This window comes from Corvus hawaiiensis, chromosome 3 (genome assembly GCF_020740725.1).
Source record: "Corvus hawaiiensis isolate bCorHaw1 chromosome 3, bCorHaw1.pri.cur, whole genome shotgun sequence".
In the NCBI taxonomy this organism is placed as follows: domain Eukaryota; kingdom Metazoa; phylum Chordata; class Aves; order Passeriformes; family Corvidae; genus Corvus; species Corvus hawaiiensis.
Window position 1 is genome coordinate 75052325 of NC_063215.1, and position 123637 is coordinate 75175961.

At 40.0% G+C, this 123637-nt stretch overlaps 1 protein-coding gene across 2 annotated transcripts; it reads left to right on the plus strand.

The window, feature by feature from the left end:
* Nucleotides 1-8576: 8576 nt before the first annotated feature.
* On the plus strand, nt 8577-103979 carry GALNT2 (polypeptide N-acetylgalactosaminyltransferase 2). 2 transcript variants are annotated; one of them, XM_048297901.1, is made up of 16 exons: nt 8577-8771; nt 59082-59172; nt 65258-65411; nt 70414-70512; nt 71076-71143; nt 72046-72111; nt 75146-75267; nt 81806-81893; nt 85661-85748; nt 86290-86393; nt 90309-90435; nt 93877-93969; nt 94172-94255; nt 95999-96125; nt 99778-99897; nt 101113-103979. In XM_048297901.1, the coding sequence occupies exons 1-16, from the start codon at nt 8649-8651 to the stop codon at nt 101266-101268; spliced, it is 1710 nt and encodes a 569-aa protein (XP_048153858.1). In that variant the 5' UTR covers nt 8577-8648; the 3' UTR covers nt 101269-103979. The 2 variants fall into 2 exon arrangements, with proteins under 2 accessions (XP_048153858.1, XP_048153859.1); XM_048297902.1 differs by lacking the exon at nt 8577-8771 and adding an exon at nt 21804-21845.
* Nucleotides 103980-123637: the final 19658 nt, after the last annotated feature.

The following is a 123637-nucleotide window of genomic DNA, read 5'->3' on the forward strand; positions in this document are numbered from 1 at the left end:
CTGAAAGGGCAGATGGCTCAGGCAAATAATGGTTTAGGTGAGGCAGTGCCAGGCCTGGCAGAGGCTGTATGGGTTAAAGACAGGATCCTGCTGGTGGGCTGCTAGGATTTCTGCTGGGGCTCTCCCAAGGTCAGTACAGTGTATGCACATTTGTCTTGCCACTGTCACACTGTACCTCTGCAGGTACATCCGTGTCCCTAGGCAAGTAGTTAGTAAGCTCCTCTGTAACAAGGACACACAGAAAATAGCTGGTAAAGGTTTTCTATTGAGCAGTGCAGTCAAGGATATTTGTTCCTGTAAGATTGTCCTGGGACATCCATCTAGAGGGGGTGACTCAGGCAGTACAAAAGGAAAAATAAGTATACAGCAGAAGTGCTGCTTGAAAAGATATGATACCAGAAACAGTGTTTTTCTTGTTCAGCATCACAGGGTTTTCTATTCCCAGAATCACAGCAGGAAGCATTTCCTAAAATGTGTGAGGTTTCTCTCCTTAACAAGTGATGTGTGAGAGGCAACAGTGCAAAAGCTTCAGGTCCCTGTTGCTGGGCTTCCTGACACAAGCAGTATATCCCCATACATCACCAAGTAGAGGGCATGTCTTCTCTTTTTCAATTCTTGCCTCTTTTTCCTCTCCTTCTCCATCTCCCTTTCCCTCTCTCTCTCTCTTTCCCTCTCCCTCTTCCTCTTTCTATGCCTTCTTTACCCTTCTCTGCCCTGCCATCCCTCCACCCCTGCGCACAAGCCTTTGGGACAGTGGCCCCATGAACATTTTCATGCACTGTGTCTTCAGTGGTGATTCATTTTAGGAGTGTTTGGCGAGACATATATGCTGAAGTGCAGTACTCTGGAAGTGCTTTTCTTTTCTCCACTGTATATTACCACTTTTCAGTAAGAGAAGGAGCTCTATGGGAAACCGGATTCTTTTTCTCAACTTACATCAGTTTAACCTGCTGTAATGACTTGGTCTTCTACAGAGTCACTCCCAATTCACACCAGTGAGTGTGAGATTACAGCCGAACAAAGTATTGCTGTCTTGAACTTACAGTGAATTCCTGAGGCAAAAAATGTTATTTCTATAGGGAAAGTCTCATTTACACCCCTATGTGCTGGAAAAATCTAATTTACAAGTAAAAGTAAAATCATTATTTGACCACCTCTCCCCAAGGTGAATGTCTCTTAGTTCAGATATAGTTTTGAAAGCTAGAGAAAACAGTGAGCAATATCCTGGTAGAATGTGAAAAGGAAAGGGACATTAACCTCAGTTCACAAGGTCACAGACCTTCAGCTTACAGGACAAGGACAGAAAGTTCTTTTATTTGATGTTTGACTCCTTGGAAGAAAACAGCTTCTCCTCTACTTGAAACTCTTGAAAGAACAAAGGGGATGGAAAATACATGGTCTCTGCAGGGAAATCCCTGCTTCTCTTTCAAATTATTTTGTGTGATAGGCCAAGTTCATTGTGGTTCAGTTGTATTATGTAGGGGGTGGATCTGGCTACTTCTGTTGGAAGAAAAAGAGTGTAAAACCAATTTGTACAGTTTGTTGGTTTTTGGTCCTGTTTTCAGAAACAGTGTCTTTCATGATTTTAACAGATGATGATAAAGGTTTGAAGCCAAACTGATCGTGAAGGTTACAAATGGGGTCAATTTCCATCTCTTGTGGTAAGTGAGCCTATTCACTGTCTGTTCCAAAGTAGTGAAAGATTAAACTTGGGAGAAATCAATATATGACTTCTAGAGAGTATGTGAACTGAAAGAAACATCTCTTTTCCCTCTTATATGAAATTTGCTCTTGAGTGTGATAGAGATGACCTGTGTAATTTGTTATAATGATGGTGGGATCCAAACACAAAATTTTGCAAATTGGCAAATATGCAACAGGAACAGGACAAACTAATGTATTTATTGATGATATGTGCCCTGTGAAAATGCTACTTTCAATTGCACAGTGCAAAATATTCTTGAGCAATATCCAGGAGTACCATATATAGCATTGATAAAAATACATCACTGGGGTTTCTTACTTTAGCCACTGTAGTAATGCAAAAAACAGACGTGGTGCTAAGGTAGGTGTGGGGGGAGTGGTGTCCTTCACCTGGTGTAGAGGAGTCTTTGGGGATGTACAGCACTGCTGACTGTCAGATTGCACTGTGTCCAGTGCGAATAGGTTGCTATGGGCAGCATACAACTTCTGAGGCATGAGCTCCACTACACACACCTGAGTGGGAGGCAAGAGTATGAAGATGGAAAATTATATTTTAAAAAATTAATCAAAGACATGTGAGCTGTATTCAGCCTGTTCACAATGGTATTTCTGATGTGACTTACCATTGTCAGTGATTAGAATGTTTCTCCAGAGAGCTGGAGACCTGCTTGCTGTGTCTCAGACTGAAAGCACATTCTTTAACTCCTGCTATAGGGGAAGTGGAGAAGAAGTAAGGATATGCTTTCCACTATCCAGCTGAAACTAAAATAATGTATAGCAAGGAAAGGTTTTCTCCTCTGCCCTTCTGAATAACACACAATCACTGAAGAGAAACATTTATAATACCTAGACTGAGCACTCACTAAGCATCAGGTTCTCCCTGCCATCTGGGTCTGACATCCTGGGTAACTGGTGATCTGTACCACTTATCAATCTTTTCAATTCAGACACTGCAGATGGTGCAGCAACTTTGGAAGAAAAAAGCCTATGTTCCTGCCTTGTACTCTCAACTCCCCTCTTACCATGCCTCCTTCAGTCTTCTTTATGTTTTTTTCTTTCTTTTTCCCTTTTTTCTGTGACATTCCCTGTGGTGAGCTGATGATGGTGGAACTAGCTAAGAAAACTTTATGTAAAGACTTAAGAAAAACTTGCTTCTGGTAGAACACTTTGTCTCAGGAAAACCTTTTTCTTGATCTCCACAAACCTGATTGTAGGGTGATTTAGCTGCATTTTCTATGCTTTGCTGTAGCAAACTTGTGTCATAGATAGATAGTCTCAAATTTCTAGGCTGTAGCCTTACTGATCTGGATTATAAATTTGAATGGACAAAGTACCAGTTGAGATTACAGCACCATTGTCTGATGGGTTCACATTTGCCTTTGTTGCTCAAAAATAGACTTTTGTATTATGCATTAGCACACAGTATTTACCCCTAGCCTCAAATGACTTACAGCACTACAGCTGCACACCACTGCTACATAGTGTTGCTTGAGAGGAAAGGATGGAATTTCCTGCCTTGTCTCAGACCATAGATCATCAGTCTTTACCACTTCTGGCAGCCATGACCTTTGGAATTCAGATAATTGCAATGAAGGGGTGTCAAATTACTTCAATCAAAGGTGAGGTTGTTGTTTCAGCAAGTCTCTCTCCACGGCTGATTCTCTCTTTCATCTATCATCACTCTCCTATGAGAGAGACTTCTGAGCCATATCACATTTTGATATCTGATCAGCAGCCTACAGAATGCTGCAAGAGGTTTGTTTTGTGCTGCTGAAGTTCAGTTCAACATGCAAAATTACTCAGGAAGAATAGCTGGCAATGGGACCGCAGTTTGTATGGCTTCTGCCATCTTTAGCAGGAGGCTTAGCAAAGGCTGAGTTGTTCTTTCTTTGTCTTCACCACCCTTAGGAAAAGAATCTGTTTCCTCTCTTTGTAGAACTAAAAGACTCCAAGGAATGTTGAACCTTAAACTTTCTTTAATAGAGAGGAAAGGCTTCCAGATTTGGATAATTTGCCTTGGAAGCATGAGGGCTTAAGCTGATACTTCAAACTTGTGTGAGAAAGTGCAGTGTTTACAGTATCTGTATTACATGATGTAATGTGTTGATCAATCTCTAATGTGGAACAGCATAAGAGCACTGTAATCAGAGGAAGTAGCCATCATTTTATGCTTTAAAAGAGAAGATACTACCTTCTCAAATTCAAAGTCTAGGATGAGAGAGCTTTAGCCGTGCAATGCCTGAACATATTTGGACCTTGTGTGACAAACCCTGTGGTCAGGCATGGTGACACATTGTTTTCAAGGTAAAATGTGCATGTACAATATTTGCTGCTTGGGGTTCTAACAGTTCAAAAAACATTCTTGGAGGGTAACAAGATTTTCTGGAAGTGAGCCGCTTTTGAATGCTATTGCCAGCACGTCTGCCTACTCTGGGTAGCATCAGAAACTCTGCTGAAAAATTAAACAAACATAGTTCTTGGCATCTAAACAGATGGGAAAGGACATGCTGACTCCCAAGTCTTTAGCTGAGGAGGTAGTCTGTTTCTCATTGTTACCACTGTGCAGTGAGGAATTGCAAAACACCCACATAGATTTTCAGACCTGCTAGCTGCACTTAACCTTTAATCCTGCAAGTACTCAGCCATAAGCATATAATTTTAAACGTCTGAGTAGTCCAACTGACTCCAGTGGGAATACATGCTGAATGAAGTTAAACGTTTGCATAAATGTTTTCAGGATCAGGATCTTTCACTACAAACACAATTCTAGCACTGCAAACACAAATTGGGCTTGGGCTGAGTCAAGTTTTCAAAACATTAGTAGACCTATATCCTCTGTAGATGTATTTTAAATTTCATGTTAGCATGTGATTTCTGTGTTATAAAACACCCTACATTAGGCTAATAAGTAACCTTTCTCATGAGAGAGGAGAAATTACTTACTTTGTGACATAACTGCATAGGTTTGAAAGAAGGTAATATGAACTGGATCAGCTACGTTTTAGCTTCCATGTATCAAAAAGGTCGAGAGATCTTGATCAGTTATATTTTTGCCTTTTAAAGTTTCAAAGACCTATTTTCTGCGTTTTAGACCTGGTCTGCAAATCCCTCTTTCTGTCTTTGCAAGGACAAGATTGCTTGCATGAGTAAGAGATTGACTCGTTTATTCCTGAAGGGGAGGACTGCTTTCCATTCACACTGCCAAAGGATTTGTTCAGCTTTGACTAGATCAGGTAACTGCAGAAGAGGATGAGCGACTTCTGTGTTGTCTAAATTACTCTGGTCATGGTTATGACTGGTTTTGCACCCTCTCTCATATGAGTTCAGTGAAGTTCCCTCTGGTTTACACCCTAGCTCACTAGATCAGAAATTTTTCCCTCAAATCTAGGTGTCTGCATTGCAGATCAAAGGCAAAGTTTTGGTGATTCCTTCTGCAAATTTCACTCCTATTTGTACTCTCACATGCTTGATCTCTCTTGTTTAAAGGGCTGTGCTTGATACAGAAGCATTTATATTCTGTGAATCATTCTAGCGGTGCTGCTTTTAAAATATGCTAATATTTTCTTTTGAAACGCACTGGAAAAAATAATTTTAAAATATCTTACATTTTTCTTGAATTCCTTCCTTTAATTGAAGTGCATTTTTTTCCCCCAGTTTTTCTTTCCTGACTAAACATGTTAGGGCTTTTGAGGTAAAGAGATATTTGTATGCAAATGCATTGTAATAGAACAGGCAGCTTTTCCTAGAGTTAAATCAACGTAACATTTTCCATTCTAAACCTCTGTGTTTTCTGTGGTCTCTGAAATATAAATGATTCAGAATGAAATCTGCTGGATTGGGACTTAGTCCAAGTGTGAATATTTTGCAAAGACTTGAACAAAACTGGTTCAGCCAGTTCAGAATATCAGGAGAGTGGGGGGAAAAAAGCATTTCTTGATCTAAATAGACTCTTACAACCTTTTTTGAGCATTTCTGTAACTTTATCAGCAGAAGGCTTAAAAATGAACTCTGACATGGAAATAGCCTTCCTTGAAGTAGGCATGTATTTGCTTGTTTGAGAAGAAATTAGTTTTGATTTGAATGAGTTATAAACCTTTGAGAACTGTGGTTGAGCATGTGCAGTGGATTATTTCGATAAGCTTGTGAAGTGTGCAGCTACAAAAGAATTTTCTGTACATGCATGGCTGGCTAATTTTGCTGGAAAGGGAAAAATCTATCTAAGCACATTGCTAAAATCAGTGAAAATACCTGGGGCTGCAGGGAGACCTTTGAAGACCATCCCAAGATCTTTAAGGCTCTGAAAAGGACAAGGTAAGTTCCTTTAGGCTTTGCAGGTGTTTAAAGACTAAGTGGTCTGCATATTTTGTAAAGTTAAATGGGATTATGGCTTCACTTAGCACATGAAAGTGTATGATGTTTTCTGTGGGGACATATGTCATGCAAAGCACCCTTTCCCTCAGCAGATCTGCCCAGTGAAGAAATCCTCCAGCAGCAGGGAAGCTGCTTCTCCATCTTATTGTAGAGCTCAAGAGGCAGGACTTTATCAGGATGTTCACAAGCTTGGGTAGTTGAGCGCTCTGATTTATATAGAAAACCTTGCTAATGGAAATTTAGCTTTGGAGTGAGCTATGGTACGTGTGTATGTGTGTGCGTGTGTCTTTTTAGATGCAAGCACAGTCAGTGATTTTGCAGGAACTGCTCTCACTTGCAACAAACACACCCTGGATAAATCAAAAATCCTCATCTAGAACATCTGTGTGTCTCCTGGATGCCCATACTCTCCAGTGTATGTCACTTCAAATAGATGCTAGCTATTTGATTCTAAAACTTGTATTTTGCCTGAATTGAGTGTCTGTCTCCAACTCCCTCCAAAACCAAATTCATAATGCTCACTTTACTGAAAGATTCATTTGCTCTGAAAAAGATAGATCTCTTTGTTTTACACTCCCTGAATGGATATTTATTTGGGATTCCTTCTTTTGTCTTTTTAGCCATGCTATCTCTCCACCAGTGCTCTGGCAGGTGGGAAGGTGTGCAGTTCTTCCCTGAAATCTTTGCATGCCAGACAACTTCTGCCCAGGCAGTGCCAACGCTGACACAATTCACCTTCTTGACAAGACTGTCAGTGGAATGACTGTGCTGGTGAGCAGGTGAGTTTTTGATGCCATTTCCTTTCGCTGATGGATCTTTTCCTGCTTATGCAACAGAATTTATGCCAGACCCCTGGGCCACATCCCGGCCCAGCTTGGTAAGCAGTCTGCTGCAGAGGCTCTGTAGCCACTGGTGTGGCTGGACTGGCAGAGGCCTGACATTGGTATGGAGACAAGGAGAAATGTGGGGTACAGTCAGAACACGTGGGAGTAAAACAGTCTATTGATAAAATACAGTGAGATGACAGAAAGAAAAACATTTCAAACCCAGGAATGTTCTCCTTTGAGTGATATTATGCCTCTGAAATAGAGGTGCTTTCTAACTGTTAGAGAATGTGTCTCTTGTTAGTTTTGTGTTCTCATTTCTTGATGTCTCACAGTGGGATGAGATAGTAGCAAATGCTGAACAACAGGAAACTCATTGGTGTGGAAAAACAGCAGCATGAGCTGTGCACATGCGAGTCAGTGAACTAGCAGCACTGTACTGTCTGTCCTGGGGTGTTCAAGGGTGGAACTGGGTAAGTAGAAAGATGATTTTACCAGGCAATGACCACATATCACCAGACCAGCCTCTAAGAGCAGAGGCTTATGTGGGTCAACCTTCCGGGAAGATCCAGGCAGAATCCTACAGAGATCCCTCTAGGCCTGCATTAGTGGTGCCCATGCTTCCAGACTGGGCACTGCTGTAGTGGTGACTTCAGTAGTGCAAGCGGAGCAGGTGTGTGACTTCAGTGGGATGGTGGGGTGTTAGGTCTTTGATGCGTCCCATAGGGCCATGGAAAAACGTCTTAAATAATGTCATCCAGAAGGCAGTGGACATGCCCTGACATGACTTTGCCTTCTGACCTTTGAGGTACAATGAAGATCTGATTCACTACCTGGCTCCAGTGGCTTCAGGGACACCACCTTCATAAAGCACGTTTTCCATTCTGCAAAGAGACAGAGACACGACTTGTCTCGTGGCCAGTCTGGAGTTTCTGGGGGCCTGGGAGCCTCTATGTAATCATCCAGTATGGGTGGGGGCGCGACACAACTCCAAAGAAGTGAGACCCACACACCAGCGCTGTACTACGGTCCTTGGAGGTTGCACTGAACGAGGGCGCAGCCACTACCAAACGCTGTGAGCCCGAGTACCCCTCATCTCCGAGGTGCCGCTGCGGCACTGCTCATGGCCCAGCTGCACAGGGAGCCCGCGCACCGCTGCAGGAGCGCGGGCACGGATACTTCGGGCTGAGGCAGGAGGGGGTGCGAGGTGCGGACCGGGGCCAGCCCTCGGTCCGTGGTACCGGCAGTCTCTGTGTGATCGGCCAATATGAGCGGGGAGGGAGCGGGACAACTCCGAGGAGGAGAGACCCGCACAGCCGCGCAGTCCCGCGGTGCCCCGCCGTCTCAGGGCGGGGAGCGGCCACCCCCCTGCTGCCCCACGGGCCGGCTCAGGCAGCGCCCGCCGAGACCCGCGGCCGGCGGGGGGGGCCCGGGGGTGCCCGGCCGCAGGAGGGGCGGGCGGCTCGGTCCGGGCCGTGCCGGTGCCCGCCCTGCGGCCGCCGCGGGGGGCGCGCAGCCCCCGGCCCGCGGGCCCGGCGGAGGCGGCGGCCCGGCGTGCTGCAACCATGGCGACGGCGGCGGAGCCGGCCCGCCCCCCGCGGGGCCGGGCGGCGCGGGATTGGTCGGGGGGCGGGCGCTCGCCCTCTGCCCCCTGACCCTGCGCGGCGGCGGCGGCAGCAGGAGCGGAGGCGGCGGCTGCGGCTGCTGGCGGCCGTTTCCTGGTGGCCTGGCGGCGGCGCGGGAGGGAGGATGCGGCGCAGGTCTCGGCTGCTGCTCTGCTTCGCGTTCCTCTGGGTGCTGGGCATCGCCTACTACATGTACTCGGGCGGCAGCGCCGCGCTGGCCGGCGGCGGCGGAGGCGGCAGGAGGAAGGTGAGAGCTCAGCCCGGGGAAGGTGCGCCCGCTCCGTGCTCCGGCGGCGGGGCGGCGCGGGCCGGGCTGGGGGCAGCGCTGCGCGGTCCTCCGGGTGGGAGAAGGGACGGCGGCCGGGGGGGATTCTCTTCACCACCGCTCGCTTTCGGGCGGCGTGAAACTGCCCCCGGTTGCTCCTTCCCCCTTCCCGCCCGCCCCTGTCCAGCCCGCTTCCCGGAGGCAGATGGCTTCTTTGTGGACTTCAGACCGATTTCAGCCCCGTCGCGTCACTCCTTATCCAACTGCGGCCGGCCACGTCCCGGGCCGGGGGAAGTTGGTGCGGGAAGGGAGGGTGGGGAGGGCCGGGGCAGCGCTCCGGGGCGGGGGGGCCCCGCCTGGCTCCGCTCCGCTGCCGACACAGAGCGTCTGCCCCTTCCTGCCTTCCCCGCCGGCACCGGAGTCCTTCAGGCTTGTGTTCCCACCTAGAGAACACGCGAGGATCCGAGCTGCTAACGCATTTTGTCTTTGGATGCATAGCACTTTCCTTTCTCCTTAGCGCTGTGCCTGAAGGATACCGTTTTCCGACCGGTTTTGCAATATTCCAGGAAATAGCCGGATTTGTCATGTTTTGTGTCTGTCGCGTGGAAGGTCTGTCTCTTCCTTCTTATAACAGCTCTTGTTACAAGTGTTACTAATGTTTAAGGAGTTCCCTGTGGGCAATACAGGAGTAATTTTTCATTATTCTGGCCATCGAGTTACTAAGTAGATTTTTCAAGGTGTTGTAGTAATTAATCGATCAGGAACACAGCTGGAAGTTAAGCACATCACAGTTCACGTTTGTGTCAATCAGAACAGGGTTTCGTGGCATGATGTGGGAAGTGGCAACTTTACCCACTATCTATGCTTAGAAAAACGAAGTGGTTTTTTTCTTTTGTGGTCTTCCAACTCCCCTCCCCCCCCTCCCCCCTGTAAAGATTAGCAAAATCAAGAGCTTTTAGAAACTGTTGTTTAAGCTTTCTGTTTTGAAATAGGAAAGGTGTAAAGCATCATAATGACATAGTTTTTTACAAAGAACCCCAGAAAAGGCAAGAGGGCAATTGAATGTAGTGCTCTACAGTTGAACGGTGTTGTTTGCTGTTAATTGCTGCTTCCTGTTAAATGAAAAGTAGTGTTTTGTGGGTCTAGCTGATGTATAGAAAGAGGAATATTTTTGTGTTTCTGTGATGCAGTTTGGTTCATCAATGTATGTATTCTCAGTAAAAAAATGCTGATGACTAGAGTCTGTGTCGGGTCGTGGAAGCAAATACTTGGATGGCTACTTGTATGAGCAAGGGTCTAGAGAATGCGTCACTGCTTGCTGATAATTGGCCCTCTATCCTGTTTTTTATTCTCTCTGTAGCTTAGGAATGAGTTCAACAGGAACTTTTGATGTAATATGTTAAAGTAAGTGTAAGTATGTATTGCCAAATACCAGCTCTTGGTCGTTCAAAGTAGATACAGTAGCAGAAATAGATCAAGCATGTGATAAAAAGTAAGGCAGTAGCCTAAAGCCTTTCTCGAAGAACCACTAGAATGTATTCAGAAATTAAAGGCAATTGTACACTGCTGCTGTGTAATGGAATAAAGAAAAGCTATCAAGGCAAATGTATCTGCAGATAAGGAAATATATTTTTAACTCTTATGGTGTGTTACATTTGGAGTTTCCACACAGATTTGCAATTCTGTTCAATTAATTTTTACTGCTGAGGAAACTGCAGTGTGGGGGTAGTGATTTGCCCAAGGTCACCTAGAAGACTTGGTGAGAATAAAATAGGAAAGAAACCAGTATTTCTGAGTAAGAGTCTGGTATTTAATCTGCTAGAACCTGTTGCTTGTTTATTATTGATATTAGTAGCAGTTTTTATTATGGTTTTAAGAAATCAATGATCCTGTTACTTGCTTCAGTAGCATAGTTTGGTATCATTCTGCACAAAATTTAGTAAGCCTTACTTGTCTGGGTAATTGGGAAAGTTTAGTAAAGATAATTTAAAGAAAATGAGACATTTCATAGACCTCAGTTGAAGCTTAGTGCTGTGTTTAAAAATACGAAAGTTTAAAGTAAAGCTGTGGTAAGGAAGAAAGTAGGTACTGTGGCCACAAGAAACAAGTGGGGAAATTAACTATTATATGTGGATTGGTGATTTAAGATTCTATTTTCTGTCACTGAAGCGTAAAATTTAATCCCAGGCTTCAGCATAGGTTAGCAAATATAAGTAGAGGAAGATGTGTGTAATGTAATAGCTTTTGAATCTGAATAAAAGGCTTATTAACTTAGTGTCAGACACCAGTGTAAAGCAAAAAACCACAAATTGTCCTAAACTTATGAACAGAAACCCTGCTGTAGTAAATTTCTTGATGTGTATGACTTCATGTAGTCCTTACTACTTGCCCACTATTTCAATATAATGGAAACAGAGTTGCTTATAGAAGAACATAACTTTTAATAAATTGTAGTCTCTGCCACGTTCAGTCTATAAAATTACAAAAGCCAGGAGGGGATAGTTCTTCATTTGTGTGAGTAATTTGCATGTTAATTACAGATCTGGTTGTACAAACAGAATGTGTTTTTCCATAAGGATTATCTTTTTTTTTTTCCCCATACACAGACCTAATGTGTTACTCAGACGTACTGGACTTGTTTGATATGACACCCAGTCTTGTGGTGTGTTGAACAGCACCAATTCCCTTTCTCTTCAGTAGAATTGAAGGTGTTTGCCCTTTGTCAGGATTGCACCTGAGTAAGAGAAAAGAATGTTTGGTTTTTTTAATTTTTTATTTGCTTTTCTTATTAGAATACTGTCAGAGTTAATCTAAGCTCCTGCTTATTTTGGTTCTTCATTTACAACATTTCTAATAAGACCTGTGAAGCTGTTTGGATGTTGCAGGGTGTGGTACAGCCTTGATAAAGTTTTTGGCCCCTCTCAACGGTGGTGCAGTCCACAGCTCTGTGTGCAGTATATTGGACTGGTAGGGTCTGAGCAGGCATGAAAGAGTGTAAAGCACACAAAGCACAAGATGTCTCAGTGGTAAATGTATAAATAACAGCAACCAACCAAAAAAACCAGAAAGGTGCAATGCTTCTCGTTCTGGACCTAGGCATAAAAACTGTAGTAGAAAGAAGCGATGTATTCCAGATTTAGAATTCAGTGTGTGAAAACTTTTTTTTTTTTTCTTTCTTCTTGAAAAGAAGAAAAGGGTAGAATCAAAACCTTTCATTCCAGGTGTGTTTGAAGGGGACAGAAATGTTTTAGGGGTTTTTTTCCCCTTCTCCCCTCCAGTGAATCTCCAATCAAAATTATTGTAAACATGGGAGAGCCATGTTCATTTGAATCCTTTTCCAGCTGGGTCACTGGGTTGTAGATTGGAAAGAGTGAGTCTGATTCACGTGTCTAAAGGTTAGAGAAATGGTTGCCATACAGAGGCTGTGACAGAGAAGAGAGCAAGCTGCAAGCCCAACAGTTGTGAGACTGAAAAAAAATGTGGTCTACTTTTGTGTTCAGTAAATGTGTTTTATATTAAAAAGCCTTTGGAGTGGAGACTGGAAGTTCCCTTCTTTTCATGGATAAATTTCCTAACCCAGAGCAAAAGCAGTTCATGCTGTCTGTCTCAGACTTGCATAAAAATGGAGCAGCTCTTACAAGATGGTAAGAAAGCCAAAGTCATCCTGATGTGATCCCCTCCTAAGACTGGTGTGAATTTGTATATTTGTCACATAGGTTTTAAGTTCTTGAACCACTAAGCTCTTGCACAATAGAGTGACTGGATTGAAATCAAAAAGAAATAAAAAAACCCCAACAAAACTAAATGACACACCAAAACCAGCCAAAAACTCCAGCTGATTTCTAAAGAACTTGCCATTCTAGGCATTAAGAAAGTAGCCCCATGTAATTGAGCCCTTCAGGCTGGACAGAGGAAGGTCTGAATCTTATTGAAAGTGCCAAATGCTTTGCTGCATCCAAGAATGAAGTCCTCAGAGGCATCTCCAAAAGGAGACCTGCAGGCAGAATGGGGATTTACTGTTGAAAGCTAAGGCATCCAGAGAGGCCGGCGAGGTTAAGCCACAGCTAAAACAAGGTCTGTAGCCTTCTGGATTTAGGTGCCAGAGTGCTGACAAGCTTTTGCATTTGTTGCCATGTAAAGAATCTCAGTTGTTTTTAAGTGGAACCTCTGTCATCTTCCACCCTTTCTAGAAGAAAAGGCTAAAAGCAGTATTTTGGTAATAAGTGATGGATCACTTTCACAAGTACTTCCTAAAATTAGAAGCATTTTTTTTTCATCAGCTAAAAAAAAACCCCCTGAAACCCCAAGCCTCCTTGAACTAGAAGGTTGTTACTCTCTTGACTCACCAGATTTACTGGATGTAATGGAATGAATTGGAGAAACCTAATTTTTGGCTAGTTGAGCCACAAGGAGGCAGGCTTTTCCTGTGGAACTGGTTATTATCCTGTACATAGTGCTGGTTTTCCCTTCAATATTCTGGTTTTGTTTGGTTTTCTTTTTTTCTTTATTTTGGAGCAGGCTTTTGATAGGTGACTGTACTGCAGCTAGCTGAGATGAAATAAAGCTGAAGGTAAAAGGTAAATACTTCATCTTGAGTATGTGACTGATTAAAAATGTCTCAATCACTGGGTAAAGCAGGGGAAAAAGAAGCAAGCCTTGTAAGCTCTTGTTCTGTATGGATAAAACTTTAAAATAATTTATTTCAGCATACAGAAAGTTTTGGTTTTTTTTTTTTTTTGGAACCCCTCTACTACTTCAGTTACTGCTAAAGGAGGCTTTTACTGACATTATACATAATGACACACATAACACTCTTGCTCTCTTTCTGCATAAACTACAAATCTAGTGTACCTAAGTGTTTTTTTTTCTTTAAGGTTTCAGTAAGGAGGAAAGGATATGTGTCTTAACTTTAGATTCATTAATCTCTTTATGTGCAACTTGAATGTTTCTCTTGAGGTATGTGAAACAAGGGGGTTAAAAGTAACCACTCCAACTCTGCTGGTTTCTTTCATCACAGGAAAGTATTGCCTGCTTTAATTTCTAAATACTGTTTACTTTGCTGCATCATTTTTCATGTAACTTCAGTCCCTTATGTGTTGTGACACTGAATGTAATTTCTGATACCTTGACCTTGAGACAAGTGAAGATACCGGTGGTTAAAAAAGTCAAATTGTCATGTGTCCTTTTCTGTATCCTTCACTTCCTGGAAGGTGCTAGGAGATAGAAAATTATGTTTCTCTCTATAACAGGTAACAGTTTCTGCTAATAGATCTTTCTTTTATATGATTATATAATAAATGGGAAAGAAATTAAATGCCTAGGCACTTCAATAATAAATCTGTCCTCTCACTAGAATGTAAATGTCATGCATGTATATTTTCTTAATCTAACGTATGTCAATTGACAAAATTACAGTCTTGGCAACTCAGTCACTTATTTTTATGGATTACTTCATAAAACTTAACTTTGGGTTTGATGAAAAGGTGGTCTATTGCAAATTTGGTGCAGTCTCTTTAGGTCTGTGGCTGTATTGGGCTATTCTCTTTTCCTCTCCTTTTTTAAATGCTTCAGCAAGGGAGTTTTTTTTGCTTGTTGATATGTAGGGACATTGAGAAATTAGTTCTTTGCTAGAAGACCTGTGTTGTCCCCTGCAACCTGCTAGGTTAGAAACTGATGACTGATGCCAGTGCTATATCTCTTGGATTACTGTTAGCTGTTTGTTTCATTAATGCAGAAGTAGAGCTGGGCCATAGATAGAAGGGGTTGAAGAAACAAGAATGACTACTTTGGTAGTTTAATACAAAATGGGGTAGTTACCCACCTTTCCCCATTATTTTTCTGTTTCATGTGGATATTGTAGCAGTGTGCTGTTCTTCTGTTATTCCATTGCTGCTATGGTCGGCTGCTTTCTGGGATCTCTGTGTACAAAGTTTGTAAATTGTAGTGACGTCCTTTTGACAGATACAGTTTAAAAATAAGGTAGTCCACTAACTAATTGTGCATGTGCCTTACCTGTTTTTGTCCCATCAGTCTTATGATTTGAGGTGTATTGCAAATAAATGCCAGTCATTTTTTCCTGTGTCTTCTAGACACTTCCAAAAATGGAACAAAAAAAGTGATGTAATAGCACTTTTTTTTCTAATTTAGAAAAGGCTCAGTATGACTTCAAACGAAGAAAAAAAATATTACAAGATTCATCTCAATGGTGCTACCTCACTTGTCCTTTAGACCAACCTAGAATAAAAATATAAGCCATTTAAACATATCTTAGAGAACTTATTTCTTAGTCTTCAATATTTTATGATCATTCCACATTTTTCCCTTGGAAGTCCTATTATTTTTTCCTCTTTTGTCTTGCCCGTCCTTTTCAGTTTTTCAGTGTGATGTGTTATCTAAGTGCTTGTATATAACTGATACTGTTTGGTTAAAAGGGTGATATGTCAGATGAGAGACATGGTATTGTCTACTAGCTGCTTGCAATGATACTCTACTACAGAATAGAAGAGATGATGCTGGGTGTCCCAACAAAGTGACCCTTGTTGCGTGCTTAGAAGCTGTTTAAAAACAATTCCACCAGGCATCCTAGAAAATGTGTTTGCTTGGCTTTTGGTAGCTACATGTAATTTATAAATAATTTAATACACAGTACTTTTGTTTAAGTTAAATCTATTTGAAAACATTAGGACACAGTTTGTCCTGTGAAGCTCAGGTGATAAATGTAAACTGCTCAAATTAAGTCAGTGCAAATGACTTGTTTTAAGTTGATTTGGTCCACTTACTTTTCTTAAATAACCTACTTTTGACAGTAGTTCAGCTGTAGTGGCACAAAGCAAGATATAGCCAGGTGGTGTACAGACAGTTTTTTAACTCCCTGCCCAACAGTGAAATCGTTATTAGGACTTAGGAGAGGATGTGTACTGCTAATATGTTGGCAATGCCATGTGTTGGCAAATCATTTGAATTCTAAAAATGAATCTGCAGGAAGCAGTGAGGCATTTGCAATTTTCTCAGGAATGTGGGGCTGAATGTCATTGCCCGAATATATCAGGATATTGTGGAAGTGGAATATCAGTGTGGGTGTTACAGAAGGAAACTCTAAGCAGGTTGTTAAAATTACATATTGCCATCATGTAACTCAAAGTGGTGGTATCTTAAGCTACATAAGTTTTAAAACCTGGGTGCAGTCTTCCATGCTGTTTGTTTTGAAATAAGTAGGGTGCCCTCTTCTCTTCTACTTTTCCCTTTCATTTAAGCTTTCAAAGGAATAAGGGATGGATTGAGGAGGGAAGATGGGGAAAAAAAGTTAAGTGTCCACATCAGAATGTTAGGTTTGTGTGTTTGGGATTTTGAAGATAGGGCATAAGAGAATCTAGCTAACACTAGAATTGAACCATTTCATATTCCCTTTAGGTCCATAAAGTTCTTTCACAGAAATCTTCGTATGGTGGACCTTTCCTGATAAGTGGAAGTGAAGATATTTAAATGTGTGGTGTTTTTTCCTTTACCTCCATTGTTTGGAGAATGAATTTTTTTTTTGTGGAATCTGTATCTCACTGACATATCCCGAGTACATGTTTAACTGTCATTCTCTTAAGTGTTCATTTGCCATGTAGTCTTACCATGAATTAAGCAGGCCTGTACTATTTGTGTCACGTGACAGTCAATAATGATTAAGAAAGTGAAAAAAATCAGCATCTATTTTCTTTCTATAAACTGAATCCCCTGTTGGAATGTAGCATATTTTAAACTTATATTTAGCTTTAAGATAGGCTTTTAAAAATTGTTTATTGGTTTGTGTGTTTTTCTTGGTGCTATCACCTTGAATGTTAAAAGCTGTTTTTCTTCTGCAAGAACAAGGTAACTTGTTAATATGACTGGCTTCTAGTGTAGCCTGTGCAAATTACAAATTCTGATCAAGGCTTTTTTTATTCCTAGTTGACTTTTCATCTGTCTGAATTGTTTTATTTTTCCCACTATCCCTTTTTTATACACTGGTTTTGTTAATTGCTCAGGGTACCTGTATTGTCATTTAAACAAGTTAAAATGTGCTAGTTCAAATAGCTCCATCAACTGACAGGAGAACATTTGTGTAAAGGGACTATGTAGACAGATGTTAGTTTTGAGCTTTGCTTGTGAAATTCAAATGGGAAAAGAACAGGATAGTAAAAGAACAGCAAGTTTGAATTTTAGAGCATTCCATATATCCCTGAAATTGCTATGTAGTGCACATCAAAAGCAATAATTTGGATTTCTCTTCTTTTTAACTATGGTCTCTTACGGAAAAAAAAAAGAGCCTTTTGAAAAGGTTGCAAGTTCAGTTGTTAATAACTTTCCTGAAGTTGTAAAATTGTCATAAAACCTGGGTGCTTTATTAAGGGAAGCAGAGAATAACTAGAGATTCTGCTGAGTTCAAGCATTATCAAAGTGCAATAGACTGCCTGTACTGAGTAACAGATCTGCTTGAACAAAAGAACTTTGGCCAAGGAAAGACTATGCAAAGAATTGGCACCCAGCTAATGCTATTGTGTATGAATTCTCAAAGAGCTATGACTTGATGAGGAGAAAATGTTTTCTCCTTGTATTAAGTTCCAAATGTTTAGCCACCCTGGAGATATGAGCACAGCTGAAATTTGTTACTAAAATAAATTTTCTCTATCTGGCCTGTTGGTTTACAGATGGTCAATAAATACGTGTGTGTATATATATATGGATATATGCTTCAGTGACATGAAGGTTTTTAAGTTGCTTGGCTTTTCTTTTTCTTGCTTCTCTTAAGTGAAATGGAAAAGTCTGTTCACTCAAGCACACTTTGACTCTCTTGAGACCTTGGTAAGGAAAAGGAAAGTTTTCTCCTCGTAAAGTGCTTCATTTGGTAGCAAACTGCTGCGGACTAATGGTGGAGCAGCCTGGATACTTAGATGTTACATTGTTCCGATGTATTGGAAACATCCCTACCGGATATTGGGAAATCCCTGCAGCAAAACCGCTGCTGTGGTAGGTGTGCCTACCAAGAGTGTGGGGGCAAAGGAATTGCAGTATCTCTCTGCTGAAGTGTGTCGCAAAATTAGGTCTGCCTATGTTGTCCAGACAGTGTAATAAGTTCTTGTTATGGGCGGTGGCATGGCTCCTGCTGCAGTGGAATGCCAAAGTCCTTCCGGTTAGCCTGCCAGACCATCCATCAACTGCAGCCTTGGCATTATCTGTGTGGAGCAAATAGGGCTGTTCTTTAGTGCTCTGACTCGTGCTCTCACAACGTGTGTTGCTTTGCCAACACCCACTGAATTGAAGATGTGCTATGTCGTTTAGCCTCAACAAACATCAGTCTGACTGTTCCACCATGTGGAATAGTTATAACCCATATATCCTATGTTAGTGAGTACTTTTTAAAGTTTTAATTAAGAAAATGCTCTTTTTTGTCCCACTAACACAGCATATACCTTTCTTTTGGTGTACTCTGAAAGTGCTGTACGTGAACAGTAATGTAGCAAGTGCTGTAAGGACCTGATGAGAAAATTGGAGTTTGATTCCTAAAAAAGCAGAGTCATTCTTAAGACCTCTGAAACTGATAGATGTCATTCAAGGCAATGTCCCCACCCCATATGCTAACCTGTGTGCCTTTCATTAATAAGTACATCTTAAGAATTTACAGGTCTTAACAGTTAAATTAAAAGGCATTTGGAGTCTGAAAGAAATATTTAAGTAAAGTAGTGAGCAGTGGGCTAGCAACCATCAACACTTCTTTGCATCCCGAGTTTTCATACATAATGTTCAAAAGATGGAAAGGCTTGACTTCTTTGTACAGCAAAAAGTGTGTCTGAAGGCACTTGTTTTGAGGAAACTTTTCTTCTCTATAGAGACATAAGCACGTAAGTGTCATTTAGCCTGGTAGATTCTTAGTAGATAGATTGAACTGAGTGACAGATTTTTGATACCACCCCTGGGTTGTCACAAGACTTAGAAATATGTTAGGGAAAAATGTACACTGATCAGGGAATTAAAAAAAAAAAAAAGTTGAAGGACTTCAATGACTATCAGGTTTGTGAAAGGCTTGGTAAGAATGCAGTATGTCTTGTTCAAGTACAATTTCTCAGTTATTCCTAATACTTTCTGAATATTCTCTAGTAAAATTAAGCAAGAGATTGATTTTGATGGTCATATTAGCCTAGACCTAAAATATCTGTCTTTATACAAAGCAAAAGCCATTTGCTTAAAAATCCATTTCAGTTACCTACTGAGATAACTAATGCTTCTTGCATCCTGGGAACAATAGCAAGAAAATCAAGGCGTTAAGATCAGCCTGCAATCATTTAATGTTCTCTCTCATGTGCTTGCAATTCTAAGAGCCAGAAACTTAGGCAAAACCTGGTTTTATACGCTTGGATTGTCTTGGTGTGTGACTTTCCAAAATTTTTTTTTGTTTTCATTATTATTCTGTAATGGTTGCAAATGTTTCAGATTTGGTCATGGTTTTTTCTTCTTTTAGTTAAGCATGTAGAAAGTATTTTTGACACTTTCAGAGTACATTTGCTAGGTTGTCTCTGTATAAGTAGTCCTTTTTTTGATAAACTTGGATGTTGTTAACATTTTTCAACCATATTGGAAACTCTGGTGAAAAGATACCACCACTTGTTCGCTGTTTAGAGTCCTGGTTCTATTATGCCAAAGATTGAATTGTCATAACAGGTTATTTCTACACCATGAACTTAGAAAAGGGCTTGCTTCCACCAGGCTTTAGATACCTGAGTGTGAATGTTAGCTGTGGTCATATGGTAGAAATTCTCATGTAGTTATCTCTTGGTGTGGCCTTTTGCTCAAAACCAAACTTTTTTTGTACTCAGCAAACTATATTAGATAATTGGCTTTTATGGATTAAGTCTCAGTAATTGAATGGACTTCAAGAAATTTTAATATCCCACGTTATACATCATATGGAAAGGATAACTCAAGCTTTTCAGACTTCAGCATTGAAGTACAATGGGGCCTGGTGCTTCTTGCTAAGCTTGCTAGAGTATGGATCTGGAGCTGGTACCGTCAGGCTATGCAGGGAACCACATCTAGTGTCTAATCCTAGTGTGGTTGATGTCGACCACTTCTGAAACCCTCAGTTCACAAATGTTCAGTTTGATTTAGAACTGTGATATTCTAATGTTTATTTCCAAGAGCAGCTACAGCTCAGAGGCAGGCAACAGTTTGGAAATGTCATGGTATTTGTTCAAATTAATTGTGATTGTGGCTGTCATTGCATGATGTTGTTATCCGAGTTTCTGAGCTAAGTTTCCAATGTAGAAGTATGGAAGAAAATGGATGTAAAAATTTTCTTCTACTTGATGAATATTGTGTATCCTGTTATGACTTTTTTTTTCTAAACTTAGAGAAATGTCCTTGGTGTTCCTAAAGGTGTGTTGAAAAGAAAAAAAAAAAGGTATGTTAGGGAAGTTGTTCAATGAGTCTTGGGGCTTAGGAGTACTTTGGATGTTAATTCCTTTGAATAGTTTGCAATGCCTGAACTGTTTGCTCTTTCAGTTTTGCTTTGAAGATTTTTTTTTTTTTTTTTAAGGGAACTTATTCTTGAATGATTTGGCGAAGTCTTTTGGAAACTTTAAAAACTATCTTAAGAAGCGTTGGTTTTAGTACATCCGGTTTGTGATGAAGAGCAGTTTGTAATGTGTAATAAGCAGGGTGTTGGATGCTGGTGGGTTGTAGGTACTTGATTGTTTTCTAAGCCATTATCGTCTTTTAAAAAAGATGTGGCTGGTAGAGCTTAAGGAGAGCACCACTGTACTTAAGATGGCAATTTCTAATAAAATACTCTGGAGAAACACTGTCATTATCTGTGTTTGAGACTCTAAGCCTTGTTCATGTATGCAAAACAAATGTCTGTAGTTGGCTTTGATTACTAATATTTTTTTTTTGTTTGAGTCTTACATACCATCTTATTTTGAGTTTATTGCTAGCTATATATTTATATAGTTTATCCCCTTAGCTATATGACTGTGTCACTTTCCTCTTGTAGTGTCATGATGCTTTATCAGAACCTCATGGCACATGGTGTATTTTTTTTAAACATAAGACAGGTTTTTAGGTAGAGATTCTATTTTATTATACAAGTGAAGATAGATGTAGAACTTATTTAGGCAAAATGTGTGTGTGACTTTTGTCCTTGCTGTGGTGTTTTTTTTTTTTTTTTTTACTTAAAACTAAGACAGTGGGCTTTTTGTTGGTACTGATAATTTGTTTGCTACTGTTTGTTGTACAATACTGAGCACATTTCTCATACAAGATTCTTGCTTAGATGTATGAACTTTGCAGTAACATAGCTTGATATCTGCAGTTTCAAGTGAGCTGAAGATATTGGTCTGCATTTGTCTTCTGTAGGCTAAAGTAATGCATGCCCTATCTTGGAGGAAGGTGTTAGAGAGGGAGCATTAAATGATCAGTCTGGAAAACCTGATTTCATGTAAGTGTCTTATCAGAATAATTAAAAAGCTTTTTGTGATCAGCTAGGTCTTGTGGATATCAGCTTACTAGCACTGAATTCTTCTGTTAGCTGGAGGAAGAAGAGTCTCCAGTGGGAGAGTTTTTTTGGAAGTATGTCAGTTGCTGTTCTGTCAACTGCACGATGTTTTCATTTAGACTGTTCTCATGCTCTGACTGGCAGTAGGCTGTAGCAGCTGGGATGGCAGCATGTTTGCTTTCTTTTGACATGATTTAGACTTCTTTTTCAGGCTTATCAGTTTAAGACAATAATTGTGTAGTAATTTTTCCCCCCGGTATTTAAATGGCTTTTTGCCATTACACAAATAGTGAAGAAAATGGCAGTGGAATCATAGGAAGTGCTAGTACTGGCTTCTCTTCTGGTTTTGGAAGTAAGAGTTGTTGCTGCATGCCTGAATGCTATTATTTGCCCCAGTTCAATGATCAAGCACTTAATTCTTTTCTTCCACAGAATCACAGAATATCCTGAGTTGGAAGGGAGAAAAAGCTTTTCCCAGGTCTGCCAATGAACAGCAGTGTTTTCCAGTTACTGCAATGATATTAGAATGGATAGAACTACTGGTGAGATGGGAATTATTCCAATTGTGCTCTTTGAATAGAAGCATAGCATGGTATGGGCTACATTCCTCCTGTTTTTTGAGTGCCAGCATGCATAAATGTGTGGTCTTCATTTGTCCATGTTAACCTGAAGATTAATCCCCTAAATACTTCGGGCTAGTATAGCCTATCTCACATGCAGCACTGTGTACTTTTTCAACTGTTAACTTAATTCTGCCTGTTTTTCTGGAAGTGCAGTTCCAGCTCTTATGCCCATTCAAATAATAGAGATGACTTTAACATACCCTGCCCTGTTATTCCTTTGAGGACTGAATATGTACAGCAGAAGTTGTATTAGTTCTATTTGTCCAGTTTCTGTGCTGTGCTCCTGGGTTTGTATTTGAATCTCTAGCAGCTTTGCTCTTTATCTCATAGTTGAAAATTAGGTACTGTGTAAATAAAGTGCTTGTTCTTTTTCTGTGCAAGAATGGAAAGCTACTGATACTGACATGGCATATTCCTGCCATGCAATAAAGAATATAGTATAAGAAGTATTCTTGGGAAGTGTGCTGTCTAACCAAGACCTTAAAAAGATAAAGTTAGATGGACCCTTGATTATTTTCCACTAACTAGAACTCTTATGATCTTAGGTTTAAGAATTAAATGATTGCGTATTGGTAGAATATGAAAAGAAAGCTCAATATTTCAGTAAGTAACTTACAGTAGGAACTGGCTGCTCCTATTTTTGATGCATAAACCCGGTGTTTCTGTGAAGGAAGAAGGGCTGTAGGAATCTAGTAATTTTAATAGTATCTGGCACACACTGACATTTTACTTGTGTTCTGCAACAGAAAAGGGAGAGATAATTATACAGGCTGCTACTTTGTTTTAAAGGCTTAGTAGCTGTTGTACATAATTCTCATCAATTGCCAACAAAGCATCCTGTGTAAGAGAAGGAAGAAATGGGTTGAAGATAAGCTGCAGGTCATAAAAAAAAGAAAGGTATTTTAAAGAAGTGTAGCCTTTTGCTTCCCTTTTCTCTATCTCAGAAAATCATCACAAGCCCTAAGAGAACAAATGTGTTTTTGCTAATCTTACTGTTAGTATAAAACCATGCTTGTATTATCTGCACTCTGCACGAAAGTCAAATCCAGTTGAACTGAAGAAAATCTGGGGAGAATACCATGCTGCAGAGTTTTTGGTTTTTTCCTTGGTTCATTTGTACTAATGGCAACAATATATAATTTTAATTATTCTATTAAGTCCAAAACAATAAATAGTCTCTGTGCTAAGAATAGCAAAGTAGTTTCAGACTGAGCTGTTCAATATACCTATTTACCAAGTTTGCTTGCAGACAAAAGCAATTATTTTCTATTAAGACCAAACATGAGTGGAAAGCTGTTGCCTTCATGTTTATTTGGTTGTGTGGGCTCTCTTATCCCTCTGCTTGGCCATTTGGTCACTTCTTGACAATGCGGCTGATTTATTTCTTTTTCAGTCATGTTTGGATTTTAATGATGACAATTGGATTTTCTCAGACTGTCAGCTGCCTTCAGATTTGCATTAGCAGGGAAGGAGGCTTCTAGAAATGGAAACCACGTCTGTCATGGTACTATGGTGTCTTTTTTGTCAGCTCTGAAGTATGGCATGTATAGAGAGAAATTAAATATGTTGTGTATGGGTGTTCAAATCTAAGCAAAGATCCAGTAGTCATGGTATATGATCCTAGGACACCAGGTGATTTTGATTGTACCCACTTTTGATGGATACATTTCCAGAAAACTTTCAAGTTGCAGTAATATGTAAAAATCTGGGTTTTGTGTAGCCACAAATCATGTTACAGAAACTGTTGGAAATACCCATCTGGGTCAGAGAACTCACAAGTGAAGTTACAGCTTTAAACTTGCAAAACTAATGTATTGAAAATCTCTTAAGAAGAGGGTCAATTTATTCTGTAACAATTACTGTGACTCCAGCTATTGAAATACTGAGTTTAGGTTAGCTTTAAAGCTAGAGTACGTGTCCCTTTTTTTGCATTGATGGCTGTTGGAGAGCTCACAGTAACTTTTGGCTGGCAGTGAATCAGATTCAGGAGCGTGGATTGCCTGTAGCCCCCTGTGTCTTTGTGTGGTACAAAACAGTTGGCACTGAACTTGTTTTTCAGTCTGTCTTTCTTCTTGGGCTGTCACTCCTGCTCGTAAGTGGCACTGGCTCTAGGAGTGTCAATGTCTATCTTAATGTTGCACTTAATCTTATTTCCAAAGAGATCAGAAGGTGTTTTGAGAGATGATCTGCAATTACAAAAGGCAAATTAAATTGACAATGTAGTTTTTTTGCTGGGTTTGGGTACCTACAAATTTTAACTTGTTTGCTATTTTTGCAATGTGGTTTTTCAAACTCTACTTCAGTGGTATGCTTGCACTGTTCATTGAAGGAAGCTGTTTATTTCACAACAATGTTCATCTGCCGAAGCTCTATTTTGCAGCTGCCTTTTTAGAGATGCACTAATTCTGAATGTGTTGCATGTTCAGTATCCCTCTCTGTCCACCTTTGTTTCCTAAAAAAACCCCTGTCTTGTCATGTTACTGTAAAAAAAAAAAAAAGGAATGGTGATTTCTACTATTGCAACAAGAAATAACAGGCCCCATTTTTCCAAAATATTTTTACCATTTGATCTAAGCATGCTATTTTACTTTATAAACTGTCTGCTTGAGATAAAGTGGAAAGTTATGTCTTATGAATAAAGGCTAATTTAATCTGCTTGTGATATTTTTGCCATTGCACTGTTTACAATTTAAGACTTCCTAGATATGCTGGAGCTTGTTTCTTTTTGCAAATAGCAAAATATCTCATTGCTTTTTTTAAATCACCATTTACTCTGGGCTGCAGTTTGAAGCAACAGTGCTGTTGGAGCCTTCAATTCTCTACATAAGACTGCAGACCAACACCTTGTTTTCTGCATCTTGGGTTATTAGACAGTTGTGGTTGAACATGTGTTCCAAACCAGAGAAATGTCACAGGGATGAGAACTTGTAATAATTTCCTCTGTAAAGGACTGAGGAAGGAGAATAAAATCCATGTGTACAGGTCTTTTTTATTTAATTTTTGTCTGTTGGAGGAAATGCACTGTTACTGAACTCTATATCATGGCATAATACCATGACCATATGGTCATGATTAATGCATAAGTGGACTTAATTAAAAATGTGGCTCCTTTCTTTTTTTTTTCCTCATTTTGCTCTCCTCAGTGTGTAGTGTTAACTAATAGGAATGAAATCTTAATATACACAGTTATTTTCCCTGACATTTAAAGAAAGTGATAACCTCTGGGAGACCAAGTAATTCCTGGTAGTTCTTGATGGAGTGTGTTCTGTATAACCAAGTCTTTCTTCTGCAGAGCCTGAACGGCATCTTCCACATACAGTTGTCATTATAAACAAATCTCGGTGTGTATCCAAATGCTTCAAATTCAAGTAGGGTTTAGTAGGCTTTCTTTGAATTGTTACACAGAAGTTGTACAGAAACTACCAAATTTAAAAGTTAAAATTAGTGTGCATTTTCAACATGATACTGAAAAACATTCAGTTCCGTGTTCAGGTGATTAGTTTGTTCCTGTACCAAGCTTCATCATCGGCTCAGCTCCAGGAAGTGAGCTTTGATTAGGTTTATAAAGATTGCTGAGTAGGTTTTCCTCCTGTGCTGATTGGCTTTCTTTGCATCTGGTAACTGTGTTGTCCCTTTGACTTCTGTTTTCTCCCTTTTACCTGGTATTAGATTAGTGCTACTAAGTAGCTGTGTAGTTCCTGTTGTAGTTCCCTTTCTTTCCTGTTGATGTTTTTCACCCCTAGTGCAGACTAGTACCCTCTGAGGAGGGAATTATAAAAACTTTGTAATAAAACAAGAATAATTTTTTACCCCCTCTTGTTTAGAGTGAATCCTCAAATGGGTGTGAGAGCGGGAAGTTTGGAAACAAAGGAACATGACGTGATTATTTTTCTGCTGGTGGAAAAGTGTGACAAAATGCTATGCTGATGGTAACCAGAACCCAAGGAATATAATGGTCTTAAAAACCCCCAATTATTCTGTGTGAGAATGTGTGTTGGATGGTAGAAGGGGGAATGGCAGCGCTTCAGTTTGCTGCATCAGGCAATTTGATGTTTCAAACTGATCGTGGGTATGAATTTTTATCAGAGATTTTGAATGAAGGTTAACTTGAAGATGACTTCACAAGGACATTTTGAGTACAGATCTGGATCTGTTTTCATTGTGGGTTTTCTTTTTCTGAAGAAATCTGCTGCAGTAGCAGTCTTGGAGTCTGTGTGTTTGTGTGGCATGGCATATCTCCAAAGGCTTGGGGATTTGTTTTTGAAGAGTGGTGATGTAGCTATTTCTTTATTTTAGTTGCATACAAAATCAACCATCTTTGTTCTGCGCATTCTAGTACATTCATTCCATGAAGTAGATATAACCCTCAGTATTTTTCTTTGAAACTTCTCTTGCCTTGGTGATACTGTCAGTTGCTTGGCTTGAAGGACTGACTTTCAAAGCCATGAGTTTGTATTTACTGAGAGGGATATAAAAATTAACATTTCTGCTTTTCACATCTGAGATTTGCCCATATTGATGGGTATTGACGACAAGAGATATGAGCTGCAGAGAAATAGGCTTTATTGGTGCAGATGATCGACATGGATGTATGGGTAGAAATTAAAACAATACAGAAACCGCTTCAAATTCAGCCTTTGAAGCTGCATGTCAACAGCTAGATTCAGAAGTTGAAACGTTGTTATAAGTAGTTCAGAGTGATTTCTGGAATTTAAAATCTGATTTTAACATATTTGATTGTAAGCTACACATCATTGTATTTTGGTGAAGGCAATGGAAGTATGTTTCTGATGTAAGAAAAAAGCAATCCATTCAGTGGCTTTTTTTTTTTTAACAGCAACACACAGGAATTCTTGCCTGCCATTGCTCCCTCTGACCATGTGACTGCTCTTAAGTGTTTTTTGTTACTCTAACCATGTGATTACTCTTAAGGGTTTTTTTGTCAATTTAGTGTAGTTTTCCAGTGGAAAGGTTAAATTTTTCAAGCAGTCTTTCTTTCCCATTGCCATAATAGTAGTATTGCCATACTTTTGAATAGCTTGTTTTTTGATCAGAAAGCAAGTCTTATGAGGTACTTCATGGGCTCTTATCTCCTAAATGGGCGAATAAGTGGGTCTCAATTTGTGCAGAAAGCAAGTAAACTGACATAATTATTTTGTTAAGAGACAGATTTCAAATATGCCCAATTCACTGTAATTGACTAGTTCAGTAATTGGCCACTTCTGTAGATTGTGCATCTGGTAGCTTCAGACCTTTGGTGGAATGGTCTTGCCTTGAACAACTTGCCTTGAAGTTTTGGGAAATGGGATACTTAATTGTCAAGCTGGCACCAACTCCAAAAGCAGTCATTCTGGAAATTGTTTCAAGATCCAAAGCTTTCTAATTCTGCACAAACTTTCATGGAAGTTGTTTATAAAGGAGAGAAAGCAGGTTTTCCTTTTCCTGTTTCAGAATTTAATTTCTCAGGAAGAATGTGTTGAGGGGAATGGAATTCTTGTGTCGAATACAGTATTGGTGCTCTTGTGTTTAATAAATGAATGGTTTCGGTATTTTTAACTACTGTTACTTTTTTAAAAGAATGTGCTTAGAAGAGCTGATTTGATTGAATTGATTTCTTTTTAACAGATTTTTAGCTATAAATCTTTGTGTCCTTTCTTGTGGAGAAGGGGGAGTATAAGGAGAAGAGTCTGAAGAGGGCTGTTACTCAATTAAAAAGGAAGTCTGGTGTTGGACTCTTAGGTACTAATTTTCCCAGTATGTCTTGCTCAGAGAGCTGTGCATGACAGTGTTTATACAAGCAGCTATGAAGATCTTTTCTTTAAGGGGTGAGAGAGGCTGCATAGTTGTATATACCCTTACTACCACAATAGTATTAAGGGTCTTTTTAAAATCCAAGTAGTAAATTTTAAAATTCAAAGGCTGAATCTGTCAACTAGTAGTGAAGGTATTGTGGTACTTCTAAAAGTACAATGACTGCCTTGCTTCTGTCTCCTCCCTGCTTTTGGGGCAGGCAATGTGATAGGTGGCTTCTCATGGTTTAGTCTGTCTAGTCAGATTCCAAAGAACAAGCCTATGGATGACCTGACAAACTTTGTGATTTTGTGTTTCATTAGAAGCTCCTTTGCTTTGAGTCTAAAAGGCAAGTAGTGAAAAAGAAAGCCTCAGCCAGGCATGCAAATACCCTTTCTTCTTTGGTTTGTCTATATTCTACAGTAAAAAGTATAGCCTATAAAAAGCATTCAGTTATTTCTTAGCTCCTACTCTTTGTGAAGATACTTTTTCTTGTAATGTGACAGTTCTTGATTCTTATATCTATGCTGGAGTATCGATAGTCTGTGAACTCATAGCTATACATGTCCTAGTGAGTGCCATTGATAAAGGCTGTTATAGATGGAAGTAAGTCAAAGTAATTGCTGTAATTGCTGTTTGCAAGTTGGGCTGTGCTGTCTGTGTTGTTTTTTTGGTTTTGTTTTTTTTTTTTTTTTGTCTAAAGGACTGTGGGGGTGAATTCATCAGCCATACTGGCTGGATGGCCAGGCCCAGAGAGTGGTGGTGAATGGTGCTGCAATTCAGTTGGTGGCCAGTTGCTAGTGGTGTCCCTCATGGATCAGTGCTGGGGCCAGCTTCATTTAATCTTTTTATTGATGACATGGATGAGGGTTTTGAGTCCTCCATTAGTAAATTTGCAGATGACACTAAGCTGGGAGTGTATGTTGATCTGTTGGAAGGTAGGAGGGCTCTGCAAAGAGACTTGAAATGGTTGGATAGATGGGCAGAGTCCAATAAGATTAAGTTTAACAAGTCCAAGTGCCGAGTCCTGCATTTTGGCCACAATAACCCCCTGCAACGCTACAAGTTGGGGATAGTGTGGCTGGACAGTGCCCAGGCAGAAAGGGAGCTGGGGGTGCTGGTCGACAGCCGACTCAACATGAGCCAGCAGTGTGCCATGGTGGCCAAGAAGGCCAATGGCATCCTGGCCTGTATCAGAAATAGTGTGGCCAGCAGGAGCAGGGAGGTCATTCTTCCCCTGTACTTGGCACTGGTGAGGCTGCGCCTCAAGTACTGTGTCCAGTTCTGGGCCTCTCAGTTCAGGAAGGATGTTGAGATGCTTGAGCATGTCCAAAGGAGAGCAACAAGGCTGGTGCAGGGCTTGGAACACAAGCCCTATGAGAAACGCTTGAAGGAGCAGGGGTTGTTTAGCCTGGAGAAAAGGAGACTCAGAGGTGACCTTATCACTCTCTACAACCACCTGAAAGGTGGTTGTAGTCAGGTGGGGGTTGGTCTCTTTTTCCAGGCAGCAACTGACAGAACAAGAGGACACAGTCTCAAGCTGTGCCAAGGGAAATTTAGGTTGGATGTTAGGAAGAGGTTTTTTACTGAAAGAGTGATAAAGTTTTGGAATCCTCTGCCCAGGGAGGTGGTGGAGTCAATATCCCCGGATGTGTTTAAAAAAGACTGGATGTGGCACTCTGTGCCATGGTATAGTTGAAGTGGTGTTAAGGCATGGGTTGGACTTGGTGGTCTTGAAGGTCTCCTCCAACCTGGTGATTCTATGATTCTGTGGTTCACAACTACAGTAGAGTGCAAGCCCATGGAATTGCTGCAGCAGAAATAGCTAGCACTTTGGAAACACAGCAGTGTGTCTGTGTTGCAATGGAGATTAGACTTGTTCTTCCTGCTTATATGAATGACTGTGTATCGTCAGCCTTGGCTCTCTGAGGTGAGGAGGATATGCTTTCCTGTTCTCCATCCCATTAGGGTGGATTACAATATGGTTTTGTGCATGTGGTTTACACTGTCAGGAATATTTGACTCTCTAGCCGTGATTAAAGACTGCATTTGTATGATAGTATTGTAGAAAAAATACTTTACACCACAGGCTAGAAAGGAGATTCTGGAAGCACCAAGAATGTTTGGTGGATATCCATTTTCAGGTCAACCGTATGATTATAGCAGCTCATTCAGCTGTGTTCAGCGTGGTGGGTTAACTGGCCACAAGGTGCCTACCAAGCTGCTCTATCGCTCCTTATCTTCATCAGGATGGTGAGAAAACAACCCACAAACTTTTCATTCCGAGATAAGGACAGGAAGATCACTAAACAATTGCTATCAGTGGCAAAACAAACTCAACTTTGGGAAATTGATTTATTGCCAGAAGACAGATTAGGACAGTGAGAACTGAGAACAAAAACTAAAACCACCTTTCCCCACCCCCCCCTTCTTTTCAGGCTCAGCTCTACTCTTGACTCTTCTACCTTCTCTCTTTTGTCATATAACAGTACTGTAAAACTCAGTTGCTTTTTAATTTTCTGCTTGTCCAACTCTTTAAGTGAGTAGAAACTAATGACATTGCTTAAAACTGTGGAGAGACAGTAAAGCAAGAGAGTAGTCAACAAATCCAGTGCACAGTTCATATGTGCATTTACATTGTAGTAAAATGCACCAGGTTGTCTTAAACACGGGAACTATGTCTGGGAATAAGGGGCTTCTGTATCATTAACAGCATGACCATAGACCTCTAGCAACTTGATACTATCTGCAGTAAAAATGTGTAAGCACATGTGTTAAAACCTGTAGGTTATCACTGCTGTTTCATTCAGCAATTGGAGCAGTGTGTGTGTGTGTAAAATCTAAACAGGTGTGTTCACCCTCACATTTTGAGGAAACAGGAGTGCACAGTGTAGCACCATTGATATAAAACAGTTACTAGTCTTGGTAGCAGTCCAATAAATGTGTGTGAGGCTTTTCATGTAATAACTGGATTATTAGAACATACTAGAGAAGTGTCATGTTTGCTCTGACTCACTGCTAAAGTTTGGTTGCCTTTCAATATGTGTCACTAAGCCTTAGGTGGTTTTCTAAGAGTTTTGAGCCAATGCGTTTTATTTTGGTCTATAAAGTCTGGTAAGATAGTGCATCATTTGAAAGCAAAGCAGTAATGATAAGGAAACAATTTTGTTTATCTTGTGAATGTCAGTCTAACTTAAAGCGGTCTAGCTCAGGTGTGAGACTGGGCTTTTGCAGGAGCCCTCTTTTAAGCATTTTATTAACATTAATAGGTTTAGGTGATCTCAATTACTGTGTATCAATACTTAGCAGCAGATAATTTACTGGGCAGTACTGCTGAGTATTTTGCTAGAGTTTGCTCTAGGCTCAGCTGTTCTACAGGCCATAAAGCAAAGAGGTAGGAAAGCAGAATTGAGAAGGGGAGCAGGAAAGAAGCTAAAAAACCCCCCAAAACAAAACAGTAAGGGTTGAAGAAGGGCAGAAGAAGAAAATATGTAAGGATGTATACCAGAGTCTATCAACACAGCACAGTAGGAATAGTTGCTCTGCTTTAGGAGAAAAGAGTTGGCAGAGCACAGGGAGTGGGCACTGCAGAGCTGTAGGAGCAGATGGGTCTTAGCAAAAAGAGGGTAGTTCATAGAATGAATTTAAGCATGTTATTTTTGATCTCGTGCCTTTAAAGTTACAGTGGGTAGACCAAACACCTGTTCTTTATCATCACTTTTTAGGAAATGTAAATAAGCCTAAATGTTAATTCACTTCTAAAACTTCACCTCAGCTTACTTCTAAAATATTTGCCGGTATGTTTGTTCCCTTTGGCATGCTGAATGACTATTGTAAATGCAGCTGGTGTGAGCCACATCTATTACCTCATTGTTAATGTTTTCAATGAGCTGTAATCTGCTTACTGAATGCTTGATTTCATAGAATCACAGAATTATTTAGGTTGGAAAAGACCTTTAAGATCATAGAGTTGAACCCTTAACACAGCACTGACAAAGTCTGCCACTAAACCATGACCTGAGCACTACAACTCCATATCTTTAAAATACCTCAATGACTAACAAATTCCCTGAACGTAGCCCTTGTGTGTTGGCTGTGATGTTTTTTTTCTGCATTTGTATGTTTTTCCATCAGTCATCAGGGCATTCAGGAGTATAACCCTAACAAATTTACATGGAGAAACAAACATGGCCTATTTTATTTCATGTTTGTTTGTCTTGAGAAAGTCCTAGCACTAAATTGTAGTGCTAAATTGTATGAAATTACAACCCTGAGATTTCTATAAGGTACTGCCAGTATTAGCCTGCACAACTTGAAGTTGCAGTTTTTCTAATCATTCTTGATTGCATCTTCATTTCTTGCATGCCAGGGATAATTAAATGTTGACTAATTGTAGTGCTTTACATTTTTGCTGACAAAAACCTGCTTTAGAAAGTGCAAATTCCTTGTTCCCGTTATAGTTGTCTTCTTCCAGCCTATATTTCAGCACACGAAAATATAACTTGGGGGCTGTCTAAGCAAAAGTGAAAGCAATCTGGATCACAGTGTAATTGGCCTCCTTGAACTTCGGGAGCTGTAGAATTAGCTGACTTGAAATGGTGGTACTTACTGGGCACATCTTTCTGTACAGTGGCTCTTACACCTGCCAGCCACTTCTACGCTTCTTTTGCTGGAGTCCAGGATAGCAAAGGGTTGTGTTTTCTGCTGGGTCCTTGCTAATTGAGTTCAAGTAATAGAAAGTTCAGTTACATTTCACAAAACACCATGCAAAGCTCAAATGTGGAGCATCTGTAAATGAGATCCCTAGTTGTGAGTTAGCAAGATAATAACTTTGCACTTTATTGTAGGAAGCAACTATGTATGGAAATTGCAGGAAACTGAAGGATGTCCTGAAACACTAATCATAAATCCAGAAGAGGATGAAGTTCTGGTAATGCTCTTGCTTTTTGGTGTGCCAGCTGGCATAACTGGCTGCATATCTGAAGTGAGCCCCTAGAGGACTAGAGGGTAAAATTGGATACCACTCTTGTCAATACACTTCTGTGATGTTCTATTTGTCAACTTGGCATGGATTTTCAAGAATTAAGATATAAATTGCTGAAGATGCACCTCTAGTTCTCCTAAACTCCAAAAAGGTTTTATAGAAATTCAATCATTAGTATTTTATGCGCAGTACAGTGAGTTACCATACTAGAATCTTCTTTATAAGAAGTACAAGCTCAATATCCCATAGCATTTCTGTAACAATTTTTTAAAACATATACCCTTGCAGATTTAAAATACTTCTTCACTTACTGTGAATATATAGGGTTGTAATTTTAGATAAGGCAAAATATTCTTGGCATTGCTTGTGATAATCCTTCTTTAGTTGACTCAGAAAATAGTGAGATTATAGTGATTTCATGGCAGAGTGACCACAGAAAAATTATTCTTAGTACTGAAGTAGACATTGGTTCTGGCTTTTTGATTTTGCTATAAAGCACACTCACAAGCAATTGTGAAAATAAAACTTTACTTATCTAGCCTGCCTGGTGTGTTAGAGGAGTATTGATTGTTCTTGAAATTGATTTAGAGATGCAGCCTGCTGCATGCTTCTGTGATGACTATATAAAATCTGTGGCCCTGTTCTAAATGTGGGGGTTTTTTTAGTGTTTCATTATAAACAGCCTCCTGACTGTGCTATTGGCACTGCTGTGTGTGCTGCCCAGGAAACAGGCACTGCCAGTGTGCCCTCTGAAGCTTTACTACAACTCCCACACCCCCGCACCTTGTGAGTGCTCATTTTCAATACAACTTTTAATGGCCCTCCGTTAGACACGGAAAGCATCTTGCTGGAAGGATAAATACTTCTAATGTTCCTTAATGGCTTTCTTTTGAAATCATATCAATAACTTTTTTTTTTTTGTCTAATGTACTAGGCAGATTGGTTTTGCATGAGAGGTTGTATCTTGTTTCTGCAGTTTCAGAACTGCATTTCTTTGTCTTCAGCGAACAATCACTAGAGCTAGTCATGTACACATCTGCCACTTTCTCAAAATGGTTTTGATGATTAAAATGTGATTTGTCAGTGAAGTCAAATATGTGTTTTCCCCTCCGCACTAGTCTCCCTTGAATTATGAGTTTTGAAACTTGACTGTCAATTAAAACAAGAGTTGGAGCCTGATAGTCTGGGTGGGACATGCAGCTGAGGTATTTGGGATGAGATGTCTGAACCTGATGATTTTTAACAGGAAGGTTACAGTTGGTGCAGGGTATTGCAATTTCTTTACATTATTATTCCAACCATTTCCATTCTGTTTTCTTGTCTTCCATATCTTAACTCATCTCCTTAGCCACTTCATCCATTCACCTCTGTTCTTTTACTGCAGGGGAAAAGCCTGGTAAATAGATATAGAGCACTCCTCCCTTGATTGGTAGGTGGTGTTGCAGAGCATGCTGAGTGTGCAAGCGTCTGTGTTCAGTTTCCTGATCACTGCCTTCCCAACCCCAGTGAGTCTTTCACAGTTCTTAATGCTTTTGAAAAGTCTCTTAGTAATACTAAACAAAGGTTTAGTGGTTCTGATCCTGGACTGTGGTTCTGGGAAGAAATGGATTTTAGTGTTACCTTCTGCCTGCTGGGGCTACAAAAGTCTTCCCAGGCACTCCAGTTTCTCTAGCCTCTGGTAGCAGGTATAGCATGCATCTAAGCTTCAACTCCATCTGAACAGGGGAAGTAAATGTTTTCTTCAGGGGTGCTGCAAAAAGGTCATGAATCTAAAACTGTCACTTGTTTTTTATTGCCAGATTTTCATAGGTTGTGTGGTTTCACAGATAGTAACAATGACATCCTTAAATAATTAAGTTCGTATTTCTATAGTGTTTGGGAAAATTTTGAGCAAGAATATTGGGACTGCAACAGGGATGCTTCACTGTAAATGTGCTTTCTATTAACTCCTGAAAAATTATCTTTAGGGGAGGGTAAATGTAATTAATGTCTGACAGTCATGAAGGAAGTTAAGAGACATTTAGCCTCTGCCTTCATTTGATGCGATACTCCTGTTACTAGTGGTTTGCTGCTATTTTAGAAAGAAGTTTAGAGGAGATACCATCTGATCTGGATAGCTGCCCTAGCTGAAAATTACTCTAAAATAGAGATATACTTACCTGTTTAAATGCATGTTGCTAAAGGCTTTTTCTGTACCTTCTAAATTTCTTTGAAGAATAAGGTCTGTCAGAAATAAATTTCTAGAGTTATCTGAATTTCTTTGATAATAATAATAGGGGGAGAAAAATGGTCAAGAGTGCAAATTAATACGAAAAACCAGCAGAAATTTTTTTTCTTTATATGTGATCATTGTTTTGGCTAAAATTCAGTTTTTGTATCATCTTTTGTCTGTCCTCAGCTTGTCTGAGTACTTGAAAATTGAGACAAATTGTATGCCTGTCAAAAAAGATTAAATATCAAAATGCAAATTCTCAGAATACTCGGTCTTCCTTGTGTTGGTTCCCTATGTTGTTACCCTTTCATACTTAATTTCCCACAAATTATATGCAGGTCTTTGTGACCACAGCTTGGTGTAAACATACTTGTTTTTGATCTAGCATGGATGCCAGTTCCACAATGCTCTAAAGAAGTTACAGGATTTTTTAAGGTTACTAGCTGCAAAATTATGGTTTTGAAAGTGAATTTGGACAAGCTGAATAATGGAAGATGTGACTTTTAATGAACATCAAATTATCTGGATGGACAAAAAGCCTTTCAGAAATTAAATATGAGAAACATGAGTGTATTCCTACTGTGTAAGTAGTGTTCCAGGCTAAGCAGGCCCTGGATATTCAACACAGAGCTTGACAGTTCAGGTTATCAGAGAAAAAGATGCACACAGGCTATCAGCTCAGTGAGGGGAGAAATTACTTCTTCCTTTACAGCTGAGTGAAGAAAATGTTTTCTGTTCTTAATGTGAAAGTGCACTATTTTTAATAGTTTTTTTCTTTACTTCACCTATGCCTTCTACTAAAGTGTGGCAATTAATAGTTGATGTCCTTTGATAAGTCTGAGACTAAAAGAATTTGGCGTTATATCCTTTGTTGTCTCATTTTAAAACAAAATTTAGGGAAAGCTTTGAGGGCACAGAGCACTCTTGCAACCAGTCCTTTTTTTTGGGTTGACTTTTAAGATTTTCAGTCAAGCAAGATTTCACTTGGAAAAAGCATTGTATCTCGTTTCTTGCTGTTCTTCTATTGCAAGTTGTTAGGTTAAAGATATCTTTTGAAGTTTGTATCTTCTGAAGCTGTGAAGTCTGCAGTGGTTTGGATTTGTGGTTATGAAAACATTTGTTCAGAGCATGACCGATCAATTAAGGCAAGGCTTCCTTCCTTAGTTTAAACAGGAAAGGAGCATGGTTGCTTTTGAAGACTCAGGGGGCCGAGGTTAGCTGGTATAAAATGTTTCTCTGGGAATTGTAGTTAGCTTCTTGCAAAGATACTTCTTGAAACGCATGTAGAGAGGGAAATTGCCTTTCGCTTGCAACTTCCTTCACTTGTGCCTGCAAGAGAAAAGCAGCTGTATTTCAGGAGCTTATTTTTGATCTGTACTGAAACCTATGACAAGGATTGCAATATTCCAGTGACTCTCTAGAGTTTCTTTGTAGAAGCATGATAATGATACATTTTTGGTACCTTTTTAGGCGCTGGATGCTTTAAATATCTTTCTGGAGTTAAAACAGTGTATGGAACTGCTTAGCATTTCTGGGCTGGAGATCTGTGTCTAATTTCAATATGCATGCTTATAAGTATCCATGAGTGTTTTTACTGAGATTGTGCCTTCCAAGAATCTATAGTATTGTCTGATTTTTTTTTTTTTTTTTCCTTCTTCTGTTCCTCATAGTCAATGATGATTTTGAATTATTCTGAAGGCACCACAGAGATCAGATTGTCCCCAAAGCATCTCTGCAGAACTCAAAGTTATTAGAAATGTCATGGTACTAATCTCTGATATTGCTTTATCAATTAGGTGGCTCTTAAGTGCTCAAAATCCCTTTGCCAATTAATGATGACAGACTTTTAACTACATGCATCTCTGAAATGAGTTTTATGTGAAAGATCTGCTTTTACGTGATAAATTACTTCCAATCTGCTTGCAGAGTGGGGTTTGAAATGCCTTTATGTAAAAGTTTTGTCTTAAAACTTATACCCAAATAGGCCTAGTAGATGGGGTACTTGAGAGATTTTTCTTTTTTTTTTTCTCCCTCTAACTGTCAAGGTATCTTTTTTGGTACTGATGAAGAAAATTCACTGATTTTTTGTGTAATGATAAACCAAAGTTGCTTTGACTCTTCCCCTCTCAAAATTACTGGTGTCAGCTTATTGTTTTAAAGTGGCAGATTTGCTATAGCTCTACCTTTATGGCTGCCTCCTTCCTGAATGACTTCTCTTCCTCAAGAGCCCAGCTGTAGGACATTTCTAAAGCTTTATTACTTGGCATTTTTATCAAATTCCTCTAACATAACATGTTTTTTTCCTATGATACAGTAAGCCAGATAGTTAATCTTTTCGGGCTTCACTAAAACTTCTTCACTGAAACTTCTCACTGAATCTCAGTCAAAAAAAGTTTGATTAAGACTCAGTTTTGTACAGATAAACTGTTGGTGGGGAGGGAAGGGAGGCAGAGGTTTGGGGAGGATTGCTTTTGTAAGATGAGACAGAAATGTCTCAGTTGACTTCTGGTTAACTTTTTTGTCTCCACCTGTGTAATATTGAAGAGATTCTTAACTGACTTTTAAATTTTTTCTTTCTCTTATCTGGGGACCTGCCTGCTATCTTGACTGTATCTGAGTTCTCTCTTTTATTGAAATTACTGTCTTTACAAGAAATGCTATGGCTTTGAATCAAGTCACCTAAAAATGAGGCTAACCCTTTCCACATCCTTAAATCATTAATTATTGCAGAGAACTAATAATCATATGAAACAGTGACTTTTGTTTTCTAAAAGTACTGTACAGCTGCTAAAGTAGTAAATGAATTAGTAATGCAAATTTTATCTTTCCAGTACCTTTCTCTACATTTGCAGAAATTCAATTCTTAATTCTGTGAACTTTTGGTCAAGAAAAGATTGGCTTCCTAAAAGCCATCCTTAGAGTAACTGGGAAATTCTTTTGTTGTCAGCATGAACTAATTAGTATCACATTCATTGGCTTTTAGCACTTGCTAAGGGAAATAAAATTAAATTGCATTGTCTATTTGTTTCCAAAATAGTAATTTTTGATGTTTGACAAATGGGCTTGCCTTTGTTACCACATGCTCATTCTGGGCTAGTTTCTCCATTTGAAATGAAAATAAGGCTGTTTATGAATCTAACCAAAAGATTAACAAGGTAGCTTTGTATTTAAGTATTTGAAGGAGATAGGGCCTAATTATGTCCTTAGGTGCCTTAGACTCTTGTCATGCAAATTAAGAAAAATTGAGTATTTCTTCTTTTACTGTGACACTTTACTGTTTGAGGTAAGAACCCATGCTGTACAATGTGAGATGGATGGAAAAACTGGCTCTTAGTCTCTTCTGCTTTTTATGCCATTTAGTTAGATACCTGTGTGCCAGAAAGTGAGGCATTGTACCTACATGCAGTGTAGGCCATCACCAGGGAAGTGAAGAGTTGCTTGGTCAGGCATATTTATCAGTTGCATTTATTGCAGTTAGGAGATGTATTTTCCAACAAATCATCTATTGCCGATGTGGCTGATGGGCTGATCAGAGATGAGGCTCCAGTTGTATTTGCCATGAATGACCTCACAAGAAGGGAACTGAAAGCACAGCAAGCACAAGTGGGGCAAGCATGTCCAGGCACTTTGGTTTTTTAACAATTCAATGTCATCAAAACTGCACATAATTGATTTGAGCCTGCTAAGTGTAGCAGTGAAGCAAAACCTGATGCTCTTTGTGACTGCAGTAAATTAATGGTAGAAAATATGTCTGGAGAAGAGTGATGTAGTCTAGTGCACTTACTGCTTTTAAAGTTGTTTTTAAGGAATAATTGGTTATCAGTTGCTCTTTCCCCCAGACTTTTCTGAATCCACAGAATAATGGCTTCCTGGCAGAGCACACGGCTCAGCTGGCAGCTCTGAGCAGGCGGGTGGTGCCAACTTCTGCGTGGTGCAGGGGGTGGCTCATGGCCAAGCAGTGAGCCATGAACTCTGGGTATAGTTCTGTGGGTCATTGTGGAGGCACTGAAGTGAATCCTGCCCAAAACACAGCCTTTTGAATTAAAAGGAAAACTTCCATTTACATTTGTGCTGGCAGATTGGCCTAACAACGTAATTCAGTTCTCTTTCTTCAGTTAATGCTTAAGAAAGATATGAATCATGTTGCGGCACATGGCTGTTGTGCCTTCATTTTGAAGGCTTAAAATTCTCTTACAAACAAATTATGTCGGGAATAGCTGTTCTCCATTTAAAAAAGAATCAGGGAAAACTCGGAATATAATACTAAAGTGTGTGTGTGGAGACTTCAGTGTTGGAAACTTTTCATAAAGAAAAGCTTAAACCCTTGATTTAAGCAGGGCTGAGAAAGTGAATGGGCCAGAATGTGTTAACTGCATGGAAAAGCTAGCTGTAGCTGCTGCTGAATATTTGACTGTTCTGTAATGTTCTATTAACTTTATCTTTTAGATAGTTGGAGTAATGTCTACAGTGTGTGTTCTTCCAAGGGTTTAAAAACAGAAGTTGAAAATCCTTTTCAGTCACCTTCTCAAGATGGGAAAGGAATGTTACTAGGTAATATTTTAATGTATTAAATTATAGAATTCTGACAGATTTGCCAGGTTATTCTTTGATCATCTGAAAGCAGAGTTGTCTTAACAAACAATACCTTAATTGGTAGACCAAGATGCATATCTAGTATACTCCTAATCTTAATTATTATTCTTAATACTTAAGTATTGCTCAGAACAGGACTGCTATCCACCCACAGATAAGCATTCACACAGAAACTTTAGGGTTAGCATGTTTTTTTTGCATTTTCCCTATCTGACTTTGATAAAACACTTTTTCTTCTTGTTTGCTTCTGTATAAATCTTATCAGTAGTAATTTCGTTACAAACTATTTAAAGTTGAAATTTGTTTGCTTGTATGTGAGTCATTGGAAGACTAATGCAAGAACTTGATAAGATCATGAGTAGGAGGAAGAGAAAACCAAGTGTGGCTTTCTTGCACTGCAATCAAATTTGGCAGCCTGAGGATTCAAGAATTTAATTTCTTTATTAATACATTTTTCAAGATGGATGACATGTGGTATGTTTTTCTAGGATAAGAGAAGTATTGACTGCCAGAACAGTTATTTCATTTTCTGTTCTCTCCCTTGTAGCTCTCCTCTTTATGAAAGGAATATGTTTCTGTAGAGTTTGCTGGTTGTGCAACAAAAATCTGTTAATCCAATAATTTTTTTGTTGTCTGGGGACCTTTTTATGTTTCTGCTGTTGGTATTTGGCTGTATTGAAGCATCATGAGAGAGCAGTGGAAAAGGGGAAATAGCTTTTTTGTCATATTGGTCCGTGCTGCTATGTAAAGGTGCTGTAAAACAATTAAGAATGATTTCCCATAGACTGTGTTAGCTTTTGGAAAGGTAGGCTTCTGAGGTGAAATCTGTTTTTACTTTTACACAGAGATCCTATGATGGAAATCTAGTTTGTTGATAACAGATTCTTGTTTTGTTACAAATGTTCACACCTTACTTCTCTTGCAAGGAAGAAAGACCTGTTTCAAAGTTTACCTGTAAGAATCATAGTCATCGAATATTTTGGGTTGGAAGGGTCCTTAAAGATCATCTAGTTCCAACTCCCCTGCCATGGACAGGATCACCTCTTACTAGACCAGGTTGCTCAAAGGCCCATCCAATCTGGCCAGGAATAATTCCAGGGATGGGGCATCCACAGCTTTTCTGGGCAAGCTGAGCCAGTGCCTCATCTCCCTCACAGGAAAGAATTTCTTCTTCATATTGCATCTGAACTTACCCTTTCCAGTTTAAAACCATTCCCCCTCCATATCACTGCCTGCCCTTAAGCATTAGGCACCTAAATGAATAGAAAAAATGGCATGTTTCAAAGTTTTATACCTTTTGTAGGTGTTAAATACATACTGTTGTTTGGGTTTGCTTATCCTTTCAATTCCTGTTTTTCTTGTGTGTGTGAAAGGTTTCAGGAAAGATGTGGGGTTTTTTCTGTTTTTGTTTTGGTTGGTTTTTTATTTTGTTAAATGATATAAATTATATTCAGGGCAATTTTGGTGTAGAAGTTAACATTGTTGAGAAAATACATCCTTTCTTTGGGGTCAGCAGGGATCACAAAAATGCAGGTGAATTTACTAGCAGAAAATCGAGTTTACTTATGTACTTTTTAAGGTGTCTTGCACACCCTTTTTCTGATCAGCCTAGTAGATCAGATTTAGTAGATCTTCTAATGGCTGGAAAGACAAAGAGCAAAACATTGTAGGGCACAAAATCCTTTAGTTCGGAGGTCTCTGAGCAGTCAAGGTGGCTGTTCTCATGACCAGATAGATTCTACTTTTGATGGCTCAATCCTGCTTGCTACCTTGGCTGGACCATGACCTCCCAGCACATTATCCAGATAGTTTTGCTGTGGTGTGCCCTCAGCTTTGCTAGCTCTGCCACATGAAGAGGATTAGTATAATTGGCCTAGCAGAACACCTTTTGTTGAACATCTGGGTTCACATGTCAGTGCTTCCATGCTCTTGAGCTGCACAATTTTTGCCTGGGTCATAGCTAACATAGCTGCATGCCTTGGATTCCAAACTCTAATGTAATGGTTGCTTGGAAGTCCTTGAGCCTGTCTTCAGTGGAAAATGAAACCAAAAGCTGTAAAGTGGTGCTCTGTTGGCACTCAGTAAGAGAATAATAGGTATCCTGATGGAAGGATGAGGAACTTACCTTTGAAGTATTCTCTGATAGTTTTGAGTCACTGCTAGAAGAGCTGAGCTCTGTCAAAGCAGAGCTTTCCTTTGTTCTCTCTTCTGCAGATCCCTGATGAAGAGCACCTGGACAGATGATCTGTGTCCACCAGTTTTGCTCCTTTGCCTTTATCTTGTGTGTCCTTAGTTCTTGCTGGCTGAGTTGATCGCTTTTTGGAAAGGACTAATCTTTTGGTGGCACTGTGCACGTGAGAAAACTGGGTTTATTTTTCTATGTATTCAGAATTAGACATGCAAAACTCATTAGAAATAAGCTTTAGGGTTTTTTGAACAGTTTTTCAGCTGTAACTAAACATATTGTCAATGTGCATGTGTAAGAACGTCCTTCTGTGTGCTGAATCAGTGTAGAAAGCAGATTAAGAATGCAAACTGCAAGAAGTCTGGTATGGGAGCAAGGAAAACTAATTTTAATCTAGTCCTTTGTTGAAAAGCAGACATGTAGAGTTTATCAATAGCATGGAGGAGCAAGATGGTATTTTTCTTCCAGTAGATCTCTCATGTGAGTTCCCTGAGTTGTGCTGCATACACTGTATTTCATTTCCTACTTCATACATTGTATTTTTTTACCCTAGCTACAGCAGTTAATGCTAGTGTTTAACTGGCAATAAAACCACCCTATCTTCAAAAGGGTACAAAATTTCAGTACAGTTTTTAAAAAGCTGGGAGCTCTTAAGGTCATACTGAACTTCGCCAAGAAAATGTGTTGTCATCAGGGATGCAGTTCCACTTTTAAGGGGATGAAAATGTGAGGACTAAGCTAAGTAAAAATAGCCAATATTTTATTTCATCTCCAAAGGAATGATTTGGTTAAGAGAGCTAATATTTACTTCTCTCATCTGGACTATGTATTATTCATACTGTTATATAGCTTGTAGATATTCATGATTCAGATTCATTTTGAACTTCAGAGCAGATTTGTTTTTTCTTGATCCTGCTGGTGCAAAGCTGTAGGTTTCTTTTCATTTTGGACAACCATTCCATATGATCTCCGCTGCCTTCTAAGAGGTCATGGTAGAAGTAATCCCAAGATGCTTTTCTTTTCCATTATTAAACCTGAGTACACAGCTTTTTTTTTTTTTTTTTTTTTTTTTTTTTCCCCCCTTAGCTGTGCATGTTTGGATTTTGTGAGTAAACAGTATATTAAATTCTCTTTTCCCCATCTCTTGAGAGTTCCAGATGAGCCCCTTTCTTCTGAAAAATCTCTTGATTCTGTTTCTGGTGCATGTTCTGCATTTTTTCTGTCCAATTCCTTTATCTTTGTCCTCACTACAAAGTTTCCTGTAATTTAACCTGGATGGATCTAAGTAGATACAAAGGACTAACTACTTAAAAGGGGGAAGCAATATATTTTCTTCAGAAGAGAGTCCATTTAATATGACATCTGAGGACTGATAGGTTATGTTCTCCAGATCATCTTTTCTATTGATTCCCCTGCCCCATGTATTCCTCTTTCTTGATATGGTTGAGCTCCTATTGGTTGTGGAGGTAGGTGCTCCCCAAAATTATCCCTAAGAATTGCAATCAAATATGTAAACTGCTTGAGAAGTACTGTGTAGTTTTTGTTGGGAAGGTGGGCAAGGAAGAAGTAGCATATATAGTGAAATAAGAACTACTGTGGGGACAGTCTTTCTCTTTTACTTTAAATCATTCTGTATAGAAAAGCAGATTAAAAAAAATCAATAAACTGTTTTAATCCAGACACCCAGTGAAATGCAAGATGATAGAAAAAAAAAATCTATTAATGTGTAGGAAAACTGGGCTAAGAAATATAAGTTAAACAGGATAGGAAAAATGTACTACTTGAAACATTTTCAAGTTGAAAGTGAGAAGATGCAGGCATAGGCTTATCCCTGTATAAAGGGACTCTAAGAAATAAAAGATGCTGCTTGCAATCCACAAAGCTGAAACTATGGTTACCAGTGAGCTATTTCTACATACTATATTCAATAGATAACTCTTGAATAATAATTGATAAAACTTTGTATCCTAGGCTTAAAAAGTCTGCTCTGCTTTTTACTTACTGTGGTGTCAAAGGTCTCATTATTCCATAAATCCAATTTTATTATTAGTTAATATACTTCTGAAAAGCAATGTGAAAGAATATTTGAAAATCTAAAATTTGAATTGTGTTGTTTTTCTTCAGTGATGCTAGCAGCAGTGGTTTATAGTCAGTGGAATGAACTGATGGTTAAGACAGAATCAGTATCTTCCATTCAAGTGTAGTGTAAACTTCAGTGTATGAGTTTCTCTATAAGTTTATCTTTGCCTCAAGCAGGTTGATTTCATAAATGCAAGATCTTCCTGTGTCCAAAAATAATCAATAAACACAAATAAAGTGTGCAACGCTTCAGGCTTACTTTAACCAAGGATTGAACCAAGATCATTCTCCAAGTTGTTGCTTGTAGTTGTGCATTTACTAAGATGTTTCTATTACTGTATCTGAAGAGAATTTAAACTAATAGCCTGATTAAAAAGCAATTTACTTATAATGGTTTTCCTTAAAAGAAAACCTATGGCTCTCATTGTAGGTTGTGGATTTTAACAAATGTTCAATTTGCTTTTGTTTTTCACCTACTTAAATAGGATTCTAAAATTTTAAGTTCCTGCTTATGACTGACAATTCACCTCTTTCATCTTTAGCAGTGGGCCAGTTGTTTTCACTAACTCAACCAGAAAAGAGAATTCCCTTGGTAGTAGTGAAAGCAGCTGATACAAAAATAAACACAATAATTTTGTGCAACAAGTGTTCCAAAAAAATTTATTGTATTTGTTTGCCTATGAAGGAAAACTCTTGGCCATTTGCTTTAATCAGGGGCATTTTTCTGTGTGTAAGAAAGCTTAGACGCTGCCTCTATATAATCTCAGCATTATTTATAAATATGTCCAATTGCAACAAATGGTTAGCACTGGATATGTAGCTGCTAATGAGTTTTTGAGTGTTTTGCCTTAAGTGCTGATGTTAAAAGGTTCACAAGTGTGAGAGATTGTAAAATCGGTAGTTTCTCTGTGTGTGGCTTTGAAGCAGCAGCAGAAGATAGGCAAACAGTGTTTAATAGTGTTTTAGAACCAAATACGACCACCCAGAATTATAATGTATAGGTTCTCCAGCTAATGCTCATGGTAAGCAACTCCTCTTTATAACGCCAGCGGTTAAAGAAGTTTGGTGAAAGGGAAAGGGAAAGCCTAGTGAAATACAGGATTGGAACAGGTTTTGATGTTAGGTTGAGGAAATAGAGCTGGTGACTTTCAAAAGCAGTATCAGAACAAACAAAACATACTCCTGTTTGTGTTACAGCTCCATTCAGTGGCACCTGATGAGTTTGAGCATCAAGGAATTCTACTCTGGTTTTAAGGACTAATTAATCCTCTTAGAGGAGAGGAGTGTGAGTGCATGAGTGGAAAAGAAAAAGAAGAGGAAGATTGGAGACATCAAGCAATATTGCTTGGGGCTGGCAGAAGGGTACCAGACACTTGGCTTTTGGAAAGTAGCATGCAGTGACTGGAGACGTTAACGTGTATCTCCCTCTTCTTAAATTGTTTGTAAATGTTCCTTTATGTGGTTGTGTAAATTTGGGTGATTTTATCTTTCAGGATTTTCCTTAGCACTTTTTATTTTCGGCTTTGATCTCAACATGTGGGTAATATCTATCAACAGAACAATGCACACAATGAGAGCAGGTGACCTAATGTATGTCTCTGTCTTTATCTGTGCTTTCCAGCAAGTGAAAAATAAATGAGTTTTCAAGGTGACTATATGTTTAATAATAAACCTTTTAAAGCTGCTGTTATCTGAAACATATTTGTCCAGTGGTGAGAATTAAATGTCAAAGAAACACTCACTTTGAATTGTTACTTGGTAGTTCTGAAGTATTTCTTCATTTTCTCTAGGAAGTTTGGTTTTTTTTCTGGTTTCGTGTGTGTGCCAGACCTTTTTTTAGGCCTTCCTCCTGACCCAGAAAACTCTTTTGATGGACTATTCTCTTCTTTCCTTTCTTATTAGTCTTCCACGTTCTGCTTTTGAATCGGTTGCTCAATTCAAAATAGACTTCAATATGTCATCTTTGATAAGCTGTTTGAAAGAAAATAGACAATGTAGCAGATAAGGGCAGATCAGATTATGACTTCCCTGAAGGAAAGACTGTATCATGAATTTAAATATTTGTAGCTCCTTGTGGGTAAAGATTAGAAAGCCTAATTTCTCATGGCCTTAGTTTATAAATGCTCCTGCTTGTGTAGTTCTGTTACCCATTGTAGTCTTAACTGAAATCTTAAATTATGGTAAAGGTGCATTTAGGCTGCAATTCAACTGTTAATCTGGGTATGTGAGTCAAAATATAAGGAATTTTGGCAGATCATATTTACTCATTAGTCTAGAAACAGCTTTTGAGTTATTAGTCTGAGAAATGTGCTACACACTACTTCTCTGAAGCTTAGTTTGCGACACTCAGCTTGTGTTCTATGGCTCAGTATTTTGCTGCTTTTTTCCCAAAATACAAGCAAAATGGGGTAAGGCATTAGAGCAATGTGTGGGGGTTCTAAAACCTGGTGCCTCTAATTTTTTGACAGTGTGACTGGTCTAAAAAGTCAAGCCAGTTGACTGCACCCACTTCATTTATCCACACTATTCAAAGCAAGTCATTAAAAAGATAGGACATTCTGACTCATGTAGTTTGAATTCCTTCAAGTTTGATAACTTGTTTCTTATTCTCTAAATATTTTAGGATCTCTCTTATCTTTAAGGACTTTTCTAATCCATGTGACTTTATTCTACCAGCTAAATTTGCGAATGATGCTGTGGCTTGGGCTCAAGATGTTTATTACTATTGTTTTTCTTAGGTTTTGTGAATTCTTGTTGCTCCTTAGGTTTTGTTTTGGTTGTGTCTTCTTTGTGGTAATGCATATTTCCGTTTTTTTATTTGCTGTTGTGCTATGATAGTGATTTCAACTCTTCTCTCACTTGCTGGAGACCAATTCATTCTATTTTTTTCTAATAATCTAGTGGAAGTTTAAATTACTTGTTAGGATTTTTTTGTACTTTTAAAAGTGTACTTGATCTCCTGCCCTGTACCTCCCCCCAGTTTTCTAGTACAAAGTCAGTCTGTGGTTAACTCTGTATATGCATGCGTGTATATGTTTTTGTGTGTGCATATATATGCATGCATGCACATCATGCACATGAATACAAGGAGTCTTTCTCCTCATATCCTTTTTTTTTTTCCTCGCCTACCTTGGGATGATTTATGTCTTAAATGTCAGTATATGGTCATATATAGTGAGAAGAGGCGGAGAGCTCGGTGTTAAAAATAGTGGGGCAGTATGTGTTGTGAAAACACTAGATGATAGGAGTGACATTTTGCTCTTGTCTGTTATATACTATTCATGACTTCCAAACTAGATGACAGCTTTGACCTCATCTTTTGACATTTTTTGACCTTAAGGTTGATCTTCCATGTATTTGGATGTCTTCTAGAGAATGGTAGCTCATAAAGTTCTGCAGAAGGGTTTAAATTTTGACTGAGAAATTTCTAATAGTTTGAGTTAGGCAGCCTTAAACTGGAGTCTGGGTTGGAGTAATTTTTCCTGTTGGACTCTTTTGAGTTGTTAAATTTCAAGACTTTTCTTTATTTTGGGAGGTTTGAGAGCAGCACAAAAGCTTTCTGCACTGCACTTGGCTTAGCCGTCATGCTTGGATCAGGCTTTAATTCTGGCTCCCCCCTCTTACGTCAGTTTCTATGATAAAGGCTCTTTGTGGAGGTTGTGTGAGATCTCCGCTAAGGGTGCACAGTTGGTGACCTCTCCTCTGAGAGGCTGCAGATGAATAGGCCATAACTTCAGCAGACTTGAGCCCCCAACCTTTTCTTGTTAGGCCTTAGCATCCAGGAGGAGGTTTTCCATCTCTCTTTAGAATGAGATTAACTCCAGTGTGCCTGGGTAGTGTGAAATCTCCTTGCTGCTTGCAAGTGTGCAGAATTCCTGGGTTGCCTCAGTAAATTGCTCAGTCTTTTCTAAACTTTTTTCCCCTTGGTCTTTCCCATGAATAAGTTTGTGTATTGTTAACTTTGTGCTCCCAGGTCTGATAGATATATCTGATACACAGTGAGAATATTGAATGTTTTGCACACAGGACCTAAATTGTATCTAAAGGGCTCAATTTATACACTTGGTATAAAATTTGCCTAAAATTACTGCTCCTCTCTGTGCCTTGCAATCTGCCTTTGCTCAGGGCTGAACTAACAGGATCCCAGCTTGAAGGACTACTCTTTCATGGAGTACAGACAAGCTAATGCAGCCCAGATTGGGGGAAAGGCAGTGCTGTGTGCGAGGAGCAGCAAGGCAAAATGCCTAATTTTCTGCCTTGAAGCTCTGTGTCTGTGTGGTCAAAATTTTACTAATAGAGTGCTCTGACATCGGCTTCCTGTAACAGCATCAGTTTGAGGGTTAACCTTAGTAGACAAAAACCCTCCAATCTTTTTCTTTTCCGGTTGGTGCCTTACTGCAGAATGGTGTCTTTCAAAGGAATAATGTTATACAGTTTTATTTTGTGTTGAGCATAGATACAAAGATCCACATTGCCTGCTTCAGGTAGAAATCTTAGTATTAAAGTTTGGCAGAAAAAATTTGAAGTATAGATGTCCATTATCTCAGTAGTGATTAATGTTTCTTCCTTCTGATGCAGGGGTCTGTCTTCCAGACTTCTTGTCCTGTTTCTCATAGGCATTTGTTTCATTATGGGATTGAGTTTTGATTTAGTAGTCCAGAGTATTGCAGATGAGTGATGCTGTCTGGGTCTGGCAAAAATCAAAGATGTTATTGGCAAACATCTGTGTGAATTTTGTAGTATGGAGCCTTTAATGTTTAATGCATTAATAGATATAATTTACTGTCAGAATTTTTGAACTGGACGAAAACTTTACACTAGCTGTGGACAATTTTTTTTTTTTTTTTTTTCAGTAAAAGTCTTAACTTTTAAACACAGATGATGAAAAGTAATACTGAGTGTACTGTGTCACATGCCCAGAGCTGCGGAGACCTGATCATAAATCCTACTGTTGAGATAGAGAGAAAATATGCAGAGAGTTATTGAAGGCAGAAGTCATCTGTCAAGCACAAGCTTCCTCTGAAGGTTATTTAATTAGAGGAGTTACTAAGTAATTTTTCAGACTTCTGGGACTTATTCCATCTCTTTGTGTTCAAAGATGACCTCTTTGAAAGAGGTATAAGGAAATGGTTTCCTTGTTTTTCAGTGCCTTGCTTTCTGAATCTGAAGATTAACCTTTTTCCCTTTTAAAACAAAAAGTTGTGATTTTAAAATCAGTCTTGCTTTTTCTTTTCTTATTATATTCTTAGAGACCAAAGCAATGCTCTTGCATTCTACGGAAAAGTTCCAAGACACAGCAACTTTAATTCCTTTGTCTCAGTCTATCTTCACTTTCCTTATATGACTGTGGTAACCTTCCATTATGGCTGAGAAAATGTAAGTGTGATGTTGTGTTGCTTTATTGCATTGTAGCCCTACAGATCTCATACAGCAAAACATTCAACTTGTTAGCTGTATCTTGCTCTTTTTTTCTTTCTTTTTCCTTAATGCAAGAGAGTTTTCTTGGTTTAACAATTTGTGTTGTTGTGGTATAATAGTCACCTTTCCCCTTTGCTAGCAAACTGTGGATGTGAGCTACAGCAGTTTGGTTTTAGATGTAATTGCATTTATGATGTCCTTTTGATCTCAGTTACATTTGCAAGTTTAAGTATTTGTAAACCAAAATTAAGTGAAGAGGGTTTAGTTCCAATTGCTTTCTGTTTCTGCTCTCTGTGCTTCAAGATGCATGTACAAGTTACGGGAATTTTTTTCTTCTGTTCTTCCTTTCTGCTGCATCTGGTTCTTGTATTGCTGGTGAGCGATTTTCTTACTGCTTCATTCAGATCTATATAGGGGGAGATTTGGGTTGTTGGAATACTTCAGTATACTTAAGTTTTTGGATGCATTCACGTTGAGTTCTGCTTATTTATTTAATACTTCACTTTTCTTTCAAATATTTAACTTCAGTTTCCTGGACTTCCAGAAAATGAGACTTTCTCATATAACTAAATATGAAAACAAAATTTTGCTTTCTGTGCTTTCCCCTTTCTTCCTGTGCAGAAGCTTTTTTTTTCTTTTCTTTTTTTCTTCAGAGAGCTAAGAGCAAGCAGTGATGAGTTTGAATTCAAAGAGGATTAGGGGTAGGACTTTAAAATACAGGCTAATTCATCAGACATTTCTAATACTGTAGAATTAACAAGAGGTGGCATTAAATCATGCCTGAGCATTTGTTGAGTAATTGCCTTCTTTCAAGAAGAAAAATTTGTAGTGGTTTTGAGTGATGGGTGGTTTAATGTTGCAACTAAACTTGTAATCCTTTACTTGTAATGGGAACACCCCTTTCAGCACTTTTCCCCCTGCTACCCTAGCTGGGAATGCTTCCCTTGCATCCAGTACACCTCAGATAATTTAGTGCTTGGTCCTGTGGTTTAAAAAAATCCCACCCAGCGAAATGATACATCCATATCCTCCTCAGCTCACTGTCAAGTCAGCCAAATGAGTTGGATCACCTGGTCTGCCACACCAGTGTGTATAAGGGGAGAAGTGGGGACAGTCCACGAGTTCAAGATGGAGACGTGGTGAGATGTGAACAGCCCCTGTCAACAGCAGCTGGACTGTACAGCAGCTGTCTTGTCAGAGTAAGCAGCATCAGCTCCATGCTTGCTTTGCAAAGCATTGCACCAGTTTAAGATGATGATGTCCTTCTGGTTTCTTCCCCTTGTTGGACTAGTTGTTCCATGGGCTCTTTCATCTGCTTTAAGTAGAATCAACTGGGATTGTTAAACAGGAATCTAATCTCAATAATTTTTTGAATGACTAATAAGGCCTCTGTATCCCTTGGATCTGAATTGGGGCCTGTGTACTCGTATTAAGCTACGTAATGTTCAGGTTTCACATCTTGGAAAGCACTCAAGTGAGAAAATGAATAGGCACAGTAATTCTCAAACAAGAGCTGGGGAGTTTGAAAGAAGCACAGTGGGCAGATACTGTTTGTGTATCAAGCCATGCCTTGTTTGGAAGTAGTTGTCACTTATTCAACCTTTTCCCATTCCAGAAATGGATCAACTAAAACAAAAAACCCAGGACAAACAAAAAAAAATATTACTTGCAAGCATTAGAAGGTATGGGATAAGCATGCTAAAATTATTGCTACTGCCTAGGTATGTGCCTCAAAACACCTTTTAACTCACACCAGATATGACGACAAAATGTTCCTTAGAGGTGAATATACCTCTGCACCTGAATATAAGGTGCTTATACCTAAGATGCTTTTAACAAGTTGCAAATGGTAAGGTTTTGTTTCCAAGTTCTTCTTTTTTGCTGTTGAAATTTTGGGGTTGCTTTTTTTTTTTGCTTGCTTATCTATAACAAATCAGATCAATCAGCCTGTTTTGATTGATGATGATTTATGATTAATATATTCTTGGATTTTTTTTTCCCAATCTGGCACAACTAAAAGAGCGACTTAAAAGCTATTGCTGCTGAGTGTGCACTTACTTTTATAAATCACGTAACTGTGTCTGCACTGACAGATACTGATGGAATAGAAGGCTGTTTTCAGCATTATTAAAAAAACCCACATGAACTAACTTTTGAAAGAAATGTCTTTTGTCACCATCAATCTTTCCTTTTGGAAACTTAAACTGGGTGATAATAGCCTTAGGTGTTACCCTGAATTTAAATAATCACTGCAAATGTTTTGTGATGTTTTATTTTCATAGTCTGTGGCAGGTAGTGCAGACAGTGAGATTTTTTTTTGAGGCATGATGAATTTAACAGGAAACACTGGATACTGTTTGTGACCTGCTGCCATCTTTAGAGACGCTAATTCCTTGCTTTCAAAGCTACTGGTGCACTTGAGATTATACCCTTCTATCAGTACCAGTACCCTTGTATGTTTCTCCTACACTTCCCCCTTGCCCCGCCATTGCCATCTATCCTTGTACATTTATGCAGCATCATGAATCATGAGGATTGAGTGACCTTAGAAAAAACAGTGAAACATTTTCGTGGCTCCTCTGCAGTGTTTTTGTCCATTCACATTCTGTCTGGTGTATGAGACCTTCCCCTCACTTCTGCTGTTTCTGTGGAGAGGTGAAAATCAAGCCAGAGAGAGATCCATTTTGCTTTCTGGTGTTTGGGCACTTCACAGCAGGTGCTGATTCTGCTTCTGTGTATGGTGGCCTCTGTGGAAATCTTTGGTTGGCAGGGCTTCTTTCAACATGGAAGACTTAGATAGAAGTAGCCTTTAGCAAGAAGATGTGTTCTTACCCGCACTCTGTGTGGGGGTGTGTGTCATTGCATTGTATTGACTGTCAGTCTGACAATCACTTTAGATCTAACAGTGTTTTTTCACTGTAGAGCTGATGGAATTCAAAGGGGTGTTGTAGTTTCTGGGGTTTGTGAGTTTTTTGTTTCCTCTTTCTGGTGGTATACTAGATTGCCAATTTTGTGAGGCAAGTAATGTTTAATTCTCTGCTTTACTGGTAGGTGATAAGGTTGTCCACTTAGTTTTGACATTTATCACTAGAGTGGATGAAGTCTCTAGGCAAAAGGGAACATGGTTTATTAGAGGTCACCTGGAGCAGGGTACCAGAATTCTCTCTAAGCTGTAAAAGTGTTGAGGGTTTGGGGTTATTTTTAATGTCTTTAGGATCACATTATGATGACAGGTACTTACAGAAAAATTAATTTTTTTGTAAAATACTGAAATACAGTCTAAAACTGTGTAGGATTTGTGGGCTCATAAATTAATCCCTTGTATATTATACCAGTGTGGGTATTTGGGGGATAAGTCATGCTGCTACTTTTAGGGAACTAATGAAAATTTACAGATAATCTTAAATATATTTGCATGCAAATCTTCATATTTAATAGCTGATCTATACTTAAACGCTTACTTCTTGAATAGCCTGACCTGCCCTACCTGGGGTTTTCTGTTGCTGCTTGGCTTTTGTCAGTTTAGGTCTATTGTGCCCAGAAATGAAGTTGAACCAGAACTTCCAGTTGATCCCAATTACTGTACAAATAAGTCTTCAACTGCAAAGACCTTCCTCAGAGAATATATATACTTGTTTTCCAGAAACTTCAGATAAAGCATTATTTTTGTTTAATCCATTCTAGGTTTAGAAAATGTCACATTTTATAGTTGTTTTAGTACTTCAGGTAGTGCCTTTAAGCTCCAAAATATGTACTTTGCGCTAAGTAAAGGTAACATTTACAGAGATGGTAGGACACTAAGGCATTTAATTTTGTCTAGAGAGTACACCTTATAGTAATTGCCATTTTCAAAATGTTTTTAGTGTATTCACTGAGAGTATATCTAAACACATTTCCTATGCATGGAGCCATCAAGGTGTAATCCTGATGCTTTTCCCTGCTTTTTTTGAGAATTTAAAATTGTCTTCTTATGAGGGCTGTGTGTGTTCACCCTGATGGAAGCTTCTATTTTTGTTTTGAGTACTTAAACATACAAAAGGAATGTACCTTTGACAGCAATTTACTTACACTGAGTAACCCTTACCTAACCCTAACCCTGTTTGCTGTAATAATTTTGGGCACCAACAGTGATAATCAAACATTGCAAAGTATATAGTTTTTCAGTGTTTTTCGTATTTATTTATGCTTCACTTCCTGGTGTGCTTGGAAATGTCTGCTTTAGTATGCTGAGCAGGTTGGCAGTCAAAGGAAGTTAGCATTTGTTTATGGGTTTTTTCCTGCTTGTCTTTTCTGTAAGAAGCGGCATTCCAGGCATTTTCAGAGGATACTTTTTCTCTGTTTTGTACAAAAGGTTTTTGCTGAGAAGGGAAGAAGTGAGTGCCCCATAATGTAATTACATTAAATTGCTAGAGTGCTTGCCTGGCACACAGGAAAGCTGGATTCATTTACTGCAGCAAGAGGGACTGGAGTCATGTTTCTGGAGATGCCTTAGGAAGGAGGCAGTGAGTGAGTGCTGGGTCAGAAAGCAAGTCGAGCTGGACGCTGGACTCTGCTGAACATCTTCCTGAGTTGGAAGGAACTGGTGCTTCAGGGCTTACTTAGCCAATGTGATAGCTAATTAAAAGATTGTAAACTGAATTGGGGTGGGGGGAAGAGGCACATATTAAGTACAGAAGGAGATACTAAGCAGTGGCAAAGAAGCTTGGGCTTTGGCTTTGTCAGTGTCTTAGTCAGCTGTCTGATTCTCCTTGGCTTTTGAGTCCTTTTCTTCAGTAACTAAGCTTTGTGAGGAGCCTTTATGCTTGGTTTAGGGGTGTAAACTTCAGCAGGCATTAAACTGTTGTAATGCCAAGTGCTGCTCCACGCAACATGGAAGTGCTTCTGAGTGTCTGGTCCCAAGTACATTGTCAGAACAGAAGTGTATGAAGTCCTGAGAGGAGCTGTCTTGCAGTGAGAGCACCCCTTCCAAAATGATCACTTCATTTGACTGATCTGTACTGCTGGATGCAGCACAGCCTTGTATTAGGCCAGCTGGATTAAATGAGGCTCTTTGAAGATGCTGCCAGTATATGCTTTTCTCTTGGAAAATCACTAGTAGAGGAAAATCTGTCTGCAGTAGTCCTTGCCTAAAAACAAGTTCTGAAATGGATATTAAGTCTTAATATGTTATTTTGTTCAACAAGGATACATTTCTTAATTATTTTCTCTGAATGTCCACCGGTCCAGGTAGCACATAACTCCCAGCCATCTCCTGTGCCCAAATGTTGCATGATGTTCATCATCTAGATTGCCTGTGAGAGGAATGGCTGGTATTGGGGACACAGTCAGCTCCCACTTGAGGTATTTCCAACCTCAAGAGCTTTTCAGAGATCTGTGTTGACTTGCTACTTGTAAGGTCTGTGTTATATCTTAATGTATCTAAGGATGTTTCATGTTGTTAAGTTGTTCTCTTGATAGGAAGCCACTGTGGGGTTGAAATCTCTGCTATACTGAGATCTAGTTTGTAGCAGTTAAATGTCAAATCTGTGATACTTGAAACTATAATTAAAAGGAAGAAATGTATTGTGAGACAAAAATAGGAAAAACAGTAGTGGTTTTAAGTGTGGTTTTAATTTTTTTTTAATAGAAGCAATACCTAGGGACTTGGAACAGTTTAAAATTGGTTTTGATGCCAAATGAAATAACTGACAAAAAATTGTGTTGCAATGCTTGTAAGGAATATAATATTCAATGCATACAAATATACCAAAACTAGAAGGGTAAGTGGTCTGGAAGATTCAAGTAATGGTAATGAAATTATCCTCTAATGTACATGTGTGTATAATTACAGCTTTCTAAACTCAAATTGAGTACTCTTAAATTTCTCATGGAATACGATGTCTTGTTGTATATATGTAGAAATGCTATAAAAATGTTTGAATCCTGCTTTGAATTTGAACTACCTCATTGTTTCCCTGCAGCAGAGCAGCTGCAAATGTGTAACTAATAATTTCCTGAAACAATTTTTTTGAGTTCAGTTCTCAGAAGTGGGATTTGATGTTGCATTTTCAACATATTTCAAATTCAGTCTCTCAGGTAGTCTTAATGGAGTGAGTGAGTTGAGCAGGAAAAGAAAAGTGAGCAGTAATAGCAAGGTTTGTCAGTAGATGGGGGCTTTCTGAGGCATGGAGACCTTATAGTATCCTGAAAGAAAAAGTTGCTGCACTTCAGTGATTAATCAGCCTAAAAAAACATCCACCTCACCCTTAGTTTACTCAATTTACCATAACAAATTGTGCAAGGTCATTGCTGCAAGGAATGTTTTAACAAAATGTTAAGTAAATGTATGTCGCTTAGTTTCAGAGCTTTGGGAATAGCAAAGGTATTTAGATAATTGAATTTAAAAATTACATTTAATGTACATTTATTTGTTATGTTTAAAATATTACTGCAGTATTGTTGTAATATTGCCCAACAAATGGACTTGAAAGGTTGCAATTTTGTTTCTTTGCATGTCTTCTAGTACTGATTCAGAAATTAGTGGGAAGGAGTGGCATGATGTGTGAAATTAATATCTGCCAAATCCCTGCAACACATGCATTTTAGCTGGTGTGCGCTTATTTTCTTGTTGATATGTCCTGGCCTAAGAAAATAACTGCATGAACAATGACCACAAAGGTTTTATTATAGTGGTGTTCTGTGTAAATCTAATGAGTGGTTAATGTCTCTGGTATTTGGCAGCTACCTTTTTGTTTTCAATAACCTTAAAATGGTTTTCCATGTGCATTTGCATACTCAGTTGTAGCCTGATATTGCTGGCTCTTTTTAAGACTGTCAGGAAAATATTATTGTAAAGTATTAACAGTATTTTAATATAGAAAAATACAGTAGCCTTTTCAGTTTTTATTCATTAAATCTCCCTCTTGTGCTCTCACGATTAAAGAGCTGTGCCTCCTCTTAAGCAGTTTAAGTTGCTTTCAATCTTCCCTTAAGCTTAGCTTTCTGTATGAATGAATTTTGTCAGTGCCAGCATTGTTGTCTTCTGCCAAGAAGATTACTCCTCAAAAGCAAGTGGCTTTTTAAGGTCACATTAGAAGCTGAGATTTTGTTTCACTCTAAGCAAGATGAAAAAGCTTAGAGCATTATGGTGTAGCCATCACCACTCTGTCTGTGGTGATGGCAACATCATAATGCCATTTGACCATATGGCTGATTCCTGTATAGCACCAAATTAACATGCTGAAGCAATGTGCAGTCAGAGATGTAAAGAAACTGGTAGTATTCATGCCTATAGTTTTACAAACTGCTTTCATCTCTTTTTGTGCTCTCAAGTTCTTGCTAAAGGGTATAACATTGTTTGTGCCTGAAAGGTAGGGGTTTCCCACTTGTACTTTCCAAATTCTTAATTGAGTGAAAGTTAGTGCTTACAATGGAATATCAGTTTTAGCTGACTCGCTGATTTTAGAGAAGAAAACTGCCACAAAGTCCTGATCCAGGGCGCAAAGTTCAAGGTTAATATCCCTTAATGCTCCATTCTGCCCCATCACAATACTGTTTTATAAGGAGTCCTAGGAGGCAAGTTGAACATCCAACAATATGCAGTGTGGCAACTTCCATCCCGGCAGCTTGGCTCACCTCAGAATGTCTGAAGGCTGTACCAAGTAGTTTCCTGAAAGTGTCAAATTTGTAAGAATTCAAAATGGCATTTGACCGTAAGATTTCTGCATCTAACTTTGCCTTTGGTAGTTTATGTTTATTTTATAAAAGTACGAAACACAACAGCAATAAAATCCAAAGTGAAAGAACTTGATAAATAATTATGCTCAATGGCGTGTGTCCTTAGCTAGAAGGATTAATGGGAAGGCAAAGTTTTACCCTAAAGACTTAAAGGGAGGGAGACAATGAGGAAGCACTCGATAGTTTTTGTTTTGTTTAATTACAGGAGAAACCCTTGCATTATTGTTTTGATTGTTTAGCAGATGTTTTGCATTTATTTTTTAACTTACGTATTTTTTAGACTCATTACAGTCATCTGGAATAGTGAAGAGCTTCATTGAATTTTGCAGCTACAGTTGATACTTCGACTTAAGTGTTTCTGTAGTGTTTTTAAAATGGTGCACAAAGCCAAATTTCACAAACTAGTGAAATACAACTTTCTCAAAACACAGAAAGCATCTGTTTCACTTGTGCTGGTGGGACTCATTGCACAGTGACATATAACTTCTCTCATCAGTGTGAGTCAAACATTTTCTTGAAATGTATTGTGTGGCTTTGGGAGAGAGTGTTTTTGTGTTGGTGTGGGGTTTTTTTGTTATTTTTATTGTTGTTGTCCTAAATCTTTCTTTAAGCAGAGGTATCAATCGACCTCCACAAGGCCCAGTAGCCAAAAGTATGTACCAATATGGTGATATGTAGTATAAGACCCTGGTCAAATTCCTTCTCTCCAGGATCCTTGATGCATGATGCTATGAAAAGCATGCATTGGTAGCATTCATTTTTAAACTGATTTATAAAACCCTGTATTTCTCAGGGGAGAAAAAAGCATCTGTGTTTAGTTTTAATTTTCAGTATTTTAGAAATCTGTTGCCTTTTTTCAACATATTTCTAAATATTAGTGCCCACTTAGCACTTAGATGCTTAAGCAGAATTTACATTGGAAAGTTCTGAGATGTCTGGGGACAAGCTGAAATGGTATAATTTGTGGTCAAAATGTTCCCCAGCATAAGTTTGGCCTGTTCCAACTACTTACTATTCCATCAAAGAACTCCCAGCTGTGGCTTAGGAGCTGGGACGGCAGAGACATTTTCCAGTATGCACTTCATAAACCAGCACCCTGCTCTGGAGACTGGCAGATTCCTATAAGAGATAAGAACTGTTCTGCACAGGCTCCAGGGCCTGGTAATGTTTTTAGGTGCACTTACAACACTACAGCTATACTAACCAGTATCTTCTTGCATGTTGTAGTAAAGGTCTTGTCTTTAGCAGGATAGTGCCAATATAACTGGTTTTGTAAACAGGACTCCTTCGGTGCAGATTTAGAAAAGGGAACGGAATTTCTTTTGGCAAGTGTGCAAGAACAACAGAAGCTGATGGCACTTAAATCCTTTGGCTAAGTGTAGTGTGCAAATTGGCATACAGTCCATGCAGTTGCTAGTTCTTTCTTGTTTTAAAGTGAGCCTCTTCTCCACTTCTTCCAAATGCATAATGGGGTAATTCTGATGTCATATTTTGTGTTTTTGTGGTAATAAGAATGCAAAAAAGTGGTGGTTGTGGTTTTTTTTTTTCTTTCTCGGTTGAAATGAAAATGAGATTTACAGGTTCAGGATAAATGCTGGAAACTGGGGGAGGGCATTGATGAAACTCTTTGCCCCCTCCCCACCACCCATCTAAATGGTTATAACATCAATATCTCTGGAATCACAAATCCAGCAGAATTGCCTGTGAAGCCTAGAATAAACTCTGATGAAATTAACTCATGAAAATATTTTGGAAGTGTTTTTCCAATAGTAAGGCTGCCATTCTGGAAATAACTGCTAGATAACCTGATTTCTCTTTTCAAATAACTTTCTATTTAGGCTGTTCTTGCTAGAGCAAGGCTTTCTTCAGGTCTTGCTTAACCTTTTTGTCTTTGTAGCTCCTTGGAATATTACTGATTAAAAAAAAGAATTCCATCTTTCCTAATAGATTTCCTTTTTTTTTTTTCCCAAAGAAGAATTTATGCAATTAACTGCAAAAGTCTGTCTCAATCTTTGTTCTGTTTTTCAAGTGATGGAAAAAATAATCATTATTTCTCTTAAAATCCTTGTTTTCTTGGACCACTCTAAGTTTAAAATCTGGAAAACGTAGTTATTACTGTTTGCTTTGAAGACACAAAACTAAATTAAGATTATTTTAAACATTATGTACTTTTTTCAGGAGGACCCAAATGATATTGACCCCAAAAGGAAAGAAGTGCGTGGCAACGATGGGGACGACAAGGCACAAAGTGTGGAGACACTCCCTCCAGGTATTGCAGTAACATTTGTTAGCCATGAAACATTTATCATTGAAAGCCATAAAACACTGCAGTTGTTCTGATTCTAAAAATTCTTTGTAGTTTGAAAGTGCTAGGATTATTTCAGCAACATGTACTTCTCTGTTCTTACAGCTTCAGCATCCTTAAATCTTACCTGTTTCACTGCTCCTTTGAGTTTAAAACAATAGGGAATGTGGTTCTTTGCTAGTATGCTTGTATTGTCCTTCAGTAGGTTTGAGATACTGTAAAAGCCTCTGGTGCAAAAGTAGTCCATTTCTCTCTGTGGATGATGCTGGCAGGCAACAGACAAGTCACCTTGGGACTGTTATTTTGACTGAAGATTCAGCCAAGGTTCATACTTTTTAGATTTTTTTCTAGCTTTTGATTTGGCAGATTTTCATAACTGTGCTGCTGGTGTGCTTTATTTTTTCTCATACTTGCTCAGTATTTGTCACATGCTGGAAAATGACAGAGCAACGTGATTTTTATTTTGTTTGAGTGAAGTCCTCATGCCTTGAGGATGAGCTAGGAAAATTAAGTGTTACGGAATCTTCATTTCAGGTGAATGCTTTCATAAACTTCTTTTGCTGCTTAACTGTTTCACATCAATGAGATTTCATATATAGCTGCAATTCACATACTAAAGTGTAGAGAAAAATGAAAATTGAATTTGAATATTTTACACAATTGAAGATGTTTAACATGTGAGAAGGACAGCTACTGATCAGATAGCATCACAGGTTTTGCTTCTCTTCTATTAATCCTCATGTTTTTCTTACAAATATATCTTGGCCAAACATTTGAAATACTGTGAGTTCTTGCAGAAACAACTAACCAAGGCAAGCTTTCTTTTAAGCATATGGGAAATTCCACCCCCAGGAACATGTGAGGTATGATTTTTCTTTTTCAGTCATAAGCTCTCCAGGTACATATAAGCTCTTTGCTATTGACAGTTTTTTTCTGTATCCTTTGGCCTACCTTATCCCAGCTACTGTCTGGGGAAGGGAAATAGGGCTGGTCATGTATGTATACCTTTTTGGCAAAGTCTTTATTTTGTGTATGTATTGAGAAATAAATCCCAAAAAGCTGAAGAGCCTGGCTTATTTAACTTGGTCTCTGGCAGATCTTTTCAAGTATTTGTTCTGCTTGACAGAACTGTCTACAAATTTTGTTACTGGGGTTAGATGAGCCAATTTTGCAACTTCCAGCTGTTCTTATTTCCCCTTTTTTGAATGTTTTTGTATTCTGGGCCAAACCTTGCCCAGTGGCCCTAAGTAGCGTGTTTGAGTATTAACAGAAGTGGGAAGTGTCACAGGTTGAAAGGGAGAGCTGTCAGAAGATGGAAGGGTTGAAACTAGAAGTAAGATTGAGTGTAAAGTAGAGCAGGACACGGCTTTTTTCATTTCATATGTCGGTTAGTAGTCTCTTATGGCCTGATGTAACAGACAGGAGAATTGTTACTGCAAAATAGTATCAGAGTCTGGAATCAAGCATCAAAGGCTTCACAGACAGAACTAGACACTCTTAAATCACTATTTTCTTTATTTTCAGTAAATATAGGCAAACTTCTGAATCCTTGTGGCAGTGAAGCTCGGTATTCACATTTCTGCAGATTCTTTGCATTGTTTTAAAGTAAAGTCATCAAATTTTAGGAGGGCTTTGGTTTGGAACTTTCTTACTTTTCCGCTCAGTTTAGTAGACCTATAATTTAGGTTTCAGCATAATGCAGCAGCATCTTTCAGAACTTCCTGGAATTAAGGAATTCTTTATTATCTTTATATTAAAAATTTTTTTATATGAAGATTGAACTGTTCAGTCAGAGTGTATCCATCCTTTGTCTTTTGGTGAGTTTTTGATATGCTGCAAAAGTCTATTTTCTGTTCTGTGAAAATAGTGATATTAGTTCTTGAAAGACCAACCCTGGATGGTCTGCATGGATAACTAAACCAAAACTGTATAACCAGTTGCCTGTATTGACAGTAGTTCCAGCAGTTACTCAAGCACTTTTTTTGTTAGTTAATGAAGATTTGGAACCCCTTAATGCATGTAAGTAAAAAAAATTGTATTTATCACTTTTTATTTTTATTTTTAATCATGTTGCTTTTAGGCTGTATTGAGTCAGTAAGAGGGAATGCAAGCTATCTAGAGGATTTTGTATCCATCTATTCCAAGTCTTTGTTGCCTGCTGCTTGATTGCATACAGATTTATCTGCTCTGCTTTTTTCTTGTCTATCTCGCTTCAAGCTGCTCTTACTGTTATCTGACTGACTTCTAATAGATCTGATTCCTACTGCACACAGCTGACAGAGTCTTTTGCTGCAGTCACACCCAGGCATTACCTCCTTCATGGTTCCTGAAGCCAAATTCTCTTCTTTGGGCTGTCACTGCTTTTCACTAAACTTAGTGCTATGAAGTGGTCTCCTTTCTTCTTAAACTTGATTTATTCTTTCCAGACTAGTTTTGCATTTGCTGGTTTTAAAGTCTTGGAAAATGGTAAATGATACATTTTAAAGGATTTATATCAAGCTCAACTTGGATGGAAACTGGGACAAAAGGAAGCAGCTTCACTGGATTTCATATTTTCCTTGTTTGTGCTCAACTTTCTTAGGCTTAGAACAGTTTGTAAAATAAACACATCATGTCAAAACCAAATTTAGTACTGCAGCATAATCTGGTTCCAGGGTCTTAGTTCAGTGATTGGGGTTTGGTTTTTTACTTTTATGCCTCAATTTTACTCTGGTAGCAAATTCTGCAGTTCACTTAGTGTTGTTTAAAAGACTATTTTATTGTCATCTTAGGTTTCACTATACGTAAATGCATTTTCTTGAATTTGAAGTTACCATTTTACCTAACTTAAGTTTGAAATAATGTGGCTGCATTTTCTGATATTCATTGCACCTGACGAAGTCATTGAAATGTAGGAAACTATAAAGCCATCTAACTCCCCAGGAGAAATTCATGCTTCTTTTTGTGTACCCTAGGGAAGCATATAACAAAAATTGTATCTATTATTGGACAAGGTTTGTTAAACGACTTTAAAATTTAGCTGAAGATTCAGAAAGGCAAGTATGGGGAGAAATAAGATAGAATTAGGTTGTGAGCTGTAAAACTTGCCTGCAGAGGCACATGGCAGCACAAAGGAGCACATGGCAGCACAGAGAGGCTTGTGTCCGCGGAACCCTGGGGGGAGAAGGTGTCACACGGCAGACCCCTACGGAGAGGAGCCGGCCGGGAGCTGACAGATGAGTGAGCAGTGAGTGATCATCCCATAGAAGAACATTGAGAAAGTGGCAACACAGGATAGGTCACGCCATGTAAGGAAATACTGTGCCTTAGAAAAGTGTATAAAACCAACTCACTCCTTTGAACAAACGATTCAGATTCCCTCCCGGTCAGGGTCCAAGAGTCAATTGCCGACAGGCAAGCCTTTCAGCAAAAGTAAGGCTGGATGGTGTAGTTGGCTTTGGATCAGCCTTTCACTTTCCAGTAGTTAACTTGAACCTTTGTCATGTAAATGTGTGGACAGCCCATGACACATATTGTATTCATAAGGAACACATGTTTAAGAGCAATGTTTGTGACAGCATCACTCATACCACTGACGAGATGTCCTCATGATCTCTTGTGTTTTAGCTGCTCTTTCCAGTGGAAGGAAGGCAACTGGGGAGTGGTTGTGGCTGGCACTCCTGAAATGAGCATAGCTTTAAAATCCATTCAAAGTCAAGAGTGCTTGAAAGTTGAAAATCTATATAAATGTGTTTAAGTGTACATTATATTTTGTAAAATGTTTACTCTAAAATCACCAAAATCTTTATTTTTAGGCCAGAAAAATGGTGACATTACATGTCCAGTATTTCAGAAAATATTAATCAAGTGTTTCAGATTGAACCTGTATTATAAATTAGAAGCAAGGGTGATGATATAGTTTAGTTACCAAGGAGGTTGCAGAAGCTTTGGGAAATGCTGAGGGAGAGAACTGTATGGGGGAGATGATTTTGTGATTTGTTTCTTCCAGTTTCTTGAATCAAACTGGTCTTGCATTTTGTGTAGTTTTGTCACAAGTGAGGTTTGGTGTAATTTTTCTAAATAACTGTATTGGGGTATTTGTAGCATGTTAGCTGGCTGAGGTGTAAAATTGCTATGAATTAAGTTCCTGGAAATATTTTGAAGAAAGAACTTGAAAGGCTAAGAAAAGCTTTTGTCAGTCTGTGGGCTACCAACAACAGCTGGCAAGTTTCCTTTTCAGAGTTCTGTCAGTGATGTGAATTTTAAAATCTGTATTTCTCCCTCTAGTTAGTTTCCCTTCTGGGCTGCTTCAAGAAGTGCCTATTAAATGTTCTGCAGTCTGTTTTTGTTTAACTCTCTAGTTCTGGCTTCTGTGTTGAGTGCATGTATGCGTTTTAACTTCTTTAGGATGATAATTCAGATATAAAAAATAGTTGCTTAGTATTGACTAGCTAACTCTCAAACCAGTAATCCAAAAGCATGGGGCCATCTTTCTTTATTCTCTTGGAAGTTTCTTAAAAACATACAAAAAGACCTCAAACCACCTCCCTCTCAACTTTGCTACTTTTTCCCCTACTATCTGATAACTAAATCACACCTTGGAGTCCAAGTTGCTTTTGTAGATGAGCTCCTTGGATGATGTTGAGATTAGAGGGTGCGTAATCAAGTTGTTGGTATTTGTCTGCTTTAACAAAGAACAGTTATTTTGTTTAATGATAGGAGGTGTTCTTTCATTATCAGAGTCTAGCAGGAGGTAATGTGCTGTAGTTGGTGTGTAGCTTATGGCTAAAAAGCTGTAAATGAATGAGGCCTGCCTTAGTTTCCATGCTGTTCTGGTTGAGAGACAGAGCAAAGGCAAACCTTGGAAAATCTGAGCAACCTGTAACTCTTGTTAACAGCTGGTAGAGTAGTATTCCCTGTATGCATATCAGCTTAATTTAGGATATGCCTGAACTATAATACTCCTCCTGCACTTGGAGTGACATCTCTGCAACCTTCTGCTTACTGCACTTAACTGAAAGTACCTCAAAAACTTCATGTGTTAATTATGAAAACAATGACTAATAAATCCTCTTGTCTGTAATAAACAGTGACACCAAAAGACAGTTTTTGCTTTGTGTCTTTTATTAATGCCAGTGGCATGTTGCTTCACCACAACTTGCTTGGAAGAAATTCTCATACCACACCTGTGTTTAAATGAAGACTGTGTTGCATTAGGACTTGACCTCTGATTTTGAGTTAAATGTGGTATAAAATTGCTAATAGATGGCATAGGTTTGTCTGTCAATAGTAAAAAGAGTCAGTGTTCAACTAGGGGTAAGAACTGGTAGTTTTAAGATACTTGGTAAATATCATACTGTTGTTTTACACCTGAAAATGGTGGGAGTCCTGAAGTTTTGTTCCTAGGGGCTGGATGTTAATCTGCCTTTCTGTGTGAGTGCCACAAGCAGTCGCATAGTAACAGAGTCTGTGTTAAAGAGGGATTAATCTGAATCAGGTCTGGTCATCAAGGAGGTTGCAGTTGGGTAATATTGGAGAGTGACCTAGTGCTCTGCCTACATGAATTTGCTGTTCTATGAGAATAATATTTTCTTGTATTTCTAAAAGGCCTGTTTCTCAAATGGTTTGATTATAACTGGCTGTGTTATTATTTACATAATGAGATAAATTAAATTACAATGTCTTTGAAGTCTGGACTGGATCTTTAGAAAACTTTTTAGCCAGATGATGTGATATTTTACTGCCTGTTGACCTGTGGATGTTTGGTTTTTTTTAAAAATGGCAATTTTGGTAGGTGGAGTTAAAAAACCCCAACACAAAGTGGACAAGATGAAACATTGTCTGGTGATTACTTGCATAAACTGAGATCTATTGTTCAGTTTGATACTACTTTGCAGTATATTCTAGACAAATTTAATATGCAGAAATGAGTTTTGATGTTACACTGTTAACAATACTGTTGAAGTTTAATTACTTAATTAAATATTTCATCAATTGTGATTGGATTACTAAATGCTGTTCCTTAAATCATGAATATTAAACCAGATATTTTCCTGTTTTTCAACTGTAGGAAAAGTTCGGTGGCAAGACTTTGATCAAGACGCCTATGTTGGCGCTACCGTGGTGCGATCCGGTCAGGATCCATATGCACGGAATAAGTTCAATCAGGTGGAAAGTGACAAACTGCGAATGGACCGAAGCATTCCTGACACTAGGCATGATCAGTAAGTGCCAAACTGAGCCATGTTGGCTTGGATTAGGCTTCTGTATTTATTGCTTTTGAGCTGCTTTTTCTGAAGCAGGAATTCTCCAGCTTTAGAAAGGACAGTAACAGTAAACTCACTGATCCTTGAACAGTGGTTTAAAGAACAATAAACCTTATTCAAGTTTTCTGTTCCCATTACTTCCATCAGTGTGTGTTATATATCCAAACTGGTGCTGCATTTCAGTCTCTTTTTGTTCCTGTTTATCTGATGGCATTTCTTGTTTCCTACATTTGTGAGTCTCTCTCACAGTGAGGATGATCAAACAGTGGAGCAGGTTGCCCAGAAAGGATGTGAAGTTTCCATGCTTAAGGATATTCAAAGCCCAATGCACAGCCGGCTGTAGTGGGCCCTGCTTTGAGGGAATTTGGGCTCAGAGATCTCTAGGGCCACTTTGGATCTCAGTCACTTTGTGATTGTTTGTATGTGATGATTGTCAACTCTAAATCTAAAGGAATCAATTTATGCACACCCTGGTAAACATAGGATGGAATTATACTTCAGGCTGCTTGTGTAGTTTCAGGAAACAGTACACTTCACAGTAAGGAAGGATATTATTTGCTACTGGTTAGAGAAGACCTTCATTTTCAAAAGGATTTAATAACTTGCACAAGTCTTGCTTAAAAAGAAAATGCTCATTAGGGCTTTGTAACTTAAAAATACAAAACCAAGTTTGGTTTGGTTTTAAAAACTAGGGAAGCCAGTCTTGAAACATAAAATTAGCCAACCATGTGTAGTTAATTTGCCTAACTAATTCTTCAGTTAGGATGAATGTACATTCACAGTTTTGTAAGTAGAAGAAGCTGGAAAAGAAACTGGAAGAGGAGAGAGAAAAGGAAGGCTCCTGTTTTTCTCCCATAAAGCTCTTTAATCAGAAATGGCATAGTGAAGAAAATTTGTATAAAAACTCACTGTCATTTTTGAAATCCCTTGTATAATAGCATGGGTTTACGTTTCTTTACGCAAAGTATTTGTAGATGGAGTAAAGCAAGTAATTTGTTGTTAATTGAATGTCAAAGGAGGAAGAATCTGGTGTTTTGCTTGTTAACAAGAAAACAGTGAAAAGCATGATGCCTGTGGTGTTGTACTGAGGAGTTTAAAATTACTTTTGAATTTTCTTCATAGCATATACTTTTTTTTCCCCACAAGAAATCTAACTTTTCAGATCAGATATTCTTTTCCATGAGATCAAACTCAGCTACCAACTTTTAGAACTTTCTGTGATTCCGATATGCTGAATTTGGAATTTTTTAGATACCTAATAACCTGGGGGGGGTGGGAGGGGAGGGTAGATGTGTTTAACAGACAAAGGCTGTTCTTTGAGAATAACTTAAATGAGACATGTCTGGAGATAAATTATATTACCATGGCCATGTTTCTTTTAACTGTTAGTCTTGTGATTATATGCTGACTTGCTTAAGTGTTTTCACTAAATGGAGATGGAAAAGAACCCAGAGAGAGAGATGTTTCTGGGGAAGGACTATATCTGAGCTGGGATTATTCTTAGACTTTGCCATGGAACAGATTTAAGTGCCCATCAGTCTTTGAATAGTCATCTTTTAAAGAAAAAAACCAACCAAACAGAAAAACAAACTGAAGCAATCATTCTTACAAGCTGTCTTTAATGAGTTCTCTGCCATGTTACATTTAATTTTCCTTCTGTTTTGGGAAGAACTTTCACTGCAGAAGCTGAAAAAGCTGCATGAAATTATTTGTCTGGGAGCTGTGCAATGAAAAGAACAAAAGCAATAGCCATAGGAAGAAGAATATCTGAGCATGTGACACTTGGAAGCATGTTAGTTGCTAATCAAATTGGAGACAACTGGGTTGAGATTTAATATCTCTTGTGGAGCTGTTGCAATCTTCTTTAAGGAAGGAAAACTGGATGAGGAAATACTTTGTTTCTTCTTAAGTAACTTGTTATTAATTGTATTGATGTGCCTAAGAGGCTGTTTGTCTTTAAAGAAATTACATAGCAATATTTTTTAATTGCTGAAATTGTCTAGACTGTTTAGAAGCAGTTTATCAGGATTCTGCATTAGATATGTAGATGTGTGTAATTACACATCTCTTAATACTCCATCGTTTAGTCTTTTTTTACATCATGCAAACTTTTACTAACATGAAGACCAAAGACTTCCACTTGCTTTTTGTGGAAAAAACTGGACTGGTACTGCCAGCAGTACCAGAAAACACTTTTGGTTCACCTGTTTTAGCTGCTTGCCTTTGTTTTAAGCAAAAGGAAGAAGGGAGAAACATAAGCAGAGAGAACTCTGAGCAGGAACATGGATTCTCACTCCAGCTGATGCTTCCAACTACTGCTTTCAACAAGTCTGAGAAACCTCTGGGTTTCCTTTCATTTTATGGTAGATTTTGGAGATCCAGAACGTGACAAGTGAGTGCCACAGTTGTAATAGGAAACTCAAAGAGCTGTCTTCCTGTCAGTGTAAAACAGTTTCTCAAGTGGGATGAAGGATGAAATACACCATGTTTTTTGTGGATCAGTGTTCCCCATTTATGCTTTGGACCCGTGATTTCTGATCACATCTCCTAATTGATGTGTTGTAATGATTTTTAAGAATTACTGTTAAGTACTATAGCTGCACTAAGCTGTGTTTTCTTTCTCATTTGGCACCTATTAGGAGTTTCTGACCTCACACTCAAGTTTTATTCTTAAGTAGAGAAGAAACAAACTTTCTTGTGTCTTTGGTACCTGTTGAAGTGAATGTTCTTCTTGCACTGGTTAAAATGTGTATTTCTGTCAAAAAGTGGTTTCAAACAAATCATAGAGGTTTTGGGAAAAATTGTTAATTAAATGAACTAGTCCAAATCTCTGGGGGAAAGGATGTACTGATTTTAATGACCTATGCTAAACATTGAAGGTCTCGATTGAAGTTTGCAGTTCAGGTTCTATCTTCACTAAATGTATTTTCTTATTCTGCATGTAAAAATTGAAGTGCTGCATCTTGAGGAGACAAAGTTTAATCTCCATGCCAAAAATAATGACACTGTTTCTTTGTTTTGAATTTAAACTGTGGCCCTGTTGACACAGCAGAATAGGAGGAAGAGTGATGATACTGAGTCAGTCAAAGTGGGGATTTATGAAGAGCTGAAAACAGTAATACTTGGTGAAACATTCCTCCAGTTTTATTTGGAAATCTAGAAGTCTTATTTCTCCCTCAGAAATATACAGTAGTGCTCTTCAGTTTTCTTAAAACTGAGAGGCTTCATTGCCTTGAGTAATTCCCCCAATATATACTCTGGCTCAAGTGCTCTCTTTTGCAAATAGATCAATATAAGTTTAATGTGACTTTTTAATTATTCTAATGCAAGTGCTTCATGGGATAAATGCGTGCACAGTAGCCCTGTCCACTGTGAGTAATTTGAAAGTTAGCAGAATAAAGAATATCTTCTTTGGCAGTGCAGGCTTTGGAGTATAATAATTGCATGTCTTTTAGCTGTCTAGATGAGTTGCCAGAAGCTCATGCTGGAGAAGCTGCTCTTTGTTTTTCAGGAATGCATCGGCATTTGAGATTTATGCATTCCACGCTGGGCGCTAGTGACAAAGCCATCTTGTATGCCCACCGCAAAGCCAGAGATGGCCCTGCTAATCTGACACAGCAGTTGTAGGCTTGGCATAGACTCTGTTTTTGTTCAGAGCCTAGTGAGGTCACTGCAGCATGATAATGTTTTGTTTCATGCAGGCACTAATGTGTGTGGCACTATGGGTGTGTTGTATCAAAAACACCACAGGTTTTTGGGATTTTGTAGGGTGGGCAAGGGCAAGAAGCACATTGCTGCTTGCTCTCTGATTCCAAGAGGTTGAAGGTTGCATGGTTTATGGTGCATGTTGCAGGTGTTTAATCAGGTTAAAGATTAGAGTGGGCTTTTATACAGGCAGAGGCCTAGTTTTAGAAGCGTGGGTGGCAAACTTCTCTTAAAAACTAGTCGGGTTAACACTGCACAGAGTACAGAAATTGAATTGCTGAAATAAGTGCTGAAATCAATTGCTGAATTTGCTACAGGTGTATGCTAGCTGGGTTTATTCCCTCTGAAGACAACTAGGTCTGTTAAAACTCTACCCTTAATTAAAAGATATGGAAGAAATACATCACTGGTGTGTGTCCCTGCACAAATGGCAATCAGTATCATGACTTATCACACTGTAATGCTTTTGGCATAAACTCAATATACATTGTTTTCTAGTACTGTTAGTTTCTAATACAATGAGAGCAGTGTATTTTTTGGGTTTATTTTATTGGATTAAATAGCTTAACTGTATGTAGTCCTGAAGGAAGCATTTTGGGATTGCCTTCTTTTTGCTTATTATATTAATCTCAGATTTCTAGAGGTGATGAGAAATGAGTTGACATAGATAGAATATTTCATTATCTTTATCGTTTGGAAAGATATGGTTCTGTGTTTAGTTGGCTCAGCATTGTCACAGCTAGCTCTGTTTTTCGAATTCTGAATGTTATGAGCCTAACAAGTTCTCATTAGAATAGAAAACTAGTGTTATCTATGTACAAGTCCAGGATGTTACAGGAGCTTTAAAAGTAAAGGGAGAAGTGGACACGTGCTCTTCTAAAGAAGAAACACCTGGTAGCCTGTGAACATGTGCATTTTTGTTGAAAATATGCTTATTTCCTTATATGTATTGAATGCTTTTAGTGTAAAAGGGCTCTGGTTTCATATTCAACTGCACAAAAGGCATTTGACATAATGCAATGATGATGGTCTGGTAACTTTTTCGAACCTGCCCGTGTCTGCCACTGACTTTTTAGGCTTTTGTGTGCTAAGACAGCTACCAAAAGTGTCAAAAGACACGTTGATTACATTCTCACTTGAAAACAAGGTATTTCATTCTTCCTAGTCTATGAGTTTAATAGATAAATACTTTGCAATGAAGGCCTGAGATGTAAAAATTGCATTGAAATTGATGACAAGGTATTATTTCTTTCAGGTGTCAACGGAAACAATGGCGGATAGATTTGCCAGCCACTAGTGTGGTGATCACCTTTCATAACGAGGCAAGATCTGCTTTGCTTCGAACTGTTGTCAGGTATGCATAAGAGAGCCTAATTTTTCTCTAAAGGCCATTTCTGTCAGATAACAGCTTATGATAAGAAAGGGAAGTAACAACCCATTATGTTCTTCTGAACTATTTGCAGAGGAAAAGATGAGTCTTAATTTCATTGAGATCTTCAGTTCTTACATTCTGAAATAGTGATGTTAAACAAAATTGCTCACCTTAACTAGAATGCATGAAGTGTGGGACCAATTGCCAGATGATGTCTGGAAGATAGCCATTTCAAGAAAAAGTCAGGGTAGATGGATTCCCAGGTGATATTTGGCTCAAAGATATCTGCAAAAGTTCCATGTTAGATATTTCTAATGCACTGATTTCTGGAAGCTGGAATAGTGGGTGTGGGGGAGGCAGGGAGGAAGGAGCACACAAAATTATACATGTGCCTCTTCATGCTTTCTGTAAGAACATGCCAACAGCTGTTGTTGAAAGTAACATCCTGGGCTAGGTTCTACTGCAGCTTAACAAAGTAACTGCTTTTATGACATCATTATGGAAAATTAATACTGCTTGAATGCTTTTGTTTTGGTCTGTTTCAGTGTCCTTAAAAAAAGTCCATCACATCTTATTAAGGAAATCATACTGGTGGATGACTACAGTAATGATCGTAAGTACTTTTACAGGGTCCTACCTTACTGTGCTTATTCTGGTAAGATTTCCTGTAGATGCTGATAGGTGACTCAGTTGAGACTAGGACACACAAATAGGAGTTTGAAGACACTCAGCCAAAACCAGATTTTTAACTCTTCCGTATCTGTCATTGTGGAAAAGTGAAGTTTCTATAAATATTTCAGGTATATCTTATTATTTCCTGTTAGCTGAAGGACTAGAGTGTATCTTTTAAAAGAGCCTTTTTATAGTGTGTTATGTTAAGTAAAAATAAAACCCATGGTGCTTGCAACAAATATTTTTGTAGTGCTGTTTTAAATGAATGCCTGTCTCCATCAGTCTCTTGGAAAAATTCTTACTGAATCCAAAAGAAGTCGATGTCTTGTAGGTATTAGGGTATAATGATACAAGTTTAAACAATGGACATGGACCTCAGAGTAATATTTCTAAGAAGAAACAAATGTTTATATTTGCATTAATACTTTTTTAGTAAGCTTAGGACAGGTTTGTCTTAATGTTGGTTAGAAAGTGAGCTTTCTTACAGGCAAAGAAAACAGTTTATTTAATCGTATGAAAGTTTTTTTTCTCTAGGCAATGTAGAAATTGTCTAAAGTAAGCAAAGAGAAGATAGTTAAATAAAGTTATTTCAAGACGGTAAAATTAAGCTAGCTTTAAATAACGTAATGAAGGTAGTAATTTCTTAGCCTGGTAATTTTTCTTTATTTCTTGTGAGATTAGTAACTAATTCTGACCACAAACATTTTCACCTACAAAGCTTTTGCTTTTCTTTGAAAACAGCCTCTCTTCTGGTATACAGTGTTGGATGTCAAACTGCTTCTCATCACTTTTTTTTTTTTTTTTTTTTAATTTTTAAATTTATAATTGTTTTATTTTCTAAAGCTGATGATGGCGCTCTCTTGGGAAAAATTGAAAAAGTACGGGTTCTTCGAAATGATCGACGAGAAGGTAGGCTTAATTTTAGGGAAGTAAGATGTAAATTCCACTGTGCTGCCTTATCTGTTAGTTTTCATCAAGTCTTTTAAAGGAACATTCTGCCTAACATTCCTTATTGGAAGAGATTTTCACTTTATAAACATACTAGTAAAAGGAATAAAAAAAGTATTTGTGCAGGTAAAAACAGTAATTGTGATTGTTTCCATGTTGTTGTGTGCACAATTGCCTGTTGTTGGCTTTTACAGTGAAAGCTTCCTTCAGGAATTGCGTTTAATCTTCAACTTTCCTTTCTCTTACCACACTGAATCCTTAGTTAAGCTACTTCCACTGTACACAAGGTCCCACTGTAAAATGGATCTGTGTTTGAAATAATGCAGCTTAAAAATAGCCCTCTTTTTTTGCTGGTTCCCTTATTAGATATCATTTTAAGGATTTAGTTGATGGACAGCCTGACAAACAATTTGTTTTGACTTAAGAGGGTTTGAGCAGCCAGGAGGGCTGGGACCAAGTATGCTGGTTTTGCTGAAGCCAGTGTGCCCTGTAACAAATTTGTCTTATATTTTTGTTTTCTTCTCTGTTGCTTTGTAAATTATGGTCTCACATCACTGAGCCCTTCAGTCAGCAGTTTCCTGACAGTGGAATTTAGAGTATTAGATACAGGCAACTGGTGTTCTACAGCTGTTTGAAATAATAAATGAGATTTGACAGTTGAAATAGCTGACTGAATTAGCAGATGTGTGCTTGCTAATTTTCATAAGCACTGCTTCTTCTAGACTGCCAGCCTAGCCTGGGGAGGAGCTGGAATCATTGGATTGTCAGGACCTGGAAATACCATGTACAAAACCTATGTTGTCCCATAATTAAAGTTATTGCAATAACTGATGGGTTCTTAGTGTTTAAATATTCTGTTTGGAATATACTTGTGAACAAAGGCTTATTAGGAAAGCAGGTCTTTTATGACTTGCCATGGTTGCCAGATTCTAAGTAAATTAATGTCATTTTTCAGTGCATCACTTGAAGATGGAGATAGTAGTAAGGGAATAAATGGAATGAAGTAACACCTTTTGATGTCTGTTTTTTTTAGTAATTATAAATATTAATTTGTAATGCATATACAAATACATACTTAAGAATGTGCATCAGTTTATCTTAAAATTAAATATAATTTGACAAATCTACTATGTCAGAAAAAACCAACTGTTTGCAGATTGAAAACAGACTATTAGTTTACTTTTTATGTTTGTGAGATTAAGATTAAATATTACACATATAGATTAAAATTTAAGAGAATCAGTGAAATTAACCAATGTGTAGGATGCTAAGAGTAACTCAGTAATATGAACAATAGAGGAAAGCAGTGTGTTTTAAAACAAAAGTTGAAGTAAAGGGATGGTGTCAGTGGAGGGGGTGATGTTAACTGCCTTTCTTTCAGAAATAAATATTAGTAGCTTTTAGTCTCATCTGTAGTCTCAGTTGTTATGGGAACAGATGTGTTTGAGGGTGTGGTAGTCTACAGAATAAATGTTCAGTGGAACTTTTTCAGCTCTATTCATAGTAAGCCTGAGTATGATTGTGGAGGACTCAATGACCAAAGTGCTCACCTCCATTTTTTTGCCACTAAATCTGAAATCAGAAACACTATTGTGTGTTTTCTATAGAAGTAGGGTAAGACAGTAGGTTCTACAACAATGTTATTTAGAAATAATAAGCTCTGGGAGGAGGAATTGAAAAGTTAAAAAAAGTAGAGCCATAGTGCTTGAGGAATGGTTTGATGTGGGAAAAACAGAACAGATTGAAAGGCTGGAATTAGGGCAATAGTGCAAAGTCACTGAGGTACAGTTAGATGTCAGTATGCCACAGATCAAAGGTAAAATGTTGGAGATTCATAGCACAGTGCATATCTAGAACTGTGAAGTGCCCACACTTGAAATAAGAGATAGGAAAAGGATCTTGATTGGGCTGTTGCTGAATGTTGGTCAGAGCAAACAAGCTCTTCTTCTTAAGCATCTTGTATTCTGTTGGCATAGTCATATTTTGCATATTTATTTTGTAAAGGGAGAGGTAAGTAACAGGCTTGACTCTCTTAGTGTTTCAGTTAGGGGGGAAAAATGCCCAAACAAACCAGAATAGATTTAGTGGGAAACAATGGAGAAAGAAAAAGGAAAAAAAAAAAGACCTGGTTTTGGTCTCATGTGACAAAAAGAAATCAATAAACTTTTTTGAATAGTAGTAGAAAAAAGTAGGGAGGAAATTTGCAAAGTAATGGGAGGAAGCTTGCTACGTGTGTGTATAGCAAGGACTTTAAGGAATGGTGAGGTCATCCTATGAACAAATATTAAAACAGGAGGAAGAAAAGGGTAAATCAGTGAGGGTATCTATGTAATCGAGACATAGAGATGAGAAGAACCTTTTGGTTTTACCAGAACTTTCCTCTTAAAGATATCTATTAAAAACAAACAAACCAAAGGCAAGCTACAAAACAAGAGAATTGCTGTAATCACAGAGGAAAAAACAGTTCAAATGGGTTGGGGTAAGGCTCTCAGATGGGAATTAATGAAGCATGGCTATTTCTGGTAGGAGTTCATAGAAAAATGGACAGACTCTGGTAAGAACTAAAATGGAGGGGGGAAAAAACTGGGGAAGATAAGTTAATGATGGTGCTTTCCTCAGTTGCTTAGTAGAACTGTAGGAGATGTATTTGTTTTCAGGTCCAATCTTAAGTAAGATTTATCAGTATAAATACTACTTAGAGTGATGCAGACGCATCTGTACTTGTGTATCATTTGTTTTGAAAAGGTACTTTTCTTCTGCTTAAATCAGAGGAAACCTGTACCACGCAGTAGGTTGAGCGCTTGCAGGCTGTTTGGTGTGAAGTCATTTCACTGAATTCATAATTAGCATCTGATTTTGATAATGGAGCTTGTTTATTTGCCCTGTCTGAGTTAGAGTCATTTAACTAATTACTAACTGGGAATGCAATAGTTTCTCACTACTGTTGATTGTTTTTCTCAGGAAGTGCTTAAAACTTCTTATCTTTACTTCTCAGGCCTTATGCGCTCCCGTGTCAGAGGGGCAGATGCAGCACAAGCGAAAGTGTTGACCTTCCTGGATAGTCACTGTGAATGCAATGAACACTGGCTGGAACCGCTTTTGGAAAGAGTAGCTGAGGTTAGTAAAGAGTTCTAACGTAATTTCCTGAAGAAGCAGCTTTTAAATTTTAAAGCCATCTGGTTTATACTAGATTAATTTTATTCATTTTTCTAAGGAAGCTTTTTCCCCTGATTTAAGATGATGGAGATGATTGGAGTGTTCTGTGATTAAATGAACAAAACTATGTTTTAATCTGTGAACACAGGCACATAAAATCTGAATATTTATCATTATCTTTGCAAGCAATTCAAATATATGCTTCCTTCGTTCTTTGGGGACCACCTTAGTAAACTGAAGATCTTTAGTGCAAGGTATGATTCTCCTCTACCAATATCATCTTGGTGTGATTCAGTTTACCTGAATCTTTATGCTTCATTAAGATTCAGTGTGATAGTAGGAGCGAGGATGACTTGTGAAACCAAAATTCTCATGGAAACTAGCAGGAACTAGAGGCTCAGCATCTATGAAGAGGATGCTTAGTCTGTCTCCTGGAAAAGCAATTGAGAGTGAAAGTATACTGTTTTCTCCAGGGGTTGGTTATACTTGTTAACTTGCTCTGGAAGAACTCAGTTGAAGTGGAAATTGAATGAAGTGTGATTCCAAAAAAGCACTGAGGAATACTCAAGACAACAGGGTTTTTATTCTTCCTTAATTGCATTCCCTTTCTGGAAAGCTAGTCTTCCAGGAAAGGTTTGGTTCCAAAATGCTCCTGATCAAAATGATTTTGCTAAGCTACTCTGGTTATGCCCAGTTCTTCACTTATCCACCTTACGCTTTCCTTTGCATTTCCCCCCAAAAACAGAAAGGGGGAGAGAGGAGGAAGAAAGCCCCATATACTCAGTATGCCAATGAAGAAGCTATCAATTGATGACTGATTTTTTTTATTCTACTTGGTTCCATGATGCTTTTAGAATCATAAAATCATATAGGTTGGAAATGACATTTAAGATCGTTGAGTCCAACTGTTACGTGAGCACCTGCCAAGCCCATTATTAAACCATGTCCCTGAAGTGCCACATCTACACACCCCTTAAATACCTCCAGGGATGGTCACTCCCCCACTTCCCTGGGCAGTCTGTTCCAATGTTTGACCACTCTTTCAGTGAAGAAATTTTTCCTAATGCGTATTCCAAACCTCCCTGTAACTTGAGGCTATTTCCTCTTTCCTATGCTTGTTTCTTGTAGGAAGAGGCTGATTCCCCACCTTGTTACAACCTCCTGTGAGGTAGTTGTACAGTTGTATGCTCTCCTCTGAGCCTCCTTTCTCCTGGCTAAACACCCTCAGCTCCTCCTCAAAAGGCTTGTGTTCCAGACCCTTCACCATCTCTGTTACCCTTCTCTGGACACACCCCAGCACCTTAATGTCTTTTTTGGACCTGAAGGGCCCAGAACTGGACACAGGATTTGAGATGTGGCCTCAGCAGTGCCAAATACAAAGGGATGATCATTGCTCTGGTCCTGCTGGCCGTACTATTGCTGATCCAGGCCAGGATGCCACTGACCTGGGTGCACACTGGGTCATGTTTAGCTGCTGGCAGTCAGCATCCCCGAACCTGTAGCATCGCATGAAATTGTGACCCAAGTGCAGAACCTGGCACTTTGCCTTGTTGAACCTCATACAATTGGCCACAGCCTGTTATATTTACTGGGTATTTCAGAAGTACTGCAAGTTGCCCAAGACACATCAGCTGAAATCCTGTTTTAGAGTAGAAATAACTAAACCTGGATACTATTAAAGTACCTAGAGCCTACAAAGCCTGTGAGCGTGAGTAACATAGCACTTCCTCCTATTTTTGTACCCACCTAAAGTGTTGCAGCCTCAGAAGGGTTGGGGGAATTTTTCTGTAATTATTAACTAGGGAAATAAACTTGAAGGCATTAAATATGTCTCAGAAAGAAGTGGATGGAGAATGCTTGCTGCTAAAGCAGTAACGAATTCTAGGATATGGGAACCGTTTTCAGACCTTTTGCGTTTGAAGCATCTATTTATTCAAGAAATCAGAAGAGAGGTGGTGGTTTTGGTCAGCAAAACCCTGCATTTGGTAAGACAGTTGCTTAGTCATTTTCCCGTTTCTCTTGTGTATGACTTTTTGCAGGTCTCATACTCATTTATCTTGCTGAAACTGATACGGAATTTGAAAAAGTGTTACCTTTCCATCATAACAGAATGTAAAGCCTCTTATTAAATTGCTGGCAATTTGTGAAGATCCAGCATTGCATGGGGTGTATTTGGTTGGAGAAGCTGGCACGTATCTTGCTTTTTGTGGCAGCTACTTTTTAGTAGCATGTGAATTATTAGATCCTTCAAAACTCACTCCTTCCAATTGTCACCATAATACACACTAATTGTGTGCCACTGAATAGTTTTCAGCTGTATGAATATATTTTTCCATTCTTAAGAGATTGCTGTAGTGTTAAATAATGAATATAGAGTTCCAGTTGACTTTCATCTGCAAAGCTTTCCAGCCAACAGGTATGGGGATTGAAAAAGCAGCTTTCTGGTTATTCAAATAATTAAGGCATGGTTAGTGTTTACGCATAGCATGTGATAGTTCTTTGTTATTTTAAATGGATTTGTTCTGCTCACAGGGCAGACAGTATGTTAGTTGATGTTAATTGGCAGCATTTTTTGATAGTCTCAGTGACAAGAAGCTGAATAGATGTGAACTCTTTTCTGCTCTGGCCTCACAGGTAACTTTTTTCAGGTCAGGGCTACTGTTAATTAATACCATGTTTTCTGATATGCAGCTGCCTGTATTATATATCTGGTGGAAAGTGTCTTTTGTTTTTCTTTTTTTCTTTCTGTTCCAGAATTGCCCACTTGGCATTTATTTCTGTTGGAGTTTTGGGAGATTAGTTGTGTGTGTTACAATATAGGAATTTACAGCTTCTGAGGAGCAGTCTGAATAGAGTCAGTTCTGCAGTACTCTATCTGATGTGCTATAACCACTTTAGAAAGCTGTGCCTCTGACATCTGAGATACCAAGCTTTCCTCCTCAATTGAAGCACGATCCATCCCACAGTTTTCTTCTATAAGATGGTTTCCTGGTTAGAATATCTTCCTTTTTTCACGAGCCATGCTTGCCTAGTGTTTCTAGAGGAGTCTGACTCTGCTAGGGATTTTTCTACAGCAATTTGAGCAAAGGCTTAAAGCAGAAGCAACATACACACAGGGTGACTTGCTTTAAAGTTCAGAATGCCTACAGATACTGGTGTAACCTGGAGCTGGTATCTTTGCTCCTTCCTGGAGAGTGGTTTTCTGCTTGATTGCTAAGGCTACCTTTTATGCCCTCTAGATTTTTTGTGTGTGTGTGTGATTAAATGAGGAGACAGTGGAGGTTAACCCTTTGATTCCTCAAAAATAGTAGTAAGTATACACAATGCTGAAAACATCTATAACTACTAGTGATTTCATGGGCACTTGTCTACTTGGCTTTTTCCATTTCAAATTTCTAAACACTTTGACGTTCTATTCTTACAATTCAGCAATTGTATGAGAAAAATAAATTGAAAGATTCTGATGCAGAACTGAACTAATCTGTTTTCATAGCCTAGCAGTAAATCCTCTATCACATTTAGGAAGATATTTTTAAACAAAGATAATCTTAAAAGGAAGAAATAACCAAGATTAAGAAGTGAGATGTGGTTGGCTTTTTCATGTCTGTCTCAGATTTTTGTGACTTTAAGTGAGTCAACTTTTAACTGACACAATGCTAAATGGAAAATATTTATATTTCCTCTTAAGAGTGTTATAAAGCTTAATCTTTGAAGTGTCTTGAGATTTTTAGAAGGAGGAAGCAATACATGCAGAATTTTGAGGATAATTTCTCATGGTTTATGAGAACAATATATTAAGTCTAACTCTCTAGAGCATTCATAACTTCCTTATAAATTGTCAAGATGAAATAGTTTGCTACACATTTCCAGGTGCTAGAGACTTGCAGTATTCACAGACTATTTCTTTTCATTATCTTCACCAAGAAGTACCTGGTTTTCCAGTTGTGCCTGCCATTAGAAGGCAAAAGATTTTTCTATGTTAAATTATCCTAAAGCAAGGTATTATTTATCTATGGTGTGATTAAAGGGAGCAGCTGCTTTTTAGTCTTTTAAATGAGTGAACTCTGTAATTTGGAGACCCACAAGCTCTTTTTCAGCAGTCTCTGCATTAACAACTTTCTAATGCTCCACAAATCATCACCTTAAGAATGTACATATCTTTTTTTTTTTGCTTTGCTGCTGAGCAAATCCTGTAATTTCAAGTCACAGAAGGAACAGCGTATTTCCAAGTCAGCAGTGTGAGGGTTATACATCAGACTGAATGCACATGGCCTGGGTATTTGGCTGTCAGAGAAACAACTGGGAGTTAAATGTAGAAAGTGGTGTTAGTGTGGTGCCACACTGATATTGATAGAAATAATCAGGCCAACAGTAAAAGCCTGAGGAAATCCCAAATGTGTAGGGACAACGTGTTACCTGCTTATGTGGCTTGGTGGAGGTAAGCTGAAGCCTAAATGAAGCTGTGCCTGATGTGACGCCTGGTAACTTGGGCAGCTTTTACCGCCAGGTTCAACCTGGTCAAGTAGAACCATTTGAAAAAACCAAATCTTTCTCAGAAGATGTTTTTAGAGAGGGGCATAGATGAATAAGCCATCTCAGTTTCACCTAAGGAATAAACAAGAAAGAAAGGAAGGGTGTTTTCATTTTTCTATTTTATGCTCATAGGTGTACTGTGAATAACTGGACAGGCTGGATATCTTCTGTCTCATCAGCCTTTATTTAAGGGAGTTTCCTAATTCTAGCACTATATATAGAATGCCTAATATAAGGGCATGGGTACATCTAAAGCATTTCAATGATGTAGGAAGGTGTGCACACACACACACACACTCAGAGAGGACTTTGCAGTGAAGGTGCAGTAAATTGTAACTGCCTTGCAGTTAGCAAAACTGTGCCTTGCTTGGCATTGCAAACAGGGGCTTGAGGCCACCACTAGCAGAAACAGGAGCTAAAGATGTGATCAATGGGGGAATATGACAGGTTGGTCTTTTTTTGTTTGTGTTTCTAGTTTGCTTTAGACTAAACTAATGAATTCTTAGTAGCAGGCCACATTAGATGTTAAATTACATCTCTCATAAAAGCAGATTCTTGGCCTGGGTGGCATAGCTGCAGTGGAAGTAAAGGGAATGTAAAAAGAAAGGTGTCTTCATCTTGAATTCTCTTGGGTTTGCTTGAATTCTTTTGGATGATACAGAAGTCTGTGACCTTTTGTTCACTCAGCCAGAATGACCTAGTAAATGTCCTGTATGTAATTAGGGCTTACTAAAAATCAGCACAGATTGAATAGTTAAGGTTCAATAAAAGAAAATGGGCCAAGCAAAGCATTTGACTAAGAGTTGCTTTTAAGTCTCTTCTTATGAGCTCAAGCTATTCTCTTACTAATTTGGTTCCAATCTGTTCTGTATAATACTGATTAGCAAGGTGGATACATTGCTTGAACCATTGTTTAGAATACATGTGGTGGTGTGTCAAGACCTACTTGTAAAATAAATTCTTAAAATGGAGATGTTTAGGTTGTATTTTTGTAACCATAAGAAGAGTTTTTCTGTAACAGGAGTTACCAAAATATCTCCTGTTTGTTCAAAACATTTTTTTTAATATTCACAGCTTTGGTGATATGCTGTTCTGAAGTTATTTGTTCCCTGAATGGTGTTAAATTGTGCAGCTCAAAACTTTTATTTTGAATTCAAGCAATACGTCATGGAGACAAACTCGCTTAACCATGATGCTGCATTTCTAACATTAGATGAGGTTTTTTTTAGAATACTGAGGTCTTGTGATTCTACTGGGTGATGCATGTGGAGTTGTTGGAAAGATTTTTGTTCTTAAACTGTTTTGGCAAAAACATCAGCTAAAATAATTAACATTGCTCAGAATAGTATACAGGACCGTGGTTGGACAGAGGAGTGTGGTTATCTGTACTGCTGGAATCTTGGCTGCTGGAGATTAATAGCATTCATGAGTCTGAGGTGCTTTTTAGGTTCTCTTTCCTATCTGAGTATCTGTTATTGAAGTATGATTCTTCTAGTGTGAAATGTATTGGCATTAACCTAAGACTTTTCTGACTGCCGAAAGGCCTAAGTGTCCCTTAAAGGTTGAAATAGTAGGACACTAGTACACTGCATGGCTGGAGACTTGCTGTGGAAAATATGTATTGCCTGGATGCTTTTCTTTGCATTGGTTTTAAAAGCAAGAATGGAAGGGCTGTTTGCTTGACTGCCTTTAGAACCACGAGTTTGCTGCCTTCTCGAAGAGCAAGTCGGAAGAGGGGCATTACTGCATAGAAGTAGCCTAGAATAGAAAGAGGGTTTCCAGTCATATCCTATGGTTTCTGCTCTCTGAAGCAGTGCTGAGCTCCTCAGAGCCGTAAGTGGAAGTAGGGGGAGAGCTGGGGAGACATGCTAATGAAACCCTGCTGGACTGTTCAACATCACATCCTGCCTGAATCTTTATATATTGACTTCCTTATTTCAATATCACTTTCTAACATTTATTTTAGGACAAGACCAGAGTTGTGTCTCCTATTATTGATGTAATTAATATGGACAACTTCCAGTACGTGGGGGCGTCAGCTGATTTAAAAGGCGGTATGTACCTGTACTGGAATACAGACTTTAAAAAAACCCATCAAGAATCAAAGCTCATAATCACTGCATTTGTGGAATGGGCAATTAACATACTGTTCTTCCCTTTCATAGATCTAGTTTCAAGTTCTGTAGGTCACTTGCTTCTTGGCTTGGATTTTAATTGGCCTTATCATTCTCTGCTTTAAAATTCATCTTTATTATACTAATTCTTATAAGTTTATGCTGCCTTTTACCAATATGCAGGACTTGCTCCAAGGTTTGTAGGGTTGTGTAAATGTGTCAGCAAAAGCTAATAGCCAGAGTTTATGGTTCTCTTTTTAGATAACACAGGCTTTAATTGCTCACTAGTTTAGAAGCCCATCAACAATGCAGTGTCTATGAGGTTTTTTTCAAGATGCTGGTTTGCTTAAAAAATTTAACTCTTCTGAATAAGCAGAAGACTTTGGAATATGTTTTAAAAATAAATGTTTGTCAGCCATGATCTGTAATTGTGAAAACAGTCACACGTGACCACGAAAATTTGTAGTGTTTATACTTCTGCCATTAAAAAAATCCACTGTTAAATTGAGAAATACTAGTTTCAATATGTCTAGGTAGTGTAAAGCATTGACAGCAAATATCAAAATTACTTTTGAAGCCCTAAATAAGAATAAATAAAAAAAATTCTTCTCATCTCCTTTTTCAAAGAGAGAGGGCAACTGCATGCTAAACTCCTTACTTATTACAGATTTTTAAAACTTCTTTCACTGCTAACAAGAATCTAGTATTTAAAATAGCTATTCTCTACCCACTTATCCCCTTTTTTTATTATTGTTTGTAAGTAATTGTTCCCACAACCCTGGAAACTGACCTGTCTGCATAAAGGTGTAAGATGAGCCACACTATAAAAATGATAGTGCTGTTCTCACAGTGTCCCATCTTTTTCTGAGTGGACTTTCTTGAGTGAGGAAGGAAAAAACAGTTTCAAGTCTATTCTTTTAGGTTCTAGTCTTTAACTGGTCACCTAGATTGTTCCAGTAAACTAAAATAAAAGCAGTATTTGCATGATGTTGCATATGCTACAAGTTCATCAGTGATCTGGAGGCGAGAGGTTCTATATCCTTTTAACTAATATTTTGAAATGATGCCTACGGTGCATATATTCACAGTATGTTAATGTATAGTTCTGTGCTATTGTGTGTGCCAGCATTATTAAACCTTAAGGCCTTTACTTGATCTATTCATTAAATCTCGACTACAAAAATCCCCTATACCATTATGTGGCTTTTATTGTCGTCTGCAAGAGGAGAAGGAATTCTTTCCTTGAAACCTTAGATTGGTTGCTGCTGGGTTCATGCTAAATTCTTTCCAAGTGGGAGAAGATTGAGAGATTGTTTCACTTGCTACTGCTCTTCATGCTTTATCTTTGAAACTACATTTCCCAATTCATTCATTTATCTATTACTGTTTAGTACTCATTTTTTTCCCTTTGTGCACAATAGAGATTGGATTTTTCTTTTTTTTTTTTTAAGGTTTGTGAAGCCTATGTACTTCTGATTGAGGAGTGAGAAACTGTCTCTTTTTAACATTAATAGAAATTCTGCACATAGCAGTGTGCCAAGCTATTTGAGGGTCAGTTGGAATATGAATAATATATTTCTTGTCAGTTCCCAAAAGACAGATTGCCATGTTAGAGGCTCTACAGCATTTGGCACCACAGGACATTTCCACTGGGGCCAAGTCTAAACATGGAAACCGAACTATGCTTTCAACTTTAGGTACAGTGTCTGTGTGGCTGAAGCATGGAGAGTTGAAACAGCTGGGACAGCATTTGTGCCTGGTCTGTCTTGAAAGGACTTAATCACCCAAGACAAGCAACCTACCAAGTGGTACACACTTTTTTCTAAGTGGACACATCTGAAATAATTCCCAAGTCTGGCCAAAACTAAATCCATGCGCTTCATATTACAGGGGTTTTTTGGGGGGTTGTTTTTTTGTGGGTTTTTTTTGGTGGGGGAGGGGAGTTTCTGAAAGTGTTTATGCCACCCCGAGAAACTCTGTAATTACTGGAACAAGCTGTAGTTAACTGAGATCTAATAATTTAGAATATGCCTGTGATGCAGTTTACACTGGATAGAATTTCATACTGGATATGCACTGTGTTTAAAAATACTCCTTTTACAGAGTTACTGATACTATCTCATTGAGTGCAGATTTTTCCCAGAGTCTGTGAAAATGGAGACAGAAAACCAGTTTTGAATGTGTAGAGACTTTATACACTTGTTCAGTTTGTGAGAGTGCTGTGTTCCAAAAGAGACCCCTTGTGTTCACTGGAGGACACAGTAACTGTCTCTATTGCTGCTGCTGGAGAGCAGTGGGTTGTTCAACTTCTCCCAGATGCAAGTAATTTTGCTGGCTATCTAGGATGAAATGCGGCTTTTTAACGGCATGGAAATATTGGAACTCATTTTACTCTTCATGCTGGAGCAGTACTGTAGGTTGTAGCCATTTTACAGTTTTGCTACTTGGAGTTTTGGAGTAGTTAGGCAGTCTTTCATTTTTACAATGCAACATTTCATGAAATACTCAAACATGGAGAGAAAGCTGGCATATGTGCTGTAAAGACTGTTCAGGGTAATTTCTGTATTGTGTGTGCTAAGTATCTCATGAGTTAAAATGAAAACTGTGGAGTTTTTAACTTCCTACATCAGTCATTGCTATGCACCTTTACAGATGCAGACAGGCAGTTTGTAGGGCTGTAATGTTGTCTGTTTACTTTAGCTTTTTTTCCCACTTCCCCACAAGGTAATTGCTTTATCTTTATACTGGAGAATGAAAACTATTGACATCTGTGCACCAGAAGTCTGGAAATCATTCATTACATGACCTCATAGGATCTAAATGTGTTTGGCAGCAGGCAGAGCGTACAAGGCTGAGTTGTGAGGTGTCCTGGGAGAGGACTATGGGCCTTGTACAGTTTTTTAATAATGTTCATGATTATGGTCATAACCCAGCACAAAAACTGTTATGAAAGTGTTTCCTATATGAAGTTTGTCCTATACCAGCTCTGTACCATTGCCTAAAAGAGGTAATTTAATGGCTGATATGTAGAAAGGTGCTATAGGCAACCTATTGATCTTGTCTGTTCTAGTCATCTTTGTGCTTCTGTGCTTAACTCATGGCAGGCCCAGACCAGTTGTTTGTGTGTTCACACTTACATGTATATGCATAAGGAAAGTAAGGTTTTGGTGCTCTAGCACTATCCTCAGGTTTTAAAAATGATGCACTTAAAAACACAATGGGAAAGTAAGAAGTTAAATGGATGTTAAGAAGATAAGTGGAACCTACATAACTTGTTGTGACCTTCATGATAGAGAGCTCTTGCTGTCAGAGTACCTCCAAGAATACTGCATAAAGCCTGTGTAAATGGAAATATGCAATCACTTCTAAAGAGTAGAAATGTAGTTACTCAGTAAAGATTGTTGGGAGCATTTGTAATGGCTGGAAGATCATCATATGGTATTTTCTATTTGATGTAGGGGTACCACTTGGGTTTCCTGCTTTGTGAAATAAATGAAGACAAGATCCAAAGTTATTTGGTGTTTGAGATTTACTCTTTCTTCTTTACCTTTCAACTGGACTCCTACTTGTTTGTTTTCTACCCAGAATTTTGCACAAGTTTAAGTTTTAATTTAAATTACGGTTCCCAGTGTTTTTAGTGAACATTATGTTACTACAAATTGAATGATGACCACAGTAATTTTAACAGCCTACTTTTCTTCTTGAAGGCTTTGACTGGAACCTTGTATTCAAGTGGGATTACATGACACCAGAGCAAAGAAGAGCACGACAAGGAAATCCAGTTGCTCCCATAAAGTATGTCTGTACCACCACTTCTCAAGTAGATTGTAGTTTGCAGCTAAGCAAAGTTAGAAATCATCTTCTCTGAGTCTGAAAGAATATCTTTACTATAGCTTACATCAATATTGAAATTTCATTAATATATATGGAACATTCTGAGACTCTCAGAAATAAATGGTATTTAAAAATAGTTTAAAACACACCAGTAAATTATTTACTCTTAAGAAAAAATAAATGTCACTTTGTTTAAAGTTAGCTTGTTTTGATAGCTAAAAATACAGCATCAGTTTTAATGTCTTGCTGCTGGCACAAATTGCCACCCTTTAAATGAGGGGCTTATGAGCCAAATGGAGATTTGAAAGCTGCCTCAGAAGGTGGTCGTGGCATTGTGTATGCCATAGAAGTGTGTGGAAACAGCATTTGAAGTGACAGATGCAAAATAAGTTGCCTTCAAAAGCATTGCCAGGTTTTTCAAGGAGGTATTAATCTTGATGTGCAAATAATAGTTACCCCAAGTTCATGGTTCTGTTTAATTTAATTTTTCTTGTTTGTTTAGGACACCCATGATAGCTGGTGGATTATTTGTGATGGACAAATCCTATTTTGAAGAACTAGGGAAGTATGACATGATGATGGATGTTTGGGGTGGAGAAAACCTAGGTATGTGTATTATTTACCTTCTGATCAGCCTTGAAAGAAAGCAGGTTTCATCACTTCCTTTACTGTCAAGGAATCATGGTTTTCCTGATTTTGTGCAAAGAGGGTTAAAATCAGAGTTAAAATTTCATACATGTTATTGCTAAAATCCAAAATGTTTATTTCAATGAAAGAATTATAACAAATTAAAAATGATATGCTAAATATGAGGGAATAAAAGTATTAGCTCATTGAGCAGTGAATTTTTTTTGTAATGGAAGTTAGTTGGTAAAAACATTACAGGCTGTAGATAGGCAATTAGTTTCAAAAATGCTATCTTTTTTGAAAGTCAAGCATCATCCTAAGTTATTAATTAAATATAGTAATGTTTAAATGCTGACAGCTGAAGGCATGTTTTTAAGATGTTGCTTAATTTAATAATGAAAAGTAGGATACAAGAGGAGTTTAATGTTAACCTTAAATCAGTTAACTTATCTGACTGAAGAATTATCTGTTTCTAAACTTTGCCAGTAGTATGTTGCTTGGCATCTAAACTTAGTGAATTTTGTAGTTTTTATACCCCTTCTTTAGCCCTATGAGATACTGAGGGTCAAGAAGTCATTTTTTCTGTAAGTCCTCATTTTCAGATGTTGAAGTGAGTGAAATTTAGGCAAGAGGGAGGAGGGACTGAGAGAACTTGTGCTTTGGGCATTTCTTCTTTGACCAGGTGGTTAAATCTGGCCTTAGTAGGTTTTTGTAGTTATTTGCATTACAGTATTATACAAAGATTTTCTCCATGTAAGACCAGTATGTGTTACTTGTGTTAAAACAAAAAAAATTTGAAAGGAACAGAATTCTACAGCTCCTCAAGAATTCCAGTTTGTCATTAGTTTAGTTTTTTGGGGTAGAGATGCATCTCAGACATTCCAAGTAGTGTGTTTTAGGAACACTTCTCAGGATAGAAGCTTCTCTACTGCACGTGCTAGCTGCAAAATCCTGAAATACCTTGAACTTGTAAAAACCCACGAGTATTTTGAGTTACTGAAATCTGCATATGCATTAAGCATATGCTTGGCCTACAAGGAAGTGTCTGCTGTATAGAGACATGGTAACCAAATGTTTAATGCTACTGTAATGCACTGAAAAGTTGGAAGTGGCATCCCTATAGTCCTGTCTCTGACCATCCTATGCAGTACTTGAAGAAACCCTTCAGATATTTTGAGCAATTACATTCCATGTTTCTGTTGTCTTGCTCTTTTGTCTGTATAGTGCTAAATTGTATTAATGTAAACATAATAATTTTTTCCTTTTTTAAATGTCATGGAAAGCCATTGGATAAATTTGATGCAGCAATACTCCTATTCACTCTGAAAACCACTTTTACCCCTCAAGCACTGAAATATTTGATTAGTTACAAGCATGTACTTTAGCAACTGAGTTTTTTCTGAACACTTAGCAACTACTTTTGTGCTTTGATAGTTGAGGCCTTGATAGCAGGAAAGGGCACGAGCAATAGCTCCTTTCTCGAGGATGCCAAGAGATGTTTATGTTGCTCCTGCTGCATTCAGTTCCTCCCTCTCCATGGAAAGAAGATGGAGACTTAGGGGTGCCTGAAAAGCAGGCAGAAGGCAGCTAATGATTTCTTCCTAGCTGTCAGACTAATTGAAGATGAGTAAAAATCACATGGCATATGATTTAATTGGCAATAAATGACGCATGCACCAGATAACTGGAAATCTGTGATGTGCAGTTTAAAATTCAATGTGCACACTTGTCAGGCCTCTTTACTCTCAAGCATAGCTCTAGATCAGTCGCTTGGTGTTACATGCAAATAACCTGCTAAATGGACTAGCAAAATAATTCTGCACATCATATTCATTTATAAAAGCTAGCATTTTTCCTTCAAGCATGTACAGAGCAGCTGTTATATGAGGTTTTGTTCACATGTCAGTATCAATTTGGAAAATTTCAAGATGAGCCTGCAGTATTTTCTCTAAACTGCCCAGATTACCATGAAGATAGGTACACTCTCAGACTGTTGCTAAATGTAACTGGTAACACGTGTCTGCTGTACAAAAAGCAGATCAAGGTTAGTTCAGTCTTGTCTCCAACTCAGCAACTCCAGTTCTCAGTATGTTTATGATGCTTTTTGATAAGCTTAGGAGAATCGGAGTACACCAGAAAACTGGGTGGACCATGAGAAGGTTTGGGTCTAATTTGAAAATCTAGGCTTTTCTTACTAATTTTTCTAAAATCAGGGAATGAGTAAGACATTCCTTGTCTTCTATATTGATGACACACTCTAATAAAAAGAACGAATCTGTCACAGAGGAGTAACTTGATCTCATAAAGAATTTTTGACATGCTACTAATGCCTTTTCATTTAAAAACTATGTCCATTGAACTTGCTCCAGTAGTAAAATTTCTTTTCCTACTGTTTGAGTATAACAAAATGGTTGTTTTAAGGCAATTTGTGGGGTTGTTTTGAGTTTTAGTTGCTGTAAATTCTTTTTTCTTCTTCTGTGCAGGCTTTAGAAGCCATGTTGGTGCAAATAAGAATTAGTTTGCTTCTGCCTATATTCTAGTCCTTTGCTCTCTTTCCCACTGAGCCATTTTACATAATGTTCACTTCTTTTGAGATTCTTCATGATCTAAGGTGCTGGAAGGTGTACAAAAATTAAAAATTATTTTTGCCTGCTGTCCCATGTAAATGCAACTGGATAAGTTACTGTCAAAGACAATATTGTCTTTCATGTTTTTTGAAGTATGATCTATCTATAGCTTGGACTATGTTGACTGTACAGGATTCATGGATATGGCCATCAAGAAGAAAGACAGTTAACTTGCATTGCCAACAGATGAAATCACATCTTTTTATTTACTTTTAAAAATTTTTTACATTTCCCTGGACATGCAATTAAGATGATGCGTTCTCTAACCTGTAGTTGTTGGGTTTTATGTTTGTTTTGGTTTTTTCAAATTTAGTTTTGAAGTAATTCTGCTATTATGACTTCTTTTGTGCATGTGGAGGAGGGCTTCTGAGGGAAGAAGGCATGTCACGTAGTTTGTCATAAAAGAGAGACACTGACTTTAATTTAGAGATGCCTTTTTTTTTTTTTTTTTGTAAACCTGTGGAAAGATGCTGAATGGTTTTGAGGAGGCTTGAAGGCTGTCTGGTATGAGCTGCTGGACTAAAGGGGGAATCATCAAAATTGAAACAGTGCTGCTGGAAGCACCCTTCTTACTGCACTTACGTGGAATTAATGTGGAAAAGTTCTCTCTCAGCACTAGGTGACTTCTGCTATCAGAGGTCAAAACTGAGAAAAGCATCAATATTTCTAGACCTTCTTGTCATCACTAGCTGGCTCAGATCATTAGATTAGCTTAAAAGTGTACTGTCCATAACCTTCAATTTACAAAAGTTAAGTTTTTATTTGGTCTATCCTCAAGTCAACATTGACTTGATATAACTCCTTCCAATGTTTGGGAGTGGTTTTTTTATCTGCTATAGTAAGTTAGCAGCTTGAATCTGTTGATTATTTTAGTTTGCCTTGATTTCACTGTTATTCCATCTTCAGCTGAAAAATTTTATTCTAAACTAGATCGTTATTTATTAAATGTATGTACTATTGTTTACTCTTCAGATAAAGCACATACACCTAACTCACTGGCAAATGGCAGCAGGGTTTATGGATTTGGGCAATGCTGGTAACTTCAGATACGAGAAGATACACATTTTGCTTACAAGATAGTATGTTTATTTCTGCTGAGCTTGCAGAATCATAAATGCTGAGATATATGCCTTTGTTTATCCTAGAATTTATCAAAAACTGTCTTGCTGATCATCTCAGCAACAATCACTAAAAGCCTTCTCTCTGAATAGAATACAAAATAACAGTATTTTATGATATTGGTCTTTCATTCCTATTTTTATTTCAGAGATCTCATTCAGAGTTTGGCAATGTGGTGGGAGTCTAGAAATCATCCCTTGCAGCAGAGTGGGTCATGTATTCCGCAAGCAGCATCCTTACACGTTTCCCGGTGGGAGTGGTACTGTCTTTGCAAGGTAACTGCTAAATAGCCATGATTTGGATTTCCTCAGATGATCAGCAGGTGGCAGTAACTTCATTTAAGGGATCTCATCTTTAGGAATATTTGCAATATTATTTGTCATGGTAAACTATTAATTAAAAAGAAACTAATGACTGAGTCAGCTATGTAGGTTGAGAGAAGAACCTGATCTGAAAGAGGGAAACTTCTGGTGGACGCAGACTGAGAATCTGGAAAATAAGGAAATGCTTAGCTTGGTATTTCATCAATATTGTGTTTATTTGATTTTAAAGAAGTCTTTATTTTCAGAACTGTGTCATAGAACTTCATTTTATAGACAGTTTCATTGTTCACTAAGAGCCAGAATACACTAAGTTATGAATATGCTTTGCTTGCTTTTTGTTAGCATGTGATCAGCATGTGAGAGGCAAATGATTATGGAGACTGATTTCAGTATTTGTGCCAGTCTCTTGGCAACTTAGTTCTCTCTCATATTTGCTTTTCCTGTGCTATGTTTAAAAATGCATTTTCTACAGACCTAAGAAACTGCAGTTTTAAAGGCTTAGATTAGTATGCCTGTTAATTTTGCTGGTGATACCCATGCATAGCAGTAGCTGAAATACTGAGCTGTCTCCTCAGTTTCTCTTCTATAAAGTGGAAACAGCAGTGCTGATTCATGTTCATAGTGGTTTTTACTTAATATGGATAAAAGTATTGCGTGAATGTACCAAGGGCATTTTGATCAAGGCTGTATCAGTTGCAGTTGAAGAATCACTGTAGATTTTGGTTTAGAGAATTGGACTTGATGCTCAGGGGGCTGAAGAAGTACAAGTTTTGGCTACGGTTCTGTGGGTTAAGAGCTGGAAATAAAACTGTTTATTTACCCTTGAAGGGATGTGGAGCCCAAACTCTGTTCAACATGAAGCAACACAGAGAGTGCAGATGTACTTAAATTCATAAGAATCTTCTAAGCTGCTGATATTTTTGGACTTGTGATTCACTTTAGACTGAGGAATCTCCTTAGGGTGTAGTTCTTCCCTTCCATGCTGGTTGTGCCACCAAGGTGACTTTAATGAATTTAATAGTCTGCTAAAATAAAGTCACTGTCCTGTTTCTCTCAGTAGTTATAGTAGACACAGTAGTATTTTTCTTCTTTTTACCCATTCTTTGTGGTTTTTATGCTGCAGTGAAAAATGAATAATAGTATTTATGTGAACACAAAAGCTAGCAATGAAATATCCTCAATACATAATATCTCTGTTGCAACATTTATAGGGTGCATCAGGAGAGTAGAAAGATTTGCCTTTCCAACTGCATTATGTAATCTTAGGATGCAACTGGTTTAGTTTAATGAGGTTTTGAAATGACAGTGTCATAACAAGGAGCATGGTTAATAAAAGTGAATAAATGTATGAATATACTGTGCAGTTTTCCCATCTTTGGGGTGTTGCCAAGATGCTGATTTTTCTTGTGCTGTAAATAGCTTTCTTGGATGTCAGACTGATATAATGGGATGCCTTAAAATCAATTTCAGCAATGAGAGAATATGAAACCTTAGGTAATCAGATATCTGTGTAATACAGATATTATAATACAGATGTGTGTGGGACCATGGCGCCAAGAAATTTGGTGCATGGGATCTGTGCTAGTGGCACAGTTGGGACATGTTGGCTTATCTCTTGTCTATCTCTTGGCTGTAAGCAGTTTGTTCTGGACTGCTCTATTTTTAGCTGACTCATCAGTATGCATGGCCTTTTGGCAGCCCACACAGGTTGGAAATTTTGGATGAGACACTGAATGTCCTGGCCATGTGATGTGGGCAGGTACAGCTTGTGTCCAGCAGGATTTGTGTGACCAGTAGGTGCTGCCTTCACACAGCACTCCAGATGAGCCAGTGAGCCTTGCAGGCCCCAGTCTGCTCCAAGCAAAGCTGCCTCTGATCTCTCCGTGCTCTTTCATTAACTGGCTCAGCATTAGGTGCACCCCATGCTGTGTTCCTCAGCACCCTGAGTTCTTCAGGGCCTTGCTAGTTCAGGCAGTTCTCAGCATCTACACCGTGCCCATAGTTGTGTCACACTCAGCCTGAGCTGTTCTTAATCCCTGAGTATGGGGCAGTGGGATACAGGCAGGCATTCTGGCCTTGAAAGCGCCTTGGAAGTCATTAAACTGTGGCAAACTAAGTAGTTCCTCTCCCACCACCAAAATCTGTTTGGCCTGTGGGCAGCCAAGCTGGTTGCTGAGCAGACAAGAGGGGCTGAGTGACTGACACGCACACAGGCCCGAGAGACTGCAGGTGAGGGTACGTTCACATAGCTTCTGACCTGGACTGAGTGCGATTTTGCTTACAAAAAACTAGAGGAATCTCTGCAAGAAAAAAAATCAGTCCTCAAACAAAAAAATTATTCGGGTTTGTCTTGTAACATTTTTATTCCCCACATCCTTTTTTCTCAGCAGCCTGCAAGCCTCCTCACTTCATCCTGACTATGTTTTGTCTTTGGAATTGGAAAATCGTATTAAAGAAGTTATTGGCTGACTGAGTTCACTCCAGTTGCTTTAGATGAACTTTCTGCCAATGTAAAATAAGCTTCAGAGCATGGTAGTTGCAACTGAAATAAGACTTAATTTTCTAAGCATGAAGTTATAAACAATAGAAGTAAATGAATTTTATGTGGAAGCCAGGGGAGGGAAAAAGCCATTGGACGCTCTTGCAGTCCAAAAGGAAATTTAAAGACACCACTTACATAAATACAGGAATTTTAGAGATGTGTTTGATTAGAAGTGAAACATCTGGGTTAGTGGTTTTTTCACATTTATTACAATAATCAATCTCAAATTTTAAAACATTTAAAATATTTTCTGATTGCTGTGTTTCCTGTTACCTCAGCTACAGAAGACTTGTTTGGTTCATAGCCTTAAATGTTGTGACAGTTTGTGTCTTTTTGGAACTTTGAATGCTGTACTGGTAGGAATAGGATGAAGCCTGAAAATGTCTTGCTGTGTTAGCACATCTGTTTTCAAAAATGTAAGACATTATTAAATATTGCCAGTTGTTGAGATTTTTATGTTCCAAATTAGCTTGCTTTATCCAGGTGAACACTCACTGAATTTGTCTTCTGTCAAGTTACTCTTATAAAAAGATCAACCAAACATCAACCTAATAAATTCCATGCAATTTGCAGGAAGAACTGAAATATGTGTGTTAAATTCTGGATGAAAACCAGAAGCAGTGATGACTGGGGAAAAGACAAAAACTTCGTTATAAATGCATTGATTTCAGTTATGTTACTCTCTAATGGTTTTCTATTACTTGGGTCTTTTATTAGGGTCTCTTCTGCCTGGCTTGAGGCAGCTGACCATGTAGTACTGGGAAGAATTAAAAACAACCTGAGGAAAAATTGCATGGTTTAATTGCACCTAGAGAAAATATAACCCGTGTGTTTCATATCATTGTCCCTAGAAATACACGCAGGGCAGCAGAAGTCTGGATGGATGAGTATAAAAATTTCTATTATGCAGCAGTGCCTTCAGCCAGGAATGTACCTTATGGCAAGTAAGTCACAAGTGCTTCTTTGCCCTATTTGTTTATTCTTCATGAGACAGCACCTTCTGAGGTGAAAGCAGTGCTAAATCCAGTGTTGTCTCTTTAGGATATATTTCTACAGTTGTACTGTTCTTGAGTTTTCTGTGTATTCCATAAAATATATGAAGACAACAGGCTGATTTTTGCAAACTCCTTTTTTCTTTTTCTCTAGTATTCAAAGCCGAATGGAACTCAGAAAGAGACTTAGCTGCAAACCCTTTAAGTGGTATCTTGAAAATGTTTATCCTGAGTTACGGTGAGTTTCGGCTGAAAGAGAGTTCATATGGAGTTTTCTTTTTTGCCCTCCCCAGAAATTACTGGTTTCTCTTTCTCCATCCTTGGATGTAAAGGGTGTGTTTTACTTTATCTGTGAATGCAATGCCTCATGCAGGTTTATTGGCTTTTTTTATTAATTCTGTTCTTAAAGAGTCATTTTTCCCTAGTTAGCTTCTTTTTCTACAGCTGTAGTATTTTAGAGAACAGTCTCCAAAGGACTCAGCTTACCTGAGCCTGAAGCTAGTCTCCTACACAAGCTATTTGCTCAAAAGCACATGTTCTGTATCCTGTTGTCATCCTTTTAAAGCTTTTGCCTTTGCATAAGCACGTGTAGTTAAGTGAGGAGACTGAATCTCATTGCAGTACAAATGATGACAGTCAGCAGCCAAGAGGGCCTTGTATGTTTGGCAGACAAGGGTAGATGCCTAAGACTCTGAAAAGCTGAGTCTTGTGCTTCTCCTTCTCTCCTTTTCTCTTGTCACTGAATAATCACTGACTTTTGGGAAGGGCTGAGGAGAGGGAAATGAGGGATAACACTTCTAACAGTTTCTGTAACATGAATGCATCCTAACTAATGAAAAATCCTTGAAGAGAAATACTTTTTGAAAGGGTAGAAAGATTTTGGTTAAATAACCCATTAAGAAGTATGTTGGTCAGATCTGAGCCCATAAACTAGTCTGACTAGTCTGCCAACCTAATATTGGTAGTGCAGCGGTGTAAGATACTGTGTGTAGCTTGTAAGAATACTTGAGGTTTTTTTCCTGGGGGCACTTCATGTCAGTGGTGAAAGGTAACTGCTAGTGACATACAGACTTGAGATGCAAAAGCACCACCAGCTATTACAGCCCCAGTGCAACATGTACAGACACACATACTAACAAGTCTCATAAACCAGGATGATACTGAGGAAGTAAGTTTTCCTTTATTTTCTCTTAGAAGTGCCAGAAGATATTTGGTTTTGTCTAATTCATCAGAAAAAATGTATCTCCTGGAAAATGTGCTACCATAAGCATTACTTACATGTAATTTTGTCTTATTCTGCCATCCCTTATGTGCTCATTCTGCTGGGTTGGATTATTATTCTCATAATATGGTCTGAAGTTTTTAAAAGCTCTGATATGCCCTTGTTTCACTGTTAGACATGAACTCATAGGCTCTACCCTCAACTGTACTTTGCTGAATGGACTTCCCTAGGTGTTTCCACGCTAGGAGTGTGCAACCGTGAGAAAATAATATATCAGAAAAACTTTGATTCTTTTTTTTTTTTATAATTCCTAACCCCCATTTTAACATTTCAGTAAAAACAGTCTGAGAAAAATGTAGTGTCCTATTTCTGCCACAAGCTATGTTGCCTGAAAAGACAAAAGGACTTGATGACCTAACTGATAACATTCAGCTTTGAGTCACTTTAAATGATGATAAGTCATCTTAAATTTGATTTTTGTGCTGAGTTTTTATGCTCATCCTCCTTCTCTGGTATAAGTCTTCTAGTACTCTGTGGTAAGCTTGCAAGTTTACTCATGCTGGAACAATTCATGATTAGGTAGTTGCCTCCCCTCAAATGATTGCGATTTCCAGATAATAGTCATCACTCATCCTTAACTTCTCATCTTAAAAATACTCTGAGTATTTTTACAAACAAGGAGTTTAAAAAAAGACCTGAAAAAAACTTCCCAAACAAACCCCGAACTGAATTAAGCAGATATTTCTGGTTTTGTTTCAGGGTACCTGATCATCAAGATATAGCCTTTGGGGCTTTGCAGCAGGGTACCAATTGCCTTGACACTTTGGGCCATTTTGCAGATGGTGTTGTTGGAGTTTATGAATGTCATAATGCCGGGGGAAACCAGGTCTGTATGCCATTAATTTCATTTTCTACAGGAAGTCTTAAACAAAAAAAAGAAAGTGAAGCTAAACTTTTTAACTCAAGCAGTTTACTGTATACTGGTGAGGGAAAGATGAATCCAAAGCAGCAGATCGGCTGTTGTAACAGATTGGCTAAATAGCTTCTCCTTCAAATATAATTTTGCATTTTCAGGATGAGGAATCTGAGCCCAGAGATTCATTCAGTGAGCATCACATTATCCCCTTCCTTTGTCACTATTAACATTTGCTTTTGCACTAGAGGCCATAACTTCCTTCCCAGGGGTTTTGTAGTTGCATAGAAAGCTTTTTTCAATGAAATGGTGTGTTTGATTTTTGGGGGTGATTTTTACTTAAGAAAATATTTGGGTTGCTTTAAGCATATGGCCTAGGGTCAGCAAAATAAATGCTTTGCTGTGCTTCCCTATTAGTCCTTTACAGTTTGCAGTAGTGGAGTATAAAAAAATCTGTCATAAATCTCCATTTGGCTCTTCTAGAAAACAGAGGTGCCTAGATGTTCTCTCACAGAAAGGGGAGTGTTTTAACAAATCCTTTCTAATCCTACGCCTAAACTAATTGCAAATGTGTCAGATCTGTAAATGAGAGCATTAATTATTTCAAAGAATCTATTTATGCAGTTGTGACTTAGTTATCATTCATGAAATACACACAAAGGTTCTCACTGCTTTGTGTGCTGCTTTGTCACTAAATCCTTGTCAGATTAAACCTGACTTTAAATCAAATGTAATATTAATGTGTCAAGTACAGCTGTTAAAATAGAAGGCTGACCAATTAAAAACTACTATTGAATGACTGTCAGAAGTTTGCTCTAATTTAAATTAGAATGGGAAAACCCTAAAATAAGATGAAGCCTAAAATAAAGTAATTTCCCAGAAGATGTATGATTACAATTCTTTCAAATCAACGTGTGAGAAATGCCTCCTTTCCCTATCGTTAAAGAGAATTTGTCTGTGGAGGATCTTTCAATTACCTTTATGAAAGTACCCTCATCTTTTCAGAAACCACAGGGGATTTTTTGGGAGAAAGGGTAGATGTGTCATAAGTGCCATGGAGCAGAAATCTTAGAATTTTCTGCTGATGTTGTGTATTCTTTATAGATACACAAAGTTATTTTTCTCTTTCCACCTCCCCTCCCCTGAATCTGACCCTCTTCTTTCTGTGTTGTTTCTTCTGTGGCACTGACCTTGACAAGCCAGTATGCACTTGCTCTGAACAAATACCTTTGAGAGGACATTCAGACAGCTTAAGAAGCAGGATGGGTCAAAACTAGGTTTTATGTCCAGGCAGAACTCATACTGGGTTGAAAAGAAATAACAGCATGGGAGTAGAGGGATAGGGAACAAACCACAGTCTTTTAATCTGTACTTTGTGTTTTGCACCTTATTCTTATCAAGAGGTTTTTTGGGGAGTTAAGAGCACTCGGATATTATAGGCTGTGGCAATCTTCTCCTGTACTTGAAGAGTGTACTCTGGCTTATGTTCAACACAACTTAAAATGCAAAACCCAAGCAAAAATGGGATTTCTGCCCCCCTTTTCCCCTGCTCTCCCCTCCCCAGGCTGGTAGAACTCAGTGGCAGCTGTGCACCTCCAAAGGGCTGAATACATTGTGGTACATTTGATAGTATGTAGAGTAGCTAAAGGTAAAACCAAATGCACTTAGGTGCAAGGGGAAGATTTCAGGTTAGTTGTATTCTACTAACTTTTTATTTCTGATTTGACACAGATTTTTTGAGATATTCCAATTTTTGCATAAAGCTGTCCAGTTTCCAGGCTGTGCCCTGAGCATATACACTGCTTGCAATTTTTCTTTTCCTCTGGTATAATGGAACTTGTTCTGTCTTATCTCCATTATAGTCATAGTTACTGACCAGTGGAGGAAAGCATCTGTGTCTCGTAACATGAAGGGCCCTCATGTGGATGTTTCTAGCAACAGAGCTTGGAGCTTTTATGAAGCAGCTGTATCTTTGGCTTTTAAATGATTTCTTGCATGATTTCTGTTGTGGCTGGGGCTCATGCAGCCTTTTGATGGAAAGGTGGAGATGTATAAAGGCAATAATTTCAAGGTTCTAGCTCTGACTGCAGGGCTCTCAGACAAGTTTTACTACATCCCTGGTAGTATTTTCAACTGTCATTTTTCAGTATAAATCTTACAAGGGAAGGGTTCAGGGCCATTTGTAATTCCTGATAAGCTCTGGAAATAACTTGGTCCATTCCTTTAGTTGTGGCTAAAAAAGTGGCTATTAATTTATTATATATTAATGGTTCTTGTTGGCATCTTACAAACTGGACAGAACTGAGAAGTAATTTTGCTGTCATTTGAGTTTAACATATAGAGAGTAAAAGGAGAAGTTATCAGCTTAAGCGTTTGGAAGACAAATAAAGGGATGCACAGATTTGTCCTGGCTTTGCTTTGTTTTCCACAGTTGTCATCATTCTGGTACTTGCAGAATATGGTACCCATCCAGTGACTTGGGACCTGTACGATTGTGATTTCTTGAACTCTCTTGGGTTGCAAGTTCTGACAGTGTCCTGAGCATCTCTTCCCAAAGAGATTTAATAATTGTTAAATCCCCTGAGTTTCAAAGTAATTCTACATTTATTTTATTTCTGAAACACGGTTACATGAAAAATAACATTTAAATGTTTTTTAACATACCGGCTTGGCCCTGTATGTCTAGGGTTTTGTATTATACAACTCTAAATCCTCTTTAGTTGCTTGAGAGAAGCTAATCATGCCATTTTAAGTAGTTTATAAGTGTGATTTGGATAATTAGCCTGGCTTTAATCCAGTGGCTTCTTTCCTCAAAGGATAGTTAGACATATGGAGACCAATGTGGACCCTGGAGACCAAACTTAAAAGGAGAAAGGCATATGGAGAGGGTCTGAACATCAGTGCAAGATCAGGCTCTGTGTGAAAAGATGCTGAGATCAAACAAGCTGGGCAGCAGTGCATACAGAACAGCTTTTCTTTGCTCTCTCTTTAGGAGTTGCATAGTTAAATACATTTAAAGGAGATTCTGTTGTACATCATGCCTTGGATGGGAGGGAACATTCTCTCTACCCCTCTTGTGTATTGCTTTCTAGTGGTCTCTATTGTATTAGGAACTGCTGTTTCCTCACTGTGGTCCATATGCTTTGTTCAGTGTGTGGCCAGGGTGGCCAGTGATGCTGCAGACTAAGCTTTTAGGGTTTTTATGTATATAGTTTTATATTTTTATATATATATATATATATATATATATATATGTAGAAATCCTTCCACATAGAAGACAGGGGAAAGGTGTAATACGCACACATATATAAAAATAAACATCTAACTAAATAAGCAGTTGGAGAAATAATTTCCACGAGACCCTGTGTGGCTGCCCGCAGCAGCTGTGTGAAGCCAGCAGAGGGAGCAAAGAGCCAGCTCAGCCCAGAGCTGATCTGGGGACACTGAAGCAATTGGAATTACTGTGTTTAAATGGACTTTTTCTTTCCTGCCTTGTGGGAAGCAATGAACTGTTCTAATGCTTGCACATAGCTATTTGTAGGATTTTAACTTGTGCTGTATATGCAGAGATAGCATGTGTTAACATACACAACTTTGTACACTTTTTGTTTCTTCCTTTTTGTAGGAATGGGCCTTAACAAAGGACAAGTCAGTGAAACACATGGATTTGTGCCTTACTGTTGTGGACAGAGCACCTGGTTCACTAATAAAACTTCAGGGCTGTAGGGAAAACGACAGCAGACAGGTTAGTATGTCGTGATTGCACTCTGCAAACAGCGGGGAAAACAAGGATGGTGAATAAACCATGCACTGGTGATCAGACCTTCTATAGGCTCTACTTTTACTGCTTGTGTGTGTAAAGCTGGAATTTATGATGTCATAAAGGCAGAATAAGCTTTATCCCAACAGGGCCCTTATGTAAAGGTTTCACCCACTGATATATAACAGTGTTTAACTGCCATTTGTGTCTTCTGAAAGAGTTTATATATTCCACAATGTCTTTTTGAAAGGTCTTAGTGAAGTTTGAGTATTATATATTCTGTGTCTCAGAAGAATGTGGTTTGGCTTTCCTTCTTTTCTGTTGTAGCCTCTTCATAGCAGTCACTAGACTCCTTAAATTCATTTTTATCAATGCATCATTGTAACTTCATCTATTTCCCATGCCTGAGGAAAATCACATTTGCAGAGTCATACCATCTTTTTGATGTAGTCATAAAACAGCTCATCTCTTTCAGCTCAGTCATCAGTTCTGATCATCTGCCAGCTTCCTTGCTTCTGTATCTCTGTTTTTGCAGAGAGGTAACTGAAACACTGTTTGTTGATGAGGGAAGGAATATTCTTGCCACTCTTCAGAAAAGGAAACTAAGGAAGCAAGATTTTCTTGATAAGGTTTACAGGCATAATATGGTAGACATACAAGAGAAACCACCCCCTTTAAGAAAAAAAAAATCCTGTATTTGGGATTTATTCTGTCATTGACATCATCTTGGACAAAGAACTTTTGACAGCGCAGATTGGTTGTCTTCTGTAGAATTGAAAGGTGTCTGACAAATGTCTGGATTTCTGTAAAGTTGTCTACAGCGAATGTGCTTCTTACTTCTCTGTGCTCAGTGTTGTAGTGGTACGTGGATGGATTTTGATTCTCATTTTTTTTTCTTCAGACCAAAAGTGTCACACAGATAACTGTGGGACATTGTATTTGAGAAGCTCTGAACTAGAGGGAAATGTGTTGGTGTATTCTGTGTCTTGCTGAGTGTTAGCTGAAAGAACAGCTGTTTTGGCAAGGCTTGCCAGAACTTACATGCTCTTACTCAAGAATCATCTAAACTGCTCCTATTATTGCAGTTTTTACAGCTTTCCAGGCACAAGCCAGGGAGGCTTATGAAGACTTCAAAGGACAGGATGTAGAATTCTTCCTTTTCCTGCTTTTCCAGGTCAATAACTGTATTTTCTCTTCCAGAAATGGGAACAAATTGAAAGCAATTCTAAACTGAGGCACGTTGGCAGCAACCTCTGTCTAGACAGCCGAAATGCCAAAAATGGTGGTCTCACCGTTGAGATCTGCAATCCTTCTTTGTCACAGCAGTGGAAATTCACACTTAATCTGCAGCAGTAGAAGGACTTACAAGCAAAATGCTGTTTCAACTGAAAAACATTGGGCAAAGTTTTGATTGAATTACTGATGTATTTCTTAAAACTTTCCACGGAACTTATATACCTCAGTATTCCACCTTTATCTGAAAGTAGAGTGCTGAAGCAGACACCAGGGATTCAGGGGACTCGGAGCACTGCAAAGATGTCACTGAGCATTACTTCACATGATGAAGGAATTGTGCTGCAGACTTCAACTGTTCCTTTTTGTCTTCAGCTACTACTTGCACAGCAGATAATTAACTCTAGGAACAACTGACGTATTATAAACAAAAGGATCTGAAGAAACATCTGTGGGGGAACAGAGTGTGGGAGGGAGGGTGGGAAAAATTACTAGGAGAAGGTCATTTGAAAACTCCATTGGAATAGAAGTCATGGTTTGTCATTTCCAGAACCAGAAGTGTCATTTTGAAGTTTTTTTTTTCTCCTGTGTGTACTTGGTAATTTGAATATGAACTTTTCTATGATGGACTCTAAATATAAATATATGAAAGTATATATATTGTCAGCTCTCAATGATTTGTATCCGTTTTCATCATCCTATAATTATCAACAAAGTGATTGACATATGTATAACCAGAAATTGGATTGGAGTGCTAGGAGAGAGAAACTGAGGGTGCGGATTTTGTGCTGCTGGGTATGATGTCCGTGCTAACACTGGATGCTTTTGCTTTGCAAACTGGATCTACTTCTTAACACTTCACCATCGCTGGAGATCATGAAACTCAGGAGGAGAAAGAAAATAGCAGAGGAAGTCAATGCATCTGCCCAGATGATTGCTCCAACTTGGGAATTCATCACCTGTGTTCTGGATAACGTTAAACCTGTACTTGATATTTGTGTTGATCATTTCTGTAGTACTTTGTCTTTAAAAGATTTCTTCCTTAGTTACAAAATTATGTAGACTGCACAGAGCTTTTGTGCAGCCATGTTGGTTCAGCACAGTTTTATTCTGGGCCCTAATGAGAAAAATTTGTCTCAAACTCCCCTTTTGAGTTGTAGAAATAAGTTAGAATTGTACCACCACTGATGACAGCACAAGATCTGAATTTTAATTTGCAAGGATGAGCTGTGTAATATCTCTGAATTGCACTTGGTAATTTATAGGCCTACTACTGGGAAATTTTCCTCCATTTTGTTTCTTTAAATGTAGCTTTTGAATGGATTCAGGCTTGACTCTGGGAATCAGCCTGGATACCTGCATAGCCTATGTGTTTTTAACCATAGAACTTGTGCATTCTGCAGCTTCAGTCCAGCTGATGTCAATTTTATAAAACAATACTGTCAAAGGTAACCCTAGCTTTGACCTGTCCTTTCTTATGTTTGCATAGACTATATACTTTTTTATTAAAAGCAAATGCTTCAATGAGCTTTTAAAGCAAGAAGGAAAGTAAATAACTATTAATAAGCGAGACAGCATTGACAAAAATCAGTGCAGACATGGCATGCCAGGAAGTGGTTTTGGAAAGATGATGGATCTTGGAAAAATAAAAGGGTTGATCATAAGGAGATGAAAAACATCTGCTGTACTGTAGTATGCTGGTACAGTCCCCCTCTTCCTTTGTCCTGGAAGTAGAGTAGTTCCTGATTTTTCATTTTCCCTTGGCTGTACCTATGCATCAGGTGTAGAGATGGTACTCTCGTGGGCAACATGGCTTTACTGTGCCAGTCTGTGTGCCCATAGATACCTTGTGTGTCTGTGTTATGACCTGCAGGTACCTGCTTACCTTTTGGATGGGGCCATTAAATCCAATTTTACCCATCCATCATCATCTGACTTTTTTAAATGAATAATTAATACTCTTTCTCTGCTTATCCACAATCCACTTTCTCCAAAACTTGCCTGTTTTAAAGGCCAGACAGTGGATAAACTATTTTCAGCTTTTAGTCTCTCCCTGTAGCCTTTTAACCTAGCTGAGAACTTGAAGAACGTGTTTCATAAACATAGCAATAGATGCCTTCATGTTTTGGAAAACAAATGCTGAAATATGAGCTCAGCAGCAAGCCAGTTGTTTGAGGCTTTGAAAAACAGAATTTAAAAGGAAATTAAAAAACCCAACCACTCAGCTTCAACCATGGAGATATTTCCACTTGCAGCTTTGATCAAATTAAGGGCAGTACTAACTGAAATCAGCAGCTGCAACTCTCAATACTGACCTGCCTCTTATCTCTGAATCAAAATTGGTAGTTACAATATTTTAAAAATCCATATTCCATCTCTTAAGTCTTTAATGACAACAACATTCATAAAGTAGGAATAATTTTTCAGTAATTCCCCATGGATGCTGTGCATAGGGGTTTTAATATAGGAGCTTTTCTTGGAGAGAATAGACAAGAAGTGGTATCCTTTTGTTATGTTTACATGACAGTGTGCCAAAGTTACTTACTGTGATTTTAGGGGTTTTTAATGCTGAAGAAATTCACCCATTTGAAAGACAAATTAAGAGCCCTTGAAGCAAATTGTGATGGAGTCTCCTGAGAACTTTTCTTACCATCTTCAAAACAAGAATGGTGATACTGTTTATTTTGCAGATTTTCAAAACATAGTTTGGAAACTGGTTTTTTCAGTTGGTTTAAAAAGTCTGCTGTACAGAGCTTGTACTTGTTCATTTTATAGATGGAAACCATCCTTGAAAATTTGTTTAACTTAAATAAAGAAGAACGCTTTATAGATAAGTGTGTGCTGGTTAATAGAACTGAGTAAAGCCAGTAAAAGTCTGCCTGGAGCTTGTAGATTGAAGTAGTTTTCAAACACTTAATTTCACTTAGTTGCTTCATAAAGTTCCTGTTCTAAAAGTGTGTATATGTGGGTGTATATTTGTATTTAAGAAAAGAGATTTTGTTTGTATTTAATATTATAATTTTGAAGAAATTTTAGAAGCTGTGTTACACTGAGGAGAGAAGGTTAATGCTGACTGTATAGTCACCTTAAAACATATTGTCACCCTCCTGCCCCTCTAGGCCTGGGCTTCTGGAGATTCCTGCTGTGCCTCTCCTTGCTCCCAGCAATCCCTGTGCCAGGGCCGGGAACAGCTGCAGCTCTCAGCCCCTCGGGGTGCCTGTGCTCATGGGCTCGTGCTGTCCCCCTACTCTCTCTTGTGCAGGGGGGGCATTCAGGTGCCTGTGCTGCACGAGGTGATAGATTGTAAATACTTCATATTTAAACAAAAATATACTTTTTTTTAATAAAGGTTTTTTAGGGGGCAAACACTCCACTGGTCTAGTTTAGAGAGTTTGCAGATGAAACTTCACCAAGACAGCTGGGGAGGGAGCAAATCCTGCATGGGAAGTGATGGGGAGCTGCAAAAGGAGAATTTTCAGTTTTCCTGCTGCTGTAAGAGGAAATGGGGCTGCCAACAAGGCATGGCCTGGCATCCCCTTGGCAGAGCTGGGCTGCAGGCTAAGTGAGATGGAGATGGGACAGTGCTCCAAAAATCTCATCTGTGATCTGTCCAGCCTCAGAGATGCCACAGATCAGCTTTTGGGGCACATCATTCTTTCCCACTCCAGGGCATACAGGGCTAGGTTCTTTGTTCCTGGTCTAAGAAACTCAGCTTTGCAGTCAGCCCCAAGGGCACAATCAGCCAGCAGAACCTACAGAAGCATCTATCAGAAAGAGTGAAACACTTCCACTCTTTTAATTGTACTGACAGGAAGAGTTTTGCCTAGCAACCTGTGGGAAAGGAGAAGTCTTGGGTACAAACTTTCTCTCTGTAGCAGAAGTCAGTGACTTTCAAAATCTGAATTAAATCAAGGAAATAGGTCTTTAATATTAATGGCTGGCAAAAATAAAAAGGCCTTGTCAAGCTGCAGTAAACAAAAGGAACAGTTTTGCATCTGCAGATTATATCTGAGTATTCAAATGAGGATTCTCTATCTTAAATGCCCTTTAACACCTGGGAGCTGGCAGGTGATACTGAAAGATAATTACAACAGGAAAAATAAAAGCAATAGAAGCTTTTAATCTAATCCAGTGTTAAATGTAGGAGTCTGTTATGTCTCTGCCTAGAGTCTTCCGTGTTTCCTGTGTGTATTGTTCTCAGTTCACTTCCTAGTGTAAGTAGCAGGACTGAATGAACCATCCAGCAACTTTTGCATTACTGCTGACCAGAACTCCCGTGTTGCCATGTTACCTGAGTACATAGATCTGAAAAAAAGTTTCCCATTCATTTTCTGGAAATTCAGGTTATGCTTTTTAGCAGTTTTTCATGCATGGGTTTACTCTGCTTGCTTGTCACTGTGCATAAAAGCAGATGTCTATACTGCTTTTATAAGGGAATGTTTAAGCTTTACTCTTTGTGGATTAACAAAAGCATTTTAAATCCTGAATTTTCAAGAAGATGCCTGTCTCTGTTTGGATAAAAGGAAGCTGAATATTGGGAGAGATTAAAAGGCTGTAACCTGCCTGAGGTAAGGGCTGTTGTCTTGTTTAAAGTGGATCCTATAGAACATTGCCCAGTTCCTTTCTGGGGTGTTACTGCCATAACCATAGTTATTTTAAGATGTTTAATTTTTGTACACAAATACCAACATCTCCTTTGCCTTACTTAGGTTTATTTTAAATGTAGATGCTTTATGAATTTATGTGGCCCTGAGTGGCATGCAGGCATCACCCGTGTCCTCCTTCAAGCCTGAAGTACAGTGAATAATTTCATAGCAATAACTTCTTACAGGATGCTCTAGCAAGAGGCTTGTTCCTCTACAGAATCGTTTCAAGTGAATGAAGTCACTGAAAAAACCTCTGGGATAATAAGCCATGATTACAGAATGAGCACAAATGTCAGGGTTGCATCTTTTGTTAGCCTTCACATTTTATTTACAGCTTAGCATCCAGCAGCTATTTTAAGATGTGCTAGTAATCAAGCTTAAAAATTGAGAATAAAGTCAGTCCACAGATGTTCTCTCTACAGCCCTCCAAGAGGTCTGAATGGGTGCAAGATACCCTTTTGATTTGACTTGACTTGATTTCTTGCAGCACAGCAGCATGTTGCTGCTCTGTATGCAGAAAGAGGGATCTGTTTGATTTCAAGTTCCTATTTCTACTCAGCAGATGTTTTTAATCCAAGGATTTTCTGAGGTGTTTTTTTAATTAAAAAGGATCTGGAAGTAGCAAGCATCTTTCTGTCAAACCTGTATTAATTAACGGTCACCTTTGGTAGTCTGGTAAAAACAGGGTTAGAAAATTACTATTGAGGGTCTGTTGTGGTCTGGTAGTGTGATGAGCACCACTTGTGCAAAACACTTTTCTCAACTTTTGTGCCACCTTTCTTCCCATCCAGAAGGTTGTTTTTGAAGTGAGCAAGGGTTGGGTTCCTGGTGGCAGCTCCGTGCTCAGCTGAGCCAGCCTACTGGTTGCTGCTGGGGAGAAAGGGATGCTGATCCTGCCTCTCCTCCCTGGGATACTGTTTCTGCCCGTTCCATAAGACAAGATAGGGAAGGCTGGCAAAAACAAACAAAAAGAACCAACAACCCAAATATAGAAAGTGTGGTTACTTTTGGTAGCTGAAAGTCCTTTGAGCTTGGCTTAACTAGACCATAAAATCAAGCCTTACATTTTTGTAAGAGAGGCTGAGGTGAGGGATGCTCTGGTTTGTGTTGCAGCTGAGGTGCCTATAGTAATAATAGTACTACTACTAACTTATACCAAAACTGCTGATATCTAAAGCCAGCAGTACCTGTAGTGTCAAGAGAGGAGAAACAGGGGGTGAGAGAGACAAAAAGATTGTAAGTTTTGCATCAAGGTCTTGGTTTCAACACTAAGCCAGTGTTTGACAGGGAGTTTCCTGCTAGAAAGGGACGTAACACTTTGGTCTCAACAATCTGGGGAAGGAAGATGCTCCACCCTGCGTGCAGTTTGTGCTTTGTGTGGCGTGGAGCACATCATACTGGTGTTAGGCTCTCTGCCAGCTGGTTTCAGAATTGTATCAAGCCATTGCTCTTCCTTTCCCTGTGGAATGAGTTATTTGAGAGAGGGTGGCATCTTTAGGTCACTGGTGAGGGTCAGGGCTTCTGTCTTGGGAGGAGCTTCAAAAGAAAATGACACACACACACACTCTTCTTGGTATCTTGGTAGAAAAGATGAAAAAAGAAGTGAAGCAGAAGAGAGCAGAGTCACAAAGGGAGAGGGCGTGGAGAAGCAGATGCAGAGCTGCAGCTTAGAATGTATTTCAAAGTTAGTAATTCATAGTTTAAGGGAAAATAAGATGGGGCTATCCTGTGCTCTACAGAATCAGCTGTAACATCTTCAACAGTGGTATCTGTGCCAAGTGCTCAGCTTCTGTTTGGATGTGACCTCTGGCAAGAGCTCAGATGTAAAAGACCGGCTACAATTTTCAGAAGTTTTAAGGATTGTTAGTTTTTAAAAATAAAATTTGGAAGTTTAAACATGTTGAGAAACAGATGAACTTGAGAATTAGGAAATCTTATTCTTCAGCTGATCTAATTCTCCTTTTGTCAGCTCTTCCAATATAAGTTTGTTTTAATGAATAACTGTTTCCAGGCTGAATGTCTAGCTTCAACTGTGAGCCATTTGTCTGCTAATTATGTTTGATTCCTTAAAATATTTTTTCATAGAATCAGAGCTTCTGGAATGTGATTCTGCCATTTCTTTAGTTTTGCCTGTACAGACTGAACCCTTAAACTAGGTCAGAAGCAGGTTTTTCAGGTCACACATTGCTACAGCTGTTCCCTGAGCTGTCCTCAAGGCAGATGGAGGGATGATGAGGGGTGAAGGTCCTTCTCTCAACTCCAGTAAAAACAGGATGGGGTTCCCTATGGTTCTTACTTGTGTAAGATTCCCACTGATGCTTCTTACTCACGTTGTTCTTGGGGCTTTGTAAGAAAGACAGCCAGGCAGTGCTCTGAGTGATCCTGAGGGGTGTTACATCTTCCTTGGCTTCCAGCAAATCCAGTGTGGCAAGGTAAATCAATGTTGGGCCTTTAGCTGTTTATCTTTCTGGATGAAATCAGTAAAGAGAACACTGCTAGGTGTCCACAAACAGTGCTTGCAGGCAGCTGGTGAGAACTGATGCTCTTGAGGGGTTGTCAGTTTGCTCAGGGAACATCCCAAAAATTGGTTGTCCACCTGGGAATCTCTGTGCTTCTCATTTTACACAACAGGATTAGGTGCTGGAACGGATCAAAGTATTTGCACAGCACACTGGGAAATCTTAATAGGGGAAAATGGAATAAGGGGGATAGACACAGCTCAATTACAAGGCAAGTGGCACAGAGTGTATGCCAGGGGCCACTTCTTTCCCTGTTAAATCTGAAGTCCTTTATCAGCAAGGAGCAAGAATTGTCCAGTTTTGAGCTGGAAAGGCAGGGTGGCTGTACAAGAAGAGGTTAGATCATGAGCAGTAAGGAGTATATGGATAGGGAGTTAACTCATGGCTGTTCTTTGTAAGTACTGAATGAGAAGGCAAAAAAAAAAAAAAAAAGATGCCAGGTACCAGTTTTAAGACAAAAGCACTTCATATTGTTGAAAATTACTCCATGGATGTGACAGCCCTTTCAGTGGAAAACAGGGCTGTAAAACATGCAAATTTATAAACATGCACCAGGAAGTCTCTAAGACAGAGATTAATGGGAGCTTGAAGGGCAGGTGGAGGTAATACTATTCGGTTTTAATTCCATTCCTTTGTTCTTTCCTTAGGCAACTGCTTGCTGGGTTATCAAATCCTTTGGTCCATGCTTGCTCCATTTTCCAGCTGAAGTGTCCTGAAGCTGGACCAACACATGGATGCACCGAGCACCTTTGGAGCAGCAGGTAAGAACAGCAAGTGCAGCACCAGGAACATGCCAAGGGGCAGTGCCAGGTGAGCACACCCAGAAGGAATGACCAAGCAGCTGGTATTTAATGTGCTGGGTGGAGAATCCCATCTCCAGCTCTCATTTCAAACTACTTTTCTTGCTACTTACAAAATGGTGTCCTCAACCTCTCACATAAAATGTTAAGATGTTTCTGGTTGATTTTTATATTATAACAGAAAATGGCTGCAGATAGTTTTTAAATTTCAGACTTTTGCATTGAGGAAGAATGGGCAAAAAATGAGTCTGGAAAGGATTAGGAAAATATTTTTGTATTTTATTGTGAATAGCAGTGTCTCGGTTTTGAAAGACAGGTGTCTGCTAAGGAAGGCAGAGGCCCCCCTTGAAGTGGCAGATATAACCCCTTTTCCCTCCAAGTTATTATATTTTGAAATCAAGGGCCTTTAGGCGAAGATGTGGGAAATAGGAATAACAGTTCTTTACTATATATATATATATGTATATAACCAGTCAAACAAAACAACAACAACTCTGGCAGTAACAGCAATCACAAACCCAGTCCCAGCCTTCTCGGCTGTCAGGCCCTTTCCCCTCGGGTGCAGTTCCGCTCGCAGCCGGCAGGGGCGCTGGCGGCTCCCGGTGAGCAGGGCAGGTGCGATGGTTCCCCCGCGGCTGCAGGGGGCGCTCCGGAGCGAGCTCGGGGAGCACGCGGCTCTGGTGCCCTGGGATCCCGGGAAGGGATGGAACAAAGGCTTCACAAACCCCTGGGCAGCTGATCCCGGGCTCTCAGGAACAGCAGGCTGGAATGGCAGGGACGAACGCAAATCCCGGGTGGCAGACGAGATGTATCCAGATGGGGAGAACCCCACGGAGGCCCAGGCAGGCAGGGCGAGCAGGGCTACAGCGTAGCGAAAGCTCGAAGCAGCAGCGGGGCAGGGCAGCCACAGCTCGGTCTCCAGCAGGGCAGGGAAAGCGGCTTTTGGGGGTCCCGGCGTTGCTTCCAGCAGGAAGAAAGAACAGCCAAAAAGAAAGCAGCAGCAGCTCCTTTCTCTGCAGCTTCTCTCTCCGGACGCTCAGAGCGAACTGTCCCCACACCCAGGTGTAGACAAAGGAGTAGCCAGGCCCGCCCCACTCCCCTTTTTGTCTTTCTTAAGTACAGCTATTTGTCCCCTAGCAACATGCATATGGGAGAAAATTCCTTTAACAGGAAAAGAACCTAAGACTAAACTAAAACCCCAACATTATCCACCCCGAATTTTTTCCCATACTAACATGTTACATGAAACTTAACTTTTTTTTAACCATATAAATCTATGCATTACCCAAATTATATACAAATATACATGCTGATACTGGTACAAGTACAGAGCCATGGGTAGTTCACCCTAAAACAAGGTCCTCTTGAGGTAAGCATCGGGTCTCTCCATCCTTTTGCATCACCCACCAGGTGCAACCTGGTCCCTGAGCAAAAACAACCCCACGGATGGGTTTGTCTTTGCTCAAGGCAGACTTTACCCAAACAGTTTTTCCAAGCATACCTCTCATGTGCACCACTGGAACCTTATCCCCGTCTGTTGTTTGTAGGGGTTCGGATTGGGCAGGGCCTGCTCGACTGGTGGAACCTCGAGTGTTAACTAACCAGGTGGCTCTTGCTAAATGCATCTCCCAGTTTTTGAAAGTCCCCCCACCCAGTGCCTTCAAGGTGGTTTTAAGCAGTCCATTACACCGCTCAACCTTCCCAGCTGCTGGTGCATGGTAAGGGATGTGGTACACCCACTCTATGCCATGTTCTCTAGCCCAGGTGTTTATAAGGCTGTTCTTGAAATGAGTCCCATTGTCAGACTCGATTCTCTCAGGGGTGCCATGCCTCCAAAGGACTTGCTTTTCCAGGCCCAGGATGGTGTTCCGGGCAGTAGCATGAGGCACAGGGTAGGTCTCCAGCCACCCAGTGGTGGCTTCTACCATTGTGAGCACATAGCGCTTGCCTTGGCGGGTTTGAGGCAGTGTGATGTAATCAATCTGCCAGGCCTCCCCATACTTGTATTTGGACCATCGCCCGCCATACCACAGAGGCTTCACCCGCTTGGCCTGCTTGATCGCAGCGCATGTCTCACAGTCATGGATAACCTGGGAGATACTGTCCATGGTTAGATCCACCCCTCGGTCTCGTGCCCACTTATAGGTGGCATCTCTGCCCTGATGGCCTGAGGCATCATGGGCCCATCGAGCTAGGAACAGTTCTCCTTTATGTTGCCAATCCAAGTCTATCTGGGACACCTCTATTTTCGCAGCCTGATCTACCTGTTTGTTGTTACGATGTTCTTCATTAGCCCGGCTCTTGGGGATGTGAGCATCTACATGACGGACTTTCACGGATAGCTTCTCTACCCGAGTGGCAATGTCTTTCCACTCTTCAGCAGCCCAGATTGGTTTTCCTCTGCGCTGCCAGTTTGCCTTATTCCACCTTTCCAGCCAACCCCACAGAGCATTGGCTACCATCCATGAATCGGTGTAGAGGTAGAGCTTTGGCCACTTCTCTCTTTCAGCTATGTCCAGAGCTAATTGGACAGCTTTGAGCTCAGCAAATTGGCTCGATCCACCTTCTCCTTCAGTGGCCTGTGCAACTTGTCGTGTGGGGCTCCATACAGCGGCTTTCCATTTCCGGCTAGCGCCTACAATTCGGCAGGAACCATCAGTGAAGAGGGCGTATTGTCTTTCACTCTCTGGTAGCTCGTTATATGGTGGGGCTTCTTTGGCACGTGTCACCTGCTCCTCTTCTTCTTCAGAAGAGAACCCAAAAGTCTCACCTTCTGGCCAGTTTGTAATTATTTCCAAGATCCCAGGGCGACTTGGGTTTCCAATTCGGGCGCGCTGCGTGATGAGGGCAATCCATTTGCTCCAAGTAGCGTCGGTGGCGTGATGCGTGGAGGGAACCTTTCCTTTGAACATCCACCCCAGCACCGGTAGTCGGGGTGCCAGGAGGAGTTGTGCCTCTGTGCCGATTACTTCTGAGGCAGCCTGGACTCCTTCATAAGCTGCCAGGATTTCCTTCTCGGTGGGAGTGTAGTTGGCTTCAGATCCTCTGTAGCTTCGGCTCCAGAATCCCAGTGGTCGGCCCCGAGTCTCACCAGGCACCTTCTGCCAGAGGCTCCAGGACAGACCATTGTTCCCGGCTGCAGAGTAGAGCACGTTCTTCACCTCTGGTCCTGTCCTGACTGGGCCAAGGGCTACGGCGTGAGCAATTTCCTGTTTGATCTGGGCGAAGGCTTGCTGCTGTTCAGGGCCCCAGTGGAAATCATTCTTCTTGCGGGTAACCAGGTAGAGAGGACTCACGATCTGGCTGTACTCGGGAATGTGCATCCTCCAGAAACCTATAGCACCTAGGAAAGCTTGTGTTTCCTTCTTGTTGGTCGGCGGAGACATTGCTGTGATCTTATTGATGACCTCAGTGGGAATCTGACGTCGTCCATCTTGCCACTTTACTCCCAGAAACTGGATCTCTCGGGCAGGTCCCTTGACCTTGCTCTTCTTGATGGCAAAACCAGCTTGCAGGAGAATTTGAATTATTCTCTCTCCTTTCTCAAACACTTCGGTTGCAGTGTTCCCCCACACAATGATGTCATCAATGTACTGCAGATGTTCTGGAGCCTCACTCTTTTCTAGTGCAGTCTGGATCAGTCCATGACAGATGGTGGGACTGTGCTTCCACCCCTGGGGCAGTCGGTTCCAGGTGTACTGCACGCCCCTCCAGGTGAAGGCAAACTGAGGCCTGCACTCTGCTGCCAGAGGAATGGAGAAGAATGCATTGGCAATGTCAATAGTGGCGTACCACTTTGCTGCTTTGGACTCCAGCTCGTACTGGAGCTCCAACATGTCTGGCACGGCAGCGCTCAACGGTGGAGTCACTTCATTCAGGGCACGATAGTCCACAGTCAATCTCCATTCCCCATCAGACTTGCGCACAGGCCAGATGGGGCTGTTGAAGGGTGAGTGGGTCTTGTTGACCACCCCTTGACTCTCCAGCTCGCGGATCATCTTGTGGATGGGGATCACAGCATCTCGATTTGTCCGATACTGCCGGCGGTGCACTGTCGAGGTGGCAATTGGCACTCGTTGCTCTTCCACTTTCAGGAGCCCAACTGCAGAAGGATTCTCAGATAGTCCAGGCAGGGTGTTCAATTGCCTAATGCCCTCTGCCTCCACAGCAGCAATCCCAAATGCCCACCTGAGTCCTTTTGGGTCTTTGTAGTAGCCATTCCGGAGGAAGTCTATGCCCAGAATACACGGGGCCTCTGGGCCGGTCACAATCGGATGCTTTTGCCACTCCTTCCCAGTCAGGCTCACCTCAGCTTCCAAAAGGGTCAACTGCTGTGATCCCCCGGTCACCCCAGCGATGGATACAGGTTCTGCCCCCACATGTCCCGATGGCATTAAAGTACACTGTGCCCCAGTATCAACCAATGCATCATATTTTTGTGGCTCTGATGTGCCAGGCCATCGGATCCACACCGTCCAGAAAACTCGGTTCTCCCGTGCCTCTTCCTGGCTAGAGGCAGGGCCCCTCTAGCCCTGGTTATCATTCTTTCCCTGGGCGTACATGCTTGAGGTACCTTCAAGGGGATCCGACATATCATCCTCCCTTCTGTAATGCCTGGCAGCTCGATCACGGGAGGCTGAGGCTACCTTCACCTTAGCGGAACCCCCTCGGTTAGTGCCTCCCTCCTTGAGTTCACGCACCCGCGCTGCCAGGGCAGAGGTGGGTTTCCCATCCCACCTTCTCATGTCTTCCCCATGCTCACACAGGAAAAACCACAGCTCAGCTCGTGGGGTGTACCCTCTCTCTCTAGCAGGGGGACGACGGGCTCTGACTTGGGGGCCTGTGACTCGCACTGGTGCCACACTGACCCTCCTCATCTCCTCCCTCATCTCCTCCCTCATCTCCTCCCTCATCTCCTCCCTCATCTCCTCCCTCATCTCCTCCCTCATCTCCTCCCTCATTTCCTTCCTCATCTCCTTCATGTCCTCTTTGAGGTCCTGGACCACAGCAGAGACATGAGCTTTCAGCGGGCCATTGATCATGCTGTCATAATGCCTGAGCCTGTTGGCAACAGAGCCCACTGTTTCTCGGGTATTGTCAGCATCAATCGTTGCAATGAAGGTGGTGTATTGCGATGGCCCTAGCCTTGCCAGGTTCCACATCATCTGTCCTGTGCACCTGACCTTATCGGGGTCATTATCATGCTGTCCATCCTTCCCAAAGAGTACCTCTAATATTGCCACCTCTCTTAGCTGTTGGATCCCTTGCTCGAGTGTCTTCCACTGCATTCTATGATGATACTCCTGCATTCTTTCTTTGTGAATGAACCTTTCTCTCACACTCATTAAGAGCCGCTCCCAGAGAGAGAGAGGCCCTGGCTCCCTCACAAATATCTGGTCCACACCTGGGTCCTGGGTCAACGATCCCAGATACCTTGCCTCACCACTATCCAGTTGCACACTTGTGCCCATAAGGTCCCAAACCCGAAGCAGCCAGGTGGTATAAGGCTCACGCCCCCTTCGCACAATGTCGTTTCGCATAGCCCGGAGACTGTCGTGCGACAGGGACTCAGTGATGACTTCTGGCTCTGGCTCTCCTGCTGGTTGTGAGGGCCCTGGTTGCCCATCATCATTAACTGGTCGTACTGATTTGGTCTTATACTTCCTCCTTTGCACAGGGGCGACTGCTGCTGGCTGTGGTTGTCCTTGTGGTTCAGCTGAAGCCTGGACGGTTGTAACATCCGTGGGTTCCACTGCTGCACCATCGGACTCACCCTCTTTGGGGCAGGGAGAGGGTTTTTCACTAGCTGAGGAGGTGTATTCCCTTAGCAATTGGCATATCTCCTGGCGCACCTGGCCCATCTCCTGGCACATCTCCTTGCGCACCTGGCCCATCTCCTGGCATATCTCCTGGCGCACCTGACCCATCTCTTGGCACATCTCCTGCATCCCTTTTGCCAGTACCCCCACCCAGTTTGGGTAGTCCATTTCTGAGGTGGACTGTTGGGCAGTATCAGTCTGTGGGGCGGGATCTCTAGTGTCTGGGGCTGTGGCAGGCTCTGGCTCTGGGGTAGGATCTCTAGTGTCTGGGGCCGTGTCAGGCTCTGGGGCAGGATCAGGCTCTGGGGTAGGAACTCTACTCTCTGGGGCCATGTCAGGTTCTGGGGCAGGATCTCTAGTCTCTGAGGCTGGTGTCCGGGTAGATATCCAAGCCAATCTCAACTTATCCTTGAATGCTAAATAGAGTAGGCCTATCAGCAGCAGATGGTTAGTATTCAGAGGGAATTTAAACCCTTCGAAAATTGATGGGGTGGGCCCAAAGAACTGGTTGAAGGGTTGGGAGAAAACTTCCCCTGGTGTCATTTCCTCACAGAAGGTACCATTGTTAACATAACCCCAAAAACATGTGCTCAGTGTGTGATAGCTGTTTATCCATGTGCCCACATTCCGGAGGAAGTTAAAAACCCATGAATTCCTCACCTTCTCGACCCATAACGCAAGCTGGATAACAGCAATAGTAGCCTTAGTCAGAGGACCCATATTCAAGTAAGGAGCTGCAAAGGGGAAGAATATAGCCACGGCTACATGCCACCCAAACCAGGGTAAACTAGACCACATAGTGCTGCCTAACAAGGTTCCAATATCCAGCACACAAAATAAAGTTATCGAGGAACTGTTATTCCTTTTTCACCTCTATCTCTTAATGCCCTCAGGCCTCACGTTGGGCGCCAAGATCTGTCTCGGTTTTGAAAGACAGGTGTCTGCTAAGGAAGGCAGAGGCCCCCCTTGAAGTGGCAGATATAACCCCTTTTCCCTCCAAGTTATTATATTTTGAAATCAAGGGCCTTTAGGCAAAGATGTGGGAAATACGAATAACAGTTCTTTACTCTATATATATATGTATATAACCAGTCAAACAAAACAACAACAACTCTGGCAGTAACAGCAATCACAAACCCAGTCCCAGCCTTCTCGGCTGTCAGGCCCTTTCCCCTCGGGTGCAGTTCCGCTCGCAGCCGGCAGGGGCGCTGGCGGCTCCCGGTGAGCAGGGCAGGTGCGATGGTTCCCCCGCGGCTGCAGGGGGCGCTCCGGAGCGAGCTCGGGAAACCCGCGGCTCTGGTGCCCTGGGATCCCGGGAGGGATGGAACAAAGGCTTCACAAACCCCTGGGCAGCCGATCCCGGGCTCTCAGGAACAGCAGGCTGGAATGGCAGGGACGAACGCAAATCCCGGGTGGCAGACGAGATGTATCCAGATGGGGAGAACCCCACGGAGGCCCAGGCAGGCAGGGCGAGCAGGGCTACAGCGTAGCGAAAGCTCGAAGCAGCAGCGGGGCAGGGCAGCCACAGCTCGGTCTCCAGCAGGGCAGGGAAAGCGGCTTTTGGGGTCCCGGCGTTGCTTCCAGCAGGAAGAAAGAACAGCCAAAAAGAAAGCAGCAGCAGCTCCTTTCTCTGCAGCTTCTCTCTCCGGACGCTCAGAGCGAACTGTCCCCACACCCAGGTGTAGACAAAGGAGTAGCCAGGCCCGCCCCACTCCCCTTTTTGTCTTTCTTAAGTACAGCTATTTGTCCCCTAGCAACATGCATATGGGAGAAAATTCCTTTAACAGGAAAACCTAAGACTAAACTAAAACCCCAACAAGCAGTTTAGTGCCTTTGGGGACCAAATTCCACATGATTTAAAGAATTTTATTCCTATCCAAAACTGCCACAGACATAAACCCATAGAATCTGCATTCTCAAAAGTCTCTTTGGTAGAAGATGGCATCTTTGACGTTCTGCTCTTTTCATTGCCTAAGTCCCTAAGGACAGTCTCTGAGAGCTTCTGAAGAAAACAAGTTATATAGAGTTCTGAGAGCATGCCATGGGATTTGCAATTAGCCTGGATGCAAAGATCTTTGTTCTGCATCTGAATTTCGACCTTTGTTAGCAGTGCCTGGAGAAAGGCTTGTATGAGCTTCTGGGTATCCGCACCTGGCACAAAGGGGGTCCAGGTTTAAGGTGGGGCACCCTGGGCTCCATTGCTAGAGAAATTATGACAAAAAGGGCAGGTGGCTTTTGCCCCTGGGAACCCCTGCACTGTGGGATTGGTTGGAACCAGCCCTGCTGGTTTCCTAATGCCAGTACCACGATACTTCTGTGATCCACTTCGTATGGATTAAACACTCTCTGGAAATGAAGCTGAAGACGTGCCCAGCCTGTGTGGAGCAGAGCTGAGCCTGGCAGGAGTGACTGGTGCCCTTGCTGCAACAGCCATCGGGTGACTTTCCAGAAAGATTTTTAAAAAATCATTTCTATAGACTTGGCCAAATAAAAAGTCATTTCATGGGGTACACAAAGGGTAGGCCCAAATCCACGTGAGTGGAAGGTGACCTTTTAGCCCGCTTGCTTCAATTCTGAACACTTGTGTTGGAGGAGGCATCACGTCAGCCTCGCTCGCTGTGCCCGCACAGGCCGGAGCAGGAGCAGTCACAAACAGTGTTACTGCTCCTGTTGTGTGAGGAGCTCTGTTCCTGTGCTGGTGCTCTCTGCTGGGGCAGGGGAGGTTACCTGCCCCTCACAGGAAAGGTTTGGTGGCGGGTGGAGTGTTGTACGTAAAAAAGAGGCAGTCTGAGCCCAAGGTATTCCCAGAGAAAATGCTTCTCTGTGCAGGATGGTTATTTCTGTGTTCACCTATGCATCCCACCCCACTGCTGTTTTATTTGTGGGAAATGTCCTTCCCTTTCCCAGCAGATGGACTTGGCTGCTCTTGTGGGTAGGATCAGTCATGCATCCTGTTGGCAGCTCTGCTTTCTTTGACTGGGTGCCCTGGAGCACGAATTTCCTTAGGAAAGCCAGAGATGGCAGCAAGACAAGTTTCCTGCCCATTCCCTTGTTCCAGTTTCCTCCTTTTGGCAGAACAGAATTTGATTTTCTTTCTTGCTATTATTATGGGCTGCGAAGAACAGCTCTTAAATTAGCCCTGAGGAGGTGGAAAGGTAAAGGAATCACTGTGGGGAGTTTGGTCTGACGCAAGTAATAAGCACAAGCTCTACCTGATTTGACTGATGAACCCTGTCATATGCACAGCCCTCTCCCCAGTTTGTTTTTGTTGTTTTAATTAACTTTTGGCAGCCATGTCAAATGCAACTCTTGCGCCTTTTCCCAACCACTGCTGCAATGTTACAGTGAAGTTCTTTGGCCACAGCTTGGCTTGGGAGGCTTGGGTCCATCCAAGGAGCCTCCTGTGAAACTCAAGGCCTGTGTGAAGGTGCCTAAATATCCCACAATAGTGACCCGTTACCCCCCTTTCCTAAAACACTCCTGCTCCATCTTCTCCCCACTGCTTTGAGCAGCTTGGCTGTTCTTGCCATTCTCCTTCACTTCTTCAGGACACTTGTGCACTGTTTGGCCAGAGATGTTCCTGCTGGACATCTGCCAAAGGGAGCACTTACACAGCACTGCGGGGGGAGCTGGGAAGGGCAGAGTTGGGCTCTTCAGCAGAGCTGGTATATGTGACACTGTGTTACCAGAGCCTCTGAAGGCTGTCCCTCTCTAGGGGATGCTTCTCCTCAGCCCTGGGGACTGTGGAGCAGTTGCACTGCTCCACCTTGAGAGGATGGATGCCCTGGAGCACCTAGCTGCTGGCGAGGGGAGGGAAGGCAGCACACAAACCCCTTCAGTGCCCTGTAGCAGCATTGGGCAAAGCGAGATTTGGGTCACCTTCCTGGGGAGCAGTTTGCTCTCTGCTGACTGCCTCTATCACACCGGCCTGAGGTGCTGACAGAAGAGCAGGGCAACTTTTGAACCAGAAGTATAAATTCACTTCAGATAAGGTGTTACGGTTTGCTTTCAATGAGGGAAGGGAGCTTTGCAACCACCCATTTCTACAGAAATCTGCCCTAAGAAGGTAGAGGTGCTCATATCTTCCTGGGTGCTTCAGCCTTTGCATAGAGCCCCAAAGAACAGCAGCCACATCAAATCTTATCCACCGCTGATTTTCATTATCGACAAGAAAAACTGGGTTAAGCTACCTCAGGCAAAATAATCCTGCAGGCTGCTGCAAGGCTGTCATTGCTAGAGAGGCTCTGTCAGCTGGGAAAGGGCACTGCTTCCGTGCAACAATGAAACTCATTATGTTAGAAATCGCTCCTCGTTGTTTGAAAATAAACAGTCAGAGGAAATCCTTTCTTACTCTCTTTCTGTCGCACTTTTGTCCCTTTCAGGTTGCACAAAAGCCATTTGGTTATTTGCAGTACAGATTCAGAGCTGGTTGGGACCAGTGGCCATAAAACCAATGAGACGACAGGTAGGATGAGCACATGGGGAGAAGAGTAAGGTCTGGCTGGTCTGGCACATCTGGTTGCTAAACCTGATGCAGAGGCATGAGGCTGGGTCCTACCCACAGAGCTCCAGGACAGCATTTCCAGCTCCCTGGGGTTTGGGCTGTGGCTGGGCAGCTCCCTTGCAGCCCAGTTTTGTTTGGCACCTGCTCTGTCTTGCTAAGAGGGAGCCTGGTCATCACTCCTGCAGGCTGCTCTTTGGGGAAGCAATGAGGGAAGGGTCCATCCCAGTGCCTGCAAGATGTTCATGATACGTGATTTACCACTGGCCTGCTGAACCACCACCCTATACATGTTTCCACTGAAATTTGGTGGTGATGCTACTGGAAAAATCATGAGAGACAGATCATACATGCTGGCCTGTGGGAAAAAGTTCCTGAATTTGTTTTGCTTGTCACATGAGCAATAGAAAGCTATTGCTGGCCCCCACTGAGTCCACTTGAATGTCTGTGCTTGGTGTGTAGTTGTGTGTACTTGCCCCAGGCCAGGGGCTTTTTTTGCTTCAAAAAAGCAGCTTCTAAAATCACTATAGTGCACCATGCCTTGAAATTGGCTGCTGCCATCCCAGGCAAGAGAATGCTGCTGTATATGGATGATTTGTTCAAACCGTCTGTGGCCAGTTTGTTGCACTGGCCAAGACCCCTGAAAGGGCTACAGATGTTTAACAGCTGGTCTCAGTCCTACTGAATACCTTTCAGATACTCCAGGGTCACTCACACACACCAAGCCCCTGGCTGCAGTAACTGGTTTTCTTCATTAAAAGTGCAAGTATTTCTTCTGCTCTAGTAAGTTTATTAAACATGACTTGCAGTATTGAATAGCACTGCTTGCTCAGCCTGCCTGCAAACTGTGGGTGATCAACCATTACCAATTTAGTAAGTACTTGACATTACCTGGTGTCTGGAAAGACAAACTGTGGAACTCTGCAGTGGCACTTTGGAAATTGCTTTACGGAACAGAGCAATGCTCTACCTGCTCAATATTAATCATGGGATAGGAGTGGAAAGAAAAGGTGATTATCTGAACACTGAAACGCTGTGCTGATGTTATGCTGAGCTACTTGTTGGGATGTCTCTCTTCCATCCAGTATCAGAAGTAGCTGTGGGTTTTAGGTGGTGGTGGTTTGTTTGGCACAGTAATGGAGATGACTAAAAAAAGATTAATCGAGATGTCAAGGAGAAGAACAGCACACATACACTGGAGGAACACCAGCAGGTACAGAATTAGATTTTTCTTTGCAAGTGTTGGATGGAGACTTTCCTCTGTGGCTGGGTGAAGATACAATTGCTTATGTTTGCAGAGCAGCTTTTCCAGTCCGTATGTCCAAGATATAACTATGCCCATTAATTCACGTGTTTGTCTTTATCTCCAACAGTTTCAATCTTAAAAGGCTTTAGGATACAGATAGTCTAGTAGGCAATGAACTTTTACAGTTCCTGAGAGTGATTTGCAATTTATTCTGGTGTGACTGCCTGCAGGTGCTAATCTTATTCGCAGCAAATAAATGCCTCTCCCTCCCCACTTTCCCTCAAAACTTTCCATTTGTTGGGGATTATTATTTGGCATCATTGTACCTGACTGTTTGTAAATTCTGTGTGTGTCCAGGAGAGATGGAAGAGGTTTGCTTTGGTGTTTCCCCAAAGGGTTTGAGACAATGTTGTGATCTTAAATCCTGCCTTGTTGCCCTTGGGGAGTCTGAATCTGGCAGGAGGAGTATCTAACCTTTCTTTTAAGGCTGCAATCCAGCCTTGAGTCACGGAAGTAGAAAAAGGAGCATATTTTGGCTTGTTGCACCTCGGTGTGCTCACACTGCAGTTGGTACCAGCTGTCTCCAGGCCAGTGCAGGGCAATGGCTGCACTGCAGGAGGTGAGACTGTCTGCTCAGGGGAGGTGATTCTCCTCCAAGTTTGTGGACCGCCATTTCCCCATGAAACTGAGAACCTCCTTTGCTGCTGCTCTTGCTTCTTTGATGAAGGACAGACTGCAGATTCCCAGGCAAAACCTGTGACAGGAAACATAACCTTCAAAAAAAGCCCAGGTAAAATACATGAATCCCATGCCAGCATCTCTGGCGCAGGTGTTCCTGTAGAATCCTGTCCAAGCCCTCACCTGGGGAAGTGGGAATATCAGAGAAGCAAGAGAGGTTTCTGGCTTCTCAATTCTCATCACCTTTTGTGTATTGATTTCTTAAATTCATTCCCAAAGACAAAACTGTGACTATGCTGTAGTCTAAGGAAACTGCAGCACGGAGGCTGTGTCTGAAGAGAGGAGAGATGGCTTTGCCTTGCAGGGGTCTGATGAGATGCTGTTCATTACTGCCTGTAAAGTGTTTTGTCAAATCTCAGGTGAGGGTGCTTTAGGAGAGTCTGTGCTTTGACTTGGTGACAGCTGGGGGTGTCCTTCTCTGCAGTGTCTGTGAGGTGGCGTTTTTATTCTCTCTGTTCCTCTCTGGGGACAGCGGGACAAGTGGAATAGAATATTAGAAAACACTGAAAAAGGGAATGTTAAGTTTGGCCTAATTAAGAAACATCAAGTTGTTGGAATTATTAATTGCAAATTCTCTTGAGAATAATTTCATGGGAAATTGAGTTACTGCAGGCCCTGGACTGATCTGAACGGATGGCAGTGTTGTAAATGACAGCGCCAAGGTAATGCGTGTGTCTGTGTCAATCAGATCCTGGATTTCATAATTTCATAAATTAAATTCCTTCTTTTATTCAATTAGTGTGTTAAAGATGATTTGCATTGCTTATTGTACCTCTGATGGTGTGGCCTGATTAGACACAGTGTCAGCTCTGGTCACAGCACATCCAGGGAACAAAGTGCTGTGCTGCTGGGGGCGACTCTCCAACCGTGACAGGGAACAAGGAGAAATTATCACTTGGTTTATGGCACAGCTGAACATCTCATCTGGCGTGTAGCTGGTCTCACTGCAGGGGCTTGTAATCCTCTCCTTAGGTCCCTCCTGTGTGTGCCTATGGAGCGATGCAGGGAGCCACCTGTGTGTGGCTGATCCCGTCTTGGGGAGCCCTGCCACCCGCCAGGGCGTGTTCGTGCCGGTCCATCACCCTGAGGATGCACCTACTTGTTTCCAGCCTCTGCACTCATCTGGGATGAGCCAGCCTCCACTCTGAGCTGCAGGCACGCACTGTGGTTTGATTGCTTCTCGAGCCTGGATGTGACGTCTCAGAGCAGAAACTGTGAGTTCCTCCCCTGCTGCTCAGCAGTGACTGTTGTGGTGCAAAAAATACACAGCAAAGGAGAAAAGGAGTCTGTTTCTTGTGTGAAGGGTCCAGACTGTCTTTCAGACCAGTGTTAAGGGCTGTCAATGCAGCTACTTACATGCTGAAAAGATTTCTGAGATCTTGGCTGTGTTGAACAGCCAGAATCTCTTGCCCTCCCCTTTTGTGATACTAAGCAACTTCAGAAAAATAGTCCTCTCCTAGGGAAGGGTCCATAAAGAGATCAAATAGGTCAAGGGGCTTGTTGCTGGTGGCTTCTGTTAATGTTTTGTTTTCCCCGGAATTCTGGCTTTTTTTTTTTTTGCACAGCTTAGGTGCAAACTAAATTTCTTCATGTGGAAAACACAAGATGCTATGAAGAAACACCCTGAGCAAATCAGCCACGGCAGCCCGACAGATCCCGGCCAGAGGTCAGTGTTGAGCCACACTCACACACCTGGGAGATGCCGGGCAGCCCGGTCCCAGCGGAGCCTTTGCAGCCACGGGGAAATGAGGGACACAGCCCAAGGCGTGGGGGACATTTTATTGTGGCTGTTGGCAAAGACCAACTGTAACTCCACTCACGTGTTCTCCTGCAAGGCTTCTGCTCCCCTCGTGGAATAAGGTTTAAACCAGGTCCTAGCAACTTGCTGACTTGGAGCTGTGAAACAGTGGCCATCTGCAGATCACATGTGTCTGGTTTTGCCTGCAAATACCACTAATTTGGTGTGCAGGTCACGGGTTTGCTGGGTGCCACTGCTGGTACAGGCAATGCTCGCCAGGAAGAGCCAGAGCAGTGAGGACAAAGGGCTGGTTCTGTTCAGCAGAGATATTTGAGAGGTGGGACAGCTCTCCCTGTCCTTGTGTCCACCCTACTCTGCCCTGAGGTGGTTGGGAAGAATTGCTTGTCGGGGTCAGGACGACACGGGGCAGACAGTGGTCCCCTTTCCTATGCCTGTGTGCAGACTACACTGAAAGGCTTTTTAAA

Bases quoted from the DNA above. Each gene is read 5' to 3' on its own strand.
- GALNT2 (XM_048297901.1), top strand. From the start codon at position 8,649: ATGCGGCGCAGGTCTCGGCTGCTGCTCTGCTTCGCGTTCCTCTGGGTG. The intron at 65,412-70,413 runs GTAAGTGCCAAA...TATTTCTTTCAG, and splicing joins CCTGACACTAGGCATGATCA to GTGTCAACGGAAACAATGGC. The intron at 86,394-90,308 runs GTATGTGTATTA...TTTTTATTTCAG, and splicing joins TTGGGGTGGAGAAAACCTAG to AGATCTCATTCAGAGTTTGG.